The sequence below is a fragment of the Solanum dulcamara genome, chromosome 7 (genome assembly GCF_947179165.1).
Source record: "Solanum dulcamara chromosome 7, daSolDulc1.2, whole genome shotgun sequence".
Taxonomy (NCBI): Eukaryota; Viridiplantae; Streptophyta; class Magnoliopsida; order Solanales; family Solanaceae; genus Solanum; species Solanum dulcamara.
The window spans coordinates 853,718-996,770 of record NC_077243.1 but is presented as its reverse complement, the minus strand read 5'-3'; the positions used below and the strand labels follow the sequence as shown (position 1 = coordinate 996,770).

Below are 143,053 nucleotides of genomic sequence, written 5' to 3'. Positions count from 1 at the left end.
TAATGAAACACAAAATTTTATGTACTAGCTTTTATTATTGTGTTTATATACATTTAATATAGATGCCCTGCGTTATTACTACGTAAAAACAACTTATGTTTGTTCATTCAAGACGTCCAATAAAAAAAAATTCTAGCAATTTGACTTTTAGCGGTTTCACTCAATAAAATATACTCCTTTCGTAAAATTAGGTATTTGACTAGACATATATTTTTATAGCCTAGCAAATAAAACAATATATCACAAAGAATAAAACATATTTCTCATTTCCAAGCAGATGTGAGAGGAGTTATGGGCAGCCTTTGTGTATTGGCTACTTTTAAGTTCATACCTAAGAACAACTAATAGAAAGATGGAACAGTATTTCAAAATATCTATAATAAAAAGGTAGTACAGTTAGGAAAATGACTTCACACATTTGTGATCTCCGATGCCTGCTTTCCTTTCTGATGAACTTGTGAAGATGAAAAGTTAGTTTTCTGGCTTTTCATTTGGGCAACTTGACGAAAATCAACACAGCGTTGCATTCTTTAAGCATGATATGTGCAAGCATTGGATTAGACATTCTTATAAGGCGCAAATAGAATAGATGAGTTGTGTCCTCCAAAGCCAAATGAGTTAGAGAGTGCAACCTTGATATCCAAGCGCTCCTTCTTAGAGCCCACCAGCACATTCATATCCTAATATCATGTTTTATCAATATTAGAACATGGTTGATCAGAAAGTTGAGCGCATTAATTAACCAGATACATACCAAGCCTTTGTCAGGGTTCTCAAGATTGATGTTTGGATGGACCCAGCCTGTATGTATGGCCTATATATATATTAAATTCCAAAAAAAAAAACAAGTATTAGCAAACTTTCATATAAACATAGAAAGGTAGACTGCAGAGACAGTTGTAATTACTCTAAGCACAAACAGACTAGTAGAAAGCAATTGTGTTCCAGCTGCTCTTCTTTGGAAGTGAATGCTAGATCACCTCAGGTAAAAATACATACCAAGACGCAATCACTGCAGATACGGACTTCTTTCACAAAAAGTAACTTATGTCAACCAACTAACAAGTCAATAGAAGTAGAAGCTACTTCATTCTTCCACGTGTTAAAACGAAGTTGCAGATTGCTTCAACACTTGGCATGACAATCTAAAAACTTTTTTCCCATCCAGTACCAATCTATTTACTTAAGAAGTTTTTATTCTGATGAGAAAAGCGCAAAATATCACCCAAGGGTGTGACCTAGTGGTCAACGAAGTGTATTAAGAACCATAACATGAGAGAGAGGTTTAAAAGTTGCTTTATTATAGTTTTGAGTATATGAGCATCTGTAATTTTTTTCATTTTTTTCACTGTATAGCGGAGGCTATTCAAAAACATGTAGATTGCTAATGACCTACGGCTCACTTCAATAGCTAAAAGTTGCCTATTAAGGCACAACGAATATGTTATGAAGCTAACCAGCAGCAAGCCATCATTCGAAGAAGTTACATTACAACAGCCAGCTGTCATTTTGCAAAGTATTGACGACTTTATAAATATACAATAACAATGCCTCGATTCTAAACTAGTTACAGTAATTCAAAAATATTTTCTGAAATTTTGTTGCCAATCATAAAATCATACCTGGTGCTTTTACTTACTAAAAAAAGCATACCTAGTACTTGTGTAATTTTCTGTCTAAACCTTTCATCCCTCTTTGAATTTAAAGTTCATCTTAAGCTTGTATAAGGTATTTGTATGCAACAATCTTAAACTTTATTACCTCTTAACTGTTGTGATGGCTTCCATGGCACCAGCTGATTATAAAAAAAAAACATAACTTTTGTAATTTCCTGTCTAAACCTTTATCCCTCTCTGAGTTTATGTCCATCTTAAGCTTGACAAGGTATTTGTATGCAACGATCTTAAACTTTATTACCTTAACTGTTGCAATGGCTTCCACAGCACCAGCAGCCCCAAGGAGGTGACCAGTCATGGACTTTGTTGAATTTATTTTAAGCTGAAAGGGAAGGAATTCATTTTAAGAGAATTAGAGAGCAGTAGCTGAGAACAAGGTATATGAGTACTTCAAAAACAAACAAACAAAAAAGGTATAAGAGCATTACTTCTGGGTTCTCCTTAAAACAATGAAGAATGGCCAGGTATTCGTTCAGGTCACCGGCTGGGGTTGATGCAGCATGAGCATTTATATAGTTGACATCTTCACGCTTCACCCCAGATTGAGCCAAGGCCTTTTCTATGCAGAGAATAACTCCACTTCCTATTTTGTAAAGCATATTTATAGAAGAAATCAGTAAGAAAATAAGGCTTCCATGCTTTAGAATGGCTATATACATGATATCAAATCTAAGCTGGAATACCAGCAATACACTGGTAATTTCCATGTATAAAATTACCTTCTGGATGTGGCTCTATCATGTGATAAGCATCAGAAGTGAAGCTTCCACCCAAAAACTCGGCATATATTTTAGCCTTTCTCTTCTGTTAGTTAATAAGAAAAAAAAAACACAGCTACAATCAAATTGACTAAACCTTGTGAATAGATCAAAGTAACTCCACATTATCAGATGCATATTTCTGCATATTGGTTAAATGGAGGAATACCTTTGCATGTTCAAGTTCTTCTAAGAGTAAGACACCCGATCCTTCCCCAATCACAAATCCATCACGATCCTGCTCCATCAAGAAATCAAATGCAACTTTAGTAGACAGCAGCAGGGATCTTCAAGAGCAAAAATAAGAAAATGGTTCCCAAGCTACTAAGCAGTAAGAAATTTCAGAAGGGAAATAACAAAGTACTAGCAAACATGACTCACAATTCGAAGATATTCTCTTTTCTTTTCCTATTTAAAGTAAAATATTTATATGTATAGGAAGTCACAACAATCTGTACATTCTCATGTTCAAGAAGCTCATCTTTAGAAGAAACAACGCTGAAGTACATGCTTAATCGTTCACATCATGACACTTATGCTGCTGATTTCAAAATACATCAAGTAGCATAATCTAATTTATGCATCAGAAAGCAGAACTTTCGTCAACAGTTGATTGAAAGGGCTGAGAAATAGAGAAATTGATTGCAATACCACATCCCAAGGGCATGATGCCCTTGTTGGATCACTATTCCTCTGCGACAGGGCTCCACAAGCAGTGAAACCTCCCAAGCCTGCCACCAATCACAGTTTTAAGGATGGAAACATTGAGAATGAAGAATAACTACATCATTCCCCAGATTGCTTTACAATATTTAACTAACCTATAGGAATAATTGCCGAGTCGGAACCCCCACAAAGCATCATATCCTGCAAATTTTCAAGTTATGATATACAAAGTGTCATTAAACTTCACATGATCGGGAAATTACATACTGAAAATGATGGAGTAAGAGCAATTCACCCACTTACTGTTTCACCTCTAATTATATGATTTGCAGCACTTAATATACAGAAGTTACTTGTTGCACATGCAGTTGAGATTGAGTAGCTTGGACCCATCCAACCCTGCAGTTGTTTCAATCAACTTTGAATGAACAGTTCTTTCAACTATTTTTTAAATAAGGAGAAACAGCTCTTTCAAACATATTTTGATCTCATCCAATAAGTAACTTACCAAATCTATTGCAAGCATGGCAGCTCCCATATTGGATGTTGCAAAAGGTACACAGAAAGGATTCATCTTCTTGTACGACACCTGTAAAGCCTCAATGCCATCATGGAAGACCTGATCAAAGTGCAAATAATCTATTATTTGGAGATGGAAAATGAGGAATTCTAAAATGCTGTACAACGGTAAGTGGCAACTGCGAGATCAAAAAAATACAATATTAACTGGACCTCATTTGTCATTACTTGTTTATTTTTCTATGGCAACAGTATTGATTTTTAGAGTTAACAAGTTTTACGACTCTTCTCAAAAAGAGCTTCTCTTTTTGGGCTCTCGGAATGATCATTTGGTGGTAATAGGTCATATATCTAAAGCAAGTTCATATGTTACCTGCATCCCCCCAAGAGCAGAGCCAATTAGAACCCCACATCTAGCCTTATCTAAGTCCTGCAATAAGTCTTCTGTGATCCCACCATCTGCCAAAGCTTTCTTTCCAGCAGTAAGCATATAGAGCATGAATTTATCTGCTCTTTTAGAAAGTTTAGGTGCAACCCACCCATCAGTCGAAAATTCCTTGATTTCCCCAGCAATTCTCTGTCGCAAGGAAGACCATTGTCAATCATCTTGAAAGATATTTGGGGTAGTGAAGAATATTAGTCGAAATAGAAGATAGATAAACAATTTGGCGTGCTAAAGAGATCATGGCAAATTACACTGGGAAATTCAGAACAGTCAAATGCCTCAATCTGACTTATGCCGCTGATGCCTTCAAGAAGATTACTGTAAAACTTGTCTGGATCATGACCAATTGGTGATACTACACCAACCCCGGTCACAACAACTCTCCTGTTCCTCATAAGAGGTTTCTTCTTTGCCGTGGCTTCCTTTGCAGGTTGCACGGCCACAGCCATGGGTTTGCCTAGAAGTACATCAAATCAAAATGAACAGTTCATCACATTGTTAGAGTCATGCAGTTTAAACATTTTTTGAAGACATATGCTAGAAAAGTTCGATAGGCAAGTGAAACATATCTTGAATAATATGTATAAACAAAGATAACACGCCTTCATGTCTACAAGTTCATGAGTAGTTACCTCAGTGTGTCCAAATGTCATTCATATTTTCCTCACACAACACAAACATCATTCCCAAAATAATTAGCAAAAGCTCATATAGTTGTTTTGAGAATTGAGACATTTGCTACTTAAAGCATCAGTTCCAGATCTTTCTCTATTCAAATCGAAGAAACACAGTTTAATCGTTACTGCCTCCGTACCATTTTATACGACGATGTTTGACTTGACATAAATTTCAAAAAATTAAAGAAAACTTTTGGCATAAAAGCCAAACTCATACAAAGTACCAAAATTGCCCTTTTAAAATGAGTGACAGTGAGATTTCCACAAGTCTTTATATTCATTGATGGGCCATTTTTTGGGCAATCCTCTCAAATAGAGAAAAGAAACTTGATTTGATTTGCTAATATAACTCTCTCTACACTTTCACACTCTTCCTCTATGAGAAAAGAAAAAACTTTTTTGGTGTGATGATCAAACAATTTATGATTTAAAAGAAACAAACCCGAAAACGTTACAATTCATTATTTAGTCCATATTGACCCGCCCAAATTTCGCAGCTTGGCTACTTCACATCCCCAGTCATATACTAAAGACATAGAATATCCCCAAAATCCAATGGGTCGATTAAGTCGATTTACAAATCGGAAGGTTATACAATAAGCAACCAAACACAGATTATCACGCTAATCAAGATTATATCAATAAGCCTTCAATTAAGTAAGAAATTACCAGAATGAGCAGCAGAACTCATCCTCCTCTGCCTTCGATTCAATGGCACCTGCTTAAACCCAAATACAGAAAACGCATTTTCGGCAAATAAAGAAGAAAACGAAGCAGACAATCCCTCGGATTTATAATACTCCTCACAGGGCACAAAACCAAAGCAAGTATGCCAAGAACTGAGCATTCCATAACCATTCACAGAAGAACCCAAACTCCCACTGTTGCACTTGGTAATCGATTTTCTTCTCCTACCAGACCTACCCAGCAATTTCGAAGACTGAAAATTACAACAAGAATTCCAAAATTGATCCTTTTCGCTGGATACAGACATGCAAGCTGCTACGAGCCATGTACAGAGTGGAGAGGCCACAGAAGAAGCCACCATTTGTGGGGGAGGGGGGGAAACGAAAGCTTTTTCACGAAAAAAGAAGTGAAATCAGAGCATTAAAACACTGACCCAGATGTGAAATTGGATCATAAACTGGAAAAATGGTATCAAGAAAATCGAAATCTATCTTGATTTTGGATTAAAAATCACGAGGCTAATATAGGAAGGTGCCCATGAAAGTGGTAGGGGACCATTAATGAAGTGGATTTAGTCCTATTTCAAACAGTCACTTCTTCACTGTACAGAGGAAGTTTATAAAAATAGGCTTTGTTTATAATTACGTGTGACTTCAAATATGCTTGCAAATTTCCAAGTGTTGACTATGGAGGTGGCATCCTTTGTGGGCTTGGGCCAAATCTGCACCCTAAAAAATAAATAAAAATATACACCAATAGTAAGCAACCACCTGTCTACCTCTTTCCATTTCAAAATTATGTAGGCCTTTCACGTTTTGCCACACACTTTTTATATAGAATTTTTATAAAATTAGAATTGCAAATTTGATTATATTTTTGCGAACGAGGGAAGACAGCACTTTATTTGTAATTTTATGAAATTGATGTTACTGAATTTTATGAAATTGATGTTACTGAATTTTATGAAATTGATGTTGGGAAATAAAGGAAAAATTATTTGGATGAATAATTTTTAATAAATAATTACTGATTTTAGTAATATTTTTTATTTATTATCATTTATAATAATAATACATAGCAATACTATGATAAATCTGATATGTATTAAAAGTGAATTATGCATGAAATATAAATGTATTATAAGTATTTTAAAATATATTATACTTATTTGGTAATAAATTGACACAATGTATTATAAGTGTATTAAAGTATGTAATAAATAGATTATCCATGAATAAAACTTGTATTATATGAATTTTATAAAATATTCTCGCTAATATGTATTATAAATGTATTATATGTGTCCAGTGAAAAAAATGTTATTGCTATAAATGATAAATATTTTCTTAATATAGAATTTCTATGTAAATTTTCCGAAAATAAATTTGGAGCACTTTTTCATATTTGAAATGCAACTCCAAATTGAATTTGAAAATTTATATATAACCAAATACTGATTTTAAAATAAAATAAAAAATTATTTTGATAAAAATAAATAAATCTCATGATGAAATGGCTCATATATAATCGCAAATGTTTAAAATTTGTAATGTCCATTCTTTAATCGAAAATATGAATTTAAAAAAACGATTAAACTATACATATTGAAAAAGCAAGCTTTCAAGATGGATATTTGATTTCTATAGTACAATGCACCACACACACAAAAAAAAAAAAAAAAAAAAGGAAAACAAGTGTATTTAGCGGGAATTAATCTCCATTCCTTCTAATAAATAACTTAGCATTCAACCAAATGCACCATGTAACTTTTTTAGAACATAAGTTTCTACAGATAATAGTAGATCAAATTTTTTTTAAAATAGATACCTAAAATATCTAATTAATCATAAAAATCATAAGTTTATGTGCACCAAAAATAGACTATAAATTCTCCTTTGCAAGCTTTGTAGTGTCGGCCCACTTTACCCAACTAGAATTAGAAAAGAAGAAAGAGTGGTTAATGTTTAAGCTGCAAAGTCCATAAAGAAAAGAAGAAAGAGTGGTTAATGCTTAAGCCGCAAAATCAACAGAAACACTCACATTTGTCCGTTGCTTTGCACAATTGAGAATTCAAGCAAATTGTTTGGTAGTTGTCAATGCCAATTTGATGCAGCACATCATGTAAATGCTTACCCCTGACTATCTCTAGATTTCCTCGATGTTCTAATTCATATTTGTGCCTCCTATCAGAAGGTGAATGAGTGTTTATCACCGCACCATAAAATTTGATGGTTTAAACAGTTTTCCACAATTGCTAATACTAATTTGATGAGCTTCTCTAAATTTCCCCTATGAGTAGCAATACTAAAATCCTTTTAGCTTGGAAAGAGAAAGGGTAAATATTATGAGGATAGAAAATGAAGGAAATTTGATGCTTTTTGGTATTGGTATATTCTTTTAATGTCTCGGCCATTACCTGCGTAACGACAAGTCAAGTCGTATTCTGACTTCGATTAATTTATTCGGCACCCGGCTATATCATGTGTGTATGAAAAGATTATTTTCACATCTTTGCAGAAAATTCCTTCGAAGAGTTCGCTGGAAACATGGGTATGCATTCAACTTTTCAATTTTCGATTTTGAAAAAATGATATTCAATTCCAAACAAAAAAAAAGAGTAAGCATTTAGATATGTGATTTGCGGTCATGATTTTAAATCATTATTTGAATATGTATTTCAAATTCTCTAAAAATAATAATTTGAGATTCTAATTTGTGATTTCAATTTCGTATAAATGTAAAACTTAACCCATAAGTTTATATATTATAAAATAAGACTCGTTATTTTAAATTTTACAAAAAAAAATAAAGATTTAACATGGAGATATTGCTTTTACTATGTGAAAATATTATATTAAAGAATAATCAGTTACTACTATTGTTGATTAGTAGATCTTTATAAAATTATGTGTATTTAAAAATTTGTAATAACAAACATTTATTCAAGGAGCATGAAGACATGTAATTTACTAATGTGGTGCCTTAACATATTTTGATTTCTTGCTTATGGACTATGCTCATTTGGTAAGATTGTATACGAATTGAAAAAACTAAATTTTACAATTTGAGGGTTTGTTGTATTTATGAGAAAAAATACAACTTGAAAACCTTAATTTCATGTCCAAACAAAACTTCATCTTCAAAACAAGTCTAAATGAGACCTAAATTTGATTTGGTTTGGTTTATCGATTTGTTAGTTGTGTCCTATAAGATAATACAAAACTAATATATATATATATATATATATTATACTCCCTCCGTCTCAATTTGTGGTTGTCCTACTTTTCTTTTTTAGTCCGTTTAAAAAAAATGTTTCTTTCCCTTTTGAGCAACTCTTTTATTCCAAACTTTTCACGTGATATGTTTAATACTACAAGATTCAAAAATCTTATTTACTTTATTAAACTCTGTAATGAGTAAAAAAAAAACAAATTAAAACGGAGGAAATATATGAGATAAGAAGTAGCTAGTAATGTTAAATCTCTTAAATATTTTTTTGCTTAATACATGCTTCTCAAACTTGCCAACAAATTTGACTTAAAAATTCAAATTACAATTTGTTCTATTTGAGCATCTAAACACATAATGAAATATTTTTATTAAATACTCTTGATTCACATTTTGAAAAAAAATTATGCATAATCTTAATGTTCATTACGTAGATAAATAAAATACTTAAAATATAGTTTATACTTAATAGCGTGTGTGAGGTGGAAAAAGAAGTTCTACTAGAAGTCTTTTTGGGCCAAATGGGCCGGTACTTTAACAGATAGTTTGGGCTCATATGATTGAGGCCAATGCGGTGATATCCAAGCCTGAAAGAGGCCCATTGTTGTCTTTTTTGGTTGGAATTTCCGTTAAATGCATTCTGATTTTGTAATTGGGACTTTAAATGGGCACACAATACAAATTGGAAAAATTACTATGAAAAACACTTTTTAATAAATAATTATTGATTTTAGCGATATTTTTTATTTATTATTATTTATAGCAATATTATGATATATTTACTATGTATTAAAATTGAATTATGCATGCAATATAAATGTATTATAAGTGTTTTAAAATATATTATACTTGTTAGGTAAGAAATTGACACAATGTATTATAAGTGTATTAAAGTATGTGATAAATATATTATCCATGAATAAAACTTGTATTATATGAGTTTTATAAATTATTCTTACTAATATGTATTAAAATCGTATTATAAGTGTTCAGTGAAAAAAAATGTTATTGCTATAAATGATAAATATTTTCTTAATGTAGTACATTTATGTAAATTTCCCATACAAATTTCACTAGTTCAAGTTACGTGTCTTCACTTTAATTTTTGAAATTGCCTTCCTCACCATATTTACTTCACCAAATACATATATATTTGCGCACTCAAATACGTGTATCTCGAATATGCAGATTAAATTAGATGTAATTTGTTCTAGATACATTATATGCAAGGATGATTCGCATGTGTCTAGGATACACTAACTCTATCTCTCTCGTCTCTTTCTTATCTTGCATTCTCGTTTGCCCTCTCCCTATGTATATGTATTTCAGAATATATATGAAATGTATCCGGTATCCCAGATACATGTATCTAGTGTGATTCATATGTATTTATGATATACTGACTCTCTCGCTTGCCACTCTCCCAATGTATTTGGTATCAAGGATACATGTATTTAGTATCATTAATACATGTATCTGACTTAAAATTTGAAGGAATGGTGTATCTGGTTAAAAATCTAATACGAAATTATTAATTAGGTTTCAATCTTTATGATTAGTATTTAGTAGGAATATTTATACAATTAGGTAGTTTTTTCTTAAATTAAGCTTAATACATAAACAATACATTCAAACTACTATGTGTTCCAATTGAATACCTAAGCACATATATACAATATTCATATTAAAAGCTCAGATCAAATTTCGAAAAAAAAAAATTGCTCGTTTTTACAAGCATCTGTTCATCACAGAGAGAAAATATGTATCTCCCTTAATTATACAAACAGGTCTCAATTGTATTAAGTGTAAAGTTTCGTATTTACCACTTTCTCCCACTGCCTTATTATTGTAATCTATCTTGGATCATGCGTGATTTTGTATATTGTGTAAAGCAATAATTTAAACAGAAACTTCCAAAAAATCACACATAAAATTGGTGCTGCTAAGCATTTGCAAATTGTGTTAAAACAGTCATTTAAGTGGATTGTGTGTGGCAGCAAATATAATTTAAAATATTATGTCTAAGTTCAACAACAGCCATTAGCTAATTGAGCAGTGAGCTTCACAGGGGATTGGGCGGAGACGTCAACTCTTCTCTGTATTCTACACAACAAACATTCAATGTTTTTACTTCAAAAAATAATCAAATTCTGATCTCAACTTCTGTTTTCTCAACGTAGAAAGATTCAAGATTTTAAGTTTATGGATGATAACTGGATTCAAAATAGGCAATTAATCTTAAGTTAAGTGGATATGTTAACACAAGTATTAAAAACAATGTTAACACAAGTATATGGTCTGAGTCAAAATTATTGAGTTTGCCGAACATGTAACATCAATGTTAGATAGATTTGTCCCCATCTATGCTATGGAATGCTTTTGGATGACGGTAAGAATTGAACATAGACATTTCACCTCTTCATCCCAAATTGTGCGACACCTTTCAAATTTCGAGATTCAAACAAGTGTTTATTTTATCGTAATTTTTCATGTCTTTTAAATATTTTGAATTGATATTTATTATGACTTAAAATATTTTTAAGCAGTTTTCAAATATATAAATTTTATGTCAAAAAAATTAAAAGATTCTTTGCCTAAATTCATGATCAAGTTAAATTGTTTGACTTTCGAAATTAGTACTGTGCCATATAAATTGAAACAGAAGGAGCACTTAATTATATTACTAGTATATCTCAACTTTTGCTTTTACAAATTTAGTGTTTGTTGTTTGTTGATTGGGTAATGTTCTCTACCAAAAAAAAAAGAAGTAATGTGTTTAATTACTCGTCCTATCACATGATGTGATATCTGAATCTGAAAAATATTATGGCTTAGTTCCTTATCATGCTAAGCTTCCTATGTTGTTTGAACTCTCCAAAAGTGCTTCCGACACTCAGGATCAGTACACTCAAAGAAAATGTTGAAGCATTTCGTAGAATCACGTAAGTTTTATAATTTCTCATTGTTGAGTTGGCCACAGACAGTTATCTATTACTATTAACCTTTCAAAAACTCAGTATTCAGCCAAGAATACTTGTTGATGTGAGCAGAATAGACATGTCAACTGTTATACTCGGTCACAAGACATCGGCTCCAATTATAGTTGCCCCGACTGCTTCTCATCAATTGGCACATCCTGAAGGTTCAGATAAAATCAATTAGTAATATTAGTCTATTGGCTGAACGTACCCCCACCGCGTAGCTCTTATTCCAAAAAGCTGTTGTATTTATGACAGGAGAAGTTGAAACAGCTAGAGGTGCTGCAGCATGTAATGTTATCATGGTGAGTGGCCATTTGAGAAATAAACTCGTGGATTGTTGAAATTGTATGACAGTCTCATCTAAAATCTTATATTGTTATTACTTGAATTATATTATGTTTCAACATATAGATGTTGAGCTTTCTTGAATATAGGGATTGTCGTTTATGTCTACATGCACAGTGGAGGAGGTTGCTTCAAGCTGCAATGCTGTTCGCTTCTTTCAAACATATGTAACTCTTATTATTCCAAACTCACATCATCATCAGATATCTTTACTGATTTTTAGTGTTCTGTAACAGATAGGTAATTTATTCTCTGTCAATAGGTTTACAAAAGGAGAGATATAACAGAACTTATGGTACGTCGAGCTGAGAGCAACGGGTTCAGGGCTATAATTCTCACTGCTGACACTCCAAGGCTTGGCAGAAGGGAAGCTGATATGAATAAGTAAGTTGTATATCTTTTTATGCTTGAATTCTTTACATACTAATCCGGAAGAAGTCGTTTCATCATTTTAGTACTTAAAGAATTTCATTTTAGTAATACTGTGTTAATCTACTAATTAGAGTAGGAATTGCAGGATGATTTCACCTCGATTAAGGAATTTTGAAGGTCATACATCAACTGAAGTTGTTTCTGTAAGTAAAACCATAAATATATTGGCTTTTTACTAAAAACAATTAATAGACAAAATACTACATGTTAAGCTGAAACAGGCAAATCTTGAAACTCCCTTAAAGAAGCAATCTTGTTCGTAGGAATACACAAAAATTCCATTATTCGTCATAGAAGGGGTTGATTTTCCAAATGATCACTCAGTTAATAGTAATTATTTCAGAAAGTCACCTTTCTTCTTTAGTCCAATTTCTTCAACAAAGAAAGTGACATTCTGAGATAATAGTTACTATTAGTTGAGTGGCCCAAAGAAATCAACTCGTCATAGATATGTCAACTTGAAACTAGTGTAGACTATGCTTACTAATCCACTTATAAAATTCTGCAGGACAAAGGATCAAATCTTGAAGCATATGCTGCAGAAACTCTTGATCCTTCACTTTGCTGGAAGGTACAAGATTAAAAAGTTAATATACGTGTTCCTTAATACTTACCACGTTAGAAGATATGATGAAATACAATCCTTAATACATGAACTCAAATTTCTCGAGTGTCAACATATGTTAAAATATGTGAAATTGCTGAGCTAAAAAGTACCTTATATTCGAGAAGGATCAGATCTAGCTTCATAGTTTTTAGAGTTCAGTACAAATATGATCTACTATCTTATTTAATTCTCACACTCCACAAAAATATTTGCAGGATATAGCGTGGCTAAAATCAATTACTAAGTTGCCAATTTTGATTAAGGGCGTTCTCACTGGTGAAGATGGTACAATTATTATCACTGAACCTTAGCTATTTGCATATAAAACTTCAAATTCTCCTACCAAGTGACTGGCCTATACTAATTTTTTCCTCAGCAATGAAAGCAATTAAAGCAGGAGTTGTAGGAATTATCGTCTCGAACCATGGAACTCGGCAACTAGATTACACTCCAGCTACTATTTCTGTTCTTGAAGAGGTTTCCTTCCTCACATGTTTGAATTAATTACGAGCTCATTTGAATTCTTTTTTAATTGAAAGCTGAAATATGTTATTTGAAATCTTTTTAGCTTGTACATTGACATCCATATATTCCTCCTTAATTTCCAATGGTTTCAGGTTGTCCATGCTGCTCAAGGTAAAGTTCCAGTTCTTCTTGATGGAGGAATTAGGCGAGGAACAGACATATTCAAGGCGTTAGCGCTAGGCGCAAAAGCTGTTATGGTAAACTTAATGATATAAAGAAATGGATTTAACTTTTATACGCTGATATTGTAAATAATTATTATTTTTGTATATTCCTACAGATTGGTCTACCGGGTATCTATGGCCTGGCTGCTAAGGGAGAATCTGGGGTAAAGCAAGTTATTGAAATGCTAAAGAATAAACTTGAGCTGACCATGGCTCTTGCTGGCTGCTGCAGTGTGGATGATATTACCAGAAGCCATGTTAAGACAGATAAAGAGAGGTTCCTTTGTAGGATGTAATCTCTGTTCCTTAAAATAAAATGGCCTAGCCCCAACTCTACAATCATGTCACATCTTGCTTGTAATGTTGTTCAATTGCGATATTGCTATTTAAAGCATCGATTTCAGATGTTAAGATATTAAAATGGAATACAATAGTATAGTTTTATTACAAAATAACTGCAGGAAAGTAATTCAAGTCTTTCCAAACATGCAAAACAAGATTTGAACACAAGAGAGGATTAATTTCCATGAGTCAATTGGCCCTAGTGTAACACAGGGTGAAGTCTAATAAAGAAATGAACTTCTGGTTAACTCAACCACAAAAGTTATTTCTAGACTATGTGCAAACACTTTTCGTGCACCTATTGGTTTAGTCTGGTCTTTCATAGCGGATATCGAGTTTAATGCATATCCAAAATAGGTGCATATTTCAATGCCTTTTGCATGTAGAGTGTTCTACTTTCCTTCAGTGTCAACCAGAGGGAGTGGTAGTTCCAATATCTATATATTTGACATTTTAAAAATATGAAGTGTCTCACACCGGCAAGTGCAGGTACCTAATGACAAAACCATAAATTTTACTAAAATTTAATATATATGTATAGACTATAACTATTGACATATGAAGTTGGTATAATATTTCGATGAAAGACGTTCAACTGATGACCCTTTATTGGACTACCGGTCCTGGACAAGTACGTAGAGATCACTCTGCTCTTTGCATGTTTTCATGAATCATTGGACAATGTTTGCGACCACGCCTTATGACGAAAGGGGGAGAAAGGACGGATCACCTGTCAGTCACCTCCGGGGTTCTTCGCACTTGGATAGTACCAGGACCCAGTCCGTGCTTGCTGTCATGCTGACAAAAGCAGGTTGTACGTGGCTATGCCACTGCAGGTACAATAAGGAATTTAGCACAATCTTATACAAGGATTTAGTTATTGGAGAAGAGCAGAAATGCCACTGCACACAGAAGATTATTAGAAAGCAAGATGTGACATGATTGTAGAGTTTGGGGCTAATAAGCCATTTATTTAGAGGAACATAGGATTAAACTACATCCTACAGAGGAACCTTTCTTCCTCTGTATTAACATGGCTTCTGGTAATGCCATCCACAGTGCAGCAGCCAGCAAGAGCCATGGTCTGCTCCAATTCATTCTTGAGCATTTCAATAACTTGCTTTACCCCGGTCTCTCCCTTAGCGGCCAGGCCATAGATGACCGGTCGACCAATCTGTAGGAATATATAAAAAAAAAATTACACTCTTAGTGTTTATAAATTAAATTCATTTCTGCAAATCATTAAGCTCACCAGAACATCTTTTGCGCCTAGTGCTAACGCCTTGAATATGTCCGTTCCTCGCCTAATTCCTCCATCAAGAAGAACTGGAACCTTACCTTGAACAGCATCGACCACCTAAAGACATTGGAAATTAAGGAGGAATATATGGAAGCCAATAGATATGCTAAAAAGAGGACATCAAACATGTAAGGAAGAAAATCACCTCTTCAAGAAGAGAAATAGTAGCTGGAGTATAATCCAGCTGCCGAGCTCCGTAGTTAGAGACGATAATTCCTGCAACTCCTACTTCAATTGCTTTCGTTGCTCAAAGAATAGTAGGAAAAAAGTCTTTGGACAAAATGCTCAATTGGTGAGACTTGATAGCAAAATCAAGTTTATACTATATGTTTAAACATATTGAAGTTATTTTTCTTTTTGATGAGGCATATTGAAGTATTTCCTATCATGTAAAAAGTGAAGAAGAAGCTTGCTAGAACCATGATCAACTTTGACGATTAGGAATGTGCTTACGTTAAAACAACATCTCAAATATTCAGTGTGTTCCATGGAAACATATATAGAATTTAGAGAAAACCTCATGGAAACATGTATATGACATAAAAATTATTACCATCTTCACAAGTGAGAACACCCTTAATCAGAATTGGCAACTTGGTAGTTGATTTTAACCATGCTATATCCTGCAAAGTTTTTGGAGATTGTGAGGGTTACAGAAGACTATGAAACTAGATATGATCTAATGTACTTTTAAGCTCATTAATTTTATATATTTTAACATATGTTGACAGCCTCAACAAAATTTGCATTCAAGGACCACGCTTCTCATGTGGCAAGTATTAAGGAACGCATAAATTTTATTTTGTACCTTCCAGCAAAACGAAGGATCAAGAGTTTCTGCAGCGTAAGCTTCAACATTTCAGCCTTTCTCCTGCAGAATCTTATTTGTAAGCCTAGTGTACACTATTTTCAAGTTGATATATCGATGACTAATTATGGCATTTAACTAATAAAAGAGAACAATAATGCTTATAGTAGGAGGAACCAGTTAATTTGAGACATTGTAGTCCTGCAAACTAAGTTTCTTTAAGGAGTTTCAAGTTTTTCCTTTTAGCTTAACATGTAATTAGTCTAATAATTGCTTTTAGTAGAAGCCATAATTGTTTATGGTTTTACTTACAGAAACAACTTCAGTTGATATAAGACTTTCAAAGTTCTTGAAAGGAGGTGCAATCATCCTGCATTAATTCTCTTAATAGATCAACACAGATTACCAATATTATAAAATTCCTCAAGTATTGACTGATGAAACTGACTACTTCCGCATAAGAATGAAGATGAATCATGAAAAGGGTTTTAGCTAGAATTGAATGACTACAATTGGATATACAACTTACTTATTCTTTATATCTGCCTCCTTTCTACCAAGCCTGGGAGTATCAGCAGTGACAATTATAGCCCTGAACCCATTGCGTTCAGCTCTCTGTACCATATTTGCTGTTATCTCTCTCTTGAAAGGCTATTGACAAACCAAAAAAATTACCTATCTATTATAGAACACAAAAAACAGAAAATTTGTATGGAGATCATGAGAGTTGGGAATTATTAGTGACGAAAGTCCGAATGAAGCAAACAGCCTTGCAGCTTGAAGCAACCTCCTCCATTGTGGATGTAGACGTAAATGCCAATCCCTATATCCAAGATAATTCAGCTTCCACATACTAGAATTCAAACTTGATCTGTTTTTTCGAAAGTATTAGAGGGAAGGGTAAAAACACACCTAAAGTATCCCGATTTTTCGAGTTTCATGCCTGAACTATTAGGTGCGAGTTTCCTACTTAAACTATACCAATTATTTATCAAAACACGATGGTGATATGCCAGATAGGAAAAGGGAATAACTGACAGCTGGGTGGTGGTTTGATAAATTATTGGTGATAATTCAGGTAGGGAAACTCACACACTTGATTAGTTCAGGTATGAAACTTGAAAAATCAAGATACTTTAGGTGTGTTTTTTGACCATTAACTAAAAATATTACCATGATAACATTACATGCTGCAGCACCTCTAGCTGTTGCAACTTCTCCTGGCATAAATACAACAGCTTTTTGGAATAAGAGCTATGCGGTGGGGGTGTATGTTCAGCTGCCAGACTAGATTTACTAATTTATTTTATCCGAACCAATTGTGCCAATTGATGCGAAGAAGTTGGGGCAACTATAATTGGAGCCGATGTATTGTGACCGAGTATAACAGTTGACATGTCTATTCTTCTCACATCAACAAGTATTCTTGGACGAATACTGAGTTTCTGAAAGGTTAGCATTGCTACCATCTTTATTGCCATATGAATCAAGAGCAAGAAATTCCAAACTTACATGATTCTATGAAATGCTTCGATATTTTCTTCGAGTGTGTACTCGTCCTCAGCTCCTCCATCGAAGAAGTCATAGTATATCTTTGGAAGAACTTGCCTAGCTAGCTCTTCAAATTCATTCACATTAACTGGTTCACCTGCCATTTATTAGCCTGCAAACACGAGCAATCCTATGTTAAATCACTCTCGTTGTAGAATTTTGGTTCTTTTGAGAGCAGAATTTGAGGTTTGGGGGCAAAAATATTTAGTACCTGTAGGATACAGAGAGGAGTTCAGTTCTCCAGTATCTCCACCTTCTTGTTTTTATAACTTAGAAGCTCACAGATCATAGCTGTAGGAAAATAGCCGTATGCACCCTGCATTCAAAAGGCTATCTCTACAGCTATGAGCTAATTTGAGTTGTGAGTTTCTAAGTTGTAAAAACAGGACTTTTGGGAAATAGGCTTATCCCTATGTGTGAGTATGGACCCCAAATTCAAAAGTCTTTCTAAGTTTAAGCTACATCTATGAGCCAATTTAAGATACGAATGCTCATGTGTGCAGGCTAAATGGCAGGTGAACCAGTTAATGTGAATGAATTTGAAGAGCTAGCTCTTCCAAAGATGTACTATGACTTCTTTGCTGGGGGAGCTGAGGACCAGTACACACTCAATGAAAATATGGAAGCATTTCATAGAATCATGTAAGTTTGTAATTTCTTGCTCTTGAATTGGCCACAGACAGATATCTGTTACTATTAACTAATTTTCAAACTCAGTATCCGTCTAAGAGTACTTCTTGATGTGAGTAGAATAGACATTACCACAAACTATGTTAACACAGAGAGAAAGGTTCCTATGTAGGATGTAGTTTAATCCTATGTACTCGTCAAAAAATTATATCATATATATATAAAAAAATATGCTTATGTTAAAAATTACATTTTATCTTAGCAAAATTTATGACTCTCCCACTGATGCATAAGGCACTTTATACCTAAAAATGTCAACTATATAGATTCTCGACCAACCCCTCCCTTTGGTTGACACGGAAGGAAAGAAGAACAACTATACAAGCTATGAGAGGCCAAGCTAAACCAATAAATGCATTACATGTGTTTATACATAATCATATTTTAATTATATAACTATGATTGAAAACATTTTATCATCTCATTATTCATTTAATCATGGTAAATTGATATAATTTGATGTTCTAGGTGCGGATAAGGTTACCCTAGAGTTCACAGTTTTGTGCCATCCAAATAAAACTCTTTTACATTTTAGTTCTCATTTTTAGCAGGAGAGTCCGCAAAATTGTGGTGTTCTGGTTAGCTCACGCGCACATTCACTAATTCAACGTCCACTAGATTTGAATGTAAAACTTCATAGTTCTCACACTAGGCCACACCCAAGTTTTTGTATCTAAAAATTTAAAAATCAAGCTAAGAATTACTCCCTCTGTTTCATTTTATGAAAAAGGATCAAATATACCCTGTACTATTAGAAATAGGTTAAATATATCCTTTGTTATAGCTAAATATAACCCTCGTATTATACTTTTGGTATTGATTTGCCCTTATAAATAACAGAGGAACAAGTGGACGGCTAGGATTAAAAAAACTCATCCAATTTAAACCATACCCAAATGTAAGTTGACCCGCCCCCATCTTGAAGCTGATATTCAACATGCCAATACACTGTAAGTCTAACTTTTTCTTATTCTTCTTCAACAACAAAAACTAAACCTGAAAATTCATTTTTGTTTATCTGAAAATCTTATGGTGTTTTAGAATTTACTTATGAGTTGTTTAGAATATCTTATAAACTTTTTTCACCTCTTGTGGATTTTTCTGGTTTCTACCCTGTTTGAGAGCCCGTTTGGATTGAAAGCCCTTTTTAGTTTTTGGATTTGTTTGTCTAATGCTAACTTTAAACCATAAAGTTCTTAAAGTCAAGTCAGTCAAAAATAAAAAGTTAGGATTTCTAAAAAAAATTTGTAAGTGCTTAAAGCCATTTTATTTGATCATAAAAATTACTTTTATATCTCTTGTATTTTAACTAAATGGACAATTCTTCCAAGCGTTAAAAAAATTTCAACGCAACTTTTCTCTAATTTCAACTACAACGAAGAAGAGAGGGAGTGGAGAAGTGCGCAACTCTTCTCTGTAATTTGCAGGTAATCAGAAAATCTTTTTTTTTCTTTCTAATTTCTGGAGCTGTACTGTAATATTTTGATCCGTTTCCCAAAATATTGTTTGAATCTGAATTATAAAATGGTCATAGTTATTGCTACTCCTTTCATCTTAAGTTTATCTTCTTTGTTACAAAGGATTCGTTCTATACCTAAACAAATTTGAGTGATTGAACACACGAACTGTTCATTTCTCATAAGGAATATTTGTTATTCCCTCTGTTTCAGTTTGTTTGGTTGGTTTGACTTAGAATGGAGTTTAAAAAAAGTAAAGAAAATCTTTTAATCTTGTGATCTTAAAATGTTCTTTTAACTATGTGAACTTAAACATGTCGTGCCACCTCGAAAGTTGGAACTAAAAATAAAGACAAATAAATTGAAACGGAGGGTGTACATTTTTAGATCAATAAGGGTGTATGAAAACTCTGACCTCACTAATAAGTAATAGCTCAAACAGTTTGACCTAAAGCTGGTTATTTTGGGATGAAAAGATTGACACTTTTCCGAGTCTCTTGATTCATAGTTGTTGTATAACAAGGGCGGAGCTAGAATTTTAGTTACAGGTTAGGTAGGACCCAGTAGTTTTGGTATTTATCCTAAGAAATTCACCTGATATGCATAAACTTTTCTAAAATTTAGAACCCATAAATGCAATATTCAGGATTCGCATCTAAGTATAAGACCCTGTTTTGACACTCGAGTAAGCAGAGAAGATCAAAGCTCTACAATGGGAGGAATGCAACGTATGCGTGCTCGTGTTTTGCAGGTGCAGGCTAAATGGCAGGGGAACCAGTTAATGTGAATGAATTCCAGGAGCTTGCTGGACGAGCCCTTCCGAAGATGTACTATGACTACTATACTGGAGGAGCTGAGGACCAGCACACCCTTAAAGAAAATGTAGAAGCATTTTGTAGAATCACGTGAGTTTGTAATTTCTCGCTGTTGAATTGGCCACACAGATATCTATCACTACTGACCTTTCAAAAACTCAGTATTCGGCCTAGAGTACTTGTTGATGTGAGCAGAATAGACATGTCAACTACTATACTAGGTCACAAGACGTCAGCTCCTATTATGATTGCCCCAACGGCCATGCATAAATTGGCACATCACGAAGGTTTGTAATTAAATCAATTTGCACCCTAGTCGCTTAGCTGAACATACTATGTAACTCTGATTCCAGAAAGCTGTTGTATTTATGCCAGGAGAAGTTGCAACAGCGAGAGGAGCTGCAGCATGTGATGTTATTATGGTACTCTCTCCATTTCAATTGGTTCATCTTACTTTCCTTTTTAGTCCGATTCAAAAAGAATACCTCTAGGAGTACAAGATTAAAGGATATTTTGGTACTTTCTATATATCTCTAGTTTAAGACCACAAGATTCAAAAGTCTTCTTTACTTTCTTAAATTCCGTGGTCAAGTCAAAACCAAACAAACAAATTAAAATGGAGAGAGTAATATTTTTCCAAAGCAGATCAATTTCCAACTCTGGCGTGTGGATACTGAGTTCTCTTGGTTATAGGGACTGTCATACATGTCAACCTGCACAGTGGAGGAGGTTGCTTCCAGCTGCAATGCTGTTCGCTTTTTCCAAATATACGTAAATTTCTTCTTAACTATCATGATCTCCATGTATCTCTACTGTCTTTTTGTGTATTCAAACAGAATGTTATATTTCTTTTGTCAATAGGTTTACAAAAGAAGGGATATAACAGCACTTATGGTACATAGAGCTGAGAAGAACGGGTTTAGGGCTATTATTCTTACAGCTGATACTCCGAGGCTTGGTAGAAGGGAGGCAGATATAAAGAATAAGTAAGCTATTTATCTTTTCGATGTCATTCAAGTGTGGTTAAAATCCTTTTCGTCGTTTTTCTTCAATCTTATTTGGTTAGGAATCAGTTTCATCATTCAGCACTTTAAGAAACTTTATAGAATTCGTGTAGTTTTGGTAATCCTGTTTGATCTAGAGAGAAAAGAGTCACAATTGCAGGATGGTTGCACCTCAGTTGAAGAACTTCGAAGGTCTTATATCAACTGAATATGTTTCTGTAAGTAAAACTACATATTCTGGCTTTACAAACAAATCACTTGTTAAACTGAAGGAGGAGAATTTGAAGCTCTTTTAGGAAACAGAATTTATCTTCTCCTATTGAAATGCCCATAATTTGCTCTTTTTTTTTCCTACTAAATCTGGTGCATCACTCCTAAAATAAAGTTCCTTGAGTACCAAACGCGAGGTCATTTTTCATGCAAGCAATGTACTCTTCTATGTACTTCTGCTTCATATGCATTCATGTTCTTGTTCATTAGTTTGATATGCAGAAATTTCATTGGTCCTCATAGATCTATCAACTTGAAAATGGTGTAGATCATGCTTACTGATCGATCTACTAATAAAACTCTACAGGACAAGGGCTCAAATATTGAAGCCTTTGCTGCTGGAACTTTTGATGCTTCTCTTTGTTGGAAGGTACAAAGTTTAAAGTTTATTCATTTTTTCCTTACTACCACATGAGAACACAGGATGATAAACACTCTTGGTCCCAGAACAAACATTTCGGTTGAGGATGTCAACGTGTATCAAAATAAGTAAAATTGCTGAGCTACAAAATACATCATAGAAGAATCAGATTCTTATTTCTTACCAAATACAAATATGATCAACTGCATTCTTTTTTGAACCTTTTATAATCCAAAAACTTTGCAGGATATAGCATGGTTAAAATCAATTACTAAATTGCCGATTCTGATTAAGGGCGTTCTGACTTCTGAAGATGGTAACTACCACTGGACCCTCAGATATCTGCATAATTTAGTTTTGTGCACTGATTATGTATCTAAGAGCACGTGCTAAGCAAATGATCATGAAAGCAAGAGGTTGGCGTTAATTTGTAAATCATATTGGAAAACTTCAGAAGTGATGGTTAATACAAAAATCTGATAGTAACTGCAGTCAAGTAAACAGGGAAGGGAAATAGTGGTACAGACAAACATCATGAAGAAGATAGGAAATATAGTCACAAATCTCAAAAATAAAGAGGTTTCTTCCAGACATTTGCCATCATTCTCAAAAATAAACTCTCCTTTTTTCCGCTCATCTTTTGTTTTTTCGACTAGAGAAGAGGGTGGTAGAGGTGGATCTTAAGATTCTTACAACAATCCAAAGTTTCCTACCTCAAGGTCTCACTAATTAGGTGAGACCTTTTAGTACATGCTAGAAGTCTTTTTAATCTTGTTAGCTATTGGTATGTCAATAGGATATACAGAGAACCTAATTTATTGATATTGGAATGAGATGGGTTCAATTGAGCGAAACATATAGCAAGGATGCATATAGCTGACTCCGACTAACTTGTGATTGAGGCTTTCCTGTTGTTGTCACTAATCGAGTATTCTAAGGACTTGGCATATGCTTCTGTTGCAGCCATAAAAGCGATTGAAGCAGGAGTTGCAGGAATTATTGTCTCTAACCATGGAGCTCGGCAACTAGATTATGCTCCAGCTACTATTTCTGTTCTTGAAGAGGTTATTCCCTATCATCCTGATATGTTTAATGTTATCTTTTATAGAATGTTGGTAAATTCAATGGTTTAACTTTTTAGACTTTTTAACAGTAATATTAGGCATAGCACATGACCGATCAGAAAAAATATTGCACATACCACATTGAATAAAACATATTAGGCCATTGTAAACAATTTAAGCAGAAAAGTTTGTCAATATAGAACTCTCAAAGTAAAAATGGATTCCATGGACTTTTCAGTTTTATGTTTATAGCTTCTGGAAAGAAAAAGTAAAAATATTGCACATACCACATTGAATAAAACATATTAGGCCATTGTAAACAATTTAAGCAGAAAAGTTTGTCAATATAGAACTCTCAAAGTAAAAATGGATTCCATGGACTTTTCAGTTTTATGTTTATAGCTTCTGGAAAGAAAAAGTAAAAAAGAGGAAGCTTTATAATCTTACTTGCTAAGACTTAAAGATATAACATACTTTGGAGGAAATATCAAAGTTTTGTGACTTATCAAATGTGTAGCAAGGAGTCCTGGACATGGTTGAATTCAGCTTCCTGTCGCGTTTGAGTTCCACAGCAAGATGAATAGGGTCCTTACATCAAGCTAGTTATTGGAGTCATCTATGTGTTTCGATTTCACGATTTTAATCCTTTGTATTTGATTGGATATCTAAGAAAAATTGGATTAGAAATCCAAACTTGAATCACAGGTCCAAGCGGACACAAATCATTTTACATGTGTATTATATCCACATATCTCAATGGTGTCACCGTTTCAGGTTGTCCATGCTGTTCAAGGTAAAGTTCCAGTATATTTTGATGGAGGAGTGAGGCGAGGAACAGACATATTCAAGGCCTTAGCACTTGGCGCAAAAGCTGTCCTGGTGAACTTATTTGAAATTTTAACCTGCTATTCGTTCAGTTTCTAAGCTCTACCTTGTTCCTTCAAGGGATTAGGCCTTTTCTTAGTATAAAACTTATTACTGCAGATTGGTCGAGCAGTTGTCTATGGCCTGGCAGCTAAGGGGGAGCGCGGGGTAAAGCAGGTTATTCAAATGCTCAAGAATGAACTTGAGTTAACAATGGCTCTTTCTGGCTGCTGCAGTGTCGATGACATAACAAGAAGCCATGTGAAAACAGAGAAAGAAAGGCTTATTTGTAGGATGTAGTTTCATCCTGAAAGCAGCTAAGTATATCCCTTAAATTCAGGGCCTAGCTCCAAATCTACAATTGTGTCAAATCGTAAGCAATTTTTCAAGTGAAATTTTTCCGATGAAAAATGTTTTCTTTGGGACTATTTTCAACAGGATTAGACGATACATACGAAGCACAAACTTGATAGAAATTCACTTCAAACCTGTTAAGGCTGATTCTCATATTTATAAACATAATGTATGTAGAAACATATTCAGCAAAGTTTCAACAGTACAAACATTAACCAAGATTTGCATCAACAAAACAACCATTTGAATGTAGTATGAAGATGGAAAAACTCATTTAAGTTTGAAATACGAAACTCTCTCAAAATGTTATGCTACTGCTGCATGAAGAAAATATGAACATGAATAATGGAGCAAATGTAGCACTCGCAGTATACACTCACCCTACTAAATAAAAGACAACATGCACCTCATACTATTCATACATGTGAGTACCGCATTACCAAGCCTTGATTTCAAAACAGAACATAAGAAAACCTAGACGTTTATAAAAAAAACTCATCTAGTCTAAACAAAGGCAACGAAATGTCAAGCCAAATTTCTGCACATCACTGATAATACATGAGCTGCTGAGCAGCAAGATTCTGGAAACCACCGTCATAAATAGCCTGGCTTGCTCCAGAAGCACCCATTCCCATTGATGCTTGCTTCAGAGGATGTTGACCCTGAGGTTGCATGAGGGCATGAACACCAGCCATCTTGCTCATAGCTAGCTGTCGTTCATAAGTCAAAAGATCGGTGGCAGTGAGGCCTAATGGCGCAGAGGCCGGTGGTGGAAGAGGATTCGAGGCAGTTCCAGGTGGTGTTGGTTTGTTACCCCAAGAACACTGGAAACACACAAATGAGAAAGTGGAGCATAAATTGTTTTGATCAAATAGAATCGATAACAACACACACTCCTAGAGCTGAGATACAACTACATGTTGTCTTGATAAGTATCATCCTATATATTTCTAAAATATTAGAAGAGCATATCATGATTCAATACAGCATGAACTTCTCAAAGCAAAAAAGGAATACTGGAAAAAACTGCCATCAGGTAGAATGATGCATACCTTGATCTGTCTCCCACACAGAATTGATTGGGCATTTCCCATTTGAATTGCCAAAGCTGCCTCATCATGAGTGTTGTATCTTACAAAACCAAATCCTTTATCACGTTGAACCCGAACTTCTTCTATAACTCCTGCACCAATGGTATAAAAGTGGCGATGGAGATCGAGTTGTGTCGCCTGAAACAAATGAAAGTAAAAGACTAAGTCCTTCCAAAAGCACAATGGTACCTTCAAGACCTGACCAAGGGCTAGGGCAAAGGCACCCTCATGGTTTACTCCTAAAGGTCTCACACACCATATACTGTTTCCCTTACAGGCAGAATTCAGAAAGGTAGGTGTCAGAAGAATATCTTACCTCGGGAGCAAGATTACCCACATAAACAGTTGTATATTGTGGGTTGTTTTCAGGAGCATCACTGTTTGCTGGATCTTTACCATCTTCTGCAACAAGAAGCCGGTATTCATTAAGAAGGCCAGAATCAATTTCAAGAAGAATTAAACCCACTGAAATCCAGCCACCTTCCAAACAAAACCGAGCACTAGCTTGTTCTGGATAATTCTCTTTATCAAATTTAAGGACTTGTCTTTATAGTTCGAAAGCTGTACACACCTGATGATCCATTAGTTAATTCCACGACACTTCTGGCTTCTGAACCCTGCTCATCATTAGAATTAGCACCTTTTGTAGCCCAGTTACAACGTATCTGTCTACTACCAAGCCATTTCCCTTATAGCATATAACACAAGCAATCAGCTATTTGGAAAGGAACAAGATAAATACAAAGGGTAATATAAAATCATCTGGTTCTCAATTGCTTTGGAATAATCCAACATGTGCATCAATCAGTGATAAATTAACTGAATGCAGAAAACTTTTATGGCGACTTACCGGTTAAATCATTGATTGCACTTTGGGCATCCTGGATAAGATCAACAAAGATTAAATGGGAACAAATCATGCATTACCCGAGAGATAATCTGAAACCAAATATAGATAAAAGGATACCTGTTGGTTCCGGAAAGAAACAAATCCAAAACCCCTAGAACGCCCAGTCTGCTGATCCCACATTACCCTAGCATCACTACTAATTGGAACGGATAATTAGCCACTGGATATACACATTTAAGTACACTATTTTTTTGTGTTGTTGTATTTGACTAGAGTAAATATATATTGACCATGACAGAGCACCTTCAGAGGGAGGCATCTAGGAGGAGGTACTTACGAGCAACTAGGGTAAACAGAGAAGCAAGCAAACAACATGGCATCAGTAACTTCTGGGCTCAGATCGCCAACAAATACATTAAAGTGACCTACAAAAAAAAATATATATAATTACTACACAAATTCCCAAACTCCCACGCAACATAATGAACTAAATGCAAAATCACAAATTGCACTAATACTAAAACAGGAACTGAACGCACTTGAAGTATCCTCTCTCTGTCCACTAGCATATGCCCAGTTAACTTTAATAGGCTGCCCAAACCTGAAAACAAAGGGTATGAACCTCAGTAAAAAGGCCTAAAGCAAAACATAGCGCTAATAAGCCTACTTACAGGTGCCTTCCATTTTGAGTAACTATTGCGAGTTCAGCAGATCTACGGTCATAGTAATGAACAAAACCATAAGATGACTGCACGAGAAAAAGCAAAATCAATTTTAAAGCCATATAATAGAAAAATGCCTAGATATCACAAGGAGAAGAAAGGGAAAACACCTATAAAACATATTAAACAGTAGCCACAGAGAATGTCGTCAAGTTGCATGAGGAGAAAAGATGTACCTTGTCCTTTCTTACAAGTTTGCACCCTTCAACCAGACCAGTACATGAAAAAAGTTCATGAAGAAGAGTTTCAGACACCTGAGGGTGAACATTCCCAATATACCTGCATTTTCTCATAAATGAGAAAAACTAGAATTTTTAAAAGAGGAAAAAGAAAACAAAGGAAAAACTATCGGTATCTATAAGAACCACCTCCAGTATATAAATCACAATAATAAGAGCATTAACTTGTCACCAAAGTCATGTAAAAATTAAGACAGGCCAATATAAATGAGAAGGCAAACAATTAATAATCTAAAATAACACTCACACGCTGCGGCATGTACTTGGATCAAACCCAGGAGGTAGATTTCCACTTGGTATCTGCATCAAAGCACGTACATATAAATTAGAGAGGGGTTAAATAAATAAAATACAAACTACATGTCAGAAACCCCAGGAAATAAATGTTTTCAAGTAAAAGATGCTGTATCCTTTCGTCAGTCTTGGTTAATAGTTACTCTACACACAAACCAACTCACACACAGCCACTTTATTCCTTTTGTTAACTTAATTCTTGAAGAGAAAAAATGTTAATGAGCTGTTTGGTAAAAGTCAATTCAGACCAACTCATGGCCCACTCTAATGAATCTGGATAATTCCCCTACTAACATAAGAGTTATTTTATATATATATATATATATATACTTCATTACTTCAGTAACAAGACATTTCGATAAAGAAGGATAGCTCCCCAACTCAAAAATTATCTCCTTGAATTACGCTACATGCAACTCCTAAATGAACACAATTTCAGAAGCAATGAAATGCATAGATACTGTACCCCAAGAAGCTAGTTTTTTTTTTGAAATCATGGAAACCTACTTATTGAAAAAAGTAATACTGAGGACAACTCATTTGTAAAGGTGGAAAAAATACGGGTATGCGTAGACTAATGGATTATAAATGACTACCGGTGATATGTTAAGTCATATTAACCAATTAAGTTAATCATAAAATACTTAAAAAGTTATGAGCTACTTTTAGAACTACAAGATAATTATAAGAAAAGAATTCTTTTTCACTTTTGATATAGTTATTAGGTAGAAGAAAATGTTAAAGAGCGAGAACGTAGAAATATTAACTATTGTCAAAGAAGATCAACCCAGAAGCATGTGGATTTTCATAAACTAAAATATGAAGAAAAAACTTCTATAAAGCAGTCAATAGAACGTTATGCAGGGAAACAAGCACTAAAAATGAACGACAGGGTAGCAACGCAAGAAATACCCAAGTCTAAACTTCCCAAACTATTTGAACCAAGATAAGACATACAACTAAAGAACAAACAGTATCCAAACAGCAAGTACATCAACCACCACCAAAATATGGCAAAGCAAAATAAATCAAATGCACAAGAGATTTAAGTGGAAAACATTTCAATGTGAAGAGTGGACCTCAACCCACAAAACTCCACCAAATCAATCAACAAAAGTTACAAAGATTCTCAAAGGGCCCATTTGGACATGATTTCAAACCATGTTGAATTAAAGTACAAATTTTGTTTAGATTTCATAAACAAACGTTGATTTCAAATCAGAACTTGAAATTAGGTCCCAAATCCTATGGACTTGAAATTAGGTCCCAAATCCTATGGACTCCTACTAAATTGGTCACAAAACAAAAGTCAAACTAAGAGCAACAAAAACAAACTTGTACCAAAACTAGAGAAGGAGAAAAATCACTCATTCACCACTCAGAAATTGAAGCTACAGATCATACAATCCAATCTCCACTATTCAGGTCAAAGAACAGAGAGTTGAGAACCCTAGTTCAAATTTGAGCACAATCCAACGGTTAATGAGTCGGGAAACGTAGTTTAAAACGAAATGTTTTTACACAATCTTCTCTTAATAAAATCCTCAAAAAAACCTTTTCTATTTCTCTTTTATATTTTCAGACATAAAAAGGGTCTTATATTCTTATGGAAAGGAGTTGTAGAGGTTTTTTAGGTTTTATGTTAGAGAAAATTGTATCTTTTGCTCCAAAAAGCTTCCTGTTCAGACAGTCCGGTTCGAACTGTATTTCCTACCTGAACGGTGGAGATTAACATTTTGCAGTTTGTAGCTTCAATTTCTGGGTCGTGAACATTAGCTCATGAATAGGTGATAGCTCTCCTTTTATTCTCTAGTTTTGGTGTGATCGTGTATCCATTGTTCCTCTTCATTTGAAACTTGTTTTGTGGTCTATCTAGAGAACTTGTGTAACTCTTATTGATTGATTTAGTGGAGCTTTGGTTTTTACTCTTTATCATATATGAAGGTGTTTTCCACTTGAATCATGGTGTCTCATGTAATTGATTTATTTGGTTTTGCCTTCTTTTTGTTGGTTGATATACTTGTTTTGTTGACTTAGAGCCTTTTCGCGTTTACAGGTCGGTTTTCTACTTTGTCCATAGCCTTGAAGACGCATACACAAAAGAAGCTGGTGTTTTTGGTGCTATTCCATTGATGTGAGTGGCAACAATTAATTACCAAATTAGCCCATGAATGGTGATGGGTGATGTGGAATTCAGTTCAAGAGGAGATTGTTGGTGTGTGCAAGCAAGGTCACATAGAAAGTAGAAAGGAAAACAAGTTACTTGTAAAGTGTTGGGTACTCTTAATGATATGTGAGGTAATTTGGGGGGGAAACATAGGAATTTGGCCCAAAGCTAATAATGTTACAGGAAGTTAAAAGTATCTTTAAGTTGTTTCAGTAATACACATTATACATCTAAACCCTAAGTTTATATCATGTCAAAACAAAACCATAAGTTAAAGGGAACAAAACGGGTCCGTTTCAAGTTTGTTTTAGAAAACATAATACAATGAACTCCACCACAAAAAGTACATCAAATCATTGACCTCAAATACCAATTAATCTGACGGAAACAAAACCTAGAGAGCTAGAACGACCAACGTAAAGTTTGAAACACGAACAAATTAACCAAAAATGTACGACAAAATGGAAAATTCAACATAAACGAAAACGAACCTGAGGAGCTGCTATTAAGCCAGGGTGATAGAGGGACTGTTGTTGAAGAAGAGCTTGCTGCATCAAGGCTTGTTGCTGTTCTTGTTTTAGCCTCTGATTCAGCATTTTCTCAGCTACTACTTCGAGATCGGAGATATAATTACCGGCTTGATAGGGTTTCCGGTGACCTCACGGTGATATAAGAGAAGGTCTCCCAGAAGGAGGAGAAGAAAAAAAAAAGAAAAAAGAAAAAAAAAGAAAGGAAAAAAGAGAATTAAATGACAGAAAAGACTGTAGTCGAGTTATTTATAGATGAGCGAGGCTATCTGCACCGACCCTGTTACTTTTTTGGGGCCTTTTGTTTGTTGGAACTTACGTAAATATACAATATTAAAAAAATATTTATCATTTATAGCAATAAAAAAATAATTTCACTGAATACTTATAATACAGTTTTAATACATATTGCAGAGAACTATTTATAAAACATATATAATACAAGTTTTATAAATGGATAATGTAAAGGGCACGTAGGCGGTGAATCGGGTTGAAAGTGAAAGCCGCCAAAAACTGGCGGAATGGGAATGTCGGATGAGACACTATTTGGCCTTCTTTCGGAATTTCAGAAAGTGAATCCTCTCTTTCAGATCCTGGCCTTGGGCCCGTCGCTTTATGGCTTACAGGAGTCGCTGGCATTGGCTCTTTGAAGGATACATTTATCACATATTTTAATAGACTTATAATATATTATATTAATTTCTTACTACACAAACATAATATATATTTTAAAATATTTATAATACATTTATATTGTATGCATAATTCACTTTTAATACAAGTGTAGATTTATCATAATATTATTATATATTGTTATAAATGGTAATAAATAAAAAAATATTATTAAATTCAATAATTAATTTTTAAAAAGCACTCAATCAAGTAATTTTTTTTTGTTTGTTTGTACAATAGTCCATGGGCTTTTTGCTATTTTTGTACGTTGAGAACTGAAATAAGTTCTCTAGATTTGTGCCGGACTTGTTTGTCGAACTCCACAAGTTGGTCCGGCCTCATTGATGTCTTGTTGGGCCAACATTGGTTGAATCCATTTCAGATTTGGAGGTGTACTTTTTCAAGAATTAAGAAAAGGGAATTTACATAAATGTACTACATTAAGAAAATATTTATCATTTATAGCAATAACAATTTTTTTTTCACTAAACACTTATAATATAATTTTAATACATATTAGAAAAAATAATTTATAAAACTCATATAATACAAGTTTTATTCATGGATAATATATTTATCACATATTTTAATACACTTATAATACATTGTATCAATTTCTTACCAAATAAGTATAATATATTTTAAAACACTTATAATACATTTATATTGCATGCATAATTTACTTTTAATACATAGTAGATATATCATAATATTGCTATATATTGCTATAAATAATAATAAATAAAAAGTATCGCTAAAATTAATAATTATTTATTAAAAAATATTTTTTCTAATAATTTTTTCATAAATATGTTCGTATATTTTTAGGAAGAACAATATCATTTAAGGTACTGTTACTAATGAATCGATCGAGAGCCACTAAAATTATTTCAAACTGACTATGCATTATTAGGCCTAAATATAATCTACCTATCTGGCTATCTCTGCTTTAGGGTGAAAGCGGGGCCCACCCTTTATTCTCTAGACAAAAGTGATACTTGTATTCCATGTATAAAACGAGCTACATATCATTTATCTATTAGAGATACATTAAACCCTTATCGATCAATTGTGTCACTCATCTCGAATTGGATACTCAAATTCTTTGGTGTGCATCTTCTTTCCAAGTTCATATTGCAGGAAAGAAATGAAAGTAAATCGCTCGAAATTAGTACATCAGGCCAAGTTTCACATGCCATCAGGCCTTTTAGGACCAAACACTTATGAGGAAAGAAAGATATTTTCGTATTTCCATCTCACAAATGTCAAAACACTCATCAATTTTGCAGTTTCCTCCAAAATTATTTTGCAAAATGATTATTTTTATTTAGAGGGCTACATACACTCTACCCTCTTCAAACCACACATGATAAAACTATACTGAATTTGTTGTTGTTGTAGTTTTCCAACCCCTGTTCAGTACGTAAATATAAGCTGAAAAGTTTTACTTTGGGAATTACCAAAAGTGACTCTATACCCAAAGATCAAATTCAAAACTTATAGATAAGGATGAAAATATACTTACCATTCCGCCACAATCAAAATTAGTGGTTCTTTTTGCAAAAAATAGGAGTACGAAAACAGTAATAACACTGACAAGATTCATAGAGAACTTCACACCTTCATGAAAGTGAATCGTGAAAAATGGGAAATCAAATTAATTACGCATTCTAATTTAATAATCAAAAAAGTCCAAATATTCGGTAGGTAATAATAAACAATAATTAATATAAGAAAAATGATCTGTAAGCTAAGCTGTGCTGGAAAAATAATTCTTCAAATCACTGATCTAAATATATATTTAGTATTACTATCTTATACAATAGTCAACCAAAAAGAGCTTGTGGAATTGCAACAACGAAAGTGAAGTTTTGGCTATAACTTGAAATTGAGATCAAGCTGATCTGCGCTATCCTTGGAGGATGATTCACCATTATTATTTGAAGACGATGGTAATGGATTGTTATGTACAACCTGATATGGCGCTCTAAGAATTGCCCTGAATTAGACAGGAAAAAAAAAGTGAAAGGAAAAGAAGTGAGATTCTTCTTAACGCTACCATATATTAAAAAGAGTTTTAAGTTATATATATAGTCAGAAACTGCTTGCAAAAGACTTCTGCTATAGCCACAAATTTAGATTCCGCTTACCTATCTTTCCTCTTCTCAAGAAACCGATGTAGTGAAGATCTTCTTGCAATAGGTAGCTCTGAAAAAACAAAGATATGATGCATATTAGAGAACCAATCTCAGAAATTTTTGCTATGCAGCATAAGTAGTACTAGCTTGTTTCATTTTATACTACTACTATTCTCTTTGGTCTGTTTAAGAAAAGAATATGGTTTAAGACCACAATCGTCTGTCTATCTTTCTTATAATCTGTGTAGCTAAATACTGCCATATAAAATGAAAAAGAAGTGATTTGCTCACCGGAGCTACCGCTAGTTCCGGCAGCCTGTGACTGGATTTGCTTGTGTTGCTCTTGCTCTTTTAGGGGTGCTGAAGAAATTGATCCGGGCTTAAGCTGATCAGTTTTAGTACTACTAGAAACATGGAGTGGCTGCTGGTGCTGGTGCTGTTGCGGTGCAGCAGATCTAGAGCCTGGCTTAATCTGCAGGTGCTGTTGGCTTGGTGCCACAGAATCAGTCTTCTTACTTGTCAAAGAAGCAGGGGCAGCAGCACATGTGTTAAATTTGTCGATGTTTGTAGTCTGGAAAGTGCCAAATGAGCTCTGAGGACATCCTTTACTAGCCAATAACATCACTGCTCTAGCTTTGTCAGCTGGGAAATCATCAAAAACGATCACTTTACCATCATAAAACATAGTCAATTGGGCTGCCTTGGGTTCCTTAGGTGCCTCTTTGCTGAAAAAGGAAATCAAACACAAATCAGCGTGTGAAATTAGTACTCTACACATTCACTATATTAAACCGTTAAGCAGTTCAGACTAGCTCAGGCAGTCAACTGACTAAAATACTAAAAATTCTCTGGTTCAGACTACAGAAAAGACTAAAAAGGGAAAGATGCAAGAGTTTCAACTTTCAACTTCTAGCGACAAACTTATTCTTATTAATCGTTCATACGAAGTGTAATTAGTAACTTGAAAATAAACTAGATTAGTTGCTGCAACAGGTTAAAATACGAGGACGAACCTCGTGCTGGGCTCATTTCCGGTGGTCTCCTTCTCTCTAGAAAACTCTGTTGTAACAAGATCTACCAATTTGTGTTCTTGTTCTTTTGTTAGATCAATAGATGGCTTTTCCATGACGGTTAACAAATCCATAGTTGCAGTTTCAGTTTTCCCTGGAAGAGAAGAGCACAGTACAAATTGAGAAATTATAGAAAGCTTTGCAGCAGTTTTACTTTCTTTTCTCCTTCTAAAACTTTTGTATTCTATTTTTCTCCAATTTAAAATACCAGATCTTCCTCGGAGCACACTTCCCCAAAATATAATATACAATTCACATATTTCCAAATTCAGCTTAAAATATCAACGAAAAATAGAATTCTAAGTACGGAAATTCTATAAATGAACTAGATCTCTTAGAAATACTATTAGTTCTCAAAAAAATACCTGCAAATCCCGATTGGCCGGCGATTCCGAGATTCAGATCTCTAATAGTAGCTTTCCCTTTAATAAACTGACTCAACAAGTTACAAGTCTGAACGAAACTCGATCTCTCCGGCGCCTTGCCGTTTCTAGTCCTCCGACCGGCGTCACACGAATTTGACATGTTTTCCGACGAGAAAATCCCTAAAAATTCTTCAAAATTGATAGAAACTGAAATGAAGGATTATGAGCTATTTTATGGTAGCTGGAGAAGTTATTTAGAAGAGAAGAAGAAGAAAAAGGAGACAAGTGGAAGGAACATGTGAATATTATGGTAGAGAATTTGACATGATAAGGTGGGGTTAGATAAAGGAAATTACTACACTCAGCTTTTTGGTGTCTGCAAAATAACATCCCCAACGATTCATGCTTGATAGACTTTTTACACAACTTTAAATTAAACACGTTTTATTTGCTTCGAAAAAAATAATAATAAAATAATTATGACTATTTTGGAGGCGAGAAATTCAAATATAGTGGTCGGCAATAGATAATGGGGCTATAGGGAAAACGTGCTTTAAAAATTACAACTTTGTGGATTCCACTAGATTTTATTATGATTTAGTCCTTATGCTTCTCATACTTGGCACGTTTACCCCTTTCCAAATAAGAACAATTATAATTTATTTTGAGTACCACTTTTGTTAACAGAAAAAATTCGCAAAAATAATCATTATAATAAATTTAATTAGATTTCTTAGTTATAATATGCATATTTAAAGATTGTAGTTATAGTTTAAATTATTTTGTTTGTATAATTCACGAATTTATATAATTCGTGAGTTTGTATAATACATGAATAATTGAGTTATTTGTGTATAAACTCAAAATAATAAATTTATACAAACACAAATATTTGAACTTTAAACAGTTATATAAATTATATTATTCAAAACTACATTATACAAAAGTTATACAAATTATATTATACAAATTTTAAATTATACAAATGTGTGAATTATACAAATTCAAACTGTAATTAAATGTTAGTGACGAATTATAAATTAGCTAAATTATAGCAATATTAACTAATTAACTAGTATATATTTGCTTATTCGCATAATTTTCCATTTATTAACATTGCTTTCCAAAAAAGTATTTATTTTTTCTTTAAAAAAATAGTTTATATTTGACTAATTCATCTAAAAATGTGTTTTTGAGTACTTTTGATAAACATATTGAATTTGACAAATCATTTCTAAAAAAGTACTGTATCAAATTATGAAAAGGACAAGTACCAATGCATATTTATTAGAAAATTTTTTACCTAAATATACAATTTATTTTATTATATTTTCTAAAATTCTCTATCATTTGAAAAAAAATATAAAAATCTCTACTCAAGGATGTATTTGAAATCGAGACGTGATTTATCGGGACATTTTAGAATGTATTCAAATTCCATCAAATTAAAGAAATTTTTGTAATTTAAAAAAGAACAGGAATAAAATGTAATTATCACTTAATACTATATAATTTATGTAACCCCTACTATTTATTATTAAGATTATTCTGTAGCCTAGGGAGACTGGATATGTTGTTGTTGTAGTAGTCAAAAGGGACTATATTATATCAATCCCAACTTGGGTGAGACAAGCCGAAATCTGTAAAATTGTAATCTGATTAAGCAGATCAGTTCTGTCTGACACGTGATTTTATAAATATTACGACATAAAATTAAATTGAACTGATATATTTGACAAGTTCTAATAAAAGAATTGTACATACATATAGGACCATTGAGCTAGTAATATATATGCACTGACATGATTGTCGGAAAGAAAAAAAAATTAAAGGAGAAAGTAAACAGAAAAAACTCAGCAAAAGAGAAGTAAAGAACTACTGCAATGTTTTCTTTCTGATACAAAATTAAAGTAAAGAGACCTGCCTATAAATAGGCTCACAATCAAACTGAAAATTCTAAAATTTAGGTCCACTAACCCACTGATTTACTGATTAGCTACTAATTTGCAACACTAACTAAACTTGCTAAAATAAAGGAAACTAACAACTAACTTCCTGAAAACTTGGTCAAGTTTTTTTTAATCATTTCTCAGCACTCTCCATTGATTCAAAACGGCAAACTCCAAGCTGATCTCTGAAGAACTTGTGCTTTGCTTGCCAAAGTGATGTCGTAAGATGTCTGCTATTTGCTCGTTTGTACCACAAGATTTCAAAGTAATTTCTTCAATAGAAACAAAACCTCTAATATAGTGATAACGAGGACATATGCAATTTAAAACATTATCAGAGATTTGACCGTATAAGAAGATTAACCTTTCGTCTGAGGACCCGAGTAGTAGTGTAATCATCTCGAGTGCCCTCTAAATGTCATTAGGGGTTATATCAATTAGCATCTCGGGGACCCTAGACACGTACTAAAGTAATGATAACCGCTTAAGAAATCCGAAATACTTGTTATCATATAGTCTTTAAGACTTGGAGCCTGTACCTTTATCACCTCTTTAACATATAGAAGTTTCAAGGAAAATAGTTCAACTATTACACGAGTTCGATATCCTGAAGTAAATAGGAGATGCTTAAGAGTGGAATTACCTCAGAGATTGTATCCTATTCTACTTACGTAAGACATGCCAAAAGAAAGAAGAATAGCTCTACATACTTATGCCAAAAACACGCCAAGAGAAAGCTTCACATACCTCTTTCGGGTTACTCTTTGTCACGTTCATCTCGTCGTCATTTGAACCTATTCAACACGGAAGCAATACATATATCAACAACCTTTGACTTTTAAGCATCTTAAGTTGCACCCAAGTATTTATAGAACTCATTTTCTTGCTCATCTTCTCGACTAGTTCTTTAGTTAGTTAGGAAGTTACCGGAAATCAGGTAGCACCTCCTCTATAACATGCCCTATCCGAATTTTCAATTACATCCCTAATCACTACAGCCAACCAAAAACAACAACCTGCAGCTCATATACACATAAAACATGGCAACATTACATAACACAAGCTCCAAACAACTTGCTTAAAATTACGATATCAAAATAGGGTCTTTAATCTTTATTTTGTAAAATCTTTAACTATACGAAATGGGAGAGGGGGGTCGTGTGGATGTAACCAGCAGTACCCACGCCCTATTTAGGCCATGTTCCAGCCCTGCAATACCCTACCATACACTTACCGTCGCGCACCAAAAGCTAAACATCTTACTTCAACTACAATTTAACTATAACGACTCCAATTTAAATTGCTTCTAACGTCAAGCATATTTATGGAATTTTAATATTTCCATCCACCTACACGACGTGTAATACACTTCATAAAATACCATAAACTCCAAGTTGAAAGGAAAGACCTTACCTTACCCAAAATTGGCCAAAACTCGCCAAAACCCACTTCGGAAACCTCTTGATGTGCTGAAATGGAGCGGATTGTTTATGTCACTTCTTCGCTGCCCCAAATAGAGATTTTATGTTATTAAAACCCTCAATTCATCATAGAATACCTTAGCTAATTAATTTACGGAGCGAAGCTCGGAGGCTTACATTGGCAGCCCCTAGGCCGTAGCCCTCCTCTCTTCTTTCTCTCAAGTTTTTCTCCAATTTTTTCAAGTGTACAGCTGAAGAAATGACTCTTTAGTCATCATAATCTACATATATACACCTCCACGTGATCTAGGAACACCTTAGATAATTAATTCATGGGGAAAAATTGGAGACTCACCATTTCTCTCCCAAATCCGCCACCTCTCTCTCTTAGCTTTAGGGTTTTCTTCTTTGTTCTTGGCTGAATTTTGGATAAAGAATAAGGTTATTAATCACATAACATACATATATATGTTGGCTTAGGAGGTAACACGTGTCATCCCCTAAGGGTGACACGTGCCCAGCCCTTATTGGGCCACGTATCTATACCACGCCTCATAGGCTGCCACATGTCCTTGTGGGGGCCACCCCCAAGCAAGTGGGTCACCTACTTGACCGCAAGTAGGTGGTTCACCTGCTGCCATGTGTCACTTTCCCAAGCTACCACGTGGTGCCTCCTCTTGCTGCCACGTGTCATTCTCTCCTCTTCCGCGTGGATTCATAGTCTCATCTTATTTTAAGAACCTATGTAATCCTTGCTACGTAAGCTTGGTATGTATTCAAGTGTCTTAAGTATGCAAGACTTCTAAGTTAGTAGCTTACGTAGGTAAGTCGAGTCCTACGACTCGTTACTTGGCCTCCAACTCCTTCCGGACTCTCCTAGCCCTATTTCCAACCTTCCCTCTCATGGGATATCACATTCTTCTTTTCTTAGAGTTGTTTGATGTGTGTGGACAGTAGGGGGTCACGTGACCATTTTCAAGAAGGTTAGGAACACGTTTCAAGGTACAAAAGTACGGGGTATAACAGCCTGCTAGATCCACAAAGCCTTCTTCCACCAGTTTCCAAGCTCTTTTTATTTGAAAAGAGTTTTCATTTTAATACTTCAAAATTCATACTTTTCACTAGTGAAAATTGGCGTAGGGGGCTATGAAGATGATGAAATACCATTCACTGCCATTTTCTTTTTTGCTCTCACACGTCCCCTTTTGTTTCACTCAAATACTCAATTGATATGAGTCTCACGATTCACTCAATTATAATAAAAAAAAAGTAATCGAATGCTGATATCAGATTGTTGGATAGAAAAATAAAATTTAAAGGAGAAAGTGAACAGAAAAACTGAGCAAAAGAGAAGTAACTAACTACTGCAATGTTTTCTTTCTGATTCAAAATTAAGGTAAAAAGACCTATCTATAAATAGGCTCAGAATCAAACTGAAAATTCTAAAATTTAGGTCCACTAACCTACTGATTTACTGATTAGCTATTAATCTGCAACACTATCTAAACTTACTAGAATAAAAGAAACTAACAACTAACTCCCTGAAGACTTGATCAAGTATTTTTTTGGAATCATTTCTCAACAATGATATACACATATTAAAAATATCACTACGGTTCTTTGAATTCTCTACTAGAATCTGACAAATGATTGCCAGGATAGGATCTCAATCTACCCATATTGCATATAAATATCAGAGTTAACTCAACTCTAGGTAGAAATGAAGCTCACCAATCAACTACTAAGGAACTGAGAAGATGTTTAGAGAGGTATTATTTGCTACTTTGTGCATCTGAATCTACAAAGTGAGTGCAACAGCCGATCTGCCATATATTTTATTCTCTCCAAACTCTACTTATTGAATTTCACTTCATATGCTATCATTGTTTAAATTTTTTTAAAAAAGTTTAATTTATTTTCGTTGTCCTCTCGATGCAAAAGTTGAATTGTTTTATAGCCACCAGAAAATAGTGTCTTTTAGCTCAGTTGGTATAGGCTATTAATAATATATTACTGTACGCTTTCTGTTGCAACCAATATTGAGCAAAGAATATAAATTTAGTTGTTTTCTGAATCGTGTTTAATGATAATAAAGTAGTAGATAAAGTGGTGAGTATAATTTTTTTCTTACGGACTTTACGAAGTCAACGTGTTTAATACCCTTCCTATTGAAGTTATTTTCCTTTATTTTAATGCAATGAAATTAATGTTAAAATTATCCATTTACTTTCACAACAATATGTTGTTAAATATTCTATTAAAAAACTAATCATTTCGTCGGTCAATGTTATTTATTACTTTAATAAATAAATAAATAAATTAAACTGTCGAACTGTGAGTGTGAGATTCAGCCGATCAAATACAGTTTTATAACCTTGCTCTGTGCTGTCGAAAATGATATTAAGCTACACTTATTTGATTTTATTAAGTAATTTGTCTTATTCTTTCAAAAAAATAAAAATAAAAATAAAAACACGCGGAGAATATTGAGCATCATTTGATAAAAAATGGAAACTTATTCTAGTCCCATCGCCCACCCACTATTTTTGACTTTTCAACAACAAAAAGAAAAAAATTGAAAGAACAAAAAAGAGTGTATAGTTTGATTTTTGAGATCAAGGGTAAACTATAGATGCACGTTTGTGTTATTGCCTTACAAATTAGACTAATATTTTCCTTTCTGCAAAGTTGCGGTTTTTGTACTCGAATTCACCGATACTATTAATTTAAATTTTCATTGCATATGATTTATTTAAGAAAGAATACGCTTCTTATCAAGAGTTTCTCAATTTTAGAACTTGAATCCAAATTTCTTAACTAAAATAGAAGAGAGATATCAGTTATTTTACCATACTTTATTATATCTATAGCAAAAATAAACGCAAATATATATATATATATACACGCACGCACACCTAATATAAAGATTAGGGTGAAATTCACCATGTAATGAAAATTTAAATTTTATAAAGAGGGGGCAACTAGCCTTCTCGCCTACTCATTCAATTTATTTAGTAGACAATCATGATTATGTAGTCAAAAGTAATCGTGTGGCTTTCATGTATCCATCGAACGGCCTTTTTTTGGAAAGTCTTGTAGGATCGATTTACTTTGTGTAAATTGACTGAACAAAAAAAAATATATATATATATATATATATGATTGGAAAATAAGTGTGAACGCTATTTGTTTGTAGAGCATGTAAATGATGGCAAAGTTGAGCTTGAAGTTTGCTAGGTCCAACTTGCAGAAGCTAAGGGACCATATTTTGTTGACGATTGATATGAATCTAAAGAAATTTAAGCCCACGCAATTATAGCAAACGAACTAAACACGTTTCATTGCTAATACTAAACGACAAGTATGTCGATTCCTTTAGCAAATGCAAAATATCTAATATTTTGAGTTAAAATATCAGAACACGTTTGGTGTGATGGATACGAATAGATAATTTTAAAATAATTTTTTATTTCTTAATCTCTTATTTTGTTATAAAATTTGGAATAATTTATTTTAAGATTAATAATTAGTATTTGAATAAATTATTTTTGTCTTTCTCGATGGAATAACTTATCCCGACATAAAATAGTTAAAATAACAAAAATATTCCCCTTAAATCTCTTTTACACATCAATTTCACATCATTGACAACTCATTCTTAGAAATTATGCATTGCATATTATTTTTAATACAATAAATTAAACATTAATTCTGTAAGAAATAATACTAGGATAACTAATATCAACATAACTAATTTTATCATAACTTGTCTTCGAACTAAACGACTCGTTTAACAATCATTCATTGACTTTCAAAAAGTAAGAAAGGAGTTTCAAATAAATTACCACTCCTTTATTTTTACTTGTCTAGTTTAGACTCTGCACGTTGCTCTAAAAATAATGATTAAAATTGAATTTTAGATCTTAAAAATAATTTGGATAATAGTAATTAATGTTAAGAGTAAAATTTAAAAAGAAAAAATTAATCTTAATATGTTAAAAATAGTAAATAAAAATATATTTTTGATATAATTGACAAATTAAATGAAGAGGGAGTACTAGTAAACGTGTCGATTCCCTAAATGTATGTTGCCAAACTTAGCTTGGGGCTATTTCAAAGGGCCTTTATTCAATAACTTAGAGTTACAGGTCGTTTGGATTGACTTATAAGCCGCTTATAAGCTATTTTTAGTTTTTTTGAGTGCTTGACTGGTTAACTTAAAGTTATTTTGTGCTTAAAATAAGTCCCAATAAATAGTTGAATTTATTTGGATGAACTTATTTTAATCAGTTTATAAGTCAAAAACAGCTTATCAGTCAAAAAAAAATTGATCTGCACCTACTTTTTTTTTTAACTTATAAGCAGTTTTCAACTTATAAGCTACTTAAAAATAAGTCAATCCAAACAGGCTATTAAGATCTAACTTATCTAGGTTGCCGAAATTGGTTCACCATTTAAAAGTTCACTACTTTAAGGTCTAACTTGTCTAGGACACCAAAATTGGTTCACCATTTAAGTTCACTACTTTTTATTTAACTTGATTTATTAGGTGTTTGAAAATGTAATTTTATATCGCGATACGAATACTTTTAATTTAATTTGATTTAGTATGTGTTTGAAAATGTGATTTTATATCGCGATACGAAATTATGAGATGAAATCAGTGTTTAGACATACAATTTCACTATGATTTCATATCATTAGATGAAATTTCAAATTCTTCAGAAAGTATGATTTAGAAATTTCAAATCATGATTTAGGATTTTTCAACTACAAATATATTAACCCACAAGTTTATATTTTGTAAAAGAAAAAAAGACCCACATTTATATCTACTAACCATTTATTTCATATATGACTAAAATTTATAATTCATACCATTACTTTTTAATCATTTATATCTCATATAACGATTATTCTTACCAACGTATAATTTACTATTTCTTCCCGTCAATTCCTTCTTTACCATTTATATGCACCAAATTCACTATTTTTGATCAAATTTATTTAAAGAGTAGTACACTACAGTTTATTTTCATTTTTTTTATTGAATTAAAGTTTGATCAATTAATATTGTATTTTTTTAGAATAGCTATTATGCGATTTTATATACTTTTATTTATTTAGTAAGATTATATAAAGAGTTGAGACAATTTTAATAGTTTTATAATTTATGAAATTTTTATGTTTACGAAAAAACATACAACATAAAAAATTACCCAAAATAAACTTCAACTTCATCTTATAATATCATAACATAATTTCATATCGAATAGTCAAACAGCTGCTTAGTATTCAACTTTCAAAATATGAACCAATAATATGTACACTTCTACACATTGTTTCTATAAAAGTTTTAATGGGGAAACTTATGTATTTTTCTCGTAATTTTCTTTTAGGCAGTTGCTGTGCAAATTTGGTCTATTACAATTACTGTTAATTTGTTACTGTCTCGGCTAGGTTATAGCTAGCCTAAATATCATATTCCACCATTGCAATTTATGTAATATCATTTGACTCGATAATAAATTTAAGAGAAAAAAAAACTTTTAAAAAATTTAGTCTAAAAGAAATCTTAAATATTTGTGCGACTATAAATTATTTCATTAAGAGTAAAAATAATAATTTAAAAATAAATTATTTCTAATTATGATAAGATGACATTTTTTTTAACAAATCAAAAAGTAAAAAAAAGTTAGATAAATTAAGACAATGGAAGTAAAAGATAATTCAGACATATAAATCGTGGTTCAATAATTAATGTTAAGACCAATTGACAAATCACCCAAAACTGAACAAAAATAAAATACTCATTAGTTAAACAAATCTAGAAGTTGTATGTATTAAGTTATAATTATGATACATAAACTCAATTTTCTTTTCCAAGTTCAAGTAATCAAAGAGATATTTTGTTTTAGAGGGTTCGGGTTTTTGGATAGGAGCGGGTCGAAGGGGCTAAAAGTCTATATTTAATAAATAAAATGCCACATCAATATTTGTTTGACAGATCTTTACATGATACATTGAGTGACTTTTGAAATAATATAGAAAAAAATAAACGAGTTTTTTGTTAGAAGAAGTAGACGACGACTTTTTTTTCATACTAATTGACTTTTTGAGAAGTGAAATTCTAAGTTCTTTAAGAAACCAACGTTGCAATATGGTGTCCCAACCTTTTTTTTTTAAAACCCAAAACACAAATTGCATTTTTGTAGTCTTTGCGTGACGATAAGTTAAAATTTTCATTAAAAAATTTAAAATATAAAAATTTAAATACAAAAAAATATATACAATATATTTTTCTTATCAAAAGAATTTGAATGAACCTCTTTACATCCACGTGGCTCTGTTCCTATAGGGTATGAAATGATGTATTCAAAAATTTGGTTGGATGCACATAAACAGAATAATTGATGTGGGTACTTTCGCAAATTTTAAATTTCTTCACAAAACAAAATGCGAAGAGACAACACTTATTCTTCAAAAGTAAGAAAGGTGATTCCAACTCCAACCACCGGACTACACATTCTTCATGTGCCAAAAGAATTAGTTACGCCACAAAGGTATGTTTATTTTTTCTACCTAATAAATACTTTTTCTGATTCATATTAGTTGTCTATCTTATTATAAAGAAAAAATAATTAAAAATGCCTTTATACTATTTGAAATAATCACAAATATCCTTCGTTTTACACTTTGATCCATTTATGTCCTTATTATTAGTGAAATGAGTCAAAAATACCCTTTAAGTGTAACAAAAAATACTTGAACAATTTGATTAGTCTTAATTTAACTTTTTCATTTATTTGGTTTTTAAATTTGGCCTTCAAATACTATAAGAAAATAAGATTTTCAAAAATAAACGCACTAACAAATATTATTGAATGTGTGAACTTATATTTGAGGATTTGACAAACCAATGCATAAGTAGCTCTTTTGTCCCTTATTGAGGGACTATACACCAATGACTTGATGGACCCAAACGGGCTCGGCGTTGGGTGTCTCCTTATAAAATAGTTTGCAAAACCTTTTCAGTTTCTCTTCGTGCGAAGATTGCCGAGTGTTGCTCAGACGCTTCTGGTTCGGCTTCTTCGTTGCTAGTTTGGTATGTTTTGAAGGCCAAATTAAAAATTAAATAAATGAAAAAGTTAATTAAGTCTAATTAAATCGTTTATGTATTTTCTGTTGCTTTCGTTACACTTAAAGGCATTTTTGGCCCATTTCACTAACAATAAGGGCATAAATAGATCAAAGTATAACGAAGGGTATTTTTTTTATCATTTTATATAGTACGAGGGCATTTTTGATCTTTTTCCCTATTATAAATAATTATCTTAAATTATTTTCTCAATTTTGAAATCAAGATAGAATTTTTTTTTTTCTATTTTACCATTACAATTCACTCTTTTTTTGAAAGTGAAAACAAGTTGTAAAGTTACAAAATAAAAGAAGCAGCTTTATTAAGGGGTAAACTAGTAATGCTATTATTCTTATTTATGATTTCTTAAGAAATCGATAAAGGAAAAAAAGTAGACAACTATTATGATGAAACGAAAATAATATCCTAATTATATATAACTAGTTGTGGGACGATACGAAATGGGCGTTTGGAAGAGAATGATTTGGACCCTACGTATGAAAGTAGAATTGTTGAAAGTTCACGGGATAGCACAACATGACCAAAAGTTTATAACTAAGGCTAGCGACTTCAAATTAGAGTATTTTAGAATTAAAGTTTGAAATTATATTTCATGTATTTATTAATCCGGATTTTCATCGTGCAAAATTCATTAAAGAGGAAAAAATTCACTAGAAAGAGCTATGCTATTGACCGGACCCTTTTTTCTCATTTTGTTTGAAGCGTTAGGATTGAAATAATCAGGTGTAGTGCAAAATCTAAAAAAACAAAATTTTCAAATTCAAATAAAATAAATACATGAAAAATAACCTAATAAAATTTAGTCAGAAAAAAGAGGTTGACACTTGGCATGATTCATTTTTTTACCCCCTCTTATTGGGTGTGCACAACCCTTGATTTAGTTGGAAAACATTCTAAATTTACACATTTGCCTAAGTTATTCTCTAAATTAGTAGTAATACCTATAATTATTTTGTTAATACTAAATGTATATATTAACTTGTTATTAAAAAGAAGATTTCAGTTATTCTAGGTTGAATGTCTGCACACAAACTCAACGATAATAACGGTTAATCAATTGTTTCTTACTGCAAGTCTCATGTGGTCCTTGATTTCCTGGCTCTTTTGCACCTTCCCACTTTCATCACCCCAACATGCAAAAGAGGAGAAAAATAATTGTAATACTACGTAACAAAAAACCAGAAATCAACCAAACAAGTAGATTTCTATTGTTCTCTCTTAGTTAACAAATGAAAATTTACTTGGAAATTTTCATAACGGGGACGAATAAAATTTTCAAGAAATAACATGGACATTTTTCATGTTATGATCAAAACATGTCTTTTTTCCATTGTTTTCTTGATCAATTACCCCGTCACAATAATTTCGGTTTCCGATACTGATGCTTTGTTGAAGCTGAAACAATCATTTACAAATGCAGCTTCATTGGATTCTTGGAAACCTGGAACGGATCCCTGTGACAAAAATATTCGTTGGTTGGGTGTTTTCTGTCAGGAAAAAATGGTTACAGGACTTCTTCTTGGTAAAACGAATTTATCCGGTAATATAGACGTTGAGGCATTATCACAAATGCCTGGTCTGCGTACGCTTAGTTTTCAAAGCAATTCATTTTCGGGGCCAATTCCAGAATTCAATCGAATGGGTGCTTTGAAAGGTCTTTATTTGTCGGAAAATCAATTTTCTGGTGAAATTCCTTCAAATTACTTCGAAAAAATGCAGTCGTTGAAGAAGTTATGGCTCTCTGGCAACAAATTTAGTGGTGAAATTCCGTCATCATTGATGGAATTGCAATATCTCATTGAATTGCACCTGGAGAACAATCAGTTCTCAGGTCCAATACCGCCGGTCTCAAACCAGTCGACATTAGTAACACTCGATCTTTCTAACAATAACTTGACAGGGGAAATCCCTGTTACCTTGTCAAGATTCAATGAGAGTTCGTTTAAGGGGAATTCCGAGCTTTGTGGGGAGAAATTAGGCAAAGCTTGTACTCAGGCCACAAATAGCACCAGCAACACTAATAATAACACAAATAACGGAACTCATCAAAGTTCGGATAGTAATTCGAATAAAAACATCTCAATGTGGATCATGGTATCATCAATTGTTCTGTTATTGATCATGATCATAGTAATATACATCATATGTCGCTACCAACAAAATCATCGTGCTGCAATTGAAAGTTTTGAGGAGCCATCACTTGGGAGGCGAATTTCGAGTCATAGTAAGAAATCATTTGAATTAAGTCGACGTGGCAGCTCAATTAGAAAAGGGTCGATAGTGGGAAAACGTGTAGGAGATTTGATAATGGTGAATGATGATAAGGGTGAATTTGGTTTAGCAGATTTGATGAAAGCTGCTGCAGAGGTGTTAGGGAATGGACCATTGGGTTCTTCTTATAAGGCCATGATGTCAAATGGGTTGACAGTTGTGGTAAAGAGGATCAAAGAAATGAACAAGATTGGAAAAGATGGTTTTGATGCAGAGGTTAAACGTTTAGGAAGATTGAGACATAAAAATATTCTAACACTTTTGGCTTACCATCATCGCAAGGAAGAGAAGTTGTTTGTGTATGAGTACATTCCAAAAGGAAGTTTGCTGTACCTATTGCACGGTAAAGTACCTAGCTCTAAATTTATCAAGTCATAATAAAAATGCAGGGCTAAGGTTGTGTACAAATAACTCATTTTGTTAATTTTGCGCATGTGCGTAGAATAGGAGGCCAGAAGCCAAAAACTTCTACAAGTATTTCATATTATATTCTCCATGCTAATTAGTTGAGGACTTGAGGGGCTGATTTGAGTTATCCTCACCTCATGAATTAGTTATTGAGGTTTAATTAGGCCAAAGATTCATTTTCTTCGCGCTAGTTAATTTGTGCTTGATTACCTTGTGATACAAGTATTGCTTATGAAGTTTCCTGCTGCTTTATGAATGTTCACAGGTGAAAGAGGGCTGCCCCATGCTGAGCTCACCTGGCCAGTGCGTCTAAAAATTATACAAGGAGTAGCTCAAGGACTAAGTTATCTTCACACTGAACTTTCTTCTTCTGATTTGCCCCATGGTGATTTGAAATCGAGCAATATACTCATAAACACAGACCACGAGCCAATACTCACAGGTTACGGATTCTACTCCTTAATGAGCAACGCTCACGCAGTTCAAGCACTAATCGCGTTCAAGTCACCAGAGGCAGTACAAAATAACCAAGTTACACCCAAATGCGACGTTTATTGCCTTGGAATTGTGATTCTTGAGATAATAACAGGGAAGTTTCCGTCACAATATCTTAATACCAGTAAAGGAGGGATTGACATAGCACAATGGGTGAAATCCGCGATTGCTGAGGGAAGAGAAGTTGAATTATCTGATCCAGATATGACAGCAAGCGCGAAAGATTCAATGAGTTCAATTAAGGAGCTAATTCACATTGGTGCAGCATGTGTAGAGAGTAATCCACAACAGAGGATAAATGTTAGAGAAGTCATTAGAAGGATTGAAGAAATACAACAAAAAAACGGAGGAGGCCAAACAGGACAAACAATAACAACAACGCCTCAGTCTCAAACGGGACAAGCAATTGAGATAATGCCGTCTCCAGCTGAAATACAAGTTTCACAATCCTAACAAGGAACACCAAATCATTAGGAATTTTAGCAGACTCCGATAATTCAAGGATATTGCAGCTTCTCCTATGGTCATCAGACTAATGATAGTGTTTTTTCTTCTTTTTTTTTCCACTAGTTCTAGTACATATATTACTGACTAAGTTTTAGTTTCAGTTTCTGTATTTTTCTCTTCTTCCTTTTTTTCCTCTTTTAGATGCCCCATTATCTCCCCTTGTAGAACAAGAAATGAGAGGAGAAGTTGCGTCCTGTGGAGAGATGAAAGAGCTTAATTCTTGCTTTAGAATTGTATATGCAATACAATTTCCTGTTTCTACCATGTTGACTACTAACTCTTGTAGACCAAAAATTCCAAGTACAAAATACTATCATTGACCATGTTACATGGACAGTGAGGATTATGTAGTGGATTCAATTTGCTTGGGATTGAGGTGTAGTAATTGTTTAATGTCATGGTGTCTGACTAGCTTGTGCGACTAATTTCAAGGGACACCGTCATCTCCTACCAGCAATATGTACCAGGTAACTCTACCTATCAAGAGTAGGACAGATGAGAAAAAATTATTTTAAATCTGCTCATAGGTCTCAACCCACTTTATTAATCACTAGATCACAATCTTGGGTGCCATTATATGTTCATTTTTTCACACAATAAATAGAGAAATATGGAAGATCCAATCAGACAACTCTAACATAATGCAAACTCTGGTTGAATTGTAAACTCTTGGCCATTGGACTATAATCTTATGGGACAAAAGACTTGCAAAGTTCAGATGTTGGACTATAACCATTCAAAGGCCTTGTTTGAAGTGCTATAATGAAGTATTGGGCATTGGGCTTTAGCCTGAGAAAGCAAGAGTTTGCTCTTTATATATTTTTTTGGGAAAATTACCTAACTATACACCTTATATTACTATATTTACTATTATTCCCTATCATTTATAAAAATCTCAAAAATTCCTCTTTTTTTAATTCTCTCTCCAACTCACTGATACATCTCATTCCTTCTCTCCAACTATCCTAAATTCACGCCTAATTTGAAGCTCCATATACAACGGTTTCTTTTTGAATTTCAATTCATATTTTTCTGAAATTCAAATTTCTAAATAAGGTAATTCAATTTCTTCCTTCTCTAGAATCTCACTTCAATTCCATCTCCTTCGATTTTCCATTGATTTCAACTGTATATTTTTGTTGATTTTAATCTTCTATTCACTCATACATATGGAATCATATCCATCATTTAGTGTTGGTCTCACATAATTAAATCAAAATAAAAAAATTCTTGTTTCATCGGAGTCTGATTCTTCTGGTGAAGAGTATAAAGAGATTAGATCCAAGCATCTCAACGATCCATTAATTATGGATACTTTACATACAAAATCAAAATCTCAAATTGCAAAGTCGAAATTTATAGTTCAGCAATCACCTCAAAAAGCAGAGGAGAAAGTCGAAGGTGTTACAACACGACCTAATTTTTCAAAGATATGAATTATTCAAATATATCAGACCTTAATGCAGCGAATAAATGCATCAGACTATATGTATCAGATATCTTTTAACCATATCTGATATAGTCTATATGTATCAGATTTCTTTTCTTGTATTTTTAAGTGTTGATAAACATTTCATATGTTGATACATAGGTTTCTAATAAGGTTTTTGCTATTATGTACATGACACATAAGGTCTTCAATTTTTTACGATTTTTCTAATACATAAAGTTTAATACTTGATACATAGATTTTTCTGATACATAAGGTTTAATACTTGATACATAAATTTTTTTGATACATAAGGTTTAATGCTTGATACATAAATTTTTCTGATACATAAGGTTTAATGCTTGATACATAATTTTTTCTGATACATAAGGTTTAATGCTTGATACATAAATTTTTTTGATACATAAGGTTTAACGCTTGATACATAAATTTTTCTGATACATAAGGTTTAACGCTTGATACATAAATTTTTCTGATACATAATGTTTAATGCTTGATACATAAATTTTTCTGATACATAAGATTTAATGCTTGATACATATATTTTTCTGATACATAATGTTTAATGCTTGATACATAAATATTTCTGATACATAAGGTCACTTTTGTATCATATATTCTAATGTATCAAACTCATATGCTCTGTTTTTTGAATTTCAGAAAACGTGACTCAACACTCATTAAATGTGAAGCTGCAGCAGAGATAAGCATTAAGCAGGAGCTTTGGTTCTCCATTCAGTTATATATCCAAGCATCGGAAGGGGAAATTAAATAGGATTCCTCTTCATCGTCTTCCATCGGCGAGACAGTCACCTCCGCCGCCATTCCGCCAATAATCCTATGCTTTGTTTTTTAATTTTTTTAAGTCCCTCATAACTGTTACGCTTTGTATGAGTTAATTCCCTTATTTAGCTAAGTAATTGATTGAAAGAAGAAAACTTAACTTGATTTAAGTTACCTTTCCATAAATAAATCAACAACATTAATTATTATGTACACAAAACGTGATGTATCAGAAACACCACTAATGTATCAGAAATCTGAGAAAAATTAGGGAAATCGGGTAATTTAAGAAAAAGTAGGGATAAGTTGTAATTGGACTTTTTCACTATGAAATTTAGGTAAAGTACCCTATTTTTGTTTCTTTTCTACTTCTTCCTTTTAAACTCCCGACGCCCTGAAAGTTATGCAATTTTATATGTCTTGTTTGCAAGGGGTAGTCATTACATTTATTAAAAGAATTTTTACATAAATAAATGAACTCTTTTAGATTAATAATTATTCTTTTCAGAGTATTTTTTTTATTACGGTCTATAACATATTTATTTTAATTAATAATTAAAATCATCTCATTACCCCCCCCCTCTCTCTCTGCCCCCTTTCTGCTTGCTGCTTCTTTTTTTTTCCTATCTATTTTTTTCTCTTTCTCTTTCTCCTTTTTTTAAAAATAATAATTAATTATTCTAATTTAAAATTAATTTTAAATAGTACTCAAATGTTTGAAATTTACATATAATACTTATAATATCTTTGTATTAAAAATATTTTAATTATATATTCACCATATTTATTGAAAGATGCATATAATATGCATCATAAATTGATTTCAAAATATATAATAATTATTGTTTATTTTTTCTTCTATTAATGGTGCTAAAATATATTATTGCATTATGAATATTTTAGTTATATATTCACCGCGTGCATTAAAATATGCCTATAATATATTGAATTCAAAATCTATTATAATTATTTTTTATTTTTTCTCTTATTAACAGAATATATTATTGTATTAAAGATATTTTAGTTATATATTCACTACATGTATTGAAACATGCCTATAATACATTGAATTTCAAACTATTATAATTATTTTTTGTTTTTTTCTCTTATTAACGTAATATATTATTGTATTAAAAATATTTTAGTTATATATTCACCATGTGCATTGAAACAGGCCTATAATGTTCATAATATATTGAATTAAAAAAATATTATAATTATTTTTAAAATTTTTCTCTTATTAATAGTGCTAAAATATATTATTGTATTAAAAATATTTTAGTTATATATTCATCACGTGCATTGAAACATGCCTATAATATAATATTTTGAATTTAAAATTTATTATAATTATTTTTTTCTTATTAACGGAATATATTATTGTATTAAAAATATTTTAGTTATATATTCACCACGTGCATTGAAACATGCCTATAATATAATATTTTGGGTAAAAAAAGTACTGCTATTTTTGATAAAATTAAAACATCTACTAAAACTCGTAATTAATGCTATATATTATTTTATTTAAGTGAGAGAAAAAAAAGAGAGAGGGGGAAGAAAGAGAAATTTATTTTTATTCTTTTTTTACTATTTTGGGTAAAAAAGTACTGCTATTTTTTATAAAATTAAAACATCTACTAAAATTCGTAATTAATGCTATATATTATTTTATTTAAGTAAATGAGTCTTTATTAAAGGCCGAACCTATAGATAGACTCCTGAACTTGGTTGATTTTTTCTCTCAGCACCTCAACTATGTTGTTTTCTTATTGAACTCATGAACCATACATAATTTGTACATTTTAAACATTCATTGCTGACATTGCATAAAACTTTTTATTACATTTGAAGAGCGCGTGAAAATGATTTTAAGGGGCTGATATAGAATCTATTTTGAGATGTAAGAGACTAATGTAGAATTCATTAAACGTGTTATCACGTTTGAAGAGCACATGAAAAAGAAGACCATTACATCCCAAAATGGATTCCACATCAGCCCCTTTAAATTCTTTTCACGCGCTCTTCAAACGTGATAAAACATTTTATGCAATGCCAGTAATGAATGTTTAAAATGTACAAATTATGTATGATTTAGGGGTTCAATAAGAAGGCAGCATAGTTAATGTGACTGAGAGGAAAAACCAACCAAGTTCAATGGTCTATCTATGTGTTCAGCCTTTATTAAAACATAAATTCAAGGAAGAATCTCTTAAAAGCGTCGCTAAATTTCATTTAGATATTTGAATTACAACATGTTCCCATTGAGCACATGAAAACATAATAAAGTGTTTCTTTTAGGCACTTTTGACTCAATCTTTTTATTCATTTTCCCAAGCACTCATTACGTAAACAAGTTAATCACTTAATTCATGCCGGCCCTTTAATTTAATTAGCCGAAACTACTTATATCAAAACTAAAGTTTCAACCAAACCATGATAAATAATCTCACGATTATTATCTTCATCTCTCGTACCAATCGACCCCGTAGAACTAATGAAATGTGTGGATGTCCCATTGGCGATGAACGTGACGTCACTGATGATATGTGAATTACACATTACAGCTGGAGATGAAAGAACCAAAAAATGTCCACACATCAAGGTCTTTTTTTCTAGTCTGGCAAACAACAATATCCCACCTTATGTAATAAAGGCATTACATTACATTACACATATTAATTTGTGAATATACATAGGAAACTGTAAGAAAGTACAACAAATTGTGTTTCCAGAAGCTGTTTGAATACAGAACCAAACACGTTGGTTTTTGAAAACATATGAGCTGTATTTTGAGCTGAACGCCACAACACTAAATTATACATAAACAAATTTTGGAGTTTACAAATTGATCCATTAAACAAATTGAACTTACTACTTTGTGGAGTACTAGTATAATATTATTTCCATAGAATTAATCCAAAGTCCAACTTGCTTATTGCAGCACTCGTGTGATACTGACTTGCTTTAATTTGCTGCATAGATTGCTTGCCAGCTATGAAACAGCTTTTAATTTGCTGCACACATAAATTTGGATCATTGAATTGAGAAGTGAGTGCACCAAAGTACAATTCCTTCCATATGCATTTTAAATAATATTGCTTGCATTTCACACATACAAAAATAAGAAATTCCAGCTTTAAGAATTGTCTCACATGCACGCTTGCGAGTGTTCTTCCGATACTCGAAAGGGTGTTTACTGGAGCAGCTTAACGAGATGTGGTTTCAATTTCTGCTAAGTTTACGAATTCAAAATTTAAAAGTTGTATAAGTTATGTGCTATCGAAAGAACTAATACTGAATGTATTTTTGTTTTTCACATATTTATATGTAAAATTCAACATTGAAACATCCCAATTCAATACCCATACATAATTGATAAATAGTAAAGTAGCTACCATGTGACCAGAAGATCGTAAGGCTGCGTACAATTATTATTTTTTGGTTTGTTATTTTGTGTTTATATGTGTAAGAATTGTTGTTTATCGTGCGAGCGTGCACGCACGTGAATGCACACAGTCCGTACGTAGATAAGTTGACTTCATTAAATTGTTCATTTAGTTTTCTCTAATTAATTTTGGGTTTTGCCTTTCTACGTGTCTGCCCAATTAGGTCATATTTTATGGGGGATAAGATTACAGATAGTTAATTTCATTTAAAAATATAAATAGTAAGATAAAATAATTTAAAAACTAAACTAATATTCATAATTAAATATAAAATAGAATAGTTTCTCTTTTTATTTCAAAATTATTATTTTTATTCCACCCATCAAACAATACATCTGCAGGTTTCTCCTTAAGCCGCCATTTACTCTTCATATATGGTAGTACAACATCAACACCAATCGTACACAAAAAGCACGCAACTTCGTCACATTTTGAAGCAGTCAATATTTGTGTAATTTCTTGTCAACAAATTGCTACATTTTCGAAACTTAAGTCAACAAGAGTGCATTGTGTTATAAGAATAACTTAAAATTTGGTAAGTTTTTCAACTTATTGATTATTGGAAAACTCAATTACTCTTGAAAAATAAATTGCTTCATCAATTATTGATATGTCTTTATTTTAAATATTTTGATATCTAACAAAAAAATATTTGATATTCAATTAATTAAAATATATATACTTGATCATTTTAGCTTATGCATATTCATAAATATATCATAACTAGTAAAATTATCCATGCTTCGCGCTATATAATTAGCATAAGTAAATTTATAAAATATTTACAAGCTTACTTATAAAATGAACTCAGACATATTATCTCTCTCCTTTTTTTTGTGACAAAATAAACGTATAAAAATAACACATTTTAATGTTAAATCATAAAACTACTTTACGTAGCACATATCATTCTAGGTAATTTATAGTTAATTATATTTTACTAATAAAGTTTATTGAAATTTATCTAATTGAGAAAAGAAATACTTGTTAAATTACTATTCATTTTAAAACTGTTGATTACGCAAAATACATATAAATTTCTGCTAGATATATTTTGAGACGTTGAATTCTATACCCTAATAAAATACAAACTTTTTTATTAGCAATTTAAACATGAAAGAAACACCACCTCCTACCCTTGCAACACAAATTTCAAGACTAGTGTGCTAAAGACTTACTTTTGGAGGTATTATTTTGTGTTGTAAGGAAACAAAATACCATAATAAGCGACAAAAGATGTATAAATTATATATTAATAAACAATTTTAATTTAAAACTTGAAATATAACATAGGAATGGATCAAGAAAAAAGTAGTTGAAGCTTATCTTGAGGAAGCATTCGTACTTATTTTCACAAGAATGGGAAAGCCTTTCTGATCATGTCTTTTCCAAAATGTTTGACTACTGTTCTTTGTCACTTTTTATTTTAATTTTTAGAAATCTTCTGTAAAATTGCCTCTACTCAGAGCACAATTTTTTCTTAAAATTACACGACTATCAACCTCTCACATGTAAAAAAAATAAATCATTATTCCAAGTAAAGCAACACATGACTATGTATAATCAATAGTAATGTAACATACATATAGCAGTTAAAAACTTCATAAATAAACTGGAGCTTCTGGTTGAAATGAATACATAAGAAAAAGGCTGCAAAAACCTGAAGCAATTTGACTGATTATTTACTTGTAAAATTGACAAACGTTAACATTTAAAAATAAATATAACTCTTTTATCGAGTACTGATAATAAGAATGACGGATTCAAAAATTTTATATCATGAATGCTGAACTATATTTAGTTTGAAAACAACTATATAGAGTGGGTGCTCATTTAATATATTTCAATGAATTACTATATTTTATACATAAATAATAGTATTTGTCACAAAAATGAATGGGTGCTTAAGCATTCATAGTTCATAACATAAGTCCGCTGCTGGTTAATAACATCTCCTGTCATTATCGTCTTGAATTACAAAATATAACTCTTTTACCAAATATTATTAATAACATCTCCTATTATTATCATCTCGAATTGCAAATACTACGAAAATAATTTTATTCATAAACTTGCTCATTTGTTGCTTCTAATTTTCTGTTGGCATCATCTTCTGACTCATACTGAACAAACACAAAATTTTTTGTGATTCGAATATTTGATATTCTACCATATGCCTAAAATGCTTCTCTCTCCTTTGTTGAAGAATATGCGTAGATATATTAGAGTTTCATTAGGCGTTCATTGTACCATTATTTTTTTTGTGAAACCTCTGCTTTTACAGACATAAGAACCAATTGGAAAGAGACCCCAAAAGCCCATGTACGTCTTCAAACTTTCGCTACAGCATATAACGTTCGTCAGGTGAAGAAAAGATCAAAGTAAATGTATGAGTTTTGCAGCGACATCGATCCCGATCTTCTCTACGAATGTGTAATTGTGCCTTTGGTTTATGAATTGGTATCACTGCATATAGGTGTTATCTAGTGGCTACTTTTTCTATTAGTAGCATTGTATGGGGAGGAGTAGCGAGTTTCGATAATTTCTTTGAAATACGATAGAATTTTATTGTAGATGAGACATCTTTTTTTAATTTTTAAAAAGGCTAAAATTTGATTAAAATTGATAAATACAAATCCTGACTTTAGAAATATGCCACATCACCGACCTAAGATTCTCTTTTATATCTATGAGATTATAATTATTCTATCACTTAATTATTCATATACATATTATACTTATATTATCACCCATAATCGACAATAATATGGTTATAACAATATTTCAAACATAACATATTTTCTATATAAAATATAATAAGGGCCAATTTTTTTTTAAAAATAATTTAAGATTAAATGTATGTTATCGAATATAGTCTAATTTATTCAGACAAAACACCTAAGAAGAACTTTTAATCCGAGAAATTGTGATAACAGTACAGTAATTAATCTTCTTAATACTATATTATTACCACTACAGATATTGATAAATTAATTAATTCAGTTTGTAATATTCATCGGCTTCCATTTTTGATTCTTCAGTTTTCTTCATATTTATAGTTTCTCTGCATCTTCTTCACCAAAAAGCTCGAATCCCTTTTCTTTTTTTTTCCTTTTCCAGATTCTGAATTTCAAAATTGGATTCTTATCGATGGAAGCACCAGAAAACGACGCCGTAGGGTTTGAGTCAGCTGAGAAAATAATTCTCCGGTGGGATTCTACGGTGTTGGAAGAAGCTAGAGAGAAGATGATATTTGACAGCCATCGTGACGAGATCGATCGTTATTTGCAAGCCGTCGATGAAATCCAACGGTCAATGGAGTCCACAACACTCTCCGACGACCAGGATAAAGCCAATAGTGCGATCCAGATCGCCATGGCTCGGCTTGAGGACGAGTTTCGCAACATACTCATAGCTCATACAAGTGCAATCGAGGCTGAATCGTTAACTGACCCTAGTCCATCTTCAGTCCACTCCGGCGAATTCCAGTTGCCTGAAGAAGACTACCACGATATTCCTACGGACGATGATTCGTTCACCAAAGAGTTGGAGCATCAAGAGAGTAGCAGCAGCAGCTATCGATCTACCAACAGCATCCGCGAAGTTGATCTCATGCCTTCCGTAGCAATATATGATCTCCAGAGTATCGCCGAGCGAATGATTTCCGCTGGATATCTCCGGGAATGTATTCAGGTCTATGGTAGTGTACGGAAGTCCGCTGTGGATTCGAGCTTCCGCAAGCTTGGAATAGAGAAACTCAGCATCGGAGATATTCAGAGACTTGATTGGGAGACTCTGGAAACAAAGATCCGAAGATGGATACGAGCTGCCAAAGTATGCGTTCGCATACTCTTCGCTAGCGAGAAGAAACTATGTGAGCAAATCTTCGAGGGTTTGGGCACGGCGACTGATGATGCTTGCTTTATGGAGACTATTAAAGGACCAGCGATACAGCTGTTCAATTTTGCAGAAGCCATTAGCATTAGCCGGCGATCGCCTGAGAAGTTGTTTAAGATATTGGATCTTCACGATGCTTTATCCGATTTACTGCCTGATATTGAAATTGTTTTCGAGTCAAAATCTTCAGAATCAATTAGAGTTCAAGCAGTAGAGATATTGTCTAGGTTAGGGGAGGCTGCTAGAGGGATATTGTCGGAATTTGAGAACGCAGTGCTCCGCGAACCTTCGAGGGTCCCTGTTCCGGGAGGGACAATTCATCCCTTAACTAGGTATGTCATGAACTATATAAGTCTAATTTCGGACTATAAGCAGACAATGGGTGAATTGATTGTTTCACAGCCGTCAACGGGATCAAGGTATTCAAGTGATCCTAACACCCCTGATATGGACTTTGGGGAGCTAGAAGGGCAGACGCCATTGTCACTTCATTTGATTTGGATTATTGTCATTTTGCAGTTCAATTTGGAAGGTAAGTCTAAGCACTATAGAGATACCTCTTTGGCTCATTTATTCATGATGAACAATGTCCATTATATTGTTCATAAGACTAAAGGGTCACCTGAGTTGGGGGAAATGATTGTAGATGATTACTTGAGAAAATTAACGGGGAAATTTAGACAAGCTGCTACCAGTTACCAGAGAGCAACCTGGGTGAGGGTTTTACATTGTTTGAGAGATGAGGGACTACATGTGAGTGGCAGTTTTTCATCGGGGGTGTCCAAGAGTGCATTGAGAGAGCGTTTCAAGATGTTCAACGCCTTGTTTGAAGAGGTGCACAGGACTCAGTCCACATGGTTGATACCAGATACACAGCTCAGGGAGGAGCTGCGCATTTCCATATCGGAAAAGTTGATTCCTGCCTATAGATCATTTCTTGGACGGTTCCGGAGCCATATAGAAAGCGGAAGGCATCCAGAAAATTATATCAAGTATTCTGTGGAGGACCTAGAGAATGCTGTCTTGGATTTCTTTGAGGGGTATGCTGTGTCACAGCACCTGAGGAGAAGATCTCAGTGAAAGAATATTAGTTTCTACAATTAGTACTTTAGGACATTCTTTGAATTTTTTCCATGGAGTCATTCAGGGGCTGAGGTTATGGCATTCTGGTATTTCTCGAGTTTGTGCTTTCATTTGTAGTGTTCCAGGGAGATGGGCTGCTGAAAACTTCGGGGAAGATCAGCTGTATCTATCGAGAAGGGTCAGTGCCTCCTGCCTCTGGATGCTCTGCCCTGTAAGCATGTTGTTGTTGTATTTCTTCCATACTTTTAGACTTTATTTCAATTTGTCCATATCTGAACTGTTGTATTGGTTACTTTCTTGTAATTTTATCATAATCATGATTTTGTTAACTTGAGTCCAGAATTTTGTTTAGCTTGGATGACTTGAAATTTAGCAATAGTTGCTTACTGCTGTCTTTTTATTGTTTTAAGTCTGTCTTTCTCAGTGAAATGAAACAATTGTCCGTGAATTTTTCAATTTTTACACTGGAAATTTGTGGGACTGTTTAATATATGACAATGCTGATTCCTTTGAGTGTTTATTGTTAGTTTGTACTTATTTTGTTTTCTCAGCTAAGACGACTGATGCAGTGGTGCTTGTTTAGCTGTCTTGGGTAAAAGCTAAGAACTAGTTCTGTTGACATGATTATCTGAATCATGTTATGGTTGAACTGGACATGTATCACGAAAGTTGTTCTTGTAAGCTAGAAATTGAACTCCCCATTTGCTACACTGTCATGATAGAAGTGGTTAATCTGTGCTTACAAGCAACAAGGAGCATCTGATTAATCCGGTAGATTTAATGCAGCAGATTCATGCAATCCTTGTTGTTTGTCCTCCAAATGTTTGATCTTTACAGGCCTTCTGGTTGAAACTTTGATGTTTGCTGCATCTGATGGTCAGAACTTACAAGGTGTGCCTTCCAATGTTACATATCTTTTTGCTACCTCTTCACTCACCATGTACTCCCTGTTTCTAATGTATCAGTTTCCAACATATGATGGCATTACATAAAGAAAAAGAACAAAGTCATGGTTGCACAATCATTTTTGTGGAGATGCAAGAGATTTTCTGCCCTAGTCGAGTTAGTATTGTTAATATCTTGCACTTGGGTTTTTTAGCTATTCATTACACATGCTAGCTTGTTGGTATGTTTCCCTATAGGATCTTGAATCCTTGTGTATTCTCAAATGTGGTTATTTGTGTCTTTTTCAATACCCTGGAAAACTTGATCGTTAAATTTGGTGCGATGGTTCCTTATCTGCCTTCTATTTGACATCTATTCCTATTCAATTCACGTGGGTCCTTATTTGTCTATTTAGAAAAGAGCCTAGTGTTCCATTTTTGAATGAGCTCCAAGGGTCACAATGGACCCAAAGGGGGGAAAAAGGGAAGGATCAGCTAAGTATGGATTTTGGGATAACATCCCTGAATGTTCCATTGGGAATCAAACATCCATAATATAAGGAGTGTGCCTTTCTGGTTAACCTCTGGACTTTAGGGATTTGTGAAATTTGGTCAATTATTTCTTCTCTCGTTTATAAGAACACAACAACTACGCCTCAATCCCTAACTAATATAGATCTTTACTAACATGACTAAACATATTCCCAACTAATTAGTATTGTCTATTTTGATCTTTTTATTTTATGGATTCCAAGAGATTGTAGGTCTTTCGATGCAACTTTCTTTCACGTGATTTTAGGTCTATCTTATCTTTTAATCCAAATGGGAAAGAAAGTAGTACTAAACCCACTACGTACCACACCATCGGGTGGCTCGCCCGAATGCTGAGTCTTTCTTTGCCGTCAATTCGACAACGTCGTCACCTGCAAGATAAGGCAAAAAACGTCGACTTTACTAAACGTTTTTCAATTATTACTTGCTGGGGTGGAGCCCATTTCATTTTACCAAGTTCAATGTTAGGCAGAGCCGTTTCATGGGCGGGGGCTCCTTCACATGCATGAACTAATGCAACTGGAGGTCGACGCCAACATAACCACATATTATTCTTGTTGTGTACTACGCGAACATTCTGGTAAATGTGCTCGTCTTTAATATTGTTTTATCTTTGCATAGCCACGCATCTATATTGATATCCGCATCTTTGGACACTTAACTTGTAAATGAACGACTTTAGTGATTCAACATTCACTTACGTATAACATTGTCTATCTTATATATGTTCTCTCCATTCAATCACGCTACTTACCTTTGAGCTGTATCATTCAACTATGATAAACTAATGTAACTTAATGCAAACGCCGAGTACACGTAAGTTTTATATGTTTGAGACTCCAATGAGATGAGAAGTCATATCTTTGCCACGTAATCATGTTACCTTCAAGGGCTAATTAATACAAATGGGGCTGTAGAGGCTAAATATCAACTAGCAAATCCAAGTCAAAAATCAACATCGACGACTTCCATTTTAGAATTGAATTGGAAAATGACCACGTCTTTGAATACTCAATTTTCTTTTTATTCCCAAATCAGGGACCCACTAGACGTCGACCTCAAATATAATTTCCAATTTATTGAAGCCATTTCTTCTGATAAATTGGAAAAGCTTATGCAACTTAAGGTCAATTCCTAGGTACATTTCTTTCATTCTTAGGTGAATCCACAAAAAAATGGAGTAACAGGTGAATGCTGGAGGATTCAAGTTCTAAATGGTTGAGAACAAAACCCTTTTAAGTATAAAAATAGTTGCAAGAGAGATCATATAAGATAAATGAACATTACTTTTAAAAAACAACTACAAATTAGCCTTCTCCTGATTAAACTTCTTACTTTTTATACAGAGAGGTTACATGATTCTAACAACAATTTACTCAAGAGACGGTACCTTTCCTTACCATACTATAAAAAGCTGTGCCTTGCTTTACTCTGTCTTGTCTTCTACATCGTCGCCATTAGATAATTCATTGTTACCCAGTGTTGGCCTCACTTCTGGTTGGCTTCTAACATCCTTTGGCAGCAGAGGGGAGGGCTTTATGAGTGTCAATGTAGCGTCCTTGTCGAACTCTTCACCATCATCGGAGTAGGCATATCTGTTGTGTACGCATATAAAATAAACCAATGAGTGTTGAGATTTGCGTCTGAGATTTTTGTATCCCAGCTATTATTGTAAGTAAGACCCGCTATTATAATATTTTGACTTTCGGTTTGAAAGTTTTCCAAGCACAGGAAAAGATAACAAATAAAGGTTTGGATTCCAAATAACACTTTAATTAAGTGAACATGTGGCGTGGATACCCCCTGTTCAGAGGCAGATATGATGAAATGATAAGAACTAGAAGTGTAAGAATAGTGCATCAAGAGCTTTTATCGTAATTATTATTCTACAGCCAGACTCTGAGAACTCTGTAAAATGCATAGACATAAATAATACGGTGGAAGCTGGGAAATACCTCATGGAGTTTTGAGATGGTGCCCAAAGAACGCAGATGATGCAAAGGAGAGAGAAAGATAGCACTTGCCAGAAGGCAGGAATAATCCAGGCATTTTGCCATCGCTCATTGTACACATCAGTGGACTTGAAGTACAGCTGCCAAAAGGGGAGTAAATAGTTAATGCTTTGTGCTATAATATAATATCAGGAACAGTTGAGAAATTAAGAACCCATTCTCTTGAAGGTAATACATGGTGTGGCACAACCTAAGTTGAATCTGAATTGAGTTGAGGCAAATGACAAACTAAGAATCACTTGCCCAAGTTCCGTTCTTGACTAGTAAAAAATAAACTAAGGAAAAAAACAATTGATTTATGATGATTTGACACATATGCGGCCTAAAACATATGAAAATGAATAACAGAATGATTGCACCTCAACATTAAAAAGGCCTAATTATGCTTCTACTTTCCGTATTATTGGAAATTTAGGTCCCCTTTACAGAAAATTGGATTGCAGGCCAAATTTGGTGGATTATAATCTATACATGTTCCCTTTTTTGGTGTCAAGTAATTCTGCAAAGTTAGTCCTGTTCACATCAAGCAGACCAGCCGACAATAAGGTCCTTAGAACCACTTCCCTTTATTAAGTCGAACTCTTCGAACATGCAACAAAGATACTTGACAGAAGTAACTAAAAGAAAGAACTAGCCACATCATGTAGAAATAAAATTACCTCATAGCACGTCCATCCAACAGATACAACAACAGCTACAGCCAATGCATTTGTGAACTTGCGATAAATGTCTAATTTGGCCAACAACCTTCTAGCCTGTCAGATCCCAATTGCAGCAACCGAATTAGCACTAATGGAATCTAAATTGAGTTATACTAATAATTGAATGACGTGATATCAAGATCAACCCCAGCCCCAAACACCCCAAGATAAGGAAAGAAAAGGTTTTCCTTTATTGCAAGAATTAGGCACTACACCCAACAAAAACCCACCACTACACCTTTTTGAACGAACTTCATGATTGCAATAATATGTCACACAACATAGAGCTACTTAGTTTAATAGACACAAGTATATTAACATCAACTCAAATGGTAAGAATGTGAACTTCCATCACCTATAGATCTCTGCCCACACAGTAAGACCTGAGGCAAGTAAGAAATAGAGAAACAAAAAGATTCTCTAAACAAGCAATCGGCAAACAAATGAAATCAAAGTGATAAATAGAACCCACCAATTTACCTGAAGCTTATTCAAAGTTGCCGACAAGGAGGTGAATATCCAAAGGATAAAGAAAGCATCCAAGAATGCCACAGGAAGTACAAAAAACAACCTTTCTTTTCCTGAGAAATCACTGACAGCACCAACATTTTCTACCAGCTCAAGCACTTCAGAAGCCAAAAAGAATGTTCCTCCAAGCAAAAGGACCTTTGATGTGAGACCACCCAGAGTAGGTCTAACAACACCGTAGCCCATAGAGACTATCAGAATGACCAAACGTGAAATTGTGCGCTTTACTGTACCAAAGGTCACAGACCATACAGTGGTACCAGTGGGCCTGACTCCAGTTTCATTGAATTCAGCATAGTCAAAGTACCAAAAGGCCATTTCAAGCATGCCCAGTGTTATAACGAGTGTAATACAATTTTGTAAAGGAATAACTTCTCTCCAGAATCTTGCATACTGCGAAAACCAAAAGATCCCAAGTAACACGAATGCAAGAGACATGAACCCATAGAAGTTCATAAGGGGAGCCATTCTACCAGGTAGGTAACCAGTAGGATTCTTCCATATGGTTTTCCCTTCAACAGTAATTTCCTTAAGATTTGGTTCACAGTGAATAAAATACACGTTATACATTCCAGTTTTTGTAATGGGGATTGATCTTGACTGCAGTGCTACATCAACTTCATCAATGCTGAATGAGGCACTAAAAACTTTAGGCCATCCGGGATTATTAGTAGATGGGCGGTGAATGATTTGCCCTTGTGTACAAACTCCAAGTTTTGCAAGATCAGCTGTGCAACAAATAGCTCTTTGGCCACCATAAGCAGAGCCCCCAATTAACTCTCGATCATCCACCTCAAAAACAATTGCATGAATTGGATCTGAGCTGAAGTTTGAGAATTCTTTTGGCCTCCGAAATACAATCTTTTCAAACCTGTTGAAAATGTGAGAGGTCATAAAGTTTACAGACTCCCACGCACGAAACTGGGAAAAAACTGAACGGACATACTCATTTCCAGAGTCTGGCATGAATTAGAAAATGCATAAGAACAAGCTCATTAATTTCCATGGAGCATGAATTTTAAATAGAAAAAACGCAAAAGTTAATCGAAATACAAAGCCATTGGATCATCTATATGAATCTTCTATATCAACCTGACTCTATTCGGCCTAAACTAAGTACGAACTACTTAATATTGTGAGAAAGCAAAATTCATTTATCTTGTTTCACCCAACGATGGATTTCATAAATAAGCTTCATATAAAAAAAAAAAATTGACCTTTATGGTTGAAGTACGATTGCTTTTAGCAGCTTTAATAGTAGTGTCCGGAACCGAAAATGTTTCTAAGGACTATTTATATTTAATTAGCATGTTTTTACAACCTATCTATAATCATTAGTAACAGATTAATATTACAATTTAATTACTTTTTTTTATATATAAATTTACTTTGTTTTCAAGGTCTAATATGTCAATTTTTCACCAATTCTAGATTAATGCTTTATTTATATATTCTTCTATGATTTTTTTCATCACTTCAAAGTTTTTAGTCTTCTATAAATACTTATTAGTAAAGAAAAAACTCTTATTATTCTTAATAAGATATATATATTTCTTTGTACACTTGTTATATGTATGTATCCAAAAGGATGGCTTTTTTTTAACCTAATAAAAACATTTTAAGAAGTGTAATAAAGAACACAATTATAGTGAGAGATCAAAAGTTGGTTAATTGAATTTAAAATTATTTCGGGTTATTAAAAAAGTATAGACGAAGAGAAAATGGTCAAAAGGAGTTTAATATTTTTTTAATTTTTTATTTCTTACTTACACAAATTTTAATGTTCTCAAGTAAGTCTTAATATGATTAACAAAAGAGATATTAAATTAATAGTGCATAAAAGAAATATATTGTAGAATATGATGAAGTATATATAAATATTATAATCAATATATTTTTAGTTGGGGGTGGAAAACAGGGTGGGGTTGGGGATGGCGTGGGGGGGCTACCTTTGTAAGTCGCACCACAGGATGCGACTTGCTGTAACGGTGGTTTAACCATCGTTACCTGACAGATTGGAAGACGCACCCTGTGGTGCGTTTTACCCCCTTTGGTTTTCATAATATATTTGATCACCATTTTGGAATTTTTGCAAAAAAAAAAGTTGCCCTTTCAGCTCCGGACTCCTAAATTTTGGCTTTTTGGTAATGGATCACATAAGACTTAGAGAATATTACTAACTAGGTAACTACACATAACCGAATTGAGCAGGGTAACATTGATGGTTGAGCTAGGTATGTTTTTAGCAGCGGAAAACCAACGAAAATTTAGCTTCAATTGTAGCGGTACATTTTAGGCTTTCGCTGATGAATCACATTCGATTTAGAGAATCCTTCTAAACTTGAAACTTAGCTCCCATTTGGGAGATTTTGAAGTTGAAAGTTGAAACTTGAAAATTTGAATTTTTGTAGTTGAGATTTTGGAATTTGAAGTTTCTTTTGGACATGCATTTTACTAAAAAATTGAAAGTTTTGCCAATGGAAGTCCTAAAAGCTGTCCAGAGTCCCAAAACCTTTTTGGAAACATGAAAATATTTGAACATCAGATTTTCTATATATGATAAAATTTCACGTCCCAACAGATATTTGAAGATAAATTTTCAAAAACTACTCTCAAAATCTATGTCCAAACGCTAGCTAGGTAACTACACATATCCTAATTGAGGAGAACAACACTAGTAGCTTTACTATCCAAGTAAAACAAGACAAATAACTCTGATCCTCACAATTTAACCTAAACACATACCGTCATTTATAATTAACACAATTTTCAGAACAGATCTCGATATAAATAGCTAAAAACAGTTAGCAAATGACTGGAGAGAGAGAGAGAGAAAGAGTAAAATTACCGAATGAACGAGTCTGTGTTAGAAGAATAGGAAGGAGATTCAGAGAGGTTAGAGACAGAGGAGTAAATTCCTTCGCTACCTCCGTGAACCACAAACGCGTTACCCTTGCTCACGAATTTATCCCCATTGTAGTCATGCACTGAAGCTTCTGTCATCTGGAGCAGCCATAACCAGAGTAGAAATAGTACTCCTGAAGCTCCAATTGACTTCAACGACAGCATTTGCACAATTGAGAGATCAGCTAATGTAAGTGAGAGAGTAGTAGATCTGCTGTTGCTCAAGTAGAAGCAATAGGAAGACCCACCACCGGAGAGAGATTGGACCCACCGGCTTCTTCGTTTTTCTAATAAAAAAGACTCGTTTAATTGAGGTAAGATTGTGTAATGTGCACGCCGGGAAAAAATTGTTTATTCTTCACTTACATTTAAATAGAAGAAAATGTGGCTTTTTAAAAATAGTTTTTAACTTAAAACACTATCAAACAATATATTATATTAAATTTTATGCGTAACAAGTAAGAATGACTAAATTGATATAGCAAACAGTGTTCCATAAAGGAGATTAGGAATTAATTTTTTTTGCTAACCTTTTTTTTGTCGAACTCACTGCAATAAATTTAGCTAATACAATTTATATTTTTTTAATTATGTTTTTCTTTCTATAATTTGCGAGTTGAATTTAGCTAATGAACACCTGATGATCAGCAGTCGCAGATTTTCCTGAAAGTTCAAAATTATAGGAACCAAACGGTTAGCTCGGTGTCAAAGTGATTATCATCAATATTAATTGTCACTTGTCCCGTACTCCATTTTACCACGTACTACTATACCTCAGAATTGATGATATGGATACACTAAGTCGTTGTCGGTGCATGCTTTTTCTTCAGTTTGTACTTGCTGGAATTTACCGGTATCATTACGGAACATGCTGACAAGAAAAAAAAAAGACTAATTATAATATGGCGATATTCTTTTTAAAACAGATTTAAGAAAAATCACTCAAAATGAGACGGACGGACGACAACTCTATGTTGTTGATTTTAGACGGGGCCAGACTTTCACTTTTTTTCCCAATAAATTTACCACAAGTTCAATCGTATGTCAAATCAGTATAAACCATAAATATACCTAAAAATAAAGAGGGTAAGATCTGAGCAATGCGCTTAATTAAATAGTTACACGTAATTAACGAAACTACGCAGCAGTAATTGTTATCTGAAAAGGCAAATACCAAACCCCCCATCTCACAGCATATACAGAGTCTACCATAAAACTAAAGTTCCTCCAGACTAGCATAAAAAGGAAATGGATGAACTCAAGACTTGTTTTACCATCTTTATGATCCACCACTGTCCGTACCATCACCATGTCTAATACCAGTAAACTTTACTCGAACATCATAATAGAAATATCAATTATGGTGCAGATGTTACAATGAACAGTTTATGTAACAGAATACAAGAGAAAAGAGGAATCCCAGAAAACACCACACAGCAACTGCGATAATATTTGCAGAAGACATGGCATTAGCTCAAGCAACAGGAAACCTCAATCCATATCGAGGAATTCCATCCTCTTTCTCATTGAGCCTTTAAGATCTGTGGCGTCCCTTTCTGCTTTCTGCGCCTGATAGATGGGTATGATATGCATTAGAAACAATCAGAAGTCTCAATAAGAAATGTAGCAAATACAATGATGACCATACAAGAAGCATCATATAAATTGGTCCGGGTCCTCCATTCTATAATGTTTACCAGTCTTACACTAACTAATACTAACATCTTCCCTTACCTATGACTAAATAAATTGGTCAACCATCAACTAATGATTGGCCTCGTGTTAATCATGATTTTGCACTTGAAAGGATAGATGTATAAACTAGAAAGATGGAAATGTTATCTCTTTATAAAGGTATGAAAACATGTACACATAAAGATAAAAGTAATATACAACATACATTCTATTAAGGAGGATTAATGTTTTTTCTTCAGCTTTATAATTTCTGTGTGTGTTTCAAACGGGGAAAAGCTAGCTACATACTGTATTTCACGTAAAAGCTTATCCTTTTCTTTTTGACTAAGGATTAATTTCATTGCTAAAGGGGCATGTAAAAGCTTAACCTTTTGCAACTTCATACCTTCTTTTCCAATCCCCACCCCCATTTTTCAAAAATTAACTTTTCATCCCTAAATTTCCAAAACTTCGTAAAATACCGTCTGCTTTTTTTTTTCCTTCCTACTAAATTTTCACCAATTTTCAGATATAGTCTTTCCTATATAAGTTGCCCCACACCCCAAACTTCACAAGTCATGCTCCTGCAACAAGTCCATTAAGAATCTGTAGTAGTGAAACTAATAATAACAGGATCTTACCCTTCTTATCTCAGCTTGTGAAACACATGTCATATGGGGAGGAAGTTCCTCCTTATCTACATCCTGACCAATCATTACAGCATTGTATAAGCCAGAGGGTATAAGATTATGGGGATAGCAAAGAACTTTTTGTATTGAGAGAGAAAGCAAGACATACCAGTTCACCAATTAACACAACATTTTCCCCACGTATAATATAAAGACCTAATGGGATATCACAATACAGATCACCAACAATAGCACGCTCACATGCACTTTCAAGAACAGCATTAGCTACAAATGAGAGATGGAATTTTTGTCAGGTGGTTAACTGCTGCCGTGAAATAGAAAGTAATGAAAGGAGAAACCTACCAAATTGGTCAAAAGAACGAAGTATTCCTAAAAGCTTTCGCCCATCTCGCAACAGCACAAGAAGTTTCTCTGTGAAGGATAATAAGTCAACTCAGAAAAGCAAGAAATAAATCCAGTAAATCTATAAACAGGTCTAGTTATTGCTATTATCTATGAGCACATGGACTTGTATAAAAAAAATTAGCGCCCCAATTATTTCTTTTAGTAACAAGCACCCCATGTACTATAACATTAGCTCCTATATTCCATGCATTAACTAAATGCTCAAGAGCCGGACACAACTAATTCTTTAGTTTACAGGAACATGCCTCTACGGTAGAATAAGTAGCATCATAGCTACCTATAGAAGGTATAAGGATCACATATACCTGTAATAATTGTGGTTTCTATCATTCAAGCAGCCAAGATGAGAACACGAGAGTACAAGAAAAAAGGGTGAAAATCAATTTTTTTTCTAACGGTGGTGTCTACGACAGCTTGCTCTCCACCTCAACTATTCAACCAGGTACTTGCTTCTACCTCCCACTAGTACAACCATTGGGTAACTCTACTCACCGAGACTTAAATAGATGGATAAAAATCACCTAACATTTTTTGTTTCTATTAGATTTTGAACCTTGGTCTCCAAGGTTTGCACACATTTTATTGACCTAATCACACTCTTGGGTGCAAAAAACCATATTGTAAACCACGTATTTCAACAATTTGCATAAATGTCAAGATTACCCTCAACAAGACTTTCTAAGAAAGTTGATTGTTGAATAAGGTAGGCTTTCAAGCACAAGTGACAAGCCCCTTGTATAATTGAGTGCTTGACTGCAACTTTTTTCCTTAGGGAAAAAGAAAAGGTTGCACTCAAGCACCCAAATATACAAGTGGCTTAAGCTTGCCTGCAACTTTCTTTTATCTAGAAGTGTGCAAAAATCGAATCGACCAATAAATCAAATCGAAAAAAATGCTATTGATTTATTGCTATTGGGTTATTGAGTTAACGGAATTTTAATGGTTTTATTAAAAAAAAATATCAAGTTATCAGTTTGGTTTGTTAATATTGAATTATTGGGTAAATCGATAACTCATTAAGAACGTAATAATTTACTATTCTACCCCTACATAAATATTAAATATTAATATCAGTACCTTACTGGTTACTTCTTTTGTCCTTTAGCCTTTAATTCACACGTCACAACTTCACATTATACAAACCGTCAAAACCTAAAGTAAGAACCCTATTCCTCTTGATTGCTCTTTGGTAAACCAGTAAACCTATTCATGTGGGACAGCGACGGCGACAGTTTGCAACAACAACAGTGAGGGTTAGGCAATGGCTAGGGTTGTGAATTGTGAGTATTTGATATCTTTTTATTACACCAAAGAAATCTCGCACTAAATGAGTAATTTGATTACTCCCTTTTCTGATTTCACCACTTCTCTAATATCTACCTTTTTCTGATTCTCCTCTTCTCCATACCCAATTCCTCAGAAAATATAAATTTGCCGGTAAATAGTGTACCCGAGCCGAATCAAACACCCCAATTGGGATAAATCTAATGAGAATTTGATTATTTTCCTTAAGAAACTATTTTTCCTTTTGAGTTGTCAATAGAAACACAATTAATTATGAACCTTTTGTGGCTCTTTGACCCATGCAGCAGTAGAAAAGATCTATTCTACCTTAAAAGAAGGAACTACTACTCTTCCCTCACAACATATGATCTTCTCAATCGGTAAAAATCTGCACTTCAGTCATTATGGAGTATATATGGGATATTACCCATAAAGCACATCTACAGGGAAGGCAACATGGTTGCAGATGGCTTAGCAAAGCAAGCTTGCATGATGAAGACTTCTAAAGGCTTAAAAGTCTATGATTTCCTCCATCTTTTGTATTAACAACTTTTGAGAAAGACTACTCGTAGTAAAAATAAGAGATACTCCCTCCCTTTCAATTTGTTTGTCTTAACTTCCTTTTTAATCCGTTTCAAAAGAATGTTTTTTTTTTTTGGCAACTTCTTAATTCTAGGTTTCCACATGGCATGTTTAATGACACGAGATTAAAGAACATTTTGGTAGATTCTAAGTATCTTTGGTTAAAGACTACAAGATTCAAAAAATCTTCTTTACTTTCTTAAACTTCCGCGTCAAGTCAAAATCATACAAATAAATTGAAGCGGGGGAGTATTATCTTTTGAACCCAATAAAAGATGTGCACTTTCTACTTTTTTTCACAATGCAACATCTTCTAGTATTCTCTTTCCCGATAATTTAAAAATAGTTACCTCTCTGTTTAACGCTGAGGTACTACTATTGGAGTTCAGGAATTCCCACGAGATTACAAGATATAAACAGACAACGATATGTGTTCAATTAAAATAAATAAGAGGAAAATCATCCAATACTAAACATCCTAAAAGAACCTTGCAAGCCTATCAAGACTAGATTTTGAACAACAAACTAGTACAAAACTTTAATAGCAACATATAGAGCTTTCTTTAACGTATAATTGATAAAGAAAGGAAGAAAAACTCACTGTCAAGATAACTTGCAAGAGAAGTGGAGGTATAGATATCTTCTGGACTTGCCCAAGACATTGATTTGCTTACAATTTAACGTTTTCGGTATCCCAAAATTCACCGAAACTTCTTCAGATTTCAATTCAATTTGCATTGGCAGCTCCAGTTACCCGCTCTATAGTGCCCTAACAAAAGCTTCACCGCTTCACTGAGAACATGTAAATTGAAATCCTAATTTTACCACTAAATCAAGAATTAGAAAAACTCCAAAATCCTAAATCCAAGATTTGTTGACTTTTGGTTGCTGAGATCGGGAGGAACCCTAAATTCGGCCTATCCCCAAAATTTGGGGAGTCATTCGATCTACTGCTCTTTCTGATTCTTATTTTTGAGAACAAATTAATTTTCTGCCCAGTTATTTATAGTTAACCCCTTGAAATATGATAGTATCTCTTATGTGGCCTCTCACTTTTTACTTTTTCGCCTTATTCAAGTCCTTTCTCTTCTTTTTCTTTTTCCCTTTTGTTAATCAAAACATTGTCATCCTATAAGATTTATTGATTTTCAATATTAGTGTATTAATTAAATACAAGAATAAAATGATGATAGAATTAATGAATTTATTGATGTTTAACTGAATGAAGATCCATGTGATATACATTTTCTTTATATATGAATGGTAATCAATACTACTTGAAACGTACAGAAAATTATGAGAGTATGTATGATTTAGATATTAAAATTGATTTAATTGTCTACATAAGTAATTGAATATTTCTTTAAAAAATATGACTTTGGAGCAACGACAAAAATAGTCTTTGGATAACCTATATGTAATGAGTTCGAGCTGTGAAATCAATCACTCTACTTGCATTAAGGTGGGTTATTTATGTCAGGGTGCAGGCCTTCTTCAAACCTTGTGTAAATACGTAATGCTTAGTAGATTAGATTGCCTTTTTTTTTCTTTACTTTCAAAATTAATCACCTACATTTAACAATAGACTAATGTTGATTAATGAGAGATTTCTTTTTATATTAAAGTTAAAATTAACATTAAATTTATCAAATAAGATACATATACAGGAAGCTTGTACCTGAGTCTTACCTTCTTTTACAATGGATAAAAGTATGACATTGGTATTATATAGAAAGAACTTTAATATTCCGAGGTTTTATCTTTCATGACATGTAATGGGTTGGTACAATCCAACCCTAAAATGCTAGTAAGTTAAATGAGTTAGAACAAGTTGACCTTTTTAAATAAAGGACTTATAAAATAGCAGTCCAACCAATCTTAAGTGGGCTACGGGTTGCGATTGATTAGCCCTTCAATCAAAATATGAATAACATTGACCTCTTAAAAAGACTATCAAACATTGATGAACACAACGTCAATACGTCAAAAATTCACATGTTCATAAATTGCACATACTTTAGTGGAATACTTACAAAATAACATAATAGGTAAGATACAAACAGTCAACACTCATAGGATTCATTAGAACAACATATATTACGTGATCATTTTTTTCATAAACTAGACAAGAAAGAAAAAATGAAAAATTAGACATAAATAGAAAAGTAAAAGAGGTCAAAAATTCATAGTTATAATAACTTTAATTGCCTAGTTACTGAAGATTCGACAGAATTAAACACTACTTAATATATATATATATATATATATATATATATATAATAAATGATTTTAAAATTCATGATCCACAGGCTAGCCTCTGAAGCTCGCGGGTTGAGCCTATGAGGCTGACTGGCCAAATGAAGTTGGACTAAAAAAACTCGTTCCTAAATGGACTGAAAAAATTTAATCCGACCCCACTTAATTCACAGATTGGATTGAGTCGGCCTCACGGCCAAGCCGCTCTAAGGTAGATACAATAGGCAAGAATACATTGATGGTGTAAAAGTTATGCGATAATTGTATATAAGTTAAATCTATATATCGGCTGGTCCATAGACAGATTATACGCGGAATAAGACAATAAACGACTCGCAAAGTGAGTACTCTTCAGCTTCTATATTTTATTTCCTCTATTATTTTATTACAAGCAGTTTACTACATCTGGAATGAAACACATTTATACAATTATACATATAAGTAATGTGCCGAACTACATTTCTGATACATCTGTGGTTGTGTGTAGTTGCTGATATATTAGCTGCATTCTCCACAGACTTCACAACAAAAACTAATACACTCGAAACAAGCAAGAGCTGCACAGAGCTGCGTGAACGTCACAGCACATCGATCATTAACCCGAGAGCAGAACTGTATGAAACACATGCAACAGCAAAAGTCGCAGAGTTTGCCACATAAGTTTGAAGCAGCTGCAAGTACCATTTCTGATGTTTCATGCAACTTAGGTTCTGCTGCTTCCACAGGAAGATTGTCTGCAGTCGCCTTCAAGTTACCAAAACCAACACCGAGTGCTCGAAGGTATATAATCTTCTTGACATTCAAGTGATCAGAGGCCTTCTGCATACCCATTGATTATCAATCAATACGAGAGCTTTTATTTTCATTAACAAATTCCACACGTAAGCTTAAAAGAATGCATTACTGTAGCTTAAGGAAATGCATTCTCGAAGTTCCACAAGCACAAGGATGCTAGTTTATATTTACACGTATATGTCCAGATATAACAACCTCATACAGCTCAAAATACTTATGAATCGATCAGACATAATTTAGTGCAATTATTGTACAATGTAGAGGCATTGCATACAAATACACAAATTTTACTTTTAGGAAGTGATGCATGCGAATCACAAATCACTAATCACAGAAGATAGATAGTGTTAAAACTTCGTAAGATGCTTTTCTCTAATTTAAAGACTATTGTAGTCAATGGAAATAGATCCTTTTAAAATCACACAGAGTTTTAGATTAAGCACACACAGTTAAACTAGTACATTGACCAGCCAAAGCATACCTCGTCTACTGCCTCTAATTTAGAGGTCTGCTTCTCCTTTTTATTTTCAACCAAAATCAAGTTGGTGTACTCTGAAGGCACACCTGTTAGCAAGCTCAATTTCGCAACCTAGAAGCAGAAATATAGTTTAAGTGAGCATAATTACCATAAAGAAAAATATAATCATGATATTCAATAGCAGAAGTAACATCAGTGCAAAGATGTTGCAGCATTAGGATCGACAGCACCAAAAGAATATAGAAATACACAAGAATTAATAAGGTCTGGCGTATAAAGAATATAAAATTCTTAATGTTGCACGGATTTGCAATCACGTGATTATTTGTGAATTTTCTTTATGCTGCACTATAATAATTAAGATTCATTAGAACAGACCATCTCCTCTAGTTGCTTGTTTCCGGAAAACCAGGCATTAGCGGTTATTGTTTCAATTTGTCTCCTTGCAAAAACCTGCATAAAGGGAACAAGCATAAGTTCAAATGGTGGAAGATTGCAGATTTCTACTTTTCCAGCAAGGTTCATGTAAGCATGCAGAGACCAAAAAAATACGAACGTGATTTCTGTTAGTTGATTAATACGGGGAATAAGAAAGCTAGATGGTTCATAGAATCAACCTGTTCTCATAGTAGAGAAAACGACAAGAACAGAATCCAGGAAAAGCTAGAGCACCACATACACAAATTACTTTGTCTTATGAATTTCTCCTCTTAATAAGTAACTCAAATGAAAATTTCAGCAAGGAATACAAGATGAAAGACTTTACTCTTTCCAGAGGTAAATCCTTTGCTTTTTGTACTTTGACATTGATCACAAAATTGCTCGAATCAGCCAATGTGCCGCAAACTTTAACAGAATCAGGACAGGTCCCAATGAATCTGCCAGAGACAATCAGTGGTCTTGAAGACAGCAGGTCTGGCAGATAACATGGATATAGCTGCAATAAGAACATTCATTAGAACTGTCAGATAAGCGGCTGAGGGAAATAAAATTAAGGGCACGTATTATACACTTTATATCATAACTATAACATGGGAAAAGAAAATTAATTTAGCAGTGTATTATATAGTGGAAAATTTATGATGCCATGATATTTGGAAGGCAACAATGGGGCAAACGTAGCTATTTACACTGCTTTGTACATCCTTTTCTCTCCTCGGATTATATAAAGAATCTGAAGGTGTATATACCTCAAATGAATCAAGATTTTCCAGAGCTTCAATTCTCAGGTCTGTGAGAATAACCGATGATGTGCCATTAAGTAGTCTTTCCAGCCGAGAACTGATTGAATCTGACCATGGAAATTGATGTGAAGAACTAAAATCATAACTCGCAATTCAAACTTCTGCCAATCTGATACTGTGTTAAATAGAAGCCAAACAATAATAACTTTTTGGGCTGTTGAAGATATGAAAGTAACCCCATTCGTAGTGGTTTCCATTTTAAAGTGTGTTATCCTAAATAGAAAAAGAAAACTCAAATGTAATTGAAGTCTACGTATGGTTTTTTTACAACAGCTCAGTAACTGTCAGGGAGTTTCTACAAGTAGTAGTTGAAACTCGGTAGAAAAATAAATTCTTTCAAGCTACATGCACTTGTGTCGTAGTAAACAGAAATAGTAAGATGAATTATTCTTGAATTAAGCGCACCTAAATCATATGCAGCATCGTAGTAACCTCTTCCGATTTGAGCAAGCATTTGTAAGAAGTAATGATTACAGAATAAACCTGAGAGGACATAACACATGAGGTGAGCACAAGAAAGGGGCATAAAAGACCCAACTGATGTATGAGTAAGTTCATGCAAATAGTATTGAGAATTGATATTGAAGCATGAAAGAGAAAGTCATTCAGAGATGTAAAATAAAAACAAACCCACCAATGCCAAAGGTTGATATTCGCGGAGCATTCAAGCCTCTCTTCATCAACCATCCCCTCAAGGCTTCGCAAATTTCTCTTTCATCTCCAACAGACCCATCAGTGATTAGAAAAACAAGAGGAATTGAATCACCATTTTTTGATAGCATCTCTATTGCCTGACTAGGAAGAATTTGCAAGGACGGAATATGAGACTTACGCAAATGTGCCAAAAAATGTGAAATCAACATAATGCTGCAATTTTTTATCAAGTTAATCAACATAATACTACATGTCTGGTGCAACTTAAAATTGGACAATTGACTTGGAAATAGAAGGAATAGAGCGGTCAAATAGTTAGAGCTAATCAACATAATGATGCATCATCCACATGAACTTATTATTCAAATTATTACACGTATCTTCTACATATAGTCAGAGGCCAAAATGACGGGAAAAAAATGTTTTGTCACTGAGTCTACATGGACCAAAATAGAAGTTCGACTTAATTGTGCTTTCCATGCTACTCTTCTCTGGAAAATAATCAGTGTCACACCAGTCCATAAAAGAGAAGGTGTGAGTTTGTCAAATGCTCGACAAGCCGCTACATTAGCGGCGCATAAACTATGAAAAGTCATATTTCTAACCTGGTTCAGAGGCAGGGAAATGTCGGTAGTTCCCTCAGCTACAAAATTTTGGTCAATCCACTGAATTGCTTTTCCAATTGACTCCTTCCCTGACGGAACCATGGACGATGAGAACACTAAGCTTTTTCCGTTGAAAGCTATGACGTTAAAAGTATCTGCTGGACTGAGTTTAGAGAGGGCAGCCAGTAGTGCAGACTTAACATTCTCAAGTGGCATCCCTTGCATGCTCGCACTTATATCAACAACATATACCACTTCCTTCCTGAAAACCTAAAAATCAACAAAAAGCGAGTGCATATGCCATCTAAGTACCCAAGAGATAAAAAAAAAGGATAAATAAATTCAAAAGCTGCATTCATATATTGACAATATGACATATTCAAAAGTAGCATGATTATAAGGTAGCTTAGATGTCCTATAGAGCATAGATTTCAAAAGCTGCATTCGTACAAGTTTCGCCTATTTTTCTGATTTTGCAGGCTTAACCTGGTTCGACTGGATCTTAGCTTAATATGTACTACAAAATCAAGAACAACACTAAGTTGAACATGTAGTCTAACAAACATAACATTTTTAGAATTCAAGGATCACAGGTCAAAATTACATTTTGATCAAAATCTAGATCACGTTCAAACCATTAAGTAACTTGCCAACAAACCTTCAACATATTGACAGTCGGTGGGTATAGATTGAAGCAAAACATTTCTCTCTGATCAAAATCAAGCATGGACAGAGAGTTCAGGAGCACATTCCCAAAGATCTCACTTGAATGAACCTGATGATAATGACGATTTGTGATGCACATCGAATAAACAATGAAGAAAGCCAAAAAGCGAGTCAAGTACCCCTTGTCATTGAACCAGAGGGCAAAGAAAGAAGTAAAAGGAAGCCAAAAGGTGAACCAAGGAGGTGGTATTACTTTGTAGGAGAAACTGAAGTCATCCATTGACCATGCCCGAACATCACTCTCGTATAAAAATCCTACACTGCCAACCAAACGTCTTGTTTCCTGGGAAAAAAAGCAAAGAGGGGTTTCAAAGTAAAAAAAAAAAAAGGGTTACCAATTGTTATATTAATGACTAAATAGGTTGAAAAATGTTTACCTTTAAAGGATGACTGGAACTTCCGCATAAAATCTCTTTCCCCATACCAGAGTTTACGTTCAACCGAATCCTCTCTTTTTTGCACAATAGTATTGTGATTGGATTGACATACCATGGGAAACTGAAAGGTATATTTAAGGAAAATTGACCATCTTGATACAGTATTTTCTGTGACCAACTGACTTTAATGGAGAGAATAGAACCTCCAGCAACCTTGAAATATCCAAAAGTAGACAAATATAGCCCCTTTCTTGTAACTCAACAGGAATGAAGAAGAGAGAGATAATCAATTTGGCAGTGTGAGATGGTAGTCACCTGAGGGACCTTTAATGTGTATATCCGGCGATTTAGTAAGAAGCCATCTTTAGCATTGGCTACTAAACCGGCATCTTTGGTATCATTTGATTCAATCAAAAGGGTGGAATACGATCTTGATGGTGTTTCAATTTCCACACCTAGAACTGAACCCTGTTAGACAAATGATTCTATTTTGAGAACTACCAAATGACAAACTTTGAATAAAGAAGAATCTACAATGCAATAGCAGCATCATATGCCATAGTTTTCTTTTTCTTTGACTCTTTCTCTCCATTGCTTCAATGCCTATAATTCAGAGTATGAAATCTTGTTGATAGGCCAGCTTAGTTCAGTACAAACACGATTCTGACCAAACGAGGAAATTACACATTCAGCCAATCACCAAGTTTACCTTATTTCATCAAGAAATCTCAGATAACTACAAGTCTACAACCATTAAAATCTTCCAACTGATGTGCCCATATCAAAAGAGAAAACGTGGAACATTGCTGTCAGTCTGCTTTTTGTTCCTTTTCTTTTGAGTACGAGTTAATGCAAATATACAATTGAAGAACCATTTTTGGTACAAACGGTAACATACCAAAGTAGGAAGTCATTCATAAAACAGAAAAAAGGAAAGACGGAAAAAACATAAGTACTACGTATATTCCTTAAATGCTCGTCTCTCAACAAAATTATTTTAGCATTTCATTTGGTTGACTAAATGAACTTTCACCTCACCTTGTATTCTTCCCGGATGTAATTTAAAGTTGTTTTCGACCATGATTATATCTGCAGGGAAACTCGTAGGTAGCAACACTATATTTTCAGTCATTTCAATTATAGAATCCGAAACTCAAATTCAAAAGTTCAAGTTTCACACGAACTCTTTATCACCTCCACCCCCCAAAGAAAAAGGAGAATTGACCCAAATAGCTGTCCGCGCAACTGAATAAACTAAATATAGCGGGCATATATAATATGTGTCTATTTTGTACGGCGATAAAAAAAAGTAAACATTAAATCGGACCGACTATTTCTACAAAAGAGTAAACTTGCAAATACAAAACCTGCTCTCCCATTGGTACAGCAATTCGACAATCGCAGTATCGGCTAGAAGCAATACAGTGGACGCGCCATGTACCGTTGACCGTTACAAAAGCAGTATCCATATAACAATCCACTTCCATTGCAATCCCCTGCATGTCAAGTGGAATCAACGCCGGCGGATCACAACGGCCGTGAACATACGGCTGATAGCTCGGAATATTAGGATTATCCACAATCGACGGGTCCTTAACGACGGCATAAACCATCGGTGCCGTCGGCAGGTTATTAGTAATCACCGATGACTTTCTCTCCATTACAAGTGGCTTCGGCGGTGTTTTACCGTAGTAAATTCGTTTAGTTAACTGAAGTCCCATTTCTACCGACGTTGCAAAATCACTCGCCATATTTTCCGGCGAGTGGAAAAACAGAGGGAAAAAAAACAGAATCAGATGAAGCAGCGAGAAAGTGTAGTGTAGTTGTGCATTAATGGAGATAGAGATATGTGGAAGATGAAAGATGAATTGAATCTTCTTATGAGGTCTCAGTTATGAATTGAATGAAAAAGTTGGAACAAATAATTATGGGCAAAGGAAAGAGGAGGGGTTGATTAAGACATATGGAATCCTTATGGTCAACTTTAAGACGACAAGTTAAGCATGTTCAATAATTACACATAAGTTAACGTTTGGCCTAAACTCCACATATTGTTAGCAAGTTATTTTTGGGGGGATAGTTTTGATAATTTTTTAAGAAAATATTTTATTATTTTATAAAATATAATTTATATTTGTAAATTTTAAAAATTATTTAAAATATTTAAAAATTTATATTATCATTTTATAATAAATATTTATTAAAAAATAATTTTATAACATAATTGATAATAATTAACAACAACAAAATAACAATATGGGCAAGAGAATACATTAATTGCATACTTAAACTTGTCACTGATTCAGTTGAAATTATAATCCATTAAAAATAAATTATTTTTTTCTCAATCTTGCCACTCAAATTATAATTCATATTTTTTCGGAGGAGATATATAAATATTAGTTGGAACAACTAAATGATGGATAATTTTTAAAATATATAAAACTTTTCAAATACTAAAACTTGACATAAATGCTAATTTTTTCTAGTATTTAAAAATTTAGAATATTGTCAAATTATATTACCAAACACCACTTTTCAAAAAAAAATCAAAAATATTTGCGACCAAACGAACATGTAGACGTAGCATATTATAATAGTAAGTTTATAGAAAATGGAAGCACATTTTCCGAAAAGTTATCCCGGTTTTCTTTCTTTGGTTTACTTGAAACTTGAGCTCGAGAGAAGGGAAGGGAAGGGAAGGGAAGGGAAAATGACATAGGCACTACCAAGGAAATTAAACTCTCATTAATAGGGATAAAAACTTACGTAAAAATTATCCCTATTTTAGTGTAATTATTTTTTTTCAAATCTTTAATTTATTTTACGTATCATATAAGATCATAACATTAAAAATATTCTTTATTTTTTTAATAGAAAGCCAAGATTTTATTTTTATAATGGGTTAGAAAAGTGTATATGAGAAGAAATTATATTTTCAAAAAATATTATGCGATAATTACTTATAAATAATTATTATGTAAAAAATATTTATGTTAAAGGATGATTTTATCTTTTAAATTTAATTTCATATTACTAATACGCATACTTTTAGTTCACATATTGTACTCGATAAATATCACTTAATATCGTCAATCAAAGTTGCATTAATTGGATGCTACAAACCAAATTCTGCATTTTTTTCATATGGAACTCTATACTAAAATTAAATATCCCGACAACCAAACGACTAATGTGTAAAATATTCCAAAAGATCTTTAAGAAATTAAAAATTGTTTTGGGCGACTTACAATTACAAGAAAAGGACAAGCATTTTTTATTTTTTTGTTTGAATGGATAAACTACTAAGAGAAGACTTTGTACATGTGATTAACATTAAGCATATTCCTCGTGTCAAATAAAGAGAATAGTAAGATCTAGACAACTCCATTAATAATGTCTCATAATAATTGGTGACACTTTTTCACCTACTGGCCACAGTAACAAATTGTGCAGCTTCTGATACCACGCTGGTAAGTTGGTAAGTGGTGAATATAAATTATCTGTCGGGATAAATTATTAAATATTATTTCTTCTGTTTTATTTTAGTTATCAGATATATTAAAAATATTTGTCCCAAATTAGTTGTTAATTTAAACAATAAAGAAATAGTTAGTCACTTTTTTTCAACTCTATTCTTAGTAATTAAGTCATTTTGAAATGTGAAAAAGTTATAACTACAACTCTACTCTATTACTACAATTTTCGAAAAAGTCATTTTAAAGTTATAAGAGTACTTCTTGTTAAATTTTTGGTGTTATTTGTCTATCATTCAATACAAAACACATCAATCCATGATATTTAATGTATAAATTTAATAATCCATTAATAGAGACTGATTCCTATAATGATTGAAGAACATTTATAGTAAGGTTATATTAGTCAAATTGTGAAAACAAAAAGAAAGATAGAAGAAGAAATACAAGAGAAGGAACAATTGGCAACTAAAGGATATATTAAATCCTAAAACCTCTAATTACAAATCCAAATCAAGATAAATAGATTGACACAAGAAAAAGAAATCAAAAGCAGCCTAAAGGTATATTAAACCTAAAGGCTTGAATCGATTAATCCAAATTAAGCACCGAATCTTTTACGATGACCTCGAGGGAAATGAATTTACTTCGCAACCAACGTTTTTAAGCAATGATCAATCCAAGCTTATACCAAGCTCTCAACACTCATAAAAAATTTCACAATATCAATATTCAAAATAGTCTAAGAAAATAAGGATTTAAGCTAGCTATTTATAATCTTGGGCATTTATTATAAAAAGATCCAAAAATGGCCTGAAATGTGCAAGCGGGTGGGCTGAATTATCCTCACCATTCGAGTTCGGTGAGTCGTTGAATCCTCCCATCCTCGCCAATCTAATGTATAATTTAGATGTATTTTTGATACGTATCTCAAAATAAAAGCTACATCTCTATTTTAATTTATTTGTCCTACTTTACATTTTAGTTGTTTGTCCTATTTTTATATGTATTTTTATCGTTTGTGTTAGATATATACTTATATTTTTAGAAAAATATTTTTTTCTAATTATCTACCAAATATAACAGAACTAAAATTTTTATTTTAAGAAAAGTCTTGCGGGAAGTAAAAAATACTTTTCTAAAATTATATCTATATATCTAACAAAAAAATGAGAAAAAAATTGAAAGCGGAGGGTTAGGTGGGGTGGTGTAGAATTTTTCTTTAAAAAAAAATATCTAAATTATTATTTGAAGGGGAGGCCGGGGGGAGATGAAGTAAGAATTTTTTAAGTAAATTTTATAAAAAAAATTAAATAAATAGAAATAAAACTATAAAATTGGGGTGGGGTGGGGGTATGGCGAGAGAAAGTGGTGGAATGAAATAAGGAAAATATTTTATATTTTATTTTATAATTTTTTTGGACGGGAGAAAGTATACTTTAATCTTTAATTTTAACTAATTTTAATAATTTATTTAATTTTTATTAAGGTGGAATGTTTTCTTTATGTGTAGTGTGATGTGATAATTTTTTTTAAATGAAAGGGAGAGTGTAGTGCACACAGAACGATGAGAGTGAAATAAAAGAGAGAGAAGTGTTTCTCAAACTAATAAGTGATAGTTTATATATGAAACTCACACTCCTAATAGTTTAGATATAAAACTCAAAAAATAAATAGTTTAAGTGTATTTTTGACACTTATCTCAATAGTATATAAAGTTTTCTGTCTTTTCGTGGCTTGTTTCATAATTCTTGTCTTTTCATGGCAATATAACGCTCGAGTATGATTATTATTGAGAAATACTTTCTCAGTTTTAATTTATTTATTTTTTAGTAATTATTTAATTTTAACTTTACATATGATATATTTAAGATTGAGAAATCATAGTAGCGCAGTTATTTGACTATCTGAACTCCACCTTATTAGTGAGGATTTGATAAATTCTATCTATCTTTAATTTCAGACTATTAAATTTAAATATTTTTTTCATTTTTTTAAAAATCTCATGTCAAATCAAAATCACATAAATAAATTGAAATAAAGAAAGTAATTTTACAATGATATATAAGTATAATAAAATTTGTTATGGATAAAATTCCTTTACAATAAAATATATAATACGAAAAATCAATATTTTACTTTAAAAATATAATCTTGATTACTATTCTGCAATATTAATAGAGAAAACTCTCACTATATTAAAAGTTGAAGAGGTGTTGAAGAAGAAGATGCATGGAGAAATAAATATTAGTGGGGACGAGACAGTAGGATCGATTGGGACTTTTGCCTATGACTAAAAATAGGATCTTGTGGGACTAACCCTATCACTAACGTTTGTCTTTCAGTAATCTAATTAATAAAGAAAGTATAGGCCGTTGGATGTAAAGAATAATCGACGGTGAAATTCAATTGTCTTACTCGAGAAAACGAAACCGATAACAATCAAAATTTTCTATCGATGGGCGGAAAGCAAAAAATGTGTTAAATGTGAAACAAGAAAAGTTGAGTAGCATGGTTAAGGGCGACTGAATTGGTGTAAGCATTTAATTAGTGATGTATTTTTCATAAAAAAAAAAAAGTGTGTTTGATTTTTTTCTATTAATGTATAAAGCAGCACTGTGAATTTCCCAAAAAAAGGATTGGCAAAAGTGGTGGGACCCAGAGGTGGTATCATTTGGTTGATTAATAGGAGTGGTAGTAGTTGAAAATTGAAATCATGATGATTTCAGCGTGGCAAAAATTTTAATTCGATACAGTAGTAATCAAAATTATTGGAGTGGGGGGGACCAGTAATGTATTTATTTGTTTACTATTATATAAAATTAAGCATAACGTATGTCGAGGGAGAACCACTAATCTTCAACAAGGGTGGGTATAATTGGACCAACGAAATTAATTGTTTGTCCTATATATTTATGTGATCATCAATCAATTTATATATGTTCAATCATATAAATCCTAGGATGACCTTAGATGTTTGATCAAGCGCCACCCTATCATGTAAGAGTCCGTTTGGATTGACTTACTTAAAGTCCCTTTTTAGCTTTTAGACGTGTTTGTTTAATGTTAATTTTAAGTCATAAAATTCTTAAAGTCAGTCAAAAATGAAAAATTAGGATTCCTAACTTTTTTTTCTAAGTGCTTAAAGTCATTTTCTTTGACCATGGAAATTACTTTTATATTCTTTATATTTTAACTAAATTTCCAAACTATCCTTTTTATTCTTTTAATCCTAAAATTTACATCATTTTCCTCATTTAAGCACTTTTATCCAAACACTCGATCGTTTATTTATAAAAATAACTTTCAGCACTTCATACATAAAAGTTACTTTTTTTAAGCCCATCCAAAAGGGCTCTAACTCGTTTTTAGCATTTTGTTTGAACGGAATACTTATAGAGAGATTTTGTTTGTAAAAATTTTGATATCATAAATTTTAGTATTTCGTTGTTAATAAATAATTAAATTAAGGAGTATAACATATTTGTCAACTAGTCATGACGCAAAGAAAACCAAAGGGGCCTGAAACGGAAGACATCAAGGGCTCAACATTTGATATTCGAGTCACCAATGACTCGAAACTATGTCCAAAATTAACCCAACTGTGCATATTGGCCTGAAAAATATCACACCCAATTAATGAAAAAGAGCCACGAGAGCTTACAAAGATAGTATTCTCTCATCTTTGTCTTAATTTGACTAATCACAGAGTTTAAGAAATGAAGACTTTGAATTTTCTGGTATTAAATCAAAAATATGTATAGTTCTTTAAATTTTAGTAGGAATTACACAAATTTTATAGGGGTCATTTGGTTTGGATACAAGTTAAGCTGGGATAAGTTATTTTAGCCTTTATAACCAAACAAGAAATTAAAGGACACTTAAAAATTATTCCGGAACTAATTCCTCTTATCCATCACGCCAAAAGATCCCATAGTGTTGGGAGTTATTTATCTCCTATCCCTACTCTTTTTTAATTTAAGAAAATCTCTTAAATTTGATGAAATTCGAATACATCCCAAAAACACCCAGATACATCGCTTCTCGATTCCAGATATATCCTCAACTTTTCGATACATCACGTCTCTGTTTCGAATACATCACTCAATATCCTGATACATCATGTATGTCTCGATACACACGTAAAGTGATGCATCCGACCGATACACTGCATAAAATGATGTATCCTATGTCCCGATACATCTCGTAAAGTGATGTATCCGACCGATATATCAGTAAAGCGATATATCTGATAATGGGAGAGAGTAGAGATTTTTGAAAAAAATTTCAAAATGATATGGAATTTTAGAGAATATCGTAAAATAAGTTGTGTATTTAAATATTTTTTTCTTAAATTTTATGGTCTTAAAGTTTCCATATAGAATGTTGAAATAAATCTCACTAATACAGAGAGAGATACTCTTTTTGGGATAGACGAAAAATGAAAATAATACATAAGAAAGAGACGCATCGAGTTGCCGTTTCCCAAGCCATGACAAAGGGAAAAAAAGTGAAGAAAATGATAGTAAAATTATGGTTATTCTATCATTTAAGATTGAAATTTCACATGAGTTAAGCATCTCCATAATTTTTTTCTCAATCAGAAGTGTTAAAACACGGAGTATTATAATTTCATCTGTGAGGAGTTTTCGAACTCTAGCATAATGTGATGAAATTTCACTTGTAAAAACTTCTAACAACAACAGACTATGCTTTGGAGTTTTTCTTTATTTTAGTTGTTTTTGCCTAAATATCTTTTTTCGCACTAAAGAGTGGTTAAATGTTGATTAATATTGAGAATTTGAGATAATGACTAATTATCAACATTGTAAAAAGTGGCCATTTGAGCATTTCTTCTGAGATGGTTGGTGTCTCCAACCCAGTAAAGCCCAGTTGATGATCCACTTAAGTTGGGCTCTATTCCATCAGGGAAGAAGTAGGTTCGGTCTACTTTAAGTTGGGCCCAGGCTCCTTATCAGAGGCTTCCTTGACATTCCAAACTTATTTTCGCATATAGCCACTCAAAAATATTTTAATTATGCTCCATTGCTATAACTTGGTAATTATAATTTGTAGATATAGTTATAAAAGTATTTGTATAATTCGAACAATATTTATATAATTCGCTATATAATTCACAATTTTTGTATATCGTTTGTATCTTTCGCTATATAATTTATGCACAATGTTTGTATAATTTGCTATACAATTTGTATATTTCGCTATACAATTCGATTTGCGCACATCGTTGTATAGAATGTGCGAATTATACAAAACTCAATTGTATAACCGCGCGAATTATAAAAAACTCAAACTGTAATTACAATTAGATGTTTAGCACGAGCCATAATTTATTTAGATTATAATTATGTTTGCTAATTAACTAGTATATGTCTGCTTATCCGCGTAATTTTTCCTTCATTATTTTACCAATTGTACCCAAATGCGTTTTATGATTTCTAATTTTTATAATAAAAAACATTTGAAGATGTTTCATTTCTCAATTTCAGAATTTATTTTTTGGATGAAACAAAAATCATGAATATTCATGTTTAGATATAATATAATTTATAAAAAAATTAAGGCCCTTGAAAATTAACCTCAACCTCATTTTTGATAGTTTGACTTCACAACTTTACTCTTTATTATTAAATTTAGAATATCTTGACTGTGTTGATCAGAACAAAATCAATATATGGGCAATGAATTACGAAAACTCGATGAATCATATCAGAAAAAAGAGAAAAGAAATTTAATATTATTTATTAAATATATATCTAAACTATTTTGTAATCCTAAATGTACTTATCCTAAAATATGAAACCTAATCTAAATACAATTTGACAATAATTTGTTTTATAAATATAATTTTAAGAAAACTTAATTCTATATGCATCCCTAATATTACTTTCAGAATCTATTTCAATTGTCAACTTTTTGAGATGAGGGAAGGAATTACCACATAAGAAATTAAACCTTCATCAACAATGTGAGAATTCAAAAAATCAATTAATTAAACTTGTTGTGTAGTCGATTTGTGTTAAGTCTGTTTTGAGCGCCACAAAATCCACGTGTCCAGAAATTAAATAAAACCATTGTTGCCAATTTTTTTATAATCCGAAAAATTAAAAAGGTCCCAGGTTATGCACGCAAAATCAAAATCAGAATCCGATAGAAGTTCGAGTTTGAAAGAGATAGTCCCCTTCCCATTTAAGCGTTGAACTTTTCTTAATAAGGGATATCGATACTTTACTTTTGTGCTCCATGTTTTTGAGTTCCTTACAATTGAAGTAATCATCCCAAGATTCAATTTTTTTTTCCTACTACAATCGATCTCCGCAGGTTTGTTAATCTAATAACACGCTTTGAATCGATTCTTTAATGACCGAAGGTGGTTTATTGTGTCTCTTAAATTCTTGGATTATAGTTTTGTTGTTTTAATCTGTTATATGCGGACCATGTTCAGGTTAATTTCCATTACTTATTATTTGATTTCGAGGATGGTTAGGGCTAATGATAGGGAAAATGAAATCTTTATTTGAAGAAAAGTTTGTTGGTGCAGCAAACAGGATTCATTTGCTTGTTTCTTAATATCTAGGGTTCTACGTTTTCCAAACAAGGGTTTTTGCTCAATGCTGTTTTGCCATTTCTTAGGGAAAATGCTCTTTTACGTCTCTTGTGTTAGTTTATCTAGAGTAATATCTAGTAAACACATAATAAGTAGAGACTTACATTCGGGTAAATATGCTTTTCAGCTTTCTGAGGACATGCCTTACATATGAGGTTGAGGTCGCCAATTAGGATAGAAGGTTAGTAGTTGGTTGAGTGTTTTCGAGCGGGATAGGCTTGGTGGTAGGTTGGTGCATCATACGTGTTTCCTCGTTCATACCAGTAATAGTAGCATTTTTCTTGTAGTTGCCTGTCTTATGATTTTGGTTGGTCCTTGTTATTTATTCATTTACTGTGCTTCAGTTATCACATTAGTTGGTTATTGTTATTGCTCCTTTTTTGAATGCTATGTGATGCTATCCCTATTATTTTCTATCCCCTCTTTACTTTTGTATTTCTTTTAGTTGCTCTGATGTTTGTACATAAGCCAAGAGTCTTTCGGAAACAATCTCTCTACCTCCTCGAGGTAGGGGTAAGGTCTTGGTACACTCTACCCTTCAAGACCCTGCTTATGGGACTACACTGGGTTTGCTGTTATTGTACATTCTGGTAAATATGAAAAATTACTCCATTGGGACGATATCACTCGGCAAAGATGAGTTTTGTTTTTAATAAAGAGATCGTATTGAATTCTAATGAACTCTATCTGTATCTGTATTAATAAATAGGTTTCGGAAACTGATGGCGACAGCAACTATCGCCACTGCAGCAGGTGCTGCTGCTCTATTATATTATACGTTAAATAAGAAGTTGCAATCTTCTCCAACAACAGATGATGACGATGATGAATGTGGTAGCAGCAGCCAAGATCATCCTCTACTAGGAGTTAATAGGGTTTCCAATAGACTTATCCAGGCCCCTGCTACATGGTTGGAGACAATCGCAACATTGTCCGAGACTCTTAGGTTTACTTACTCAGAGACCCTGGGCAAGTGGCCTATTGGGGACTTGGCTTTTGGCATCAGTTTTCTTTTGAAGCAGCAGGTAATCATGAATCAATTGTTTAGTTTTTCCCAGTGAAGGCATTGGGTTGATGTGGAAGTGTTATATGCAGTCATATGTTTAAGCAAATATGCAAATAATTGTACTATGTTGGAAAGATAGTATATAACATGAGTGCAGTATGCAAATAATTGCACCATGGAATAAAATAAAGGGAAGAAGATGTTAGATGAAGTAGCAGTTTGTCAACATCCAGTATAAAACACCTGTAAAAAATATTGTTCCTGTTTTTAGAATGTGTGATGTGAGGAACTCTATGTTCACATTCCTTTCTTTCTACACAGACATGCATTTATCAACAATATCTAGCCAGATGATTTTGGATCTTGTTGGTTTCTTTTCTGAGACTGAACGCTGGGTTCTATCCTGTTTTTTCATTTCATTTTCTTTTTAGTTATTGTGTATTAATGCTTTATTGATTCTTTACTATTTATTTCTTTTTATTTATAATGATTAGTTCCTAGTCCTCCAATTTCAGTTCTTGTTACAGCACTCTTTATCTTTAAAACACCAGTTGCGTAAGCTTGGTGGACTGTGGCCATCATACAACTAAATACTGTAGGCTCAAAGAGAAAAATGCCTTGAGAGAGCTCCCTCCTTTTGATTGTTACTTCTATGCTTTTTACATTAGATTAATTTACCAAAGCTATTAGTTTCTCCAGGAAGGTGTCATTTTAACTTAGTTGCCCAACAGTGAACTATCAAACTTATATGGTTCTTATATTGTTTCCAATTATGTCATGTTAGTATCCACCTTGATTTTGACTTGGGACTAACTTACCGAGCTTTGTCACTAAGTAGGTTCATGTAATGTCTACAGGGAAACATACATGTTAGTAGCATATTCTGTGTCGAAGACAGTGCCCAGTTAAAAGGTTCTGATATTGCTGCAGAGCTTAAATGCCTCTTGCACTTGTTGACAGTTTGTTGGCATTTCTCCAAAAAGCCTTTCCCATTATTCTTGGAGGAGACAGGCTATTCCCAAGAAAGTGTACTACTACAAGAACCCAAAGCTGGAGTAAGTCGCGTTCGAAATTCTCAGGCTCTGACTTAAAAATGTATTCCTTTCTTCTAAATGCGCAAATTTTATTATGCAGATTCTGAAGCCAGCTTTTACAATACTTGCTGACCACCGATCAAAATCTTTCCTCCTTGTAATCCGTGGAACTCATAGTATTAAAGATACTTTAACAGCTGCTACTGGTGCAGTTGTGCCTTTCCATCACACTATGGTACATGAGGGAGGAGTTAGCAATTTGGTGTTAGGCTATGCACATTGTGGAATGGTGGCAGCTGCTCGATGGATTGCAAAACTTGCAAGGCCTTGTCTTCTTAAAGCTCTTAGTATTTATCCTGAATACAAACTTAAGGTGCTTGATATTTGAGTCTCATTTTTCCTCAGTTTATGGTTGCTTCCTTTTTCTCTTTTTTATCTTGGGGTTGGAGGCGTCTCTATGTTTTTTTTATTATTGAAAATATTAATCATATAGGCTGGATCTTTTCCATTGCAACCTGTTATTTTTCCTGTTACTAATTCTTTATTTTCTGATTCCCCAGTAATTTGTTTTTATTCTTTTTTGGGCTTTGTTGTTCTTTATCCTTCTCTTTCTCTTGGCATGCATCTGCCTCCTCTATTGAATTTATTTGGGGCTTGAGTTGCATGGAGGGTAGGTCTTCTATTCCTTTCAAATTAGTGTGTATATACTATTTTATTAGGGGTTTTCCTACAAATGCCTTCATGGTTTCTTTTGGCTAATTACCTTGTAAAATTGATCTTCTTTTGGCGCACAGATTGTGGGACACTCCTTGGGTGGAGGAACTGCAGCTATTTTAACTTATGTACTTCGTGAGCAGAAGGAACTCTCAACAGCTACCTGTGTAGCATTTGCTCCAGGTATCATATATAACTTTGTTAACTTATGCATACAATCTGGACTGTTCTAATTTGACTCTAGTCATCTGCCTACGATTGTATGCATGTACTTAAATATATATATCCACATTCTACCATTGTGTTCACTTGTCATCAGTCGTTCTCACTTAACAGAATATCCTTTGCAGCTGCCTGTATGACATGGGAATTAGCTGAATCGGGGTGTGAATTTATTACCTCGGTAATCAATGGAGCTGATTTGGTGCCTACATTTTCAGCTGCTTCGGTGGACGATTTGCGTTCTGAGGTTAACTTTTGGATCTACTTCATAGAATTTCTGTGGTTGCTTTATGTGCAAATCGGTGCTTTCTGTTGGAATCTTTTCCTTCTTTGGTAGGTTTACTAGCATAATTGATTTTGATGCTGGACAAGCAACGTGTTACCTTGGTTGGTGGACTAGTACGTTTTGTCCTGATGTTGGACGTATCTTGCACTTCAAACGTTTGTTTTTTATGTTTTGATGAATATGAATTTTGAATACTAGTGACAGTTCCTTTTCCAGTTATTCTTCCTCCAATGGAATCAATTGATCTGAACTATGCTGCCGGAGAACCTTTTGCTGTATGCCTTCACAATGACTCTCTCCCAAATACATCATATAGATGCAAGAGTTAGCCAATATCCCTCTGTTGATCGACAGGTTAACCCCGAAATGAGTTGATCACCCTACCTATACATACAGTTTTCTTTCTCTTTAAGCTTCAGGCATTAGATCAGATACAAACATAAAGTCTTGTATGAGTCCCTTCTTTAATAGGGGAAGATCCTACATCCTCAAGCCAGATAATGTTGGTCTTATCTTCCAATCCATCCTATTCTTGCTAGCAACCTCAAGTAGTTCAGGGTTGATGCGTTGCTATTCATTGATTGATTGATGTGTTTGCTTTTAGGTGTAAGATCCATTTAGATTAGTGTCTGCTGTTTCTTTCTTAACTTTTACAGGATTCAATTTTTGGCTAAAAACTAGTCTTTTCCACCTTCGAAGAAATTGAGTTAATTATCTTTGGTATCTATTGGTATAGTTTGACATGGTGATCTTGATTGTCGAGTTTACATACAACTGATGGTTCAGAGAAAAGGGTTCTGTTTATGATACATGGTGTGGCTACTATGTGCATAGTATTCTTAATAGCGTCTGGAAGCTTGTTCTTTGTACCAACATTGCACCTCTGCTTCTAACACCTCATTAGTTTTAATGTACGGTCTCTCAAGAGGGAAATGTCCTTTTCTTTGTTGCAGGTGACAGCATCTGCTTGGTTGAACGATCTACGAAATCAGATTGAGCATACTAGGATTCTTAGTACTGTTTATCGTTCTGCATCTGCCCTGGGGTCTCGTCTTCCATCTATAGCCACTGCTAAAGCTAAGGTCGTAGGTGCTGGTGCAATACTGCGGCCTGTATCCAGTGGAACACAGGTGTAGTCATAGTTTACTCTGTTATTTCAGTTCTCCCTTACATTGTGAAGTAATGTGGCTGTAATACAGTTTGGTTATGTGTGAACTTGTCTGAAAATTTGGTTGACCAACTTGTTGCCATTGGTGCATATTAACTTGTTATATTCACACCTAAGACATGACATATAACTTGCCTGAATAGTTTGTCTTTAGCATATTGCCTTACAGCTTATTTTGTGCTATATGGTAAAGGTGTGGGCAATGGGCATGCTAGAGAACATTATTTTGAGCTGGAACAATAATCTAGAGAATCTTTTTAATAGTTTAGTTCACTGAAGGAGATTCTGTAATATGTAGGATGGGACAATAGGGTGGTGCCGTAGAGTTTCTGGCTCTGTTTATTTTGTATCCTATACTCTGTTGGAGTCATTTGACCATATCTATCAGTCGTCGAGGTGTATCGGTGAGTGTTGACATTGGCAGTGATCTGTAGGTTGTCATGAAGAGAGCGCAACGTATGGCCCAGGCAGCATTGTCACGACCTGCCATGCAACTGTCATCATGGTCATGCATTGGTCCCAGACGTCGATCCACAGCTATTCAGGTTAATTCTGAAGAACGGCAGATCTCCTGTGAAACTTCTCCTGGCGAAAATTCTGAAACATTCATTCTGGAATCTGAGGAGACCAGAAGTACGACTGTGATGGAGCTTCCTGTATCTTCAACCGAGGGAGTCACGTGGAACACGGAAATTGATCAATCTTTTGCAGATGGGATTAATAGCCATAATAGCCTGGATCCCGATCTTGATGATAGTGAACATGTGGTCCATGGACCTGAAGACCGAATGACAGAAGTTGAGATGTGGCAACAACTAGAGCATGAACTGTATGATCAGTCTGAAGGAGAAACTGATGTCGCGAAGGAGATTAGGGAAGAAGAAGAAGCAGCCATTGCAGAGTCAGGTCAGAGCTCAAGCGAAAGCTCTGTTCCAAACACAAAGGAGGTTCACAGATTCTTTCCTCCTGGAAAGATAATGCATATAGTTACTTTCCTCTCCGAGGAAGTCGATCATGAAAGTGACAGTGACACGTTGAGTGAGGACCATAACCGACCCAAGGATACAAAGATTGGTATTTTTCTCACTCCTAGATCATTGTACAGTAAAATAAGGTTGTCACAAACTATGATCAGTGATCATTTCATGCCGGTTTATAGAAGGCAAATAGAGAAACTAATTAGGGATCTTGAGAACGACGATGCTTGTGACAAATCAATGGAATTGTGACTATTATGTTCTGAGGTTCAATGTCAGCGGTGGGGTGTTGGTTTCGTATATGGCATGAAAGAAAAACTCGAGATCAGGCCCTTGTCGCTTGTATCGTAGCATTTTTTAATTTTTTTCCCCACTTGTCATGATTGTAGAGCTCGGGATCAATGGCTGCAGCCTCCTCGGTTGCTTACTGATGGGGTTTCTCTTTAGCTAAACCTTGACACAGCCTTGAAGGTGTTTAGATTGATGTATATATGTTGAAGATTTCTTATTCTTTAACATAAAATTTGTTAGCATATCATTTAAATATTAGATAAAGGAGGCCAGATGCCTAAATCAGCCAAAAGTTTTGTTACACTATGTCCGTGTCTACTTTTATTTGTGCAGTATTAACTTGCACATTTCTGAAAAAGTAATAAATAAAATGACAAGTTTACTATATTGCTTTTTGAATATAATCATTTCATTGTTTTAAAAAATGAATAGTATTTAATAATAAGGGTAAAATAGTAAATTATCTTTTGATTTTTTAAATTGAATAAACAAAAATGATTATTTTTTTTAATATAGCGGACAAGTAAAAATTTATGGAAGATTACTTTTATTTGAGATTGTGATCAAGTGATGATTGACTTAAGGGCAACATGCAATTATCTTTAACAATTATTGGTATGAATCTTGTGGTCGAACCCTTTTTGTACCGGCTGCCCTTTAATTATTGGTATGAATCTTCCATTAAGCAACATTTATAATTGTAACAATGTGAGCCCCACCTCATTAAATGTGATTTACATCTCAAAATCTCCCTTGACCACTACTCAAAGGTTGTGCAGAAATAGTTACCGGTCATTTTTCAACCATGTCTTTTTTAAATGTCACTATCCTAGAAATTTATCTGAAATTAGAAACTTCATGATATTAGTTAGTTTTCAATTATGATTAGTGGAAAATAGTTGTTTGTGAATTTTAACCTCATAGCATATAAAAAGTATTCCAAGGAGAGCGTATTATATTGGATGGCTAATACGTGACATAACTCCTGAGAAGTATATATCTCGCATATTATGAATATGTATGAAAGGATTTTATAACTTGCGTGAGAAGTATATATCTCGCATTTTATGAATATATATAAGGATTTGAGTTACATATATGATGGTATAATGAATTTTTATATCAAATCATGGGTATTATTCTCAGCTAGAATAGTAATAGAATCATCTAGAAACACATTGAATTTTCTTTTCAGGGCAATACTGTACAAAAAACTGTGAATTAGTATGTATGTATTTTCATGTCTATCATTTATTTCTTGTACTACTTCATGTGTGGGTCATTTTTATTGACTAATTTGGCATCCCAATTTGTATAACTCAGTCCCCCACATTTCAGAAACTCTTCACGGTTAGGGAAGTCTATCTTCCTAGTCTAAATTTGTTCTTGACATTTAATTTATGACGAACTATATATACTTATTTGATTCGAGCCCTTGAATTTATAATTAAATTTGACAAAGGATCACAATAATATTAAACTTCGCTTTTCGTTTATTAACTTGTATACGTTATAATGATAATCCAATTTAACGTAATTCGTTTATCCTTGGCCTATCTATTAACAATGAAACGGCATAGCAGGATATTTGCTTTCTCTTTTTTTTTTTTTTGAGGGGGTGGGGGGAATTTGTTTATCGATTTGTTTGATTAATTTATGTTGTAGTTTTTCATTAGGTAGAGTGTGATCATATAAATGAAAATAATAAAGCATGTGGAAGGAGAACGGTTATAAAATAGATTAGCTTAGCAAAATAAGGTAAGAATAAGAGAAACAGAGAGGAGCAAAAGAATTGAGAAAGCTGTGTATGTGTGTTTCTATGTATTTCATTTCATTGCAAAATAGTCAATTTATAGCCATAAGGTAAGAGAATAAATTGGCAACTTGCAGTGGGCCCCACGTAAAGAAAAAAAAACAATTCAAGTGGACAACAACTTGCACCACTTGTTCTTTAACACTCTCTTTTGGATGTCCACGTAAAATGACAAATTCAGATCTAGACCTTTTCATAAAGACACAAGGGCAAATTGAATCATTTTTATATCCTTCTTTTCGCAAATATTCGCTAAGACGATTGTATCACATGCGCCCTGATTGTTTCAACCTGTATAAGGATTTCTCAAGCTTTATTGAGCAAGTTTCTCGAGAATTCTTGTATGCTTCAGGCAATTTGAATCCTTCGAGAATTTTCATAAAAATGTCATGGTCCAATGAGCCATATAAATAGGCAGTGACCACGTCCATTAGGTGCATTTTAAGTTTTTCATGAACTGCCAAATTCATTAGATACCTGAAAGTAATTGCATCCACCACAGGGGAATATGCTTCCATATAGTCAATGCCAGACCTTTGCGAAAAACCTTAGGCTACAAGTCGTGTTTTATATCTTACGGCTTCACCTTTTTTATTTCGTTTACGCACAAAAACCCATTTGTACCCTACTAGCTTGACACCTTCAGGTGTTCGTATTATTAATCCGAAAACTTTACATTTTTCAAGTGAAGTTAACCTTGCTTGAATTGCATCCTTAAATTTTGGCCAATCATTTCTCTGTCTACATTCATCGACAGATTATGGTTCAAGATCCTTATTTTGTTGCATTATTTCAATGGCAACATTATAAGCAAAAATATTATCAACCACAATATCATTTCGGTTCCACCATTTTTCTGTCGAGACATAACTTATTGAGATTTCTTCATTCTCATTATTTTCAGGTACTTGGACCTTCTTGGTGGTATCACCATTTGTTGTGTCTCCCACTGGGCTCTTCTTGAGCAATTGCCTCCAAATTATGATTATCTTGATCATTTACTCCTTTAATTTTTCGAGGATTTTTATATTTGGAATCAATTGGTCTTCCACGTTTTAAGCGTGACTTAGACTTATTTGCCTGAACAAGTTGTCCTATCGAGACATCAACTCGAACTTGAGAATTAACGGTTGGGATATGCGATTTAGTAACCCGTGAAAGGTTAGTAAATACATCCGGTAGTTGATTTACAATATTCTGCAAATAAATCATATTTTGAACTTCTTGCTCACATTGATTTGTTCGAGGATCTAAATGAGATAGTGATAATGAATTTCAATTTATCTCATTTTCCAATTGCTTATGTTCTCCCCCTAATATTGGGTATACCGATTCATCAAAATGATAATCAGAGAATCTTTCCGTAAATAAATTTCCAGTCATAGGTTTCAAATATTTTATAATAGAAGGAGATTCATGCCCAACATATATTCTCAATCTTCTTTGGGGACCCATCTTTGTGCAGTACGGTGGAGCAATTGAGACATATACCGCACACCAAATATTCTAAGATGGAATATATTTGGCTCCCTTCCAAAAACCAACTGTAATGAGGAAAATTCATGAAAATTTATTGGCCTTATGCGCACAAATGCTGCTGCATGAAAAATAACATGTCCCCATACCGAAAGAGAAAGTTTTGTCCTCATTAGCAATGGTCTAGCTATCAATTGGAGGCATTTAATCAATGATTCTACTAAACCATTTTGAGTATGAATATGAGCGACCGGATGCTCAACTTTTATTCCAACCGACATACAATAATCATTAAAGAATTAAGATGTAAATTCACCATCATTATCAAGACGAATTGTCTTTATTGCATAATCTGAAAATTATCCTCTTAGCCTTATAATTTGAGCTAACAATCTCGCAAAAGCCATGTTGCGAGTTGATAATAAGCACACATGTGACCATCTTGTAGATACATCTATCAAGATCATATAATATTTAAATGGTCAATATGAAGGGTGAATTGGCCCACATATAGCCCCCTGTATACGTTTCAAAAATGTAGGGGATTCAATCCCAACCTTAGTTGCTGATGGTTTAATAGTTAGTTTTCCTTGGCAACAAGCAACACAAGAGAATTTCTTAGATTGAAGAATTTTCTAATTCTTTAAAGTGTGTCCATGTTAATTCTTAATAATTTTGCGCATCATATTATAACCGGGATGACCCAACCGGTCATGCCAAATGATAAAATTATTAGAATCAGTAAAATTTTTGTTTACTATGGCATGTGATTCAACAGTACCAATATTGGTATGGTATAATCCAGAAGAAAGTGCATGTAATTTTTTGTGCACAATTTTCTTCTCTGTATTCATTGTAGTAATATAAAGGTATTCAACCTTTTCTTCATTCGCAGTCTCAATATGATAGTCATTTTGGCGAATAACCTTGAAACTTAACTAGTTTCTTTGAGACTTACTACAATATAATGCATTATCAATTACCAATATCGTTCCTCCAGGTAGTAATAAGGCCGCTCTTCCAGAGCCTTCAATCAATTTTGTACTATCGAATATTGTATTGACATAGGCCTTTTTCATAATCAAATGATATAAATATTTCTTTTCTTTTAATATCGTATGAGTTGCGGCACTATCCAAAAGACACATATCTCCATTACTCATCTTGGATCCAATTGAAGACTGAGAAATTTATTTATTTTCATAAAATAAAAATACATTATAAGAGATAAAATAAGTAACAATATTGCTAGAAAAACATAAGTCCCTTTTTTCTTCTTTTCTTTTAAATAGATAAACGTAAAAACATGATAATCAAAAGTACATAAAAACGACAACATATTGTAAATCATATAAAGAAATTAAACATCAATTATAATCCTTAAAAAAATCTTCAATCTCCAAATGAGTAATATCATTGAGGTCATTAAAATCTTCATCCTTCAAAGCTAGATTTGCTTCAATATTATCATTATGCGAAGATCTTGCCTCAAAATTATTTTCAAATGCCAAGTGTGACTCTATCCGAGCATTAGAAGAAGAAGCACCACCTCTATTTGCCTTTCTTTTGAAGGAATTTTGATAAAGCCTTACAAAATGTTCAGGCGTCCGACATTCATTTTTTCATTGGCATTTCATGCCACAACGATGACAGTTACTTTTTGAAGGGCCATTTTGAGAACTCATATTATTCTCTCTTTTATGTTGACCACTACTACGACGATTATTATATCGTCTTCTGTCATTGCCACATCCATGCAAATTATCGTGGCCTTAATTTTTATTTTGTCTTGTTTCAGACTGGTCATGTGCTTCTACCACATTTGCTTCCGATAATGGAGCAAGTCCAGCTAGACGAGCTTCATGATTTTTCATTAAAATAGCATTATGTTGCTCAGCCACCAGAAGACATGAGATCAATTCAGAGTATTTATAAAAATCTTTTTTTTTACGGTATTGCTACTGTAATATCACATTAGAGGCATGAAAAGTAGTTAGTGTCTTTTCCAACATTCCTCATCATTTATAGTTTTTCCACATAATTTTAATTGGGAAGTTATTCTAAATACAACAGAATTATACTCAATTACGGTTTTAAAATCTTGAAACCGTAAGTGCATCCATTCATAGCGAGCCCTTGGCAATACTGTTGCCCTGAGGTGGTCATACCTCCCTTTTAAATCTTTCCACAATTCAAGTGGATCTTTCACAGTCAAGTATTCAACCTTCAGGCTTTCATTTAGATGATGAAGAAGGAAAATCATAACCTTCGCTTTATCCTGACTTGATGCTTTATTTTCTTCGATTATAGCATCACCAAGACCCTTAGCGGTAAGGTGGATTTCAGCATCAAGTACCCATGACAAATAATTTTTGCCAGAAATATCAAGTGCCACAAACTCCAATTTTGACAAGTTTGACATGATGAAAATTAATTTAAAAATAACAAAGACAACTAAAATAAAATTTCTTCAATAGATATACCTGATATAGAAGTTAATTTTCTGGAATTTTTTTTTAGATTTTCGTGCTAATAACGTGTTATAAAGTAAATTAACTTAGCAAAATAAGGTGGGAATAAAAAAAAAAGAGAGGAGTAAAAGAATTGAGAAAGCTGTGTATGTGTTTTTATATATTTTATTTCATTGTAAAATGGCCAATTTATAGCCATAAGATAAAAAAACAAATAGACAACTTACAATAAACCCCACATAAAAAAATAAAATAATTTAAATAGACAACCACTTACCTCACTTGTTTTTTAACAAGAACCACATAAAAGAATAGGGTCTATTAATGAATGATGAATATAATAGGGGTCAATAAAAGAATGGAAATATGTTAAATCTTCACTCAAATATATTGCAATTTAGAAGTTTCTGCATGAAACTAAAGAAATGATATATATTGTCTCAGTGGGTTGTTACCACGTGTCCCTTATCAGTTCCAATATTCTTGTTCCTTAATTTTGGCTATATATATATTAGCTCATCTCACCAAAACAACTTTGATGGACTCTAATGACTAAAGATAACGACATTCTTAAAGAAAGAAATAATGTCTTCTTTTTAAATCTCAAAGGAAGAAAGATTACATATAACAAGTATCCTTAAAACTTATAATTTTAACATGTTATAACGTGTACATGTTAGAATTCTTAGTAAAATTCAACTAAGATCAGAAGTAAATCACTAGACATAAATATTAATATAAAAGAATGAAAAGAAAATTAATCTTATTCCATGACAATATCTTTTAAGTGCTTATACTGCTTTTAATCTATTGTTTCCTTTCAAGATGGGGTAGAAAAAAAAAGAAGCGTTGTATGATACAACTTATGAATCATATCCTCATATAATTTGTTTAAGTAACTTTTCACGTTTAAACAATACCTTTTTCAAGTTTAAATGGTACTTTTTCAATAGGTCTCCATCATATTTCAAAGAAAAGGTCCATTTGTTCTCAAGTTATCAAAAATAAACTCATATTAATAGATATTTACTTTTAAGGCCCAAAACTTTAATACTTTTTTAGATCATACAATGAGCTACTTTAATGATAACATATCTATGTATAAATATATTAATAGGTGAGTTCATAAAATAGAAATTACTAACAGTATATACATGGATGGAGGAGCTAAAGGCATTTTTTAAAAATATATTTATTTCATTATATTTTAAAATTTTAAAATAAAATTTCTTGCCCCAATACTTTGTATTGTACATATATAGGATTGAATGATCATGAAGTAAGTCGTATAAAACGCATATTCCGCATCTTATGCTCTAAATTTTTTTAAAAAAATGTTTCTCTATGATCGTATGAGGTCAATCATGACAACCATGACATGCTGCGCCAATAATTTTAAAATGAATTAAACTATGTAGTGTTCATCAAGTAATTAAATACTAGGAAATTGCACACTTGAAGCATCTTAAATATTTATAAAATAATAGTGCATCAACCAAACAGTCTCAGTCATGCTTACGAGGAGTTTATAGTTATTTTGAGATCAAATTTCTAAAGTTGGATTAAACTTTGAAAGAATCAGTATCAAAACAAGAATAAAACCTATAGTCTTAAACTAAATATAAAGAATATGTCATTAGATATGCATAGACAACATTGGCAACTTTTGATTAGAAAAGGTTTCTTCTCATTTTTTAACAAAATAAACTTCCCACTTGGCATGGTCATTGGATGTAACTAATTTGAAGCGTGAATGACATAATTTTTAATATGGATATCCAATATTAGTTAAACGATTAAACATTAGATCAATCTATCTGCTCTATATAAAAAATGAACTCATGAAGTGAGAATTAATTAATATCGATCTTTGTTATTAATTTTTCTATCTTGGTATTAAAAAAAACTCAATTATGTGTTGAGTGGTATATAAAAGAAAAAATGGTGTCAATAAATACAGTCACTGATTCACAAGAAAAATTGTCAGGTAGTATATATAAAATCACATCCCATGTTAGCTATGTTTGTCCTCATCTAAATAATTGGATCAAGAAGCCTGTGGATTTAGACACTTGTGTTCTTTAATTTAATATATATAATTAACTTCTATATATAGCTAGTTGTTTCTTTAATATCATTTGTAATATGATCCAATATAGTATATATTGTAAGTTCAGCCTTGAAACACAAGATATTTGAAGTGAAAAATTAACTAGGAGAACACGTAGGTATAGGTCCTCTTAATTATTTTGGTCTGAAGACATTTTGTCTTTGGTGGTTGATCTAATTTCCTATATCATGAATTGTTGCATACAAATATTTGATTTGTGTGATGGACATATATCTTTCTATCAAATGAAATTGACCCAAGAAGCGTGAAACATGATGTCTTATTGGAGCATTCCCTTTCATCTACCTTTGGGTATTCCCTACTTAACCATTAAAGATGAGAGGATGCTTTCAAACTTCATACGTTTTCCTTGTCTTATTTTGTTTATTTATTTAACTATATATCTAGTGCTTGATACATTTGCTGATCTAACTAATCTAATTTCACAACGTAGAAAGTTCACTATGGGAGTATTAGCACTCCCTATCAAATCATGAGACTCTATATCTAATGCTAAAAATATGAAATCTTATGATTATAAGTAAAGAGACCTTTACCTTTTCACCATATCAATCCTTTCCAATGGAAACCTCATCCTCTTCGGATTTCATATATAGTTTTACTCAATTTGTGTGACTACTTGATATCTTTGAGGGTTCACTCCCCCTAGTTAAATCATTGCACATGTGTTTCTATTTATAGTTCTTATAGAATTATAACAACAACAATAACCCTAATTGAATTTCAGAAATGAGGTATGAACAATCCTCCTTTTTTACTTTTTTGAGCTAGAAAACTTTTTTTGATTGACCCACAATCCTCCTTTCTTATCCAGACTTGCAATCGATAATATGAACAAGCTCACACACACAAACGTTATTAATTCTTATAGAATTACATAACAATAAATCTTTCTTTTTCCGCCGCATTACTTCTATAATTTTGGAAGCATTTACGTACCATCATATAGATCTCATAGTAGGTTTGGTGAGTTCTTTTTTTAAACCTATTTTTTGGTAATTACTTTGCTCCTTTTCTTTTTCTTCCTTTTTTTTTCCTATTATTATTAATTAAGTGGGGGTCGTTTTCAAAATCATTCCTCCCCCACCCCTTCATTCAAACAAATTAAAAAAAAAAAAGGAACAATGATAGATGAGTTTCTTTGTTCACTCGGTCCATGCACTACAAGTAAAAAAATAAAATAAAAAGAAAGAAAGATATATGAATGTGAGTCGTCTAATGTTCATTATCATTCAGGTATATTATATAATACTCGCATCCCAATTTTCTCTTGCCTTATAAAAATAACAATATTGGCTAAGTGGTCAACTTTTGTAGCGTAAATTTCACTCTTTTTTCTATCCAATAATTTACAACTCCAGCTGGACACCCAGTCATCCACCAAAGGAGGAACCCCACCTCCCCCCATTTTTTTCCTAAAATAAATAAATTATATGTGAAAATTGGAAAAATCATTATTATTATTTTCTTCGTCGTGTTTTATTCTTTTTTTTTATCGGTTTAAAAAAGAAACTATTTTTATCAATTTCGATTTCTTCATTATTTCTTTATATTTTTAAAATTTGTGTAGAGTAGTCAAATTAAAACGATTGAATTGATAGGAAGAGTATTCTTTTACATCTACCAGGTCAGACTAAATTCTTATTCCGACGACGAGTTGGCATTATTGGCGCATGATTTAGCGGCGGCCACCTAATAAATCACCTTTCCGCTTCCAGCCTAGCACTAGCCTAGTTGGAATATATTGTTCAATCATCAGTTGATTTTTGCCTGATTTGAGAAATATTGTGTCGTTCGGATTTTTTAAATTTGATGTTGGATCTGTGTTGAATTTTTTAAACTTAATATATTTTAGAAGATTAGATACAAATATAATAATATTTTTGAAGAATTCAAATTATATAAAAAAGAAAAGTAAAAGTAACAAATTGCAAAGCATCAAGAAAAGACAAATTTGCAAATCACAGAAATAAGACGTTTTGCTTTGTTTTCAAGTGTTAAAATACATACCATCAAAGATTGCGGACTTATGGAGAGGTGATATTTACTCCTTAGTTATTAATTTAAAATTTTACGTTTAAATCTTTAAAATGGAATAATCAAGAAGAACTTCACACTATAGTAAAAGTTTGAGAGTTTCTGATATAAAATCGACTCTCAATGAGATATGAGACCCCAAATGAAAAATGAAAGGAAAAAGTCTAAATAAAATATTAATAAATTATTCAGAATACATATCGTATTTGTTTTCACAATCCCGGCCCCTACCCAAAAAAATTCCTTTCCCTTCTCTTTTGTGTTTATTTTGCAAATTTTGCTCTATGCAGCTTCAATCAATTATGTTTCTGGTGGAAGCATATTCCTAATTCCTTTTCCTAGAAAAAGCAAATGGAAATGTATTCCTTGTTATCCTTTTCCTATTTTAAAAAATCAATTAATTTATTCGTAAGAAAATAATATATAACTTTTTTAATAGGAATAAATTCATAGATCTCTCTTCAAATTTTGTTCTATAACAAATATCTTTCCGTGATTTACGATATTAGGTCTACCTTACTTAATTATTTTGATACTTTGATTTGATAGAAAAGGAATACAAATTAAAGTTGAAATATATGAATCAACTTGGTTTATTGAAATTTGCTAAATTAAAGTTGTATGGAATAATGATTTTGTTCTTTTTAGAGAAAAGCAAATTGGATTCGGGTCAAGCAAGTTGCATAAGGAAATTGGCGTAAAATTGGAAACAAAATCATCAATTTTGAGATTACTTTTCTTTCCATGTCTCGTTTAATAATTTACTTCTTTCTCTCTTTCTTTTCCTTCTCAATTAAGCAAAAAGAAGTACTCTGATTCTAATTTTTTGTTTTTTTTTAAAAAATTTATGTTATAGGAGATAGTCTACCTCTAAGGAGGACGAAACACATTATGAAAAGTTGCCATGAAATCGATAGAATCTCTTTCAATATTAATTAAAATTTTTGAATTCAAATTTTAAAAATAAAAAATCTCGGCAGAAAATCCTATAACGAGCCTTATACAGAATGTGAATCTGAATTAATCAAGGTCAAAACGAGTATTGAAATTTTTATGGAAAAAATTAAATAAAGAATATTCGGTAACCCATTGATTAGGTACTTAGCGATGGAAAATGATCCTAGTCATAAAAATACATTAATTCCTTATTTTTAACAAGGAAATATGACTCAAAAGTAAAGCTAATTAATAAATAAGTTGAAAGAAAATTCTTTTTTCCAGCTTAATTTTCCAAATTGTTTTTGGAATTGGGTCAATGTATTGAATTAATTTGGTATAATCTTAAAGTAGTCTATTGAATACAATATCTTTACTCTAAAAGATGATAATAAATTTACTTATACACTATCCTTTTTAACTCTACTTATAAAATTATATTAGATATGTTATTATTATTATTATTATTAATATAATACTTTTAAAAATCAAAACCTAAATTTATCAAATCAAAATTTTCAACACCATATCACGTGCAACCCCTAATATTGCAAGAACAAGAAAATGATTTTACAAGTATAAAAACGTGTGGAACAAGAAGTGTGAACTCCTTGATTAAGTCTTAAGTTTAAATGACATCACATATTTACATTGCCACGTTATTTTCATGTTAGGATCTTTTATTATTAATATTTTCCTATTTATAGATTATCCTTCCACGTCGTTGGTCCATACGTGGTGGATTCTTATTCGTTAAAAAACTTTTAAATAAAGGTAAGAAAATTTCTCAAATATTCATAATTCATCAAGAATAAGATGTAAAATGAGATTTATTTCCATACATACATAGGTAAAGCCTAGCTGGCAATCTATTAATATACGGCTTAAATTTAATTGCCAGCACAATCGCTGACGTGGATTCTCCAAACCCTCACTCAATCATTGAGTTTTTTTTTTTCTTTCTTCTTTTTAGACTCCGAGTCCTCTCTTATTTCTCACTCTAACCGGAAAAAAGGCTCAGGAGGAAAAAAAGAATTTTCGTGGAGGAGAAAAAAGAAATTATATACATTTTGTACAAATTGATTCTATGGGAATAAGAAAATTCTTCGTTATCGAATTGGAATTTTCAGAGACTGATTGAGAAGTTATTGGAGTTTGTTTGAGTTTTGCGATATGTCTTTCATGGATACTTTTTTTGTTCCTGAAGAAACAAAGGACGAAGAAGGCGAGTGGGAGAAAGAAAGATAATTAAAAAAAATACGATTTCTGCTTCTACTAATCTTCTTCTCCGAGAAAAACAGAAGTAGAGCGAATCGAATCATCACTAAAACACTTTATAATTTTCTATTTACATATATATTTTTATCTCTGTTTCGATCTCTGCTTCTGCAGACTGCAGGTATTTCTTTTTTAAGATTAATTGTTTTTGCGATTCTTATCAGTTGAGAGAAGATATTGACGTTTTTTTTGTGTGTGTTTTCAGTTTGACGAAAAACGATGTCGACGACGGCAATCAGTGAGTCGGCGGTAGTGATGAACGGTGCGGAGGCGGCAAAACTAGCGGCGCCGACAATCGAGGTGGATTTCGCGAAATGCGATTGTTGCGGATTGACGGAGGAGTGTACTCTCGCTTACATAGAGACAATCCGCGAGCGTTATCAAGGGAAATGGATATGCGGACTGTGTGCGGAAGCAGTGAAGGATGAGATGATGCGGTGTGAGAGGTTGATCAACGCGGAAGAAGCCTTTACTCGTCACCTCAATTTCTGCAAGAAGTTCAGTTCTTCTAGTCCTCCTCCAGATCCGACTGTTCACTTGATCGCTGCCATGAGGCAGCTTCTGAGGCGTAGCTTAGAATCGCCTAAATCCCTCAGGTCGATGCCCTGTAGTCCGACGAGGAACAGCAGAGAGATGCAGCCTAATGTGTTGGTTCGAGCTGAAAGTTGTATTCCTACACTCTCTTTGGCGGATTCTCCTGCTTATCATGCCATGGAAATGGATCACGATTCTGAATGAAGGTGATAGTTTTTAGGTTTAATTTCAACTCTTAAATCCCCTCCATGGAAAAAAAATAATTAAGGAGAAAAAAGAACTCTAATAATGCTTGCTTAATTTGCCTCAAATTGTAAACACAATAGAACTAGAATCGTTTGGTGATTGTGATGGAAATGGAATGGAAATCATGTTCATGTGATTGACGTGTGAATTCTGTGTGCTCAACTGATTTTACAATTTTGTTTAGCCCTACTCTTTATGTGCATCTCTAAATATATATTAGAAAAACGTTTTGATTGAAATGCTTTTATTATGGTTCTCTTTGTTTTTTCGTATGATTTACAACTTCCATTTCCATAATTCTAACTTGTGTATTAAACCAAAATATAAGTTGTAAAACAATGTCTAGTGCAGCTAGTGAAATGTAGTTTTGGTCAGTGAAAGTTCACGAGGATGAAGTAGGAACAGTTGTCTTGGCTGAAAAGTGTGAAGCAGAGTTTCTCCCCAATTAAAGATAAGATGATTTGAAAGAGGAAGTTTCTGCCTTTTATGGCTTGTGAAAGATAGCATGGAAATTATGAATTAGGTACCAAAACCCAAAAATGAGAAAAAGACAATGCTTGTGACTTTCCCTTTGTACGTAATAATATAGAGTTAGAGATTGGAGGGAATGGGCGTTGATGAAGCTAATGGGATGTCCAGTAGAAAGTAGTAATATTTGTGGGCCTAAAATATTGTTCCTGTTTGACATTCTCGTGCTAGTGGTGAATATATTGATCAAGAATTGCGATAAGGATGTACCACCAAGGATTTGTTAGAATGGACGTCATCCATCTATCGTTTACCTAGAATTTATCAGGTTTGAGTTTTGGTAATATTAAAATTTTCTCTTTCATTCTTTAATAAATTTCACACGATACAATTAAAAAAAAAGGATGAAAATGATTAATGAAATGTGTGAAACTTCTTGAAAATTTTGAGGAGTATAAATAAAATTAAGGTGTTTTTAGAATTTCATTTTTTTTTAATCATAATAATCACCAACAAGAATTTGATTCTTTTTACGGATTTGATTTTTATAAATTTAATTTGGAAATTTGGAACTGTTTCTATTTAAGAATCAAAAGTCATGAAACAAAAGTCTTTGGACTCATTATAGATTTGCAATACTATTTCTGCATGTCCGTCGGCGAAAGGCCCACACATTACTCAGAGGGGACGATAATGAGTCTCTCCTATCGCTACCTACTCCCTCTTGTCACCCGGTTGAAGCCTATGTTCACAGATAAATTGAAAAGGATATGGTAATAATCTCACTCCATGTATTGCACACTTTGTTCATTCATGTACAAAGCTAGATTCAAGATAGAGAAGGATTTGAATGAATTTTTAAAGGACGGCAGATCTGCAAGGTAACTTTATTGCTAGGAGTACTATCATTTGAATATGAGGAAGCACGGCTAATGAACAGACCTGACTGCAGTCTGAAATGACAAGACACGTCGTATCATAATGAATAACGACTGTAGTATTATTTACGCGGTTTGGAATATATAAGGAAATTTCATAAGATGATTTTAACTCACCCTCTATATTAGATAATAATTCTACTATTTTAGTAGAAATAATGAAATAAAACAATCTCAGAATTAGTTAATATCTCAAAGCAAATATGAGATAAAATTAATCCTGAAATTATCATACATATCCCACCAAACCAACAAACCCCTGCTGCCGATATATTCCAACTTTTACAACTACTAGTTTGATTTTTGTAAATATTAACCAAATTTGTGTATACGTGTCATGAAGTTTCCAGAGGAGGATCTCGAGGACCTTATGTGGACAATATAATCACTTCCATTATTGGATATAACATATCAAAATGATTTGACCAACATAAACCTACTAGTAGTTTACATAAGATGAAGAGATTACGAAGTTGACTGCTAGCGCCAATAATGCAATTGTTCTGTTTTAATTATGAGATTAGGTTAAAGAACTCTTCAAATAAAGTAGAACAGCCAAGTAAACTCATTGATTAGGCAGCCTGGAACCGATCACTGAGAACACTAGGTTTATAATACATCATTTTAATTGAGTTGCAAGGAAGGTACATTATTTAAATGATTTCGGGCCAATTATAAGCACCTTGTAGGTTGAATTCACGAGCAAAACGGGTAGATCTGCACCTGAAACAACAATTGCATTCACTAGCACACGAGAAATTTAAAATCATATAAGATAGTTTATCATATAGTAATGCAATGACTCACCAATTTTACTAGCCAAAATTGATTCCTTGCGCCAATGGTAGTTCACTCCCGTAGTTGATTGTACTGCAATGGCGGGGAATAATCCAAGTAGGTCAGCGGCAAATGTTATCAGATTTAGACATTAAGTAATAAGAATTATAAGATACTGAAATCTACGGTAATTAAAACATAGTAACCAATTCAAGATGCTTAAAGTGCAACCATAAAGCAACAAGTCCGAATGGTTAGCTTCCTCATATGGATCAAATGAGAAAAGGAAGATATGTCTGTGTAGTTACCAAGTTGAGCGTCTCATATATTGTTTCCAAGAATCACTTCCTGCCTCACGGCCACCACCAGTACCTTTTTCACCTCCAAAAGCACCGCCAATTTCAGCTCCATTTGTTGGTATGTTTACATTGACGATGCCACAATCACTTCCTTGAGGTCTGCATCACATAAATCCATGTCAGAAACAGGGTTATTTAATGAGAAGGGAGACTCGTCTACACCACATTCTCAAGAACATTATAGATTGCTTACCCGATCCACTTAAATATTTTTTCTGGATTTCGGGTGAAGATGGAACTACTTAAACCTTGAGGGACAGAGTTGTTAATTTCAACTGCTTCTTCGAAAGTCTGCAAGCAGAAAGTTTGGAATGAGAAACTGAATCAAGAGAAGATTCACCAAATACAGGGACACAACACCATTGATCATCTCGAAAATTCAGTGCCTTTGAAAGGGAATACCTTAAACTTCATCACATACAGAACTGGAGCAAACAATTCTTCCTTCACAATTTCAGCTTTTGAAGAAATTTCAACAATTGTTGGATGTACAAAGTTACCCTCAGATTCTATGACTGAACCACCTGTCAGGATCTTTCCACCCTGCAAAACATTCATTTAGGAAACAAAGTTCTGCTCACTTTCCATTCTATTGAAAAGGGAAAAAATTCAATTCCAATATATGGATGTGTCCTAACTCCAAAGTCCAGCTGAGTTAACAAAATATGGTTTCCTTTTCTTTTAAAAAATATTATGACCATTATGACCTGACATACTAGAGCTATACTTTGGGGGATAAAACCATGCAACTTTAACAAATCAAATTGTTAGACAAATCTTGTCCATGTGGAACACCTGTCCTCACCATCAACATATACCAAGAGGTAGGGCAAGACCCAAGAGGAGAGGGAATATAAATGTCAATTTAGAAATAATTCAGGAAATGAAAGTCTCAAGAAACTGGACATACCTGGGATTTGATATTTTGGATTCCCTTCTCAAAGTTTTCCCTAGAAGTACGTGTATGCAATGGCCCAAGTAAGGTACCTTTTTCTAGAGGATCCCCTATCTTAACTTGCTTGTAAACATCAACTAGGGGTTCAAGTACCTTATCATATATTGTCTCATGCACAAGCTTCACAGAAAAAGATTTATGAAGAAAATCAGTAATAAATTTTGAAAGTGAAAGATTTAAGCAGCAAAGTGTCAAATTTTAAACAATTAATGTAGTACCAGTCTCCGGCATGTGGTACAGCGCTGACCAGCAGTACCAACAGCAGCAAATAAAACAGAACGAACAGCAAGTTTAATGTCCACATCATCCATTATTATGATGGCATTATTTCCACTTAGTTCTAATAAACATTTTCCAAATCTCTGATTTACTGTTTGCTGAACTGCAAGACCAACCTATTGGCACAAAATTAGAAGACAAGCTTTATCAAAGTAATAGAATAATAAATTGATAAGTAATTTGAAAAATTCCGAGATTCTTCTCTTCTCCTTTTCGTTTTTTTGGTCGTTAATAAGGTCCATGATTCTCCTACATGCTTTGCTTGTTTTATTTTGAGATTTTAGGTTGTATGCACTTGTATAGGGCTGCAGCCCCGTTGGGTGTTTATTTTTTTCCAAATAAAACTTATTTGCTTATCCTAGAAAAGAAATGCTTTTATTTTCAGTTGCACCAGAAGGAATGAAAGCCAAACCGCTTAATTTAATTTTGACTAGTAGACCACTAAACTCAAGACTTACATATTTAATTTTAGAATTGACTCCCTACCATCGTCTTTTCAAGTCCTGTTAAGATTCTTTGATTCAACTAGACAGACAATGTAAAGTCCCAAGTAGAAAAGTAAAGTAAGCCAAAAAAAGATAGAGAAGGATTTAAGAACGTGGTGGTCTTTTCCTCAGCTCTGGAAACATGTTTCTACATTCTTCTTTCTGCATGATAGATGTTTTCCAAGAGACACTAGGAAAACAAGAATACAGGAATTATAGCACAGCAGTGCATGACTATTCATTATTCTCAAGACATTTTTGTACTTGTATCAGGACTTTTGGAGACTCTATATCAAGTTATTCCAACAAATAAAAACAATTATTACTTTTTAACATCATATCAAAGATAGCAACAGAAGTTTCATAGAGATGAACCTACAAAACCAGACAGTATGTTTTATGCCTAGTGTCGAGAAGCTGGTATATATTTGAAAGAGTAAATCCAAATCAAAGTAAGAAGCAAATACTGACACAGTATAAGCTGCAACGGAAACACCTTAATGATAAGACAAACATACATGTTAGCTTAAGGACAGAAAAGTCACCTTTGAGCTCCCAGTGAACGAAACTAGAGGAATTCGTGTGTCCTTTGCAATTGCTTGACCAATATCAGCTCCACCGCAGAAGGCAGTAAATATTGAACCAGGTAAATCGTTTTTCTCCAATACACTAGCCACAATTTTTGTCATCGCTATGGTAACCAATGGTGTTGTTGGAGCACCTTTCCTGTGAAGGAGGCAAAAAATCCCAAGATTAGAACACTCAAATACCACCAAGCATTGAGGTATCATACACATACATACTCGAAGAACAAATTTTCTTTTGGATATTGATTAGAGATTGAGAGATTAGGCATTAGCATAACCCTAAAAAAAATCTGCTCCATCCCTCCCAATTCAGTTGTGCACACTTAACCTCGTACAGTTATTAAGACAGGATCTGAAACTCTGTTTTGTTAACTTATTTGGATGCAGAAGAAATTATGTTTTAGAGCCAGTTATAGTAATATAACTTAGTCAAAGATTCAGCTGCAACACATGAATGCTTATATTATCAGGTTGACATGGTTCCAAGGAAAGGGAGATTCAATTCTCCTGCTTTGAAAGAGTAAGACAATAATTACTTTCAACATAAATCAGCATATGATGATGTTCAAACTATAGTGTGGCAATAATGCCCAATCAATTTTAGCTCAGCAACAAGTATATATAAGCTCAATTTATCAATCTGAAAAGATGTTCAACCATCTAGCTCAACTATCATTTAGAAAAGCCTCAATCAGTTCTACAATGGACAAATTCACTTTACACCTTCGAAATAAAGTGATGGACTCACCAGACAACACAATTGCCGCAGACCAGCGCGATACATGCATTCCATCCTAAATAGAACATGACACATAAATTTAGAACAACATAAGGTGCTGTTGATACTTCTCAAACATTTACTTGGAAAATCGGGTCAAAGCACTTAAAGCTAAGTGATAGTTACTTGGTATGTAAGTAAAAGTTCTCCAAATACAAACCCTAAAATCTTTTTACTAATTTTCATTCTTTAGATCAAAGTATTTCAGTGGAAAGACAGCAATATAAAAAAAATACAATCTGAACTTAGCAGACATATACTCCAACGTTTGAGGCAAAAAGCAATTAACAAGTAAACTTTCACAGAAAAAATGCAGCAAACTGTCACAACCAGTCAAGCACGAATGCATTCAGATAAGAAGACTTTGACTTCTTGTTGATACCAAACAACTGCCTTAGAGAAAGAGCAGGAAAGGTGGAAGATACATAGACATCATGTAAGAGCACAGTTTTATCAGAACAGCGCGAAGTAGTGTACTAACAAAATAAAAACAATATTAAAGGAAGAGGAGAGCAAAATTCAGGTATTCAACTCTTGAATGATGATAGGTAGTTCATAAATCCAATTCTGCTATATTGGACATTTATTCTTGTAAATTGACCATATTCAGCTCAAGGTTTCACGATGATCCATAAGTATGTTACTACTGGCCAATGTGGCCATAGGAGAGATATCTCATGTCAACTTCCTGCATATTAGGCATTTCTCTTTTTGTCCCCATCCCCCATGCCAGAGATCACCAGCAGTTTCCGATTTCACCCTATGAAACTCTAACCAACAATCTACCAGTTTGAAGTGAGGGTGTATCACCAAATAAGACAAACGTTCGAGTAAGCATATCTGCCTTCAAATGCATAGTAAACCTACCTACCATTTGCTACAAAGTGCATATCAAATGTAAACATCAGTTCAGCATGTGGCGAGACTGGATATTTTGCATGGACTTGGAGGCTTACACTATATATCTTTCCGGTAAAACAAGGATGATGGAATAACAAATAAAAAAATGGGGAGGGATACCTCTGTTTCTGAGGATTAGTAAGGAAGTGAAGAGGAGGATAAATAAACGTCAAGGGTTGGATGCCCCTCCATATCAGCTCTTAGAACTCATAAAAACTGGGCAGAAAGAGGAAACATAGGTCTTTTATCCTTCCGGTAATACAAAACAGCTAAAGGTAAATTGAAATTTGTAAGTATCCTAAATCAATTAATTCTTCACTGCTTTACCCTTCCCGAAGCTATTGGGGCCGGCTTGTTTCTTAGTGCTGCAAAAACCAACAGTGGGAAAATGGAGTAATCACTCTATTCTGTAGTATGTTTACAACAGCTCTTACGAACATGACCCAAAGTGGAATCAAGTGCATAAATAGAAGAGCTTCCGGAATACGGCAAGAAACTCAGTATGGCATAAAAGTAAAAGGGCAGCCCGGTGCACTAAAGCTCCCGCTATGCGCGGGGTCCGGGGAAGGGCCTGACCACAAGGGTCTATTGTACGCAGCCTTGCCTTGCATTTCTGCCAGAGGCTGTTTCCAAGGCTTGAACCCGTGACAATCAAAAATCTTGCAGTCCATGGAAGTAGTCAGAAATCTCAATGGCTCACCAAGTACAGCACATGGGAAGTTGAAAGCCGTGATTACACCAACTATCCCGAGAGGATTCCACATCTGTGCACAAAATTTACATTGAGAAGATCAAAAACTAACATAACCAAGGTTTGAGAAATTCCTGATTTTAGAGCACAAATGTCAGCACACCTCCAACATCATATGGTTAGGGCCTGTCAACAAATAAATATTGTTAACAAAAGGAAATTAGATTTTAAAAAATCATAAAACAAACATCTCCAATAGCATAAGACTGTAAATCTTCTACTCTTAAAGAACATTTGTACCCCAATATCAGCAAAAGCTTATCATCCTTTCAACAAGTAACTACTCAGATCACCAGAAAGTATTTTACTAGAAACAAGAAATTACAATTGCAAAAAGAACTGCTTAAAATTGCTAATTTGGCTATTCTGAAAGCAACAGAGTAAGGAATCGAGCTCACGTTCAGAAGGAATAACGGATCCATTCAGTTGTCGACTCAATCCCACAGCAAAATCACACATATCAATGACTTCCTACAGAATTAAGCCACAAAAAAGCAACCAATTGTAAAGCTGTTTTTCAATATTTTTTAGGACTCTGCATAACTCTATAGTGAATTGTGACATAACATACTTGAACCTCCCCAATTCCTTCGGGAAGTATCTTTCCCATTTCCAGTGAAACAAGTCGACCAAATTCCTGAAGGTTCGCTCGGAGTGCATCACCTATCTGCCTAACAATTTCACCTCTTTTCGGTGCAGGAACCTGAAACATCATAAAGCATCATCAATCAAGTGGAAACGGGGGATGAACATAGAAAAATAAGCATTGATGAATGAAATTTAAACTAGCCGCAAGGTAATCGTAGTAGAAAAATTGATATATTAATGATTTAGTGAGTGATCAACATACCTGCACCCAAATCTTAGCTGCTTCAGAGCAGGCTTGAATGCCTTCTTCATAATCTTGAGCAGAAGCTTCGACAACTTCGGCAATGATCTGTATACATTAAGCTAACTTTAAATCATACATATATTAATTTAATGAAACGAAACCGATTTGCTACTTATTGTCAGTGAAGATCAAAAGCCCTCTCAAACAAAAAGTCGGCAAGTATGAATGAAATTAAGAAAAAAACCTGGTTGTTAGCGGGATTAACAGTGGAGATGACAGGGCCAGAAGCTTTCCAGGTGCCATTAACATAACAACCGAGATTTTTAGGACCAATTCCGATCTGATTGAGGAACTCGTACTCTTTCTTCTTGAAACTAGTCATGATTTCTTCAATTTCACACAAGGATACAATCAATCAGGAAGAAATGAATGCGAGAGAAGTCGCGACCCGACCCACTGGAAGAAATAGTAGTAGCATACAAGAGACGTATGGTAAGAAAAGTGTCGAGTCAGTGACACGGATGTGTTGTTGGAGATGTTATCTTTCAAATCATATAATAAGTCCAAGAAATAGAGTAAGGAAGTGGCAATTGCCTTGAGAGTTTTTGGCCAAAATATTCCCCAAGTATAATCTAAATTTAGGATACATCATTATGGTATAATTATGAACAAAAAACATCATTCAATTATAGCATAACTTGCATAAATATCTTTTTTATTAATTATTATTAAAAAATTAATAGAATAAATACATGTGTCAAACACGTGACTTCCCCCAAATCTTTATATACCGTACGTTTGATTATGGAGTTGACTTTTACCTTATTCTCTAAGGCTCATTTGTACTATATAGGATGATAAATTGCATAAAGTTCATAGCTCCTTCAAGTAGAGCAGATTATTTTTTTTATACAAAATCATGAATAAAGAGTCCCAACTTCTTGTGCGCTATTGTTTACGAAGATGAAGAAATTAAACGTACGGTATATGGAGATTTGGGGGAAGTCATGTGCTTGACACATGTGTTTGTTCTGTTAGTTTTTTAATAATAGTTAACAAAAATGATGTTTATGCAAGTTGTGGCATAGTTGAAGGATGTTTTTTGTTCACGATTATACCATAAGGATGTGCCATAAGTTTGAGTTATATTTCAGGGATGATTTTGGCCAAAAACTCGTCTATTTGAAGTCTTTGGATTTACCCGACTAAAGGCATATCCAAGGGGTGCTATATTTTGCACCAAATGTACTATTTTGGTGCAAAATATAGTGCATGACTTCTCCAAGACGGTGTTATTATAGTGCAAATTTTTGTGTATAAATTACTGTTCACATTATTTTAATATTATTTTTATTTATTAAACACTTTTAATTATTTAATATAAAAAAAATTACATTTAAATTTCTAATATACTCATTAACTGCATGTATTATAATGCACAACATGATAATTGAGGATGAACGTGATCTTAATGCACCAATTCAAGAAGATAGGGAAGGTCCAACTCTAACGATAGAAATGGTAGAAGATGAAAATCACCGATATCAAGAATTTTTAGCTATGCACAAAAAAATTAAGAACAAAGATGCTCATTTTGCACTTCGTAATGCATTAATAGAGCATTTATGGGAGCATCGTACTAATTTTGAAAGTTGATATTTATGTAGAATTAAATAAATTCTACCTTAATGTAATATTTTTGATATATATTTTATCAATGAATTCACTTTTGTTTGTTTATAATTTATATTATTTAAATATTAATTGTATAAAATAATTTTATATTAAATTGTTATGTAACAAAGGATATAAATTACATGAATGGGTATGTAAAAAATAAAAAATGAACGAGTTTGTTTTATGAAATTAAAAAATAAATTTTAAGAAAAAAAAATATAATATAGAAGATAGAGAAAAATATAAAATGAATATTCTTTTTTTCTGCAAAATATAACGCATTGGGTTGGAGTTAGGTTGCACTATTTTAGTGCATGCACTAAAATGATGCAACAAAATGGTGCATAGGGTTAAAGATGGTCTAAGCTTATTTTCTTCTATTCAATTTATTTTTACCCTGCTGTCTCACTAGACAAATATGATTTTATCCTTATTCAAATTGTGGTTATAAAAAATAAATAATAAGATGTTAAAATTGTTGAGATTAAGTGGGTCATGACCCAACCCAAATTTTAGCTTAATTAAGCCCAATTCATTTGAGCCCAAAAAAAATTTGAGCGGGTCATGACCCAACCCGATTTTTATTTCAATCCATGTTAATATTCTCAATTCCAACCCAACCCACCCACTTGACACCCCTAATTATTTTACAAGATAGTTGCTATTTATTGAGAACAGTAGCGGAGCCATCTTGGAGTTGGGGTTTCATCTAATCCATTTGACAGAAAATTATATTATTTATACATGATTAAAAAATTTCTTTTATGTATATATAATAGATATTGAATCACATTCAATTAATTCGTGTTTCTATTTTTTCAAATTTTAAACTTTTTTAATCAAAATTCTGATTTCGCCACTGAATTAAGAACTAGATTTATATCTTCTTCTCCTTCTTTTTACTTGTTTTTTTTTTCTTTCTGCACATGAATAAAATACATTACGTAACTTGTATCAATTTCTTTTATCTGTACTTTTTAAGAGTAAGGAGTGGGTCCAAAAGCTGCGTGGATATCCAGGAATTGGGAAAAGGACTTGAGATAAACCAACTGATGATATAAAAGTGGTCCAGTGTTGAGCTTTCAAGTCACACTTGTCCATTTATCACATAATCAAGAATTTCTAATAGTTATACATTAGTTTAACTCGTACAAGGAATACACATGTCGCAAATGAGAACAAAAAATTATTTCTTCATTGCATTGCGCATTATTGTATGGAGAGGCCCTAAATCCTACTTTGTCCATGATTATGGTCATCAGTTCCTTGACCCATTTTGTCATATTAATCAACAATCTTCCCTTCCAATTTGGTGCTTGAAAACCACTCAAGGCAAGAAAAAGAAAAATCTACTTTCTGCGTCGAGTCGCAAACTTGAATTCAAAAAATGAAATTATTTTTGATAGAAAGCGTTTTACTTTTCAAAATAAATATTAAACATGCGTACAATACTTATATTAAACCAATGAATACCCGATATTTGTTTTCGCTGGCACATACACAGTTATCACTAAATGAGAGTTAATTAATGCTGTTGTTTTCAATTTATCACAAAATCATAATAAATTAAATAGTTTTTGAGTAATGAAATAGAAGCATCATTGCCATGATTCACGACATTTCAATATATAAATACTTCTCATATGGGCAATAATGTGAGAAAACGTGGGTATAAACATTTATCTGTTTAATTCCAAAGTAGACACCATTAGCTAAAAATAAATATCTTTCTGAACACGTACCCAACTGATGCGGTCCTTTGGCACTTTTTTTTCTATTACATTACGAAATAATTAATTGAGTTCGTATAGGCAGCTACTCTTCCATCTCATTAATGGGCCCAAAACCTGCGTGGACATTTAGGAATGGCCTAAAGGGATGAAAATGAACCAACACCTATCTATAACGTGGCCCAATTTAGCCCACCAAAATCAGTATTCCATCTCTCTCTCTTATCAAGATTAAAATTTCCTTTTGCAGACTCTTCTGCAATGGCGCTTTCTTCTTCTTTCTTCCTCCTAGTCTTCCTCTTTCTCATCTCATTGGCAATTTCAGTCAAATCAGATGGTCCTAAAACTTTCATAGTCCACGTGTCCACATCCCATAAGCCCCATATTTTCACTACTCACCATCATTGGTACTCCTCCATTCTCCAATCACTCTCTTCTTTCTCTCAACACTCCCCCAATATCTTGTATTCTTATGATCGTGCTGCCCGTGGCTTCTCTGCCCGACTTACCACCGGGCAGGCTGATCAGCTACGCAGCGTTCCCGGTGTGGTCTCCGTCATCCCTGACCGCGTACGCCAAATTCATACCACTCACACACCTACCTTCTTAGGCCTTGCAGACTCATTTGGGATTTGGCCCAATTCTGATTATGCTGATGATGTCATTGTTGGGGTCCTTGACACGGGTATCTGGCCAGAAAGGCCGAGCTTTTCCGATGAGGGGCTTTCTCCCGTCCCTTCCGATTGGAAAGGGAAATGCGAGACTGGGCCGGAATATCCTGCAACTTCGTGTAATCGTAAAATCATAGGTGCTCGATTGTTTTACAAAGGATATGAAGCTGATCGTGGAAGTCCAATGGATGAGTCTAAAGAATCCAAATCGCCAAGAGATACTGAAGGTCATGGAACTCACACTGCTTCGACTGCAGCTGGATCTGTTGTAGCCAATGCCAGCTTTTATCAATATGCAAAAGGTAAAGCTAGAGGTATGGCCGTAAAAGCCAGAATAGCAGCCTATAAGATCTGCTGGAAAACAGGGTGTTTTGATTCTGATATACTGGCTGCAATGGATCAAGCCGTTGCAGATGGGGTTCACGTGATTTCTCTTTCCGTTGGTGCTGATGGTTATTCTCCTGAGTATGACACTGACTCCATTGCTATTGGGGCTTTTGGTGCCTCAGAACATGGTGTTGTCGTCTCTTGCTCTGCTGGAAATTCCGGTCCTGGTGCTTCTACAGCAGTCAACGTAGCCCCATGGATTCTTACTGTTGCTGCTTCAACCATAGATCGGGAGTTCCCAGCGGATGTTATCTTAGGAGACGGTAGAATATTTGGTGGTGTATCCCTATATACCGGAGATCCCCTTGGCGATGCAAAACTACAACTTGTTTATTCCGGCGACTGTGGCAGCCAACTCTGCTATCCACTAAAGCTGGAGCCTTCAAAAGTTGCCGGGAAAATTGTTTTATGTGATCGAGGAGGCAATGCCAGAGTAGAGAAAGGAAGTGCTGTGAAACAAGCAGGCGGTGCGGGTATGGTCCTAGCAAACTTAGCTGACTCTGGAGAAGAACTCGTCGCCGATGCACATCTCCTCCCAGCGACCATGGTCGGTCAAAAAGCCGGTGATAAAATCAGGGATTACGTCAAATCTGATCCATCACCAACAGCGACGATCACTTTCAGGGGAACTGTTATTGGAAAATCACCGTCAGCTCCACGCATTGCTGCATTCTCAGGTCGAGGACCCAATTATGTGACCCCAGAGATCCTTAAACCAGACGTTACTGCACCGGGAGTCAACATTTTAGCCGGATGGACCGGATTCGTTGGCCCAACAGACTTGGAAATCGACGAAAGAAGAGTGGAATTTAACATCATATCTGGGACATCCATGTCTTGTCCTCATGCAAGTGGATTAGCTGCGTTGCTCAGAAAAGCTTATCCTAAATGGACCACAGCAGCCATAAAATCAGCCCTCATGACAACAGCTTACAACATTGACAACTCCGGTAAAATCATCACGGATCTTGCGACGGGTCAAGAATCGAGTCCTTTCGTTCATGGGTCGGGACATGTGGATCCAAACAGAGCACTGGATCCGGGTCTGGTTTACGACATTGAGTCGAATGATTACATACGTTTCCTATGCGCTATTGGTTATGGCCCCTCCAGAATCTCACCATTCACGAAAGATGCCTCTTCAGTGAATTGCAGTGAACATAGTTTGGCTAGTCCAGGGGATTTGAATTATCCATCGTTCTCAGTTGTTTTCATGAGTGAGAGTGTTGTAAAATACAAGCGTGTGGTTAAAAATGTTGGGAGGAATGCAAATGCTGTGTATGAGGTAAAGGTAAATGCACCTTCGTCCGTGGAGGTGAAGGTGTCTCCGAGTAAGCTTAGTTTCAGTGAAGAACAGAATAGTTTGTCGTATGAGATCAATTTTAGCGGTGTTGGACCGGAGAGAGTGAAGGGTCTTGAATCAGCATTTGGATCAATTGAGTGGTCTGATGGAATTCACAGTGTGAGGAGTCCAATTGCAGTGCGTTGGCTGCCCTCCTCTGCTGCTTCTTAGCCTTGCTTTTATGATCATGACTATAGAGCAGAAGGTAATCCGTGATGGTCCAAAAAATCGACATGAGGCCAAATTATGAAAGGAGAAAGGAATTATTGAAGGACCATCTGCCTGTAGAAATAATGTCAAGAATTTTTTCATTGTCCTGTTTTGTTGTTTTTGAGTGTTGGTAAGCCTGATACATTTGATGATTTGAATGAATCTTACGAGGTAGAACATATGTTATTCGCTTATGTGCTATCAAATTGGAAAGTTGTTGGCATTGTCATTTTATGATCTTATTACATGGAAAGAAAGCTATGTGCAATTGAGCATCAACCCAGATCAAAGATAAGACATGTTTCGTCTGTTTCAAGTTAAGGTAGTGAATGTAGGCCAAGTAAATCAACTATTGGTGCCATTGTTAAAAGATCTCACGAATCAAACATGGCTGATGGCACCATTCTTATATTAGTGCCATTGTTATGCAAAAACTCAGACAGCTTTTGAAACACTTGGCCTTACGGTCTCAAGCATGTAAACACAGCCCACAGGTAGCATCAAACAAATGACTAAAGATATTGTAAACAACTTTAGAGGAACAACATTGGCTGCCAGAATGCTAGTGGTTCTGGTTGATAGTTTTTTTTAAACAATACAAGTAATAAACATGGGCAAATTTGACTTCAGTAAAGCGAAGACCAGAATCACACAACATATGAAATTTAGGTACGAAGACCAGAATCACACAACATATGAGATTTAGGTACCAGCTCTCTAATAAATCCTATCAGATGGTCGAAGCAGACTCAGATACGTAAAGCAACAGAGAACAAAAGGCACTACAAATAAGTATTACTAGAACAAACTAACATTCAACGACATCATGCTGCAACAACATAGTCGCCTCTCCTGCCACTTGTCGAATCCTCTAATGACCATACTTCTGAAATTCCCACTCACTATTATCTGCAATGTAGGAAAGGAAGTTCCAACAATTAAAATACAGTTATCAAGCAACTAAACAGTGCCAAAGATAAAGTAGAATAATTACCTAATATGGACACACTTGACGTGTTTTGAGCCAGCGACGGATGCAATGGAAGTGGAAGGCATGGTTACATACACCTGCGATAATACGAATCAAGATACTTCTAAGCCCCCAAAAAATATACTTCTTGCCTTAGCAATATAATTAAGAAACAAAACAGAGAACTTAATCAACAGGGTAAATGCTAAAGACCACCTTCCCCCTCCGTAGAACATGGGAATGTGTAAGAAGAGAAGACAAACAAAACACGTATGGAGCTCGTCTTGGTACATGAAAGAGGGGGAAACAGAGGAAAAATGTAGCACAGAATGTTTTACATCTTCACTTCAGTAGAGAATATAAGTAATTCAACAGTTAAAATTGCAGCATATTAGGACTCGCATGTTTCCCAAAGCCATTCTACTTAAAGTCATTACCAAATGAAACAAACCAGAAAAGAAATGGTTTAACAAAGCTGATTGGACAACAAACAGGTGGGTGGGTGAAACCAAGAAGAATCGTGCATAGTCGGATTGATTTTTCGATGAAGCGCATAATCGGATTAATTGCCAAGAGAGCCTATTACCTTCCATATTAGGGATTTAAGTTGTTGGATTTGATGGAAACTAAAAAGTGGTGGATATAGACGTGGGAATTTGCATAATGGAGAAAAAAGAGAGAAAATAAATAAAAGATAGAAATAAGGAAAAATGAAGGGAATACAAAATGGGAGCCATTTTGTATTAAATTCCTGCGGAATTCCTATTGTATTAAATTCCTTCTCTTCTTTTTCTGTTTCCAACCTTTTTTTGTCTTTTAAAATGTTTCCATTTTTCTTTAAACAAAAATTTGGGCCTATAAAAAAGTAATGCGGAATCCATTGGTGACCCCTTAAAGTTGGCACCAATTTTCACTTACACAGTTCAACTAAGGTTTGTTTATTTTAGACACCTCAAAAAAGGCCTCGATGTGTCATTTTGACTCTTTTCTGACAATCCTTCAAATATATAAAGTGTGTGTAATGCACTCGCTGATAACGTGTCAAAAGTGGCGAATTAAACGAAGACACGTAGCATATATATATATATCAAAAATAATTCTCAAATAATGAAATTTGAGTAGAAAAAAATGGCCAATAACTTGATGACTTTTGGCATTTTTTAATCCAAATAATAATTTTATAAACAAAGAAAAATTAACAACTTCTATTACTCCCCCCCCCCCCTCCCCACACCCTCCCAGTGGTTTGTCCAGCACCACCCACCCCTCCAGTCGTCTTCTCCAACACCACCCTCCCCCACCCCACCAGATCTTCATCTCCCCCCACACCCACCCCAACCCTATCCATATCATCTTTAGAAAAAAATTATAAAGAATTTAACTATTTTGAAAATTTTATTTTATAAAAGCACAATTTTTAGTTATTAATAAACAGTGGAAGAAAAAAATCAATTATCGTATGTGCAAAGGAATCAGAATGCGTGGAGAAAGATTTGTGGATCTATAAGTTACTGAATCTAATAAAAAATTGATTATATGAAGATGACTTTAAAATGATTTGGAATATTTTAAAAATCTTTGTTGATGTTTTTCAAATTATTTCGAGGATGAAGAAGGAAACAAAACAAAAAAAGATGTTTAAGCTTGAGGAAATCTCGTGGCATTCGAATTCACTTTATATTTGACTCAAATCTATTTCACCATGGATGAAAAATGGTAGTTAGAAAATGGAGAAGAAGAAGAACAAGAAAAGATAATTTTTTTTATAAAAAAAAACGCTCTTCACGCGCTCAAAATGGGTGCAGCACACTCAATGTGCCAAGTCAGCACAAAGTGTCAAAATGACACATCAGGGCCTTACTTGAGATGTCTAAAATGAACAAAGCCAAGTTAAGGTGTCTAAGTGAAAGTTGATGTCAACTTTAGGGCGCCACCGATAGATTCCGCCAAAAAGTAAAGAAAATTATAACCAAATTTTTTATATACATATGCTAACACAATATATATTAACGGTAAGAAAACCAAACTTTTGAAAATTTATTTTCTTCTTCTAGTTTCCTGTTAAAGAAAATACATAACTAGAGCCTAAAATCAACTCTATAACAAACTATTGTAAATCTTATTAAGTCCTAAAGTTGAGACTCTTTCCTTCAAAAGTAAACTAGTAGACAAGTTGTAAATATCTCACTCTAACTGAACTATTAAAATTTGAAACTGAAAAATCACAATCTAGAAGAGAACTTATTTTTTAAGTGATCGAGAAAAGAAAAAAAAATGAAGGGTAAATTATCATTTTTACCACGCAATCCTTGTCTCCTCCAGCGATTTCATCGATGATTTTCTCCAAAATCTCCCTCATTGGCTAAAGAGGATTGTGAGAATGATGACCTTCAGATCATGATTTTGATCAAAGAGTCGTCATCCCTCAAATCCTCTATAGAAGGCCAAGTCCGGAAGAGAAAAACCAAACAAGAAAGAGTGAAAGATCAATGAGAAGACAAAAGACTCCATGATTAAGTTCGGATCAAGTTTCTTTCATATTTGGTAACAAGAGATGTCTTGTTACAACTTTGGTTTCCTTCTAGATTATGATTCAAGGCCTATTTTTTTTCCTTCTATTGTTTAATTTAAATAATTTCGACTTATATATTTATGTTTTAGTTTGTCGTTTGTTCGGACCCCATTTACCAAAACATTACTTGTGAATGAAAATAAGCACTACATTTTAGTTGTTGCGATAATTTTACAAAGAAATTATCTCTTAAAAGTAGGGTAATTTTGAAATCATAAACATGTGAAAAATGGTTTCAAATCGCGTTTGAGCTCGAGTCCCTCAACCAGTCGTGATAGAAATAAGAAAGAAGACATGGTGTAAGGAGTACCAAAGTGGAAGACTCAGTTTAGAAACAGCAAAAGAAGGCGAACACATTACAAAAGTTTCATCAGATGGAAGGATAAAGGAGGGAGAAGATACATGTGTGTTCTTTGGCAATAAGACTGGGGAGATTGGGAGAAGGAAGGTGAATTAGAAAAAAGATGAGATGGATTTACAAACAGATATGCTTAGAATGTGCGCACCACAAATAGATATGCTTAGTTAGAGGACGACAAGACACTGAATTACTTTGTTATTAAGTGAAAAACAAGGCCAGAGCTTTGAGGACAAAGGATGTTTGGCACTTTCAGAACAAATGAAAATAATTCTTTAGGCAATAAGAATCAAGTCTGATTATAACTTGTTCACCATAACATATGCAATATAGTAGCACCCAAGGGTATGGCCTAGTGGTCAATGAAGTGGGTTGGGAATCATGAGGTCTCGGGTTCAAATCTCTACGAAAAAAAATACTAGGTAACCCATGGATTTAGTCGAGGTTTGTGCAAACTAGCCTACACACCACATTTATTAGAAAAAACATATTCAATATAATATACTAATGTATATCTAAGGTGCGCATACAAATGATATATCCAGGCATAATATCATAAGAAAAGAAGAAAGCTCTTCCAAGAGACATATACTCATAAGCCATAACGGAACAATGACAGTCAATATTTTCAAAGGCATAAATTGTAGCAAATTATGTAATTTAGATAAACAAACAACGTACCCCAAGCAACAGTGCACTCCTCACTCGTAGCACTATCTTGATTAGCTTGGCACTCAATGCCTGTTGAATAAAGTTTCACGTAAACTCGCAAATATACATAGAAAGGTATCGATTTCTATTTTCTATTCTAAATCAAAACAAAGAGTTGAAAACACTCACATAGATCCATAATATGATTTCTGCAAATAGCACAGATGTCTACTACAATATCTGCACAATATCACCAAGCCATAATATGATTTCAGTTTCGATCAGGACAAGTAAACAATCAACAAAATTGGGGGAAGAACGAACCCCAAGCCCAAAGAGCGACATCTCGAAACGTTTGGGTTTCTTGGTAGAAGAAGAGGCGGATGCTGATGAAGGTGCTGCCGGGTTGGATTCTTCACCGGCAGGAACCATCTCGACGTCTGTATCCATGGTGGAATTTACTATCACTCTAGTATCTTCTTCAACAAAAATTTTCTATTTATGATTTTGTTCTGGTGCTGGGAATTTTTATTTATTTTTATATGTTGGGCCAATAAAGCCCATGTTTAGATTTAGAGAGACAAACAAATTCTAATTTTGGGCAGAGTGCACAAATGTTCGTTTTCGGGTCGTCATTTAGCTTGTGTCCACTTTGTAATTTAAAATTAATTATAATCAAAATTTATTTAACCGAATTTTAATTAAAGAATTTAAATAATGTTTTAAAATATGTGGCGAAAATTTATTGATTACAATTTAATTATTTAAAATTAATTATAAATCAAAATTTATTTAACAGATTTTTAATTAAATAAATTTTTTAAACACGTGACAGTCATCTATTGGTTACAATTTAATTATTTAAAATTAATAATCATTTAATAAAATTTTAATTAAATAATTTGAATAATTTTTTTAAACACGTGGCAACCATCTATTGGTTATAATTTAATTATTTAAAATTAATTAAAAATTATTTAATAAAAATTTAATTAAATAATTTGAATAATTTTTTTAAACACGTGGCAACCATCTATTGGTTATAATTTAATTATTTAAAATTAATTATAAAGTAAAATTTATTTAACAGAATTTTTATTACGGAAAAGGACCTAAAATGCCCCCGAACCATTGAAAATGGTACAAAAAGGCCCTTCATCCGTTTATTGGGTCTAAAATGCCTCTTTTTGTTAAAGAAAAGATCATTTTTGGACCTAAAAGTGGATGTTGAGGGCATTTTAGGCCTAATAGATAGATAAGTGGTATTTTTGTACAATTCCAATAGTTCAAAGGTATTTTAGGTCCTTTTTCGATTTAAAGTACTTTTAACATGAAAAATATTTCTTCAATTGAATTTTAATTTGTAATTATTGAAAGACTGCTTTTGGGGCGATGTTTTAGGTGATATTTTAAGAACATGTTTTCCGATATTAGCTTTTTAAATTTAATGATTAAAATATTTTAATTGTTGGACCAAACACTTTCATCCATTAATTAATTAGATTTTCTCAGTAGCAGTCCTTTCTGAGTTAAGGTGTGTTTGGTGTGGAGGATAACATTATCCGAAAAAATCACACTAAGAGCCCGTTTGGATGGGCTTTAAGTTGGTCAAACCAATTCATAAGCCCCATTTTTGCTTTTGGACGTGTTTGCCTAATGCTAACTTTAAGCCATAAAGTTCTTAAAGTCAGTCAAAAATAAAAAGTTAGGATTTCTAACTTTTTTTTTCTAAGTGCTTAAAGTCATTTTGTTTGACCATGGAAATTACTTTTATAACTTTCGACACTTCAAAATTCTAAAAATACTTCATACATATTTATAAAAATAACTTTCAGCACTTCAAAATTCTAAAAACACTTCATACATAAAAGTTACTTTTTTTAATCCCATCCAAACGGGCTCTAATTATTTAGATTCTTTTGGTACTATTTTCGTAGAAAGAGGGAAATTATTTTTGTAGATCGTTAGATTAAATAAAATCTACCAGACAACTAAAAAAAAAAGGATACATATATAGGTTATTACAAATATTATTTAATTAGTACCGAATTATCTTGTGTTGAGAAGATTTATTTATATACCTCAATCAAATAATATCGTATCTTGTATGAGATAATTTTATGATTCTCTCTATCCTCAAATCAAATAGTATCATATCTTATATGAGATAGTTTCATGTTCAACTCTTCTATCTCTATATGATTCCCTTATATATATGTTAGTTCAACAAACAGAAATATTCGAACAAAAAGTAGTATAATACTACTACCACAATAATGACTTATTCGGATCAAAATAGCCTCAACAAAAGTATAAGCCATGCCAATTCCACATCCATATTCGGTCAGGCCCGCCGCAAAATGTCATTCCGGCGGAAGAAGTTACCGGTAGTCCAGTCCGAAGCTGTAGGGAAGAAGCACCAGCGGAAATTCTCTCCGGTGAAGATTTTCCGAGGAGACCGATTGAAGGGGCAGAAATTGCGGTACTTAGGTATGAAGAAAATAAAAGAATGTTATTGGTTGGCGGTAAACGACATATTGGAAGGATACGAAGCAATTGATACATTCCAGCGACAACTTGTAGCAGATACCTCTTTTGCTATTCCGATGATGACTCTTTCATTCACTACTCTTCCAAATCATCGTGGTATTTGAAAGCTAAGCTGAAAATTTTAAGACTATCTACGTACCACCTCCATTCAAACTTTATTTATCGAATTATATTGTTGTTTATTTGTTATTTTTGATTTTCGTTGAAATTAATTAAGATGTATTTCTTTGATTTAATTTTAAAAAATATGAAAAAAAAATGAATTATATATATATTATTTTTTGTAGCGCCACTTGATGAATTATTTGCACTCTTCATGAGATCATGCATAAATATACTTGAACTATTTTTTCTTTTATTTATTGGGAATTTATTTAATCCAAGCACTACCAACATCAAGGAGGGTCAAAGTGCCACCTTGGTAAGATAGTTTAAGAAGTCGAAACTAAAGCTCAAATTATTTTTTAACCAAGCGGCGTCAAAAGTCATTTCATCAATTCCAAGCTAAGTTAAGAAGCAGTATGGCAAAAGAAAGAAACGACTGGAAGGAAACATAGTTTTTTTTTATTTTTTCTAATCATCGACTTGTATTAGTATTCATTTGTCCGATTAATTTGTATTTACATCAGGCGAAGCTCATAAAGAGCTAGAAAGCATTTTGAACTTCTTTATTTCTAGGATTCATATTCAAGATATCTGATTATTTTGAGTTTTCATACTAGTTATATAAACATTGTGATAATATTTATATGATCTTGGACAATTTTCATTTTATGAGGCAGATTTTAAGGTCGAGTTAGACTTAATGTTTATTTCTCATCATGATATCAATCTATTAGCTAGAGTAAGACCCGTCCTATTATTTGTTCATCTGAATTGAACCTGTAAATTAAATTATTCACGATCCAATTGGCAGTTTTAGGCATGCGGGGTGTTGAGTTTCTACACCAGCTATATGTTAGAGGAATGTTCTTTATACTATTTTAGACTATTATCAATTAGCTTTTAGGGTTGAATTATATACAAAATTAATAAATAAAAATACTTGTTTACTTTAATTTTAACCAAATAATGAGATACTTATAATGATTAAAAAAATTCATATAACCTAAAGCAAACAAGCTTTACTTCAGATTTCAACTTGAAATTTGTGACTCTTTTGTGGAAATATATAAAGGTCAAAGTGCTTTTAGCATGAAAAATAATTCTTCAATTAAAATTTAATTCGTAAGTATTTAAAGACAAATTTGAAAGACACTGCTTTTGGGTAGATGATTTAGGTGATATTTTAAGAACATGTTTTTCGAAGTTAGCTTTTTAAATTTAATAGTAAAATTATTTAAATTCCTAGACCAAGCACTCTTTCATCCCAATAATTAATTAGATTCTCTTGGTATTGGTCGTTTTCAAGTTAGTGTGTTTGATGTGAAGGATAATATTATTCGGAAAAATTTCATTAATTAAATTTCATAAAGGACATTCCACTTTCCTTCTAAATCCTTCCTGGAGTCCAACACACGCACCTTTACCCTTCACTCACAATATACAAAAATTTGGGTATATATTATTTTTTACTTATGTGCCAAACACAAAAGAAAAATAAATTACTTTTTTCAGAAAAAGAAAAAATTCATGGAAATATTTTAATTTTATTCGACATCTATTCTTCCTACTCTACATATAGTATTTCACCACGCCTAATATAGTAATTATATTTATGCGATCGTCAGTTAATACCTAAAAAGTCTTATTGATGAATTAGATTCTCTTAAAGCCTAAAGGGAACATTTATCTTTAAGTTATTATTCTCTCCGTGCCATATTAGTTATCATGTATATTAAAATAGTTGTTTTAAAATAATTATCAATTTAAACAATCAAGAGAGAAATAATTATCTTTTCCCAACTTTGCCCTTAACATTAATTATTCTAAAATTAAGAAACACGTAAATAGATAAAGATTAAAGAAGTAATAAGGGGTATATTAATCAAATAACGCTCCTAATTAATTACATTTTCTTAAGAATTGTGCAAAATCTTATCATGACAACTAAAAAAGGATGGATGGAGTATTTATTTTATTTTTCTTCATTCCATAAAGATTAATCTTCCACTTATCTTTCATTATGACTCGAAGTCTCAACTCACCGCTTGATGATGGAGGTGCTCAACCACTTCTTGAGCAAACCCCACTTTGTCATTTTTAAATTATGTAATTCCTACATTACATATTTTTATTACATGTTTCCACAACAACAATATACAATAGCATACTCAATGTAATATTATAAGTGGTTATGAGGAGAGTAGAGTGTACAAAGACCTTACTTGTATCTCGTAGAGATAAAAAAATTATTTTCGTAGACTCTCAACTTAATTAAACCTGTCAAACAACTTTTAAAGAGGGATATATATATATATATGATTTATTACACATTGTATCGTGTATAATTTACTGCAAATATTATTTAGTACCATCAATAAAATATTATAATTTATTAATTTATATACCTCATTCAAATAGTATCGTATCTTGTATATATGAGATAATTTCACGATTCCCTCAATCCTCTAACCAAATCATATCTTAGTTGAGCAGAAGTAATTGGCATAATGCAGCCCATGTATATATTAGTTCTATCCCTATGATCTCTTATATATTTTAGTTCAACACAAACTGAATTATTCGAACAAAAAAGTAGTAACACTTATAACACAAAAAAGTAGTAATACTTATAACTAAAATAATGGCTTATTCAGACCAAAATAGCCTCAACAAAAGAACACACCATGCCAATTCCACATCCATATTCAGTCAGTCCCGCCACAAAATGTCATTCCGGCGGAAGAAGTTACTGGTAGTCCAGTCCGAAGATGGAGGGAAGAAGCACCGGCGGAAGTTCTCTCCGGTGAAGATTTACCGACGAGATCAATTGAAGGGAAAGAAATTGCAATACTTAGGTATGACGAAAATAAAAGAATATTATTGGTCGGCGGTAAACGATATATTGGAAGGACACGAAGCAATTGATACATTCCAGCAGCGACTTATAGTAAATACCTCTTTTGCTATTCCGGTGATTGGCCTTTCCCTCACTAATTTTTCAAATCGTAGTGTTATTTGAAAGCTTAGCCGAAAATTTTATTCGTTTTATTTTTGGTTTAAGACTACATATCATCCTCTCTAAATTTTATTTGTGGAATTACTTTGTTGTTCATTTGTTATTTCTGATTTTTATTGAAATTAATTAAGGATTTTGCTGTGATTTGCTTTAAAATATGAATTCTATATAGCTTAATTTATTTATTTATTTTTGTAGTGCCACTTGATGAATTATTTGCACTCTTCATGAGATCATATACATGTATATACTTGAACCATTTTTGCTTTTATTTATTGGGAAATTTATTCAATCCAAGCAATACCAACATCAAGGAGAGTCAAAGTGCCACCTTGGTCTCTTGATGTGAGATTGTTTAAGAAGTCAAAACTAAGTTAATTTAACTTAATTAATGTAAAGAAGTTTTTGGCAACAAAATTCTATGAAACGATTATGGCAATTTGTGATGATTATTCGATTTACATCATGCGAGACTTATAAAGAGGAAACATTTTGTTTCAGGAACTTCTTCATTTTTAGAAATCGAATTCAAGACATTCTATTATATTAAGTTTTCATATCATATATATAAACATTGAATGATATCCTTATATGATGTTGGACAATTTTTATTTTTCGAGATGAGTTATAAAGTCGACTTAGACATAATGTCTATCTCTTATCATGATATCAATCTATTTGAATAAGATCCATTCAATTTTTGTTTAATCCGATGTTGGACCCTAAATTAAATTATTTTCATCCAAATTGGCAGGCCTAGGCATGCTCAGTGTTGAGCTTCTACACTAGCTATATTTAGAGGAATGTAATCAACTCTTTATATTATTTTAGACAAATCTCATCTTATAAATTAACTTTTATAATTGAATGAGATATAAAATTCATTCTCTAAATACATTAAGAGTCGTAGGGATTCCATCCATTTCTTACACATCACTTTGTGGAAGAATTGCAAAAATAACGAATCGTCACATAAAAAAGAAGAAGATAGTATTATTATCTTGAATTATTTCATTTTATTCAATCATTAATATGGATTTTTCGTGCTGATCGATGGAAAAAAAATCAAAATTGAAACTAATTAACTTATAAAATTACTTGTTTACTTTACTTGTTTACTCGCTTAAAAATGAATTCTTGGAACTATTCAGGCCCTAAATTATGAGAAGTCTTAATTACCTCCTTAAACATATAGCCACAAATATTTATGACTTATTTTAGACCATATTTTTTTTAAACCTCGTGTCAGGCCAAACTACATTATATAAATAGGAACATAGATTATATTGTTTTACTTTATTAGGTATCTATGTGAAATAACCATAAGAGGTGAAGATAAATAATAAAGTAAAATGATATATAATCTCCGTTCTTATTTATATGATGTAGTTTGAATTGACACGAAGTTCAAGAAAGATGTAGTCTAAGATAAGTCATAAATATTTGTATGACTATAAATCATTTCATTAGGGGTAAATGAGAATTTTAAACTTAATTTTTTACGAAATATAAAAATGTGTCATTTCTTTTAGGATTGACTAAAAAGGAAAGTAAGTCATATAAATTGGAATGGAGTAATTTTTTTGTGTCATGTGGCATATTAGGGGGGGTTAATAGTTCCAAAATTCTATGTTTTGGGGGGTAATTAAAACTTCTCATAATTTTAGGGGATAAATAGTTTCAAAATCCATATTTGATAATGTAATTAAGACTTCTCATAGTTTAGATATGCATTTAATAAAGTAATTTAGTCAAATTTAAAGGGACTTTTAACTATTAACTCAAAAATATATTCGTGTAACGGAGCTTTACTTACAATGATCAACTTGAATTTTGTGACTCTTGTGGAAATGTAATGAGAAAAATTCTTCAATTGAAATTTAATTTGTAAATATTAGACAAATTTGAAAGACACTGCTTTTGGGCCGATGTTTTCGATGATATTTTTAGAACATGTTTTTCGAAGTTAGCTTTTTATATTTAATAATTTAAATATTTTAATTGCTAGGCAAAGCACTTTCATTCTATTAATTAATTAGATTCTCTTGATATTAATTAGTCCTTTAATTTTCAAGTTTGGGTGTGTATGATATGGTGGATGATATTATCTGAAAAAAATCCCATTAGTTAATTAGATTTTCTTTGTACGATAAAGAAGTTGTTTTTGTAGACTCTCAGTTTAAATAAAATATGTCAAATAATTTAAAAAAGAGACACATATATGAATTATTACACGTTGTATCAGGTATAATTTAATGAAAATATTATATAATACTGTCAACAAAATATTAAATTATCTTGTGTTGAGATTATTTATTAATTTATATACCTCAATCAAATAACATCGTATCTTGTATGAGATAATTGTATGATTCTCTCTATCCTCAAACCAAATCACTTGTTAGTTGAGCAGAAGTAATTGGCATTATGCAGCTCATGTTCAATTTTTCTATCCCTATGATCTCCTTTTATGTATATATATATATATATATATATATATATAAATATAAATGTTCAACACAAAACCGAATCATTCGAACAAAAACTCAAAAAGTAGTAATACGTATAACACAATAATGACTTATTCGGACCAAAATAGCCTCAACAAAAGTATAAGCCATGACAATTCCACATCCATATTCAGTCAGGCTAGCCGCAAAATGTCATTCCGGCGAAAGAGGTTACCGGTAGTCCAGGTCGAAGCTGGAGGGAAGAAGCACCGGCAGAAATTCTCTCCGGTGAAGATTTTCCGACGAGACTGATTGAAGCGGAAAAGATTGCAGTTCTTAGGTATGAAGAAAATAAAAGAATGTTATTGGTAACTGTAACATTCGTGCGACGACTTGTAATAGATACCTCTTTTGCACTTCCCGTGATGGGCCTTTCCTTCACTTCTTTTCCAAATCATCGTGGTATTTGAATGCTAAGCTGGAAATTTTATGAGAAAATGACACGGAGTAACAAATATATACTAATTAATTAATATACATAATTATAGTTTAAGTTAATTCTTACTCGCCTCTAATTTTTTTCAGTAATTAATATACATAGCTATAGTTATTTTAGAATTTATATAATTAAGCTCTCAATTGTATAAATTCAGAATTTGTTTGTATAAATTCAGAATTTTTGAACTGAATAAATACAGAATTTGTATATGCTTATCCTAGCATGTATATAATTAAAATATTAATACATTTGATTTGTATAAGTTCTGAAAAGTTCCTAAAATGTATAAATACATAATTTATATATACTTATCCTGTTTGTATATTGCTAGCAAATTATATAAACGGATTTGTATATTTGCAGCAAATTATACAAACGAATATACGAATTGTACAAACAGTTGCTATAGCTACAGTTACGAAATATAATTACTTAAACTGTAACTATTTCAACCTATTAAATTTTAGGACTAAGCTATTTATGAAAATTACACAAATTTTATTCATTTTATTTCTGTTTTAAGATGGCTTACATATCATTTTTTTCCAATTCTATTTGTGAGATTACAATTTACACTGTTGTTTATTGGTTATTTCTGTTTCGCCGAAATTAATTAAGATGTTTTACTTTATTTTGCATTTAAAAAATTATAAATTAATTAATTATATATATCTTTATTTATTTATTATGTTTTGTAGTGCCACTCTATGAATTATTTGCAATCTTAATGCGATCATGCATGCACATAAGTACTTGAACTATTTTTTTCTTTTATTGGGAATTTATTCGACCTAATTAACAGTACCAACATCAAGGATGGTCAAAGTGCCACCTGTGAGATAGTTTAAAAAGTACTAACTAAAGTTTAACTAAATGTAAAGAAATTTTAGGTACAAAACTCGGTGAAATGCCACGACTACAGCATTATGTAAAGAAATTTTAGGTATCTCAATATCTAATATATTAATATCTAACCAACAAGATAAACACCCAATACAAGCAACTAATATCTAACCAACAAGATAAGCACCCAACTACAAATGTGGTGCAGTAGATAACACTGTTCCTCTCTAATTTCACTATTTCTATCTTAATTAGAGGTATTGGATCCTAAGACTCCAATACATGTATCATTATTATATAAAATGTGTCAAGCATCAAACTGCACGAGGGAACAAGTGGTAGACACCACAAGTCTACCACTAGAATTAACAATCAATCTTGAGAAATCGTTCGATCACAATCTAATAAGTCTACAAGACTAACATTATGGTAACCTGTAAAGAGAAAAAATTGTCAACAGGGCACAAATTTTCACTGATTACTTTTTTTTGGAACAATAATTTAAATCTTACTATTTGAAGCGATCTAATTTAGCTGTCAATGAGCGAAGGCAACTCGAGTTAGATATTATTGTTATACTAGCGGCGGCAGATCTATTAGTAAACAGGAGCCGTTATCGCTCACCTGGCTGGATGTCAATCTGACGGATGAATAGGCGTAGTAGAAAAGAAAGGGTCAATTACAAGCGAAAGGCGGAAGAAAAAAGATGAGAGAGCAAGACCCAGGAGGCTTGCAACTACCATGGCCGTAAGCACTTCGCTCATTCGTTTGCACAAAAAGAGACTGAGATGACGAAGTGGATGCGAGCAGGAGCAGCGAATAAAAACAAACTTCCACACGGTTATATGATGTTCTTTTCGCTCTTGGAATAAAAATCGAGGAGATTCATCCTAGATTATTCTAGTAAATAGCAGAATCAGATATAATTTCAAAGAGGCTAATGACATTCTTTATATTTTTCTTATAAATTATGGACTTTTTTAAAAAATAAATAAATAACAGTCTATAAATAACAAAATAATGTTTTTATGAAAAATTGTTAGATCACAATCTAAAATTTTATAGTTATTGCAAATACTAGACGGTGGTCTGATATTTAATTTGTAAGATTGAAAAATATATGAACAAATATTAAACACAATGAATGAAACATCAATTTTTTTTGCATTATTGTCGAAAATAACTACAATCACAAAACAAATATGATTAAATTGAAATTTAATAATTAAAATATTTTAATTACTAGACCAAGCACTTTCATCCCATTAATTAATTAGATTCTCTTGGTATTAGTCCTTTTCAAGTTGGGATGTGTTTGATACGGTAGATGATGGCATCATCCGGAGAAATCTCATTAATTAATTAAATTCTCTTGGTACTATTTCCGTAAAAATAGAGAGGTTATTTTTATAAACTCCAAGCTTAAATAAAATCTGTCAAACAATAAAAGGAATTCATATATAGGTTATTACACGTTGTATCCGACATAATTTAATGCAAATATTATTTAGTGTCGTCAACAAAATATTATAGTTTATCTTGTGTAAGATTATTTAGCTATATATCTCAATCAAATAATATCGTATCTTCTATGAGATAAAATTTTATGATTCTCTCTATCCTCAAACCAAACTACCCCTTAGTTGAGCAGAACTAATTGGCGTAATACAGCTCATGTTCAAGTTTCTGTCTCTATGATCTCCTTATATATATTAGTTCAACATAAACGTAATTATTCGAACAAAAAAGTAGTAATACTTGTAACACAATAATGACTTATTCAGACAAAAATAGACTCAACAAAAGAATACGCCATGCCAATTCCACATCCATATTCAGTGAGGCTCGCCGCAAAATGTCATTCCGGCAAAAGAAGTTACCGGTAGTCCAGGTCGAAGCTGGAGGGAAGAAGCACCGGCGGAAATTCTCTCCGGTGAAGATTTTCCGAGAAGACCGATTGAAGGGGCAAAGATTGCAGTACTTAGGTATGAAGAAAATAAAAGAATGTTATTGTTTGGCGGTAAACGACATATTGGAAGGACACAAAGCGCAATTGATACATTTCAGCAGCGACTCGTAATAGAGAACTCTTTTGCTATTTCGCCATTTCGGTGTTGGGTCACTACTTTTTCAAATCGTTTTATTTGTTTTATTTTTGGCTTTAAGACTATCAATATCAAATTTTATTTATGGGATTACGCTATTATTTGTTTGTTATTCTTGATTTTCGTTGAATTAATTAAGATGTTTTATTTTAAAAAATTATAAACAAATTAATTATATATATTTAATTTATTTATTATAGTGATGAATTATTTGCAATCTTTCATGAGATCATGCATACATATACGTACTTGAACTATTTTTTATATATATTTATTGGAATGTGAGATAGTTTAAAAAGTCAAAACTAAAATTTAACGTAATGTAAATCTTTTTTGGCTACAAAACTCGATGCAATGCCACGACTACAGCCGCGGATTTCGAAGTGATTCTCACAATTTATCAAGATTTGTGGCTATATTTTTAACGATTATCGTAACTTATTTAGGTAAATATATTTTAATATCAATCTTCCCTAGAACAAGAAGACGAAAATTAGTCGATCAGAACTTTATATTAATTTAGTGAGTATCTAATATCTAGTATAAATTAATATATAACCAATAAGATAAGCACCAAATCGCATATGGATTATTATTATAAAGTATAAAACGTGATAAATATCAAACTGCGCTCAAGGACACAGGTTGTAGACACCGCAAGAATTAACAATCAATCTTAAGAGTGAGATCACAATCTATTTAATCGACAATACCAACATCATGGTAACATGTAAAGAGAAAAAATTGACAAGACAGCAGAAATTTTCACCAGTTATCCTTTTTTGGAACAATAATTTAATAAATGACCCTCTTTATATATATTTGTCTAGACATTTATGGACTTGTTTAAACAATGGTCTACGAATTTTTTTTGAACAAAATGAAAGTCTTATGAGAAATCATGGTTAGACACAATCTAAAAAGTTATTACAAATATTCAACGATGGCCTAATATTTAGTTTGTAAGGTTGAAAAAAATGAACAAATATTATAATATTTTTCTGCAAAATCGAGAACGACTGCAATCACAAAATAATATTAAAAAAATATAATTTTATTGATGAATTAATAATATAGATACAACTCTGTTTGTTCCCTTGATTTTTGTCTCTGGATTTTATCTGTGATTTGAAGGTTTGCATGTTTTGGGTCTCCTGGTTGACCATTAAAGGAACCCGAAGTTCTAAGTTTGAAAAATCAATTTGTCGCAAATGAAAAGGAGTTTGCATCTAAAAACTGGAGTTATTTGAGAAATATTATTTGGGCTAATTTTAAATTGAATCTCAGTCCTAGTTTATTAAAGTTTGAAGTTACAATAGTGTTTCCCCACTTATTTTTCGGTGTGATTCGAACTCTCAGCCCAACCCTTGATGATGGAAGTAATACTCAGCCACTTGAATAAACATAGCTCACTTATCATCTAATTTTTAAATTATTCAACTCCTACATAACATATTTTTATTACACGTTCTACAATAATAATTGCATACCCTTATTCCTGTAGTTGTCGTAAAGAGGGTTATTTTCGTAGATCTTCAACTTTAAAAGGGAGTACATATTACACGTTGTATCATGAATGATTTAATTAATGCAAATATTATTTAGTATTGTAAACAAAATATTATATTATCTTGTGTTGAGATTATTTATCTATATCCCTCAATCAAATAATATGGTATCTTATATGAGATATATAATTTCATGATTCTCTCTTATCATCAAACCAAATCAGTACCCCTTAGTTGAGCAGAAGTAATTGGCATTATGCAGCCCATGTTCAACTCTTCTATATATCCCTGTGATCTCCTTTTATATATATGCAACAACAATAACAATCCAGTGTAATCCCACAATGTGGGTCTGGAGTCTCCTTTTATATATATATATATATAAAAGTTCTTGTGTAGTATCATCTTTATTATTCTTCACGCTTTTTTTTCTAGAATTTTTATCTTTTGAACCCAATAGCCTACCACGCTTCAGGCGTGTTAGGAATTCAGAAGCTATGATACTAGTAGATGGTCCTTTTGGGACATCGATTCGGATAGGCACATTCACTGCAGAGATATGTGACTTAGTTATCCCTTTCAAATCAGTAAATGCATCTAGCATTTGATTTGCTATTTTCTGTAAGTGGATGATCTTTTGGACCTCCTGCTCACATGTGCGGGTACGTGGATCAAAATGAAATAGTGATAAAACTTTTCACGCAATTTCTCTTTCTCTTTTGAGTTTCATTTTCTCTCCCCCTAATTAAGGGAAAGTTGTTTTATCAAACCGACAATCTTCAAATTGAGTAGTAAATAAGTCTTTTGTCAATGGTTCAAGGTAGCGAATAATGGAGGGTGGGTCAAATCCAACATATATTTCCAACTTTCGTTGAGGGCCCATCTTTGTACGTTGTGGTGGTGCTACAGGCACGTATACCGCACAACCAAAAATTCGTATATGAGTTATATTTGGCTCATGACCAAATACTAATTGTAACGGAAAGTATTTATTATAATTTGTCGGTCCTAAATGTACAAGTGATGCTGCATGCATAGGTAGGGGTATTGCTATCAATTGTAGGCGCTTAATAAATGACTCTGTAATACCATTTTGAGTATGAATATAAGTAAGAGGATGTGTATTTTTTTATCCCAATTAATAAGCAATAATCATCAAAGTTTGAGATGTAAATTCTCCAGCATTATCAAGGTGAATAACTTTCGTTGGATAATCTCAGAATTACGTCTTTAATCTTATTATTTGTGCTAATAACTTCGCAAATGCCAGGTTGCAAAATGATAAGAGACACATATGAGACCATCTTGATGATGCATCTATTAGGACCATAAAATATCTAAACAACTCACTAGGTGGATGAATAGATCCACATATATCCGCATATATACGCTTTAAAAAGCTAGAAAATTTGATGCCAACTTTCAGGGTTGATGGTCTTGCAATTAATTTGCCATAATAACAAGCAACATATGAAAATTCATCATTCGTAAGAATCTTTAATTTCTTTAATGGATGTTCAGTTGAATTTTCAAGAATTTGTCTCATTATTATTGATCCAGGATGACCTATTCAATCATGTCATAACACAAATGTATTTAGATCAGCAAATTTCTGGTTTACGATCAAATGTGCTTCAATTGCATTAATTTCTGCATAATGTAGGCGAGACGACAAAGTTGATAATTTTTCCAAAATATATTTCTAGCCTGAGACACTCTTGGTTATACTAAGGTATTCGATATTCATTTAATTTAGTGTCTCAACATAATATCCATTTCTACGAATATCTTTAAAACTTAACAAGTTTCATGGAGATTTAGAAGAGAACAATGCATCTTCTATAACAATCTTTGTCCCTTTAGGCAGAAATATAGTAGCTTTTCCGGAGCCTTTAATCAAAATTGAATTACCAGAAATTGTAGTAACATTTGCTTTTCTTCTAAGCAAGTAGGAAAAATATTTCTCGTCATTAAAAATGGCATTAGTCATTTCACTATCAATTACACAAATATCATCTTATTGATCCAAACAAAATTTAAGGCATATCCATATTTTTTTCAAAAAAGAAATAAAGTAAACATTATAATTAAAACATGATTTAGTACATACAAATGAAAAGAAACTTATTTAAATATTATCAGAGTTATCAATATTCATATTTCCTTCTAGGAAATTGAAGAAAATAGCTACATCTAGATGCATAAACTCAATATTATCTTCAAAGATAAAGTTTTACTCTGAATTATTTTCTGCTCTCTTCAAGAATGCCTGATATAGCTAAATCAGACGTTTTGATGACCGGCTGGTCCATGACCAGTGCCACATACCAAAACATTGTAATGACATATACTTTCAGAATTTTTCTTTGGTATAGCTTCTTGATTTTCACTCATCTTTTTATATTGATGATCATTTCTCGGTGGTAGACGAGTACCATGATTATAATTTCTTTTTCGACCACGACGACGATCACGACTGGAGCCATAACCTCTTTCTCGTTTATTATAAATTGCCTGATTCACTTCAGGGAGTGGCAAAGAACCAACGGGCCAACTATCATAATTTTTCATTAACAACTCGTTATGTCTTCCACAATAAGAATGAGATAAAGTAATTCAGAATATTTTTTAAAATCCCTTTCGCGATATTGCATCTGCAGGAGCATATTCGCGGGTGAAAATGTGGAGTATGTTTTTTCAAATTTATCTTTCTCAGTGATTTCTTCTCCCCATAAATTTAACTGTGCTAGAATTCTAAACAGGGCAGAACTATATTCAGTTATATTTTTCAAATCCATTAATCTAAAATTGAGTCAATCATGACGTGCCTATGGAAGGATGACAAATTTCAAGTGGTCATATCTTTCATTTAGATTCTTCCACAGTTTAAGGGAGTCTTTTAATGTGAGGTACTGTAATTTTAACCCTCGTCAAGAAGGTGGCAGAGAAATATCATGGTTTTGGCACCGTCTTGACTAGATGTCTTTTTGTCATCTTTGATGGTGTCTGCCAGACCCATCGAATCCAGGTGTATTTCGGTATCTAGTGCCCATGATGAGTAGTCTTTTTCAGATATATCAAGAGTAACAAATTCAAGTTTAAAGATATTAGACATTTTAAGAAAATAAAACTCTTACCCTTTTGTTACCTTTTAAAAATAGCTCGAAGTGATGGAATCTTGTGCTGATAACGTTATAAAATAAACTAACTTAGCAAATTAACAAGAAAGAGAGATAATAAGAGGAAGAGAGAGATTGAGAGAATTGAGTATTTATATTTTCATTTACACAAGATACACGGCTATTTATAGACAAGTATATCAGAAGATAAGAGAGAGAACAAAAAGACAATTTACCATTAGTAGATCTCATTCTCTTAAATGGAGCATCCACTATAGAATTTTATAATAGATAAGAATTTATTGCAATAAACTTAAATCTCTTTAAATAGAACGGAATACTCACAACTTAACCTAAAAATATTTTATTTTCTTCATTTAATTTTTCAATTGTAATTTTATTTTCCTCGACAAATAAATTGTAAGTTAGTGAATGGGCTAATTAAGAATTTAGAGTCTATGGAGCCTAACGGCCTAAAATGAGGCTAACAAGATGGCTACCTTTTTCCATCCATTAATTAGTTGTAACCATTTGCGTAAAGTAGAGGAA

At 33.1% G+C, this 143,053-nt stretch overlaps 15 protein-coding genes and 2 pseudogenes across 20 annotated transcripts; 8 read left to right on the top strand and 9 right to left on the bottom strand.

Moving 5' to 3' along the window:
- Window positions 1–240: 240 nt before the first annotated feature.
- LOC129894168 (3-oxoacyl-[acyl-carrier-protein] synthase II, chloroplastic-like) lies at window positions 241–7,782 on the bottom strand. 3 transcript variants are annotated; one of them, XM_055969723.1, is made up of 15 exons: window positions 7,469–7,782; window positions 5,411–6,156; window positions 4,316–4,521; window positions 3,993–4,196; window positions 3,609–3,719; window positions 3,404–3,499; window positions 3,256–3,301; window positions 3,086–3,165; window positions 2,604–2,672; window positions 2,396–2,480; window positions 2,105–2,259; window positions 1,918–1,998; window positions 1,762–1,795; window positions 755–814; window positions 541–680 (listed from the first exon to the last, which is right to left on the bottom strand). In XM_055969723.1, exons 2-14 carry the CDS (start codon window positions 5,787–5,789, stop codon window positions 774–776), a joined length of 1,587 nt encoding a protein of 528 aa, XP_055825698.1. In that variant the 5' UTR covers window positions 5,790–6,156; window positions 7,469–7,782; the 3' UTR covers window positions 541–680; window positions 755–773. The 3 variants fall into 3 exon arrangements, with proteins under 3 accessions (XP_055825696.1, XP_055825697.1, XP_055825698.1); XM_055969721.1 differs by lacking the exon at window positions 1,762–1,795 and having other exon boundaries at window positions 241–680; window positions 7,469–7,779; XM_055969722.1 differs by lacking the exon at window positions 1,762–1,795 and having other exon boundaries at window positions 241–680; window positions 5,411–6,149; window positions 7,469–7,779.
- Window positions 7,783–11,500: 3,718 nt separating this feature from the next.
- Window positions 11,501–14,006, top strand: LOC129893857 (peroxisomal (S)-2-hydroxyacid oxidase GLO4-like). Its single transcript, XM_055969278.1, has 11 exons — window positions 11,501–11,598; window positions 11,674–11,798; window positions 11,893–11,939; window positions 12,072–12,149; window positions 12,245–12,366; window positions 12,500–12,557; window positions 12,923–12,985; window positions 13,237–13,306; window positions 13,398–13,498; window positions 13,639–13,743; window positions 13,827–14,006. Exons 1-11 carry the CDS (start codon window positions 11,501–11,503, stop codon window positions 14,004–14,006), a joined length of 1,047 nt encoding a protein of 348 aa, XP_055825253.1.
- Window positions 14,007–14,273: 267 nt separating this feature from the next.
- LOC129895464 (peroxisomal (S)-2-hydroxyacid oxidase GLO4-like) lies at window positions 14,274–17,815 on the bottom strand (annotated as a pseudogene).
- Window positions 17,816–19,709: 1,894 nt separating this feature from the next.
- LOC129893827 (peroxisomal (S)-2-hydroxyacid oxidase GLO4-like) lies at window positions 19,710–24,647 on the top strand. 2 transcript variants are annotated; one of them, XM_055969243.1, is made up of 12 exons: window positions 19,710–19,828; window positions 20,505–20,763; window positions 20,836–20,960; window positions 21,049–21,095; window positions 21,367–21,444; window positions 21,535–21,659; window positions 21,838–21,895; window positions 22,255–22,317; window positions 22,555–22,624; window positions 23,272–23,372; window positions 24,147–24,251; window positions 24,357–24,647. In XM_055969243.1, exons 2-12 carry the CDS (start codon window positions 20,621–20,623, stop codon window positions 24,534–24,536), a joined length of 1,095 nt encoding a protein of 364 aa, XP_055825218.1. In that variant the 5' UTR covers window positions 19,710–19,828; window positions 20,505–20,620; the 3' UTR covers window positions 24,537–24,647. The 2 variants fall into 2 exon arrangements, with proteins under 2 accessions (XP_055825218.1, XP_055825217.1); XM_055969242.1 differs by having other exon boundaries at window positions 19,720–19,828; window positions 20,610–20,763.
- Window positions 24,648–24,912: 265 nt separating this feature from the next.
- LOC129893826 (oligouridylate-binding protein 1B-like) lies at window positions 24,913–30,702 on the bottom strand. 2 transcript variants are annotated; one of them, XM_055969240.1, is made up of 12 exons: window positions 30,445–30,702; window positions 27,740–27,792; window positions 27,430–27,532; window positions 27,203–27,279; window positions 27,071–27,132; window positions 26,869–26,956; window positions 26,649–26,727; window positions 26,532–26,562; window positions 26,253–26,369; window positions 25,998–26,083; window positions 25,643–25,819; window positions 24,913–25,414 (listed from the first exon to the last, which is right to left on the bottom strand). In XM_055969240.1, the coding sequence occupies exons 1-12, from the start codon at window positions 30,547–30,549 to the stop codon at window positions 25,136–25,138; spliced, it is 1,257 nt and encodes a 418-aa protein (XP_055825215.1). In that variant the 5' UTR covers window positions 30,550–30,702; the 3' UTR covers window positions 24,913–25,135. The 2 variants fall into 2 exon arrangements, with proteins under 2 accessions (XP_055825215.1, XP_055825216.1); XM_055969241.1 differs by having other exon boundaries at window positions 26,649–26,724; window positions 30,445–30,701.
- Window positions 30,703–32,908: 2,206 nt separating this feature from the next.
- On the bottom strand, window positions 32,909–35,104 carry LOC129895897 (protein TIFY 10c-like). Its single transcript, XM_055971680.1, has 5 exons — window positions 34,726–35,104; window positions 34,304–34,454; window positions 33,582–34,015; window positions 33,303–33,360; window positions 32,909–33,151 (listed from the first exon to the last, which is right to left on the bottom strand). Exons 1-5 carry the CDS (start codon window positions 34,883–34,885, stop codon window positions 33,028–33,030), a joined length of 927 nt encoding a protein of 308 aa, XP_055827655.1. The 5' UTR covers window positions 34,886–35,104; the 3' UTR covers window positions 32,909–33,027.
- Window positions 35,105–46,541: 11,437 nt separating this feature from the next.
- On the top strand, window positions 46,542–49,218 carry LOC129896000 (pollen receptor-like kinase 3). The gene is made up of 2 exons (XM_055971808.1): window positions 46,542–47,868; window positions 48,199–49,218. The coding sequence occupies exons 1-2, from the start codon at window positions 46,542–46,544 to the stop codon at window positions 48,879–48,881; spliced, it is 2,010 nt and encodes a 669-aa protein (XP_055827783.1). The 3' UTR covers window positions 48,882–49,218.
- Window positions 49,219–57,614: 8,396 nt separating this feature from the next.
- On the top strand, window positions 57,615–60,815 carry LOC129895604 (exocyst complex component EXO70A1-like). Its single transcript, XM_055971332.1, has one exon. It carries the CDS (start codon window positions 57,768–57,770, stop codon window positions 59,592–59,594), a length of 1,827 nt encoding a protein of 608 aa, XP_055827307.1. The 5' UTR covers window positions 57,615–57,767; the 3' UTR covers window positions 59,595–60,815.
- A 1,486-nt stretch (window positions 60,816–62,301) lies between these two features.
- On the bottom strand, window positions 62,302–67,515 carry LOC129894152 (uncharacterized). The gene is made up of 5 exons (XM_055969694.1): window positions 67,123–67,515; window positions 64,227–65,145; window positions 63,705–63,800; window positions 62,989–63,125; window positions 62,302–62,628 (listed from the first exon to the last, which is right to left on the bottom strand). Exons 1-5 carry the CDS (start codon window positions 67,341–67,343, stop codon window positions 62,460–62,462), a joined length of 1,542 nt encoding a protein of 513 aa, XP_055825669.1. The 5' UTR covers window positions 67,344–67,515; the 3' UTR covers window positions 62,302–62,459.
- A 757-nt stretch (window positions 67,516–68,272) lies between these two features.
- Window positions 68,273–72,749, bottom strand: LOC129894153 (sm-like protein LSM1B). The gene is made up of 5 exons (XM_055969695.1): window positions 72,375–72,749; window positions 69,845–69,913; window positions 69,651–69,766; window positions 69,494–69,556; window positions 68,273–68,747 (listed from the first exon to the last, which is right to left on the bottom strand). The coding sequence occupies exons 1-5, from the start codon at window positions 72,433–72,435 to the stop codon at window positions 68,670–68,672; spliced, it is 387 nt and encodes a 128-aa protein (XP_055825670.1). The 5' UTR covers window positions 72,436–72,749; the 3' UTR covers window positions 68,273–68,669.
- Window positions 72,750–74,370: 1,621 nt separating this feature from the next.
- Window positions 74,371–80,841, bottom strand: LOC129894151 (uncharacterized). The gene is made up of 13 exons (XM_055969693.1): window positions 80,276–80,841; window positions 79,224–79,376; window positions 78,909–79,121; window positions 78,725–78,814; window positions 78,464–78,580; window positions 77,806–78,075; window positions 77,181–77,337; window positions 76,952–77,029; window positions 76,493–76,593; window positions 76,069–76,239; window positions 75,681–75,755; window positions 75,306–75,413; window positions 74,371–74,848 (listed from the first exon to the last, which is right to left on the bottom strand). Exons 1-13 carry the CDS (start codon window positions 80,657–80,659, stop codon window positions 74,528–74,530), a joined length of 2,238 nt encoding a protein of 745 aa, XP_055825668.1. The 5' UTR covers window positions 80,660–80,841; the 3' UTR covers window positions 74,371–74,527.
- A 7,685-nt stretch (window positions 80,842–88,526) lies between these two features.
- LOC129895487 (uncharacterized) lies at window positions 88,527–95,011 on the top strand. The gene is made up of 8 exons (XM_055971210.1): window positions 88,527–88,726; window positions 89,722–90,037; window positions 90,876–91,073; window positions 91,153–91,425; window positions 91,847–91,949; window positions 92,117–92,235; window positions 93,228–93,404; window positions 93,877–95,011. The coding sequence occupies exons 2-8, from the start codon at window positions 89,735–89,737 to the stop codon at window positions 94,669–94,671; spliced, it is 1,968 nt and encodes a 655-aa protein (XP_055827185.1). The 5' UTR covers window positions 88,527–88,726; window positions 89,722–89,734; the 3' UTR covers window positions 94,672–95,011.
- An 11,405-nt stretch (window positions 95,012–106,416) lies between these two features.
- Window positions 106,417–107,780, top strand: LOC129896428 (uncharacterized). The gene is made up of 2 exons (XM_055972330.1): window positions 106,417–106,973; window positions 107,058–107,780. The coding sequence occupies exon 2, from the start codon at window positions 107,072–107,074 to the stop codon at window positions 107,588–107,590; it is 519 nt and encodes a 172-aa protein (XP_055828305.1). The 5' UTR covers window positions 106,417–106,973; window positions 107,058–107,071; the 3' UTR covers window positions 107,591–107,780.
- Window positions 107,781–109,519: 1,739 nt separating this feature from the next.
- On the bottom strand, window positions 109,520–116,263 carry LOC129894245 (aldehyde dehydrogenase family 7 member B4). 2 transcript variants are annotated; one of them, XM_055969836.1, is made up of 15 exons: window positions 115,986–116,263; window positions 115,760–115,846; window positions 115,481–115,612; window positions 115,308–115,380; window positions 115,013–115,035; window positions 114,859–114,922; window positions 113,229–113,274; window positions 112,439–112,619; window positions 111,348–111,524; window positions 111,085–111,249; window positions 110,577–110,717; window positions 110,368–110,465; window positions 110,124–110,273; window positions 109,846–109,908; window positions 109,520–109,755 (listed from the first exon to the last, which is right to left on the bottom strand). In XM_055969836.1, exons 1-14 carry the CDS (start codon window positions 116,121–116,123, stop codon window positions 109,854–109,856), a joined length of 1,530 nt encoding a protein of 509 aa, XP_055825811.1. In that variant the 5' UTR covers window positions 116,124–116,263; the 3' UTR covers window positions 109,520–109,755; window positions 109,846–109,853. The 2 variants fall into 2 exon arrangements, with proteins under 2 accessions (XP_055825811.1, XP_055825810.1); XM_055969835.1 differs by having other exon boundaries at window positions 109,520–109,761; window positions 115,986–116,262.
- Window positions 116,264–119,288: 3,025 nt separating this feature from the next.
- On the top strand, window positions 119,289–122,037 carry LOC129894259 (subtilisin-like protease SBT1.4). The gene has a single exon (XM_055969868.1). It carries the CDS (start codon window positions 119,410–119,412, stop codon window positions 121,717–121,719), a length of 2,310 nt encoding a protein of 769 aa, XP_055825843.1. The 5' UTR covers window positions 119,289–119,409; the 3' UTR covers window positions 121,720–122,037.
- A 218-nt stretch (window positions 122,038–122,255) lies between these two features.
- LOC129894260 (RING-box protein 1a-like) lies at window positions 122,256–126,781 on the bottom strand (annotated as a pseudogene).
- Window positions 126,782–128,570: 1,789 nt separating this feature from the next.
- On the top strand, window positions 128,571–129,057 carry LOC129893759 (uncharacterized). The gene has a single exon (XM_055969142.1). The coding sequence runs from the start codon at window positions 128,586–128,588 to the stop codon at window positions 128,961–128,963; it is 378 nt and encodes a 125-aa protein (XP_055825117.1). The 5' UTR covers window positions 128,571–128,585; the 3' UTR covers window positions 128,964–129,057.
- The last annotated feature ends 13,996 nt before the right edge of the window (window positions 129,058–143,053 follow it).

Bases quoted from the DNA above. Each gene is read 5' to 3' on its own strand.
- LOC129894168 (XM_055969721.1), bottom strand. From the start codon at position 5,789: ATGGTGGCTTCTTCTGTGGCCTCTCCACTCTGTACATGGCTCGTAGCA. The intron at 3,500-3,608 runs GTAAGTTACTTA...AAACAACTGCAG, and splicing joins CCATGCTTGCAATAGATTTG to GGTTGGATGGGTCCAAGCTA. The intron at 815-1,917 runs GTAATAAAGTTT...ATATATATATAG, and splicing joins AAGCCATTGCAACAGTTAAG to GCCATACATACAGGCTGGGT.
- LOC129893857 (XM_055969278.1), top strand. From the start codon at position 11,501: ATGCTAAGCTTCCTATGTTGTTTGAACTCTCCAAAAGTGCTTCCGACA. The intron at 11,599-11,673 runs GTAAGTTTTATA...TCAAAAACTCAG, and splicing joins GAAGCATTTCGTAGAATCAC to TATTCAGCCAAGAATACTTG. The intron at 12,558-12,922 runs GTAAGTAAAACC...AAAATTCTGCAG, and splicing joins CATCAACTGAAGTTGTTTCT to GACAAAGGATCAAATCTTGA.
- LOC129893827 (XM_055969243.1), top strand. From the start codon at position 20,621: ATGGCAGGGGAACCAGTTAATGTGAATGAATTCCAGGAGCTTGCTGGA. The intron at 21,096-21,366 runs GTACTCTCTCCA...TCTTGGTTATAG, and splicing joins CAGCATGTGATGTTATTATG to GGACTGTCATACATGTCAAC. The intron at 23,373-24,146 runs GTTATTCCCTAT...TCACCGTTTCAG, and splicing joins CTATTTCTGTTCTTGAAGAG to GTTGTCCATGCTGTTCAAGG.
- LOC129893826 (XM_055969240.1), bottom strand. From the start codon at position 30,549: ATGCTGAATCAGAGGCTAAAACAAGAACAGCAACAAGCCTTGATGCAG. The intron at 27,793-30,444 runs GTTCGTTTTCGT...GCTTTGATGCAG, and splicing joins GCTTAATAGCAGCTCCTCAG to ATACCAAGTGGAAATCTACC. The intron at 27,280-27,429 runs GTACATCTTTTC...TTTCTCGTGCAG, and splicing joins AACTTGTAAGAAAGGACAAG to TCATCTTATGGTTTTGTTCA.
- LOC129895897 (XM_055971680.1), bottom strand. From the start codon at position 34,885: ATGTCAAATTCGTGTGACGCCGGTCGGAGGACTAGAAACGGCAAGGCG. The intron at 34,455-34,725 runs GTATTTTTTTGA...CTTCTCTTCCAG, and splicing joins CGGCCAATCGGGATTTGCAG to GGAAAACTGAAACTGCAACT. The intron at 33,361-33,581 runs GTGAGCAAATCA...TTGTTTTTTCAG, and splicing joins CGGAACTAGCGGTAGCTCCG to AGCTACCTATTGCAAGAAGA.
- LOC129896000 (XM_055971808.1), top strand. From the start codon at position 46,542: ATGGACATTTTTCATGTTATGATCAAAACATGTCTTTTTTCCATTGTT. The intron at 47,869-48,198 runs GTAAAGTACCTA...GAATGTTCACAG, and splicing joins TTTGCTGTACCTATTGCACG to GTGAAAGAGGGCTGCCCCAT.
- LOC129895604 (XM_055971332.1), top strand. From the start codon at position 57,768: ATGGAAGCACCAGAAAACGACGCCGTAGGGTTTGAGTCAGCTGAGAAA.
- LOC129894152 (XM_055969694.1), bottom strand. From the start codon at position 67,343: ATGCTGTCGTTGAAGTCAATTGGAGCTTCAGGAGTACTATTTCTACTC. The intron at 63,801-64,226 runs GTAAATTGGTGG...GGGATCTGACAG, and splicing joins CAACTTTGAATAAGCTTCAG to GCTAGAAGGTTGTTGGCCAA. The intron at 62,629-62,988 runs GTATTTCCCAGC...CGTACACAACAG, and splicing joins CCATCTCAAAACTCCATGAG to ATATGCCTACTCCGATGATG.
- LOC129894153 (XM_055969695.1), bottom strand. From the start codon at position 72,435: ATGTCTTGGGCAAGTCCAGAAGATATCTATACCTCCACTTCTCTTGCA. The intron at 69,767-69,844 runs GTAGGTTTCTCC...TCTCATTTGTAG, and splicing joins TCGTTCTTTTGACCAATTTG to CTAATGCTGTTCTTGAAAGT. The intron at 69,557-69,650 runs GTATGTCTTGCT...ATGATTGGTCAG, and splicing joins TTGTGTTAATTGGTGAACTG to GATGTAGATAAGGAGGAACT.
- LOC129894151 (XM_055969693.1), bottom strand. From the start codon at position 80,659: ATGGCGAGTGATTTTGCAACGTCGGTAGAAATGGGACTTCAGTTAACT. The intron at 79,377-80,275 runs GTTTTGTATTTG...TTTGTCTAACAG, and splicing joins CTGTACCAATGGGAGAGCAG to GGTTCAGTTCTAGGTGTGGA. The intron at 76,240-76,492 runs GTATATACACCT...TTCTTATTGCAG, and splicing joins AAAATCTTGATTCATTTGAG to CTATATCCATGTTATCTGCC.
- LOC129895487 (XM_055971210.1), top strand. From the start codon at position 89,735: ATGGCGACAGCAACTATCGCCACTGCAGCAGGTGCTGCTGCTCTATTA. The intron at 91,074-91,152 runs GTAAGTCGCGTT...TTTATTATGCAG, and splicing joins TACAAGAACCCAAAGCTGGA to ATTCTGAAGCCAGCTTTTAC. The intron at 91,426-91,846 runs GTGCTTGATATT...TTTGGCGCACAG, and splicing joins ATCCTGAATACAAACTTAAG to ATTGTGGGACACTCCTTGGG.
- LOC129896428 (XM_055972330.1), top strand. From the start codon at position 107,072: ATGTCGACGACGGCAATCAGTGAGTCGGCGGTAGTGATGAACGGTGCG.
- LOC129894245 (XM_055969836.1), bottom strand. From the start codon at position 116,123: ATGACTAGTTTCAAGAAGAAAGAGTACGAGTTCCTCAATCAGATCGGA. The intron at 115,381-115,480 runs GTATGTTATGTC...TTAATTCTGTAG, and splicing joins AAGGAATTGGGGAGGTTCAA to GAAGTCATTGATATGTGTGA. The intron at 111,250-111,347 runs GTACTACATTAA...TTTTCTGTGAAG, and splicing joins GTACCACATGCCGGAGACTG to CTTGTGCATGAGACAATATA.
- LOC129894259 (XM_055969868.1), top strand. From the start codon at position 119,410: ATGGCGCTTTCTTCTTCTTTCTTCCTCCTAGTCTTCCTCTTTCTCATC.
- LOC129893759 (XM_055969142.1), top strand. From the start codon at position 128,586: ATGACTTATTCGGATCAAAATAGCCTCAACAAAAGTATAAGCCATGCC.